Here is a 121,089-nt window from a genome sequence, read left to right as displayed (position 1 = left end):
GCCCTCTCTCTTCTGTTACTCCTGTGCAGACTCTGCTGGTGAAAGGTGGGATAGGACTGTGAGATTACAGTGCCTCCTCCTGTTCCTGTTGACAAGGGTTTTGCACAAGCTTACATGAGGTTTTTTTTTTACATGTAAAATAAGTTTTGGGATGAGAGATAAAATAAAGGAAATGAAGAATCAGTGATGTCATTGGACCAAAACTGACAATTTGTTTGGATTTACTGTTTATTTTCTGGAAAATAGGCCTTTACTGATGGCTAAAGATGGAGAGTAAGTGCAGGAGGAACCACTAATTAAAACTACATCGCAACAATAATAATATTTTTTTAACCCCCCCCCCCCTTTTTTATTGCTAAACAAATGGTTTTCTATGTTTCTATGTTATTTTAAATATTTTGAGGTAATATTTTCGTAATATGTTGGTAACACAATGATAGTAAAGTGGCAGTTTATATGATCTCAAATTTTAATAAGTTTCTACATATACATTTCGTTTCTATGGTCACGTAGCCACTGTCTTAACTGCACTGTGCGGTTTAATACTGCAGCAGAGGCGTTTGACAGAAAGATAAAAACGCCATTGATTGTATATATGACAATTTCAGTTTTACAAACCGTTGCGTTAATGAACACACCTCTTCTAAGCATCGTCCAATCCTCCCCGCCTCCCGACACCATGAACCAATCACAATGAAGCAGACGAACGTTCCCCTCATTTGATTGGCTACAATAAATGAACCAGGAAGTTTACAATTTCTGTAACTGTGTGCAAGATGGAAAGCTTATCTGCTGTTCTTTAAAAGGTTAGCGACACATTTAGCGATAATTTTGAAGTTGGTTGGCTTTGAGAACATCATGCACGTTATATTTTCATTACACTCAAAGCGCTTCATGTACAGTCTTTTGTGTAAGGATAAAGTAGTAATGCTGTGCTTTGCTAGCTAACGTTAGCCTATCATCCAGGGTCAAGATGAGAAGTTCTGGAATTTAACCACCGAGACATTTATGGACCAGCCGTCTTTAACTAAACGTTGTGACAAACAACACTAAAAATATTTAACACATTAACGCTATATTTGATACTATTGCTGTATCTTTTGGACTTTAAAGACTATGGAAGTAATTTTAAGTGCAGTGGCATAAGGTTGGCTGAATTTTAGTACAGTATTTTGGTTATGGGTCAACCCTAGGAAAGAGTTAATGGCGATAAATCATTAACCATAACATTATACAGTTAAGATAAAGCATACATACTGTGAAACATGCTGAATCTGCTCCCTAGATCACTGGTTCCCAATCTGAGGGTTGGGACCCTCCAGAGGGGCACAAGACACATCTGAGGGTTTGTCACACAGATTATGAAAAAATATAAAGGATGAAAGGTAAAGTTTGTAACATTACAGGGGTTTTGGTGGCATCCAACAGTAAATTTCAGATTGCAATGTCATGTGATCATGTTCATGATCTTTGAACTGAGAATACAGGCCAAATACAGAAAGTACAATTGACTACAATTACATGTGGCAAGGCAGCAGAGAATAGCTTTTCTTGAAATGGATTCCTTAGGATTCCTTTGGTGTTCATTGTTCAGGAGGTTTTTACAGAATCTGAATTATCCGCAGAGTTTTCTCTCCAAAACAAACACACCAGCTGATTAAAACTGGTAAAAACACTGAATTAAGTAGATGCACTTTATAAATGAGTGTATCTCCGACACTGTTTGGCATGTCGGTGTGGGAAACTCGTCCATCACCTGCTTATCTTTGCTCACCTTGTACTTCCTTAATTCAAGATACAGAAGTTGAGGAGGTTTTCAGCAGTAGTTGGATTATCTGCAGAGGTCTCTTCCTCTTCAAAACAAACTGACTCTATGATTTAAACTGGTAAAGAGCCTGAATAAAGCAGTTTCAAGTTACAAACCAGTGTAACTCATACGCTGCTTATCGACAACCTCTTCTCTCAGTATAACAATCTAGGCGTGAGTGAACACTAAGGCAACAACTTATGATGAGGGGTCAGAAGTAGATATCGCTTCATTTTAGTGTGGCCACATGCCAAAAAGGATGGGGAAGCACTGAATAATTTATGAACTCAATAAGGAATACAGCAGCAACAATGAATTTGCTAGAATATGGCACCATTTTATGAACGACTGACAACAACAAATTGCTGAATTCAGTTGGAACTGATGTCACAAATGTGACAGATGTGACACTGATGTCAAACTTCTATGAGCCTACAAAGTCAGTTGTTTATTGAGTGTCTAACTCCAAAACTGACTTATAATATCATCACTATAAGTCCTGACAATGTCATTTCCATTTGAAGTAGCCAACTCTGTGGTTTTAGATATGTGCAAATATGATATACAATGATTATACTGAGATCACAGTATGCATTCTGTTTTTGATTTTTCCTTTAAGTGTACCCCACTGCATGTTAACATAATGACATCGGCATGTTTGTTCTTCCATACTTTGTGTAGGAGTGTAGAGCATCATGGGTAACACAGAGAGTGTGGTGGTGCAGAAGCGGCTGACCCGCTTCCGCCCCGAGGAGCGGCCTGTGATTGAGGGGGTCTTCGACAGGCTTCAGGGCAGTGCTGGTGGCCCTTCAGGGGCCCCAGGGAAAACAGCAGCAGGGAAGACACTAACGCTCGAGATGCTGCAGGTGTGATTGTTAATGCAGTAAATTAACTGAATAATTAGCAAATGTAGGAGTCATTCCACCTGTTTAGCAGGAACAAATATTATTGGTGATTTAAAAAAGATTATGTGCTTGTTTTTCTTTCTACTGCTTCATTATCTTTGCACTGAATGTTTACTCAGATATAAATATATTTGACCTTATTTCCCTTTGCATTTAATTTCCAGTTATTGTTCTTTCTATCTTGGTGTAGCTTTACATGTTTTATATACCTACAGAAGGAATACGCTCTCAGAAACATGCTTTGTTTCTTTAACTCTGACTATATGTTATGCTCTTGTTCCACTGAGCAAATGTCATTTCAATCCATTGTAGTTTATCTGTCAGTGTATAATCGACTCCTCCTTTCGTCTGTCCCAGTCTTCGATGGGCAGCCTGGCGCCAGACTCCATGGTGAGGAGGATCTACCAGTGCATGTGTAGTATTGACCCTGGAGTGGCAGCACCCGCAGCTTCTGGGAAGACCAGCACCCCTGCTGCTTCTGGAGTAGGTCGAGAGCAGTTGGTCATATTCCTAGCAGACACCCTGCGGGGCACTGCAGAAGAACGGGCTCCTCTCGTCTTGGCCATGTCTCAGCATGGAGCAGGGGCAGCAGCGGTTGTCACATGTGAGCAGGTAGCAGAGGTAAGGACAGGGTGAAATTCTATAGAAAATAATGTGTCAGCTTCTGTGGTATGTCTCTTCTTCTCTACTTTTTCTTTTGTCACATGCTTGTGATTTCAACAGATGTGCCGCAGAGTGTTTCGGAGGTGGCTCTCCGCTCTGCTGTGCCAGTGACACAATTTTTTTTGTTGTACTTTGTAATTTGTCTGGTTCTGGATATGGCACTTATATATCAATTAACATGCAGTTCACATTCATTACTTGTGGAGGACCTGTTTGAATGTGAGACATAGATTGAATAAATTGCATGTAAGTTTGTCGTTACTCAGATATTTTTTTACATGATAGTTTTTTTTTATTATAACTCAAGTAGTTATTTTTTATGATTACTTTCACTTCTACTTGAGGTATAGTAATTATCAAGTAACAATACTTTTACTGGAGTACTGTTTTTGTTTGCTCCTCCCACTACTGGTCACAACCCTCCCTTCACTCTGCCCCTCCATCCCTCCTTACTGACACCCCGCTCTGACCTTTTTTAACCTTTCTCCGTAGTTCCTCCAAGACCTGATTTCTGCTGTAGTTCAGATTCTGGTCAACAGAGGGCGCCTGCAGGCCTGGAAGCCAGAGAAAATGGGTGATGGCTCCCTGGGTGTCAAACTCCTGGCAGAGCAGATGTGTTCTGAACTCAAACCATCAGGTAAACAAATGATTTGAACATATTAACAGTAAGAAAATGGGACTGATCTCCTCTTCCTGTTTCAATTCTCAGATCAGGGAGCTTGTGATGTTTCCTGTCTGGAGGACTGGATCTTCAGGGTCTCCCAGGTGTCATTATACCTGGAGATGCTGGTAGCTGAGGGCCTAAATGTGTCCTTGAGCAGCCGGCTGGCCCCCACCCTGCTGCCCCCCTGCAGGGAGACACCCTGGAAAGAGCTGAGGTGTCTGCTGGACCTTCCTGTCCTCATGTTTCTGGCGCCACAGGTCAGTATACAAACATATACGGCATTGTATTGGTAGACTGACTGAAAGAGAAAGAAGAGACAAATATCAGCAAGTGGGCCACTGTTGCTTTAGTGGCATAAGTTGATTCTCAGTGGCATGTCACTGTTGATTATTATTATGCCGCAGCTGTTGTGCCGACTTGACATATCCCGATTTTTATCAGCATATGCTGATGGTATGCCACTTTGAAAGTAGAGTGCTTTGCTTTTGTTCAACTGGCATAAAGCACATGATAATGGTCACATGTGTTCCAGAGGCATGAACCACTTTCCACCATCATGGGACAACATTTTCACATATGCCAAGGCATGTATGTCGCTGCTGTGCACCACATAAAACCTGTATCCCACTTATGTCCCAGTGACAGGAGCCACTATTCACCAGCTGTAATCATGTAAAACTGGTAGCTTATACCATAATGTTGCAGTAAAGGAAGTTTGATATTGTGAGGCTTCACTCAAACTGCCTTGAGCCTTGCATTGAAGAAAAAACAAAAAAAGACAACCTCCTGATGCCTGTAATAACTGTATCCTGTAATAACTTTCCAGAACTGTAAAATCATGTCTAAGTAGTATAAATCTGTTTATAAAGGTTATGTTTTAGAGTTGACTATAAAAGTATAAAATGAATTAACTTTGTTGTACACAAACATTCAGATGTAAGAGTACACTTTTTTTTTTTTTTTTACCTCACAAAACCTTACCTACATTTGTAAAACTTGGAAAATGTGTATTATATATAAGCTCTATTTTTGCTCCATGGTTAACACTATGCTTATACCATCAGCCACTGCTTGATTCCTTTGAAAAGACAATCCAGTTCTCTCAAACACCTTAGACTAAACACAAGCAGGGCTGTTGTCATGTATTTATAACTACTATAAATTTGACCTGTTTTATTTCTATAAGAGGAACCAACAGTACTGAGAGCAAAGACTAAGGTTGAGTGGCAATGACTAGAAACCCAATAAATCATGTGGGAACATGAGGAACAGGTTTTTCCATCATATTGTGTGGCAGTAATGTGATCAGTTCCACCTACCTCAGTGTCATCTAGTTATATTACAGCTGCAGACAATTCATCAGACGTCACTGTTATTCCCACAGTGACATCATAAACAGTAAACCTTTTGCTTTGCACATCATTAGGCCATATCGTTAATATTCCTCCCATGACTTTAACTATTTCATCAGTGCAACTCATGCCAGTGTTTTAAGATGGTAAATGAGTTTTACTGTTATTCGTGGTTTTGACCTCTTCTCAAAATTTACTGTAAATATGACGCTGCAACTTCCTGGCAAACAAATCAGCCCTTGTGGTTTTCTCATTTCCTGTAGTTAAATTTAGAATTGGTACATTTTTAAAACTCAAACAAAGGTCCTGTGGGCTGCTTGTACTGGTAGTACTAGTAATGTTTATTTATATGGCACCTTTCTATGTCAGACATCATGAACAGCCTCACAATGAAAGGCAAAAGACGGACACAAGTATAAACAGAAATGCTGATTTGTACGCATAATACATCATTTTTGGTTTGCTGTTGGTTAAAGGAATACTTCAAAAATGACCATTTGTATTTCAATAACTAACAGTGTGTTATGTTGACATCAGGAAGAAAACGTTTTTTCTGCATGCCTCCATGATATATGAAGAATCCAAAACAGATGTAAAAGATGCAAACAGATCTTTTGGTATAGTTTTGCTGTTGTTAAATTTGGCACCTCTTTACTTTAGTTCATCAAGAATTTTCTCCGTTTTTGGATTCTTAGTGCATTGTGGAAGCAGTTTTCTTCACAAAGTCAAGGTAGCATATGGTGTGTAATTGATATGCAAATGATCATTTTGTAGGTGAAGACGTTCTGTAATCACTTTAAACAATAACATATAGGTAGCATAAATGATCACATAAAAGTGTAATTGTTCATTCATTCACATGCCGCTGTTACACAATGATATTTCCACACACTTTCATTGCACATCTCTGTGTTAATCTCTCCAGTTGCCAGACAGCTACAATGCCCCCTGGAGACTTGTGTTTTCCACACAGCTGCATGGAGAGAGCTTCACCAGGATGGTGACCGGCCTGACAAATTGCGGACCCACCCTGCTGCTCATCAAAGACACAAAGGGGCATGTTTTTGGGGGCTTCGCCTCCCATGCCTGGGAGATCAAACCTCAGTTCCAGGGTGAGAGAAGAGATCCCACAGCACTTTGATGTTGTATGATGTAGATGTAATGTGCTATTTAATATTTAATGAATACCATCTCTAGCTTATCAGCTGCCTTCATCAATTTTACAGCAAACTCAGTAACATTAGCCTACATGACTTGCTCTTTCATGTTAGCAAATGAACCAACAATTTGTAGCATTTGAAATACTGTGTTAGGTATTTAATATAACTGTACCTTAAATTAGAGTCAGAGCTTGCATAGTATATTAGCTGTTAAAGGTGCACCCTCAGACTTTTAATCAGTGTATTTAACTAAATATTGTTCAGTATTATGTTTACTTGAAAGTCATTCAAAGCTAAAGATTAATTTAAATGTATTTTAAGGATTATACAAATGCTAATATGGTGTGGCACCAACATTAGCCTTAGGATTACGAAAGGTTGTGAACTTACTACAAAAAAATGTTGTATTTTCCCTATAAAACTTTTTCACAGCAGGCATTTTTTGTGTGTAAATAATTAATTAATGGCTCAGTTACATGTAGGTGCATCAGTATGCCAGTGTGCACATTATTGGTGGACTGGAACTGTAAGGCCATTATTAATGTTTAAATTACACCTGTGTTTGACATATCAAATTGCTGCAATGAAAAAGTTGTATTAAGTTGATGGAATTTCCAGATTTTCAACATCACTTTAGAAGGTTTGTGTGGTATCTAGTTTGTCATAACTTCATACCACCCTGACATCTGTGGCATACAGTATTTGAAAGTATTTGTGTAAAAACAAACAAAACAAACAAACAAAAAATGTAAAGCTGAGCTACTGATGATAGATGTCTTTGTAGCATGTATGTCATCGTCTAGCCTACAATGCTGTGTTTCTGATATGCATATCATGCTAATGAATAGATAGGAAATAAGTGCGTTGGGCTAAACGGAGATGATGTTAAATAAAATCATGTGTCGTCTCAAGTTATATGTTGCAAAAGTCCCAAAAAGGGGGCAGAGGGGTTTTTCTTTTTTTAACTGTCCTGTAACGTGATCTCCACCATTAGCACCAGTTTCTCAGCTCCACTAAAAGGACACATTGAGGAAGTAATACTACTTGTTTGAATAGTGTGGGCTGTCACTTGACTTTTTCTCTCAGATCTTCATAATTTGTATATATGTCTGTATGCAGGTGACTCCAGATGCTTCCTGTTCACTGTGTTCCCCAGACTGAGAGTTTATACAGCAACAGGATACAACCAACACTTCATGTACCTCAACCACAGTCAGCAGACCATGCCCAACGGACTGGTGAGACTGCACAAGTTTAACAGAGAGGAACTCCTGGCCATAATTAAGATGAAATTAATCAGGTCTTTAATAAAACTAGACTGTCTGTGCATTAGAATTTGGTGTTACATGACCAGAGAAAACAGAGGAAAAGGGGCTGTGGCATTTGCTTTTGCTCAAGAAGTAGAAAAGCTACAACTACCAGACGCTGCACCAGACTAATAAACGCTGCTGCTGGTGGGTAATGTAAGACGCCGTACACATGTCGCATCTTTAACCGCCTGGAAATACGAGGTCGGGCGCTGGGTGCTACTTTTGTGCCTTTTTTGAGCCAGCTGTCAAGAGTGCAACAGCAGGTCTCGTCTGAGGTTGCTAAGCAACCTTAACAAGCACCGTATCAAAACCTGTTTACCTGAAATCTTGAGTGCAGAGCTGATCCTACTCCAGGTGCTGTTTATAAGAGTGTGGACATATCGTCCGTGGGACAGATGAAGGCTCTTAGTAGCCCTGCACTTAAATGATCAACTTTTCTGTAGTTATCACAGACTGATACTTACAGAAGAAGGGAAAGATATCTGTCGGCTTTGACTGGTTGTTCCATGTCACATGACATGCAGTGCACGCTGCTGCGTTCCAAAAGTTGAGCTCGGTTTATTTCAGAGCGCAGCCGCCGCGACGACATTGCTCTGGCATTTGAGCGTAACTGCCGTGCGTCTACATTGAAAACAATGAATTTGAGGGCGCAAAAAAACGCGGCATGTGTACGGCCCCTAATGCAAATTTGTCAAAAAACGATCTTGTGTTACAGTTAAACAGTAAGCCAAAACATGTTTCTGAAAAATCAGAAATAGGCAACGCAGCAACAGAATCTTGGTTTATATTTAATCAGTGCTGCCTAGTTTTACTTATCATTTCAGTTTTTTCTGCCTCTGTTTTCACTGTGCAGTAGACAGTATGGTACTCACTTAAGTTCACAAATTCTCGCTATTTCAACTAAACAAAGCATTAAAATATGTTTCTAAAACATTTTCGGCAAGAAATAGGCAGCATGGATGAAAGTTTACCACAGTTCTCACATTCTAACACCCACATTGTTTTGATACAAGGCTGGTTGAAAATCAGCGAAGTATCCCTTTAAAGTTTCACTAATCTAGTAACTATGTCTCATGTTACAGTGGTCAATTGTAGTGACAAACTTGCACAGGATTATCCGCCAAGGGCTGACTGTAACTCCACTCTCATCTGTGTTGTTTGCAGCAACAGGCAGCTGTTTTCAGAGATAAAGCTCTGATAAACCCACTGTACACTACCTGCCCAGCACCAAACAGCAGACAGACACAGTTAGAGACTAGCTTTTCTCAGAAGTTGATGGGGACCAAAACAGGGCTAAAAGGAGAGTGAATGTTTAACACAACATAATATGTCAATTTTATGTTTGATTTCACAAAATATTAATAGTTGAATTCCATAAACAGTATTTCTAGTTTAGGATAAAACCAAGACTTCAATGATATTTAAGATTTAATTTAATAAATACTTGTCTTCAGCCTTTTTGTCTCGTGGTGTTTATGTTTTGCGATCTTCATCAGGGTATGGGCGGTCAGCATGGCTACTTCGGACTGTGGCTGGACAGTGAATTTGGCCGTGGTCATAGCCGTGCACGGCCGAAGTGCACCACCTACGGCAGCCCTCAGCTCTCTGGAGAAGAGGACTTCACCCTGGACTCAATGGAAGTGTGGGCGGTTGGAAAACCTCCAGAACCAGAGGAGGTCAGAGTCTGAATACTTGCTCATTTTAATATTTTTTCTTTCTTGGACTTTTTTTTTTTTGCCTTTATTTGATAGTAGACACAATAGAGGCAGACAGCAAACAAGGGGAGAGACTGGGTATGACAGCAACAAAGTGCTTTAATGCCTTTTTTCAGTACAGACAGGGTGAACAGACCAGTTTTTTTTATTTCAGGTCAACAATTTGTCACACACTGAAATTCATATTCAGTAAAATCACAACAAAACTCTGCACTCTTTTTTTTTTAGAATTTAGGCAAAGGAGAACATGCAACATCAGGCATGTAATTAATTGTACCACAGATAGAGAACTTCATTTACATTATGGCTTTTTGACACGATACAGCTGTTTCCTTTAGAATATGAAAACTTAAATTTGGTATTTCTGTATGTTTTCAGGGCGAGGAAGGGCAGGGCAAGAGGAGTGTCCTGCATATGGATCCAGAGGTCCAGGCCATAATGGAGATGACGGGGAAGACTCTGCACAGTCAGGGCTTCAGGGAGCCAGAGGAAGACCAGGAGTAACGAGGGGCAACTAGACCAAAACAGTCTTAACTTATAAAGACTTGCGGTCCACCTGGTATCACAAAGCATGATTTTGTCATCTGACATAGCGGACTTAAAGACACTTTCCAGGATACAATAGAGTGATAACAGATTTCTATTCCCTGCCTTTTATTCAGTTTGGACCATTTTACAACAAAATGCAACTTCTTCCAAGGGTAGCTTTGGTATTTTTCAACTTGGATCCTATTTTCCCACGTTCAGTCTCAGTAACTAATGGAGACAACAGTTTTTGAAATTGGTCCAATATTGACCAAAAGTGGGAAAACAGGCTACGGTGAAAAGTTAATAGTCAACTGTGGGCACTTAGAAAAATACTCTGAGCCTGTCAGTGGCAAAAACAAGCACTTTTACTGGCGTAAATTGACAATGCAAAAATTCCCAAAGTGGTTACAGTGCAGCCTGTTTTGCGGCTGCCAGCTGCTACGCTGTGGCTCAATACTGGATCAGTTTCAAAAATTGTTGTTCCCACAGTCACTTAGACACAAAACATAAGAAAACGGAGTTGAGATTGAAAAATACAGAAGTTACCCTTTAATTACACAAAGCACAGAAGTCATTCTCATGTCTACACCAGTCAGCTGTCAAACATGGTGTTGGCTATGGAAGACATCATCACAACATAAACCAGGCTAAAAAGGCCTAATTAGGTTTAAAGGCAGCTTATAAGTGGTCTGTGAAGTCTAATCTAACCCCTTCACACACAACAGAAAGCTACCAGTGTGTGGGCATCAAGCAAGCTTTCATTATCAGTGTGAAAGGGACCAATGTGTCATTGGTTTGTTAACGCTTATTTCCACCACACTACACTGGTATTTGATAGAGGCAAACTTTTTTCAGTGAGTATTCAAGTAATACATCAGAAAAATCTATCAGAGAAAAGGCAGTAGGAGCAGTTTCTTTCTCAGCAGAAGCCTAGCTCAACCAAACGCAATGCATCCACATGATCTTTACTGAAACGACTGACTGAAGTATTAGGTTGAGGAAAGAAAGCCCAACGTAACATTAAGTTACATTGTTACTGATTATGAATTATACTGAAGATCTGGTTTTAAAGGATCGTTTTTATTTACTATTTTAAAAAACCCTTCAGGTTTAGGAGACAAAAACTGACACAGGCCTGTTAGTCTCTATCGAGATGGCCCACCCTCTGAGCCATTACATGTATGAGAACATGTGACCAGTGACCAATTTGTTTATTCAGATACCAGGGGTTCTTAATAATTGATCCCTCCTCAAACTGACTGGATAAGCTTAATGAAACAATAATGAATAAATTAAATTAATAAAAGAGACAGAACAAAGGTTACGATATTGTAACCTTTGTGCTATAAGCATAGGCTTTGACCTCTACTGGACTCCTTGGGTAATACTCCTCCCATCACAAGCACGCATTTGTCGGCCAATCAGGACCTGCCGACATGGATATGTGTGGACCCCACAGTGTATAAGGAGACACACCAAGGCTATCCATCATCATCCAACAGCCTCTTTAGTTAGCAGCATATTGACAGTACCCCTAGGTAGAGGGCTCTGCCTGCGCTAATAGAGCTAGGGTTACAATATCGTAACCTTCATTCTAGCTCACAGAGCTTGTCTTACTGCATTAAGTTGTTCATGATTTTACAACTGAGACTGAGAAACTGCATCAAAGTCAACAGGTAATAAACTATACTGAAGATGCAGGCCAGTTTATTAGGGCTTGAATGTAACAGAATCTCACGGTCCAGTGCAGAGATGATTCTGTATGTCACCGTTTATTGAACAGTTCTGCCAGTTGCTTTTAGCAGCAAGTCTAACTCGGTGCTGCCCAACTGAAAACACTGTATAACAGCAATGGCAACAGATTTATTGCCTCTTACAATAATTTCAGTCATTGTAGAATATACTGTTTAAAGTTGATGGAGATATTTCTGTGTGTGTGTGTGTGTGTGTGTGTGTGTGTGTGTGTGTGTAGTAAATACATTATTGCAGTGCTGCTCATATTAAAGTAAGAGGGGGCCTGGAGGTTGCACCTACTTTCACTTGTGATTCTCAGTTGAGTGAAATGGGACATTTTGCTTAGTCAGTGTGTCTTCATTTCATCATGTTGTAAAAAATGTTGTTAAATGTTGGCATCAACATAAATGACCAGGTCTCCACTTTGACATCTCAAATTGTACTAATACATGCACCTGCCCAGAGACTGAAAGGCAACTCTATTCATCCACCTCCTCCTCTTCTCTTCTCCTATCATGCAAATTACAGAGGCAAGTTACACATGCAAATCTTTTATATACTCTTACAGCAAATTCACACAGTGGCATGGTGGACATAGCTCAATAAAGAAGGCTTATACTTGTCTTTATATTTGTGTAAGAAAATTATTTTATTATTTATCCCCAGAAATGTGAATACATTTGAATTCGGAATGACCTCGTTACAGTATCTGCTCTTCATTAAACTTATTCAGCCAAGGCTGGATAAAATGCTGTTTACAACAACTGCATATATGGTAGAGATGGTCACCCTCATCCCTTAATATAGCAATCAATCAATCAAACTTTATTTGTATAGCTCTTTTCATACAGTTTATGGCACTTTAGAGGCCTATTATATCTATGCCTATGACTATCTTGTTCTGATAGGCTAATAATAAGATAGCAGAAATATCCTGTAAGCAGTAAAACAATGGGAGGCTAAAGCACAGATGTCGTGCATTACATAGTGTTTATATTCATATATTTTTTCCCTGTCTCTCAATGTTCTGCATTTATTTTCCTCATCCTAATTTGCACACATGCTGCTATTCATGCTCCTATTTCTATAGTTCTGATAATTTTATTTTCCATTACATTTAATGGTCACATTTGCTTAACTGTGTCTTAAATTGGGTTGGCTCTCCTAATTCTATAGTATTTGCTGTTCTGGGGACTTGATTTAATCTTTTTAAAAACCTTCTCAACCTTTTTTCAAGTCAGAGACCCCCAACTGTTTGTTTTCATATTTTAAATCGGTGATTCCCGACCATTTTGTCTTTCGATCCTATAGAATTGAGTTGATTTATAAACCAAAAGCAAGTATTGAGCAAACTGGGAATACATTGCTTTCTCTGCTAATGCTACCCTCATCTACAGTTATTTCGTCTAAGGACATTTTTTACCCAGTAGCCCCTAAAAGATCTGATTATGTTTGTTGTTACCTTGATGTTATGTCTGTTAAGAGCTACTGTCCAGCAACCACATGTCAGCACTACACTTAAAGGGGAACACCACTTAAATTAAAGATTACAGTATATTATTTCCTCAGCTGAGGAAAGTTCAATCAATATTTGTGAACATGAGCTACTCTCTCTCAGAGGCAGAAACCAGAGAAGTAAGTCTCAAACTTGTGATGTCATAGGGTATTAATTCTGGAACTGCTGCATAGACAATGAATGGGATTTTGTGGACCCACAATATGTTTAAATGAGCTTTATTCTAATGCAGTGTTTTGAATTCTGAAACAGAAAATGGGTGTGGTTCTCCTTTAAGTATAATTTTGAGGTAGGCTACTTGTACTTTACCTAAGTATTCCCATGTTAATCCTTTCAGAGGGAAATATTGTACATACTATACTCAGTAGGCCTACTGTTGTAGATGAAACAACCCAACATTGTAAAGTACTTCAAATGAGCAGCTGTAACATTAAAAAGCTGTATACACAGTATGACACAATCCATATATTCCACTAATATATAAAAACATAACTTATCATACTGCACCATAATAAGTATTTCTACTTTTGATAGTTTAAGTACATCATGCGGACACAACTGTTGCACTTCAACTCAAGTGTGGTTTTGAAAGCAAGAGTTTTTTTTTTTAGAGTAGGTTTGTTTTGAACTGTGGTAGAGCAACTTTTACGTCTTCCAACAGTGATGATGGATAAGAGTAAAAACATATCCTTGCATCCTGTCTTCTACTTTAACCTTTTAATTTATAACTGGGATTGTTAGTTAATTGAAGTTATTAAATAATTATCAGAAGTATGGAGATTCATCTCAATATTCATGTGTTAATTCACAATAAATAAATAAATAAATACAATTCAAAACTCAAAAACCTATTGCAAATATAAAACGCTTCTGCAAAGACACAAATGAATTCCTCAAATAAAAAAGTATCTGTGAATACATTTAATTAATTTACAAATGAATAAAACATATTTGTGAATACCTTCCATATATATATAGATATATGTGAATCCAGTTGTTGTTGTTGTTGTTGTTTTTTTTTTTTTTTAAATTTGTGAATCTCAATTCTGTGCCTGCAGATTTGCATTTTATGCACACTAATACATATATACACACTTTTTGTTAAATAAAAATGGAAGTTGTGTGTTTGCAGATCTGTTTTATATTTACTAAATATTGTAAATTTACAAATCTTTTTTGTATTTGTGGGAGTTGTTCTATATTTACAGATTACACATTTACACACAAATAATCCTCCTCGCACAAATAATATTGAGACAAATCTATCTCCATATATAAGGACCTTATGGACCACCTTAATTGACAAGTAGGAGTCCTCGCAGCTCACGGTGAGAAACTTCTGCACCTGTCAATCATACTTTGATGGACTGTAGCCTATTTAAGATGGCGCAGCTTTCTCTGCGTCTACAAGCTGCTGCACTCAGCATCAGAGACAGCGGACTGCGAGCCCGTTCCACACTCAGTACAACCTGTTAAGCTCCAAACATTTATTTTGAAAAGACGCATTAGTCCTCACCCTGACAGGTCACAGTGACAGCTCAAATCATCTCTGGTCCGATGCCACTTGCACAGTGTAGTTTGCATAGATACCGTCCCTGCTTCCGGTCCTTTTTTTTTTTTTTTTATATAACTTGTAGGCTTAGCCTATAATGCAAGTTAACTTTTACTTCCTTGTACACACAGATAGAGGAACTGGCCGTTTTGCGGCTGGCCTTTTTGTCAACACTCTACATCCTCTCCAGCTTCTTACATGACTTTCAAATCATGATCAGATAGAATACAAGCGGCAACTTTGCAGAGCTGAAAAGAATCGAACTCACTTGTAAGGTAAGTATTTTTTATTACTGTAATCTCTTTTTTGGTGGTCTGCGTGTTAAACAGCCTGTGGTGTGAGTTAAATCAGCAGAGGGGAAGTCCGCCTTTTACCGGCAGCATATCTGCAGGGCTCCAGATGATGTGTGTCGGAGCAGGCAGCTCGGTGCAGCTCACAGCAGTCGGTCCTTCAGTCTGCACTGTCACATCGGTTACACCGGCTGTTACTGCACAAACAGCTTGGTGTTTGCTGCAACCACCTTCACACTTAGATCATTGATTGATGGTGGTTTCGTTTGGAAAGCATTTAGCTGAAAGAGTGAGGGAAATAGGTTAATCAAGAAAAATAGCATAATAACCAAGTGCAACATGGTGACACAAGGTAGCCTTTTCACCTCATTATGCCACCATGTGCTAAGTTACTGAGAATTTTTTTTTAATATTCATGTTATTTATAGTAATTCCTTCTGAACAAAAAAGGTTTAGCCAGGGGTACTGTCATGCACAACTATTTTACATAATCTTAATTTAGATTGTTGTAGGCTAAAGGCTGCTGTACATTCAGCTGTCAGTTTATAAGGTCTACCTACCTAAAATAGAGTTTAATATTAATATATCAATTATGTTTATAAATGTTATAATTTTGACAATGTTTTAAACTAAAAACTGGCTCTACTCCAAGTACAAGCCTTTATCTGGTATTGCTAACCAAACCAGGAACTAGTAAGCTAAATTTTAACAGTAGGCAACTCTAAAGTTTCATGTTGTTGACAAACAGACAGAGGTGGCACCAAGTCATTGTTTTGCAAGTCACTAGTAAGTCTCAAGTGTTCTCATTCAAGTCCCATGCAAGTCCCGAATCCCTAGTCCTAATGAGTTTCAAGTCCTAAACAAGTCTCTTCACCAAATATAGCCTGATGCCATTTTAACAATAGAGTAACAATATATTAAATCCTGAATGCTTTTTAAAATGTGTGCTTATTTGTTAAACACAATTACTGGAGGTTGTTGTGTCTCCATCTGTACTTTTTGACCTGCACATTTTGCACAGTGCAGTTAGTTTCTTGTTAAAAACTGTGTAGTTTTTGTATGGAAATGAAATTATTTCTGGGATCTTTTTTTTTTTGACCAACTGGCGCTTAGTAATGTTATGGTAGTTCTTCATGGTTTTCTCCTGCATCTTGATTGGATGCTGTAGGATTTGTTCAGGCAAGGTGGATCTGGGGAATTATGTGGGGACTCCCTTGAAATTAATAATGTTAACCTCAGTTGATTCAGGGAATGTAGGAAAATGAATTAATTCATGCCACACATTTTAAATAACATATTTTTAAAACATCTTTTCACTTGGGGGAAAGTATCAAGTGTTTTCAATTCAAAAGGCTCAAGTCCAAGCTAGGTCACGACTCACTGGTGTTGAATGTCGAGTTACAAGTCTATTTTGGTTTTTTTTGGCCATTTTGCCTTTAATGGACAGGACAGGTAAGCATGAAAGGGGGAGAGAGAGAGAGAGAGAGAGAATGACATGCAGCAAAGGGCCACAGGCTAGATTCGAACCCAGGCTGCTGCAGCAACAGCCTTGTACATGGGGTGCCTGCTGTACCACTAAGCCACCGACGCCCCTACTTTGATTTTTTTTTGAGTTGTGTCTAAAGATATCAGATTTTTGACTCAAGTCTGATTCTGAAGGTGGAACGGCCACAGTTGCTTGGAACCATATCAGCCCATTAACCTCATAGTTGAGCTATAGCTCAGCAATGTCTGCTCATTTAACTTGTAAACATGGAAAATTCCAGATAATTTCCAGTTGTGTTTCTAAATGTGTCATTAGAATGAGCTTGTAGTGTTAGCTACCGGTGAGGTGTTTAGTGAGGAATATGACCCCTGCTGAACTTAGAATTCTGGCAAAGCTGAATTAATCCATTTTTAGCCAACAGAAGGCAAAAGAATGTCACAACAAACTGACAGACACAACAACCCTGACATGATTCAATCAATCAATCAATCAATCAATCAATGATGTCTTCATTGCAGACTCAGTGGTCCATAAAAGAATACAATACAAATTTTGTGTTAAGGGGCATTATCCCCTTATAATTTTGTTGTTTGTCTTGTTATGGTTGTTGTCTTGTTATGATAACCAGTGGCCCACTAACACTTGGAACACTATTATTATTCATTCTCACATTAGTCACGATCATTCAATTAGTAATACACTCTCCTTTTAGCTCTGTTTTGGTCTCCACCATCTTCTGTGAAAAATATCTGCCTCTTTAGCTGCTAAATGTTTGATTGTTTGACTTCACCAACTTTTTTTTTACTTTGTCAAAACTTTTGACTTTTGTTGCCAGGCAGATCGTCTTTTAGCTGAAAATAGTTGGCTGCTGTTGCTGGAAATAATGTTGACCAGAGCGGTGAGAGCACATGTGCTGTAAAAACAACAACAGTGAGCTTTTTGTGAGATTATTGTGTTACTTCCATTACACATGATAATTTTCAATGTTAACACCCAGCAAAAAAGAGTTTGCACACACAATTTGTCAGAATCTTTTAAAATCTTTTTGAACCGTTTTGATTCAATTTTTGTATGTTGATTTCTATTTTTTACTCCCCATGGCATGGAGAACTGGAGCTTATGGTGTAAACGGCCAGGCGACTGCTGACGGGCAGGCGTGCAATAATTAACAAAGGGCACACTTCCGTGGCCATTGTGAACCCAGTATTATGCTCATTTTCAGGTTCATACTTGTATTTTCAGTACCTAGAACATGTTTACGTGCTTTAATGGTAAAAAACCCTGTATTTTCCTTATACTGTCTGTGCTGGTACACCTGTATTCACCCTCTGTCTAGGGAGGCTCCATTTAACGCCTGTCTCTTTAAGAACTCCTCTTGAAAAAGCCCAGTCTGCTCCCCCTGGTCAGTGTTTATGGATCTACCATATCTCGCTGTCTCTGTACCCACCATCACTGCAGTTGTGGAATGACTGTAACAGAGCATAGTGGCACTTTTTGTCATGAAAAATCACCAATAGAAGCTTCTAAACACAACCAGACATGTTTTAGTGGGAATATGATCCAAAATCAGGGAGAAATTAATAACATCTGCATCTAAGATGACATGTTTCCCTGATGTTAGCATGTAGCTACATGTAGCAGTGTAAGCAACGTAATGTAAACACTTGAAGTAATGTGTCTGGAGCATTTGACCATATAAAGTAATCCGTCACACTATGATGTTTTACTGTAGCCAGAGTAAACATTGTAAACAAAGTATTCAGAATGGTAGTAAATCTGAGGTTTTATGCTCACATTATTTGAAACTTAGGCATCTTTTAATATGAACAGCCTTCACTATATTTAAGACACAAAATATGGATGTATAATAGGTCCTCTTTAAAGGCACCCCAGCTCTCTTTTCCTCTTTATTTCAGGTCAGTGTTTCTTTTCTCCATCTTCACGTTCAATTTTTATATTCTCAAATTTTGTATAATTTTTAAAAATTATATAAAAAGCAGAAGAAAGTAGCTTTAGGATTTACTAAAATTAAGAAATTGTAATGAGCTGGTTACAGCTGTTTTGATTGCTAAATACTGATAATGCATATGAATATCTTTTGCAGTTACTGTAGCTTACTATTGACTTTAATCTAAAATAACAAAAACCTCACTGACATGTGGTTGCAGTCAGTAAACTGTGGTGAAACTAGGGTTGCAACTTTGTAAAATATTCATGGTATGATAACCGTCACAGAAAATTTCATGGTTTCACAGTGTATAGTATAAAACTGTTTTTAATATCAGTTTAAATGACCTTTAAACGATATTTGGGGTTAAACAAACACTTTATTATAGTTGAAACCTGAAAGTTTTTTTCAATAGAAGACTGCGTAAGAAAAAGAAAAAGGAAAGATGTGCATGGCATGATAATCGTCCATGTTGAAACCACATTATACCTTAAAAGTGGTACATAACTGTAGTTGAAACTAACTTTTGGTTTACCCCGCTAAATATAGAAAGTCTTGCTGGACCACTCTGTTGTCACTTTAACTACCATATCATCTATTCCACGGGCCTTTTCACAGTCACACCTGTGTAATTTAACCAATGGGAGCCGTTCTGCTTCATCTCTAATTTGTTATTTAATCTCATGCAGTCAATGCAGATTTGACGTGGTGATTATGTCATTTAACACAAAAGTAAATCAAAATCCCCCAATATTTGATCTTATTTGGCTTAACCAGAGAAATTGTAGGTGTGTGTATTTGTGTGTATACATATGTATTCCTTCAGTGTATATGGGTGAGTGTTCCGGTGTGTATCTGAGGAGTGACACTCCAACCTGTTAAAATCCAGCACAGTGGCTCATCACATCTTTCTTCCATATAAACACTGGTTTTCCTGGAGCAGGCATGTTTGTGCATGCATGACATGAACACATATGGGTTTATTGGCACAGTATTTGTGTTTTTTTTTCCACCGCCACATCGGTATGAGGAAATTTATTAGTCTGAATAAGGCTGTAGTAATCCCAGGAGGGTAAGTCCCCTCACAAGGGTAAAGGTTTCAGCAGGGAAAACAGGGAAATTGTTGTGTGATAATGTTAGTTAATCATTAACTTCATTTCAAAACACTGAGGACAGCAGCTCTTTAGTTTTCATGTCTCAAGTTATTGAATATGTACTTATCATATTATATTCCATCATTAATATATGTGAGTGTAATTTAAAGGGATAGTTCAGGTTTTTGCACATGAAGTTGTGTGAAACGCTGACCATCTGTAGCTCTGATGTGACGGTGTCACTACTGTCAACGAGCCTCCTGCTCTGAGAAATGGCCTGTAGCTTACCTGAGAAAAAGTAGTTCTGAAGATATAAGGGGGACACGTAACCAAAAGGTTTTAAGCTACAAAAAAGTATGCATGTGTTTTGTTAGACTATTTCAATAATTTTAAAACATCCCCGCATTACATCAGACCTTGCTATCAATTGGGACTATTTTCTGGCCAGTATCACTCCGCCGTGCAGGCCTGCAAGACAGCACGGCAACAGAAATCAATCAGATAGTTCATCAGCACGCCGTGCAGGTGCTCAGGATAGCAACGGCTAACGAAAACTTCATCGGCTGTTTCCAACAGAGAACCAGTAGGCTATTATTAGTGAGGAAAACGATGTACTAGCCCTATATATACCTACTACTACAGCGCGAACACCGGCTCAGGCTCACGACACACCCTCGTCAGCTGCTGTAGGTAAACAGAGGAATACCGAAATGGTGCGAACTTATGATTTCCCCAGCTGTGGGAATAAAAACATCGCCGGCTCCCAATTCCATCGGTTTCCTGTTACAGATGTATGTGCCGTGTTCGCGCTGTAGTAGTAGGTATATATAGGGCTAGTACATAATTTTCCTCACTAATAATAGCCTACTGATTCTCTGTTGGAAACAGCCGATGAAGTTTTCGTTAGCCGTTGCTATCCTGAGCACCTGCACGGCGTGGTGATGAACTGTCTGATTGATTTCTGTTGCCGTGCTGTCTTGCAGGCCTGCACGGCGGAGTGATACTGGCCAGAAAATAGTCCCAATTGATAGCAAGGTCTGATGTAATGCGGGGATGTTTTAAAATTATTGAAATAGTCTAACAAAACACATGCGTACTTTTTTCGTAGCTTAAAACCTTTTGGTTACGTGTCCCCCTTTTATCTTCAGAACTACTTTTTCTCCGGTAAGCTACGGGCCATTTCTCAGAGCAGGAGGCTCGTTGACAGTAGTGACACCGTCACATCAGAGCTACAGATGGTCAGCGTTTCACACAACTTCATGTCCAAAAACCCGAACTATCCTTGTAAGGCAGACAATGGATATTCACACAAGAAACGTGTGGTTTCATTTTTATTTTAATTAAACAAGGAATTCATCCGCACATAAAGGTATGCTGATACCTTTTTTTTTATCGTGACTTCAGATCATGTTTTCTGAATTCTTTCTGGTCTTAATTTATATATTTTTTAATCACATGTAATTATAAAGAATGGGGTCTCAGTGCCAACGATTATTTACATCAGCTTATAGGCTTTGTAAATGGCTTTGCCTTTCGGTGTAGAAATATTTTAGGAAACTCTCCACAGTATCCTTTAATTGGTGTTTTATATGTTTAACAGAACTCCTCCTGTGGCACTGTTTTGTTTTGATATCTCTCTGGTCATTTGCAAGTTAAATATTAGGTATTGTGACGGGCCAGGTTGAACTTCAACTCCACAAGTATGCAACACTATTTCTAATTAACGTTTTATCTTACACTGGCACGGAACTACACATTCCTGATCCTCTTAAAAAAATACAGCATGCCATAGGAAACTGAATTGTTTTCCATTTACTGACACACATTTGCTGATAAGATGGTGGGGACAGCTGCAGTAGAGGTGTGCCTTTTTATTAAACTGTTTATCCGATCTAAAGATAATGTCCATTGACAGGTTTTACCCGACTCCAATTAAAAGTACCCCGTCCTACCTACCACCAACGCCTATCATACGTTCCCCCTCAAAATCATGAAGATACAGTGTACTGTTGGTATAAAATAAATGATTGACATAGAGAATAAGTGACTGTAGTGACGACAAGAGACTGATAATAATAAAATGAACTGAAGCAGAAAGAGAGCATGGTCACATTAAGATAAAGATCTGAGCTCTAACATTTGCATGTGATAGTAATACTGCTGTAGTACGTGGGTGACAATTCAGAGGACCCACAGCTGGAAAGGACACACAGAAACACCAGAAGATAAGAAAGCAGGGCCCTGGAATTTATACGTCCCTGGTAAGCACGGGGCATCAGATATGTTTTATCAGGGAACTCAGACAGTTTTTCCAAATGAAGTTCAGTTTACTCATTAAAAGGAGTAATAACTGGCCTGTAACAGTTTCTTTTGGTACAGGGTTGCTGGGGGGCTGTAGTCTATCCCAGCTGTCTGGCTGTCATTAAACATCTGTCACCCTAGCCATTACGGTGCACTGCTACCTCTCGTCGGCCCTTGATGGCTTTTTTTCAGCCAATTCAGCATGTTGAATCAGTGTCAGAGATGATGAGGCCTGTCAGTGAATAAAATCACTCTGATTGGTAGTTCAGCTCAGCGCACAAGACAAGAAACAAAGATGAGGAAAGTAAACAAACAGCTTAAGTCAAGAGGGGGTGGGACCAAAACAAACTTGTTATATAAGGTAAAATTATTATTTCTTTAGCCATTAAGCTCTTTAGCAGATACGTTTTGTGATTGTTTGTGTTACTGTTAACTGTCACTGTCTTTCAGCATTGGATTGTGTTGTTGATATGCTAACTGGCTAACAAGACGGTCTTCCGGTTTCCGTTTTTGAATGATGATTACCGACTGCCTACTAGGGTGGAAAGTTGTTTCTTGTCACACAGGTGCAGAACGTATGTGCTGGTGGGGCATTGACTGTAGTCTTTGCAGCCAAGACACAGGTGATGTGAGGTGACGCATCAGTCATCTTTCATTGTTGCTAGTTCTTAGTTTTGGTATTTCTGGGCCTTTAGAGTCACTAAGTAACCTGTATGTCTTTTGGGAAGCTGGAGAACGCGGAGAAAACCCATGCTGACATGCAGATTTCACACAGAACAGCACCAAACCAGGATTCGAACCTGGCACCTTCTTGCTGTGCGCTGACTACTAGCCAAGCAGCAGCGGCCATCGAGCTAATTATAACCTAAGCTAAGTTTAGGCAGCTAGCTATAACATAGCTATTCTATAGGGACATCACATCGGTAATTCATAATGTCAGCTGATAATTAAATTTGCAAACAGCAGGCTAGTTAGTGTCATGGAGCCAATGATCCAAATGAAATATAGGAACATTGCAGTTAGTGGCTGCAATCATGGCCAGTCTTGTGTTTGACACAGTTTTGGCTGATGCACAGGTGCCTGTTCACGGCTTCAGAGTGTGAGCATGGGAGCACAAGCTATATGCTAATTAAAGTTCAGTTAACGGCCTCAGAGAGAGGTGTCACTAAACAAGTTACATACAGAACCTTTAACTTACTTTTATGTGTCCCTCTAAAGCTGTCTAAACAGTTCAACATCTCAAAGCTTATGAAATACGGGAGGGATAAAATATTTCCAAAACAAAACCTGCAGAATGAGCTAGGCTCCATGAAGGTTATTCTAATATTTTGTAGTTACTGAAAACATCATAATCTACATTTTTAGTTGCCAGTAAATGAGTGTCTCTGTGGCTCTGTCTCAGCTGCAGAGATGGCTTCTAGGGGGCAGCAAGGCGAGATGACGGAGTACAAGAAGATTCGGATCAAACGGGACTTGGAGATGGGCGTGGTCATGACGGTGTTTCGGCAGAAGGCGGAGCGACTCACCGTGCAGGTCATTATGGAGACCCGGCAGGTGGCATGGACACGCACTGCAGACAAAACTGATGGTGTCTGTAAGTATATTAATGAATAATAATAATAATTATTGTCTTCTTAGTTTATGTAGTACATAACACAGCAATAATATTTCTTCACCGATGTGAGGGGTATAGGGCTGCCCAGCTCCAGTACAGAAATGGCATCAACAAAAGGCACTGTCAGGAGTAGGCTGCCTCACAAATTCAAGCATGGCTTTTATGCCTCCGTGCTGGTGGCAGCTGTGGACGGAGGCATTATGTTATTGGGTTGTGCTGTCCATCCCATTTATGTGAATGCACTATCTCAAGAACACCTTGTGGGAAATACTTCAAATTTGGCACAAACGTCCAATTGAACTGATGAGAATTTTGCTCTGGGGCTTGAGCACCGCCGGTGTTCATTAGTCTTGGGGAAAAAATGTTGCAGTGGCAGAAAATGTGATTTTAATTAGTGGTGTATGGCAAAGTTGTATTATACATTCAGCAGTATGATTGTTTTGTGCCATCTACCATGAGATGGTAGTTATGTAATAAAGCGGAAATCACCATGGCTGAATGTTGAACTAGTTGTGCAAGTGCTATACAATGCAGTAACTCCGCTTGCCAATAGATACTTGATTCAATGCTTAGTTTCTATTAGCACAATTTTAGTAGATTCTTTAAACTGTTCTTTAATAGAATCCTAAAAAATATTGTTCCATTGAGAAGATATTAAGGCTTAGAGAGGGGCATTTGAGGCTTTAGATGTCTTTGAAGCTGTCATACACCATGGTGATGGTTGCCACTTAAAGGATTCACCTCAGCTCCACTTGCACAGTGGCTCTGCACTGATATATCCAATCCACCATTTCACTCTTCTTTACTTTAACATTTATCCTATCAGCCACTGATTAGCTGCACTACTGCAATTATGTTTCCAGCGCCTTTTGGCTCAGAGACAGGAGACAAAGCTGCTGTTGTCAGTTCCTTCCCCACATTTCCTCAGCTAGTATGTGACAAAACTGATTCTCACCTCAGCTGTTTTGTAGTTGAGTCATCACTGCCGTACCATATTGAGGCCCAAATGTAAAGTCACACATGTGTTTAAGATTTGGAAAGGCTGTTTTAAACATGCTATTCCATGACACAGTGGACATTAGCTACCTAAACTCTGAGTTGTTGTTCATTTGCTTTTTTGTCTCAAAGAAGTCACGAGCTACAGTGAAACTATGATGTCAATGCTGTAGTCAGCTTTCAGACTATATTATGCATTGGCTAGCTGCCACACTGCAGTGTCATGAAATTGTGAGGAATTTATCATATGCATGAAATTATATCAAGACAACAGTCATGGTTTTGAGGAGATTTGTGATGTAGCTGTAAAGGCATTCGGTATTCATATTCAGGGTGTGTGTCATCAGTGTTTCCAAGTGTGAAAATAAGCATGCCTCAAACGCTCACTAAATTAGTTTCAGTGTGAGAGCTGAAAATGTGTGAAACTGAAAAAGAACCATCTTACATTTACTATAGTGTACTATTGTCACGTTTTTTTTTGTGTGACTCAGACTGCAGACGAAATGTCCTCCCCAGAGATGATGATTAACAATCTTCAAATCACCTCCTTCAGAAAACAAAAATCCAAACAACAGAAATATGTGCTTTGTTTCAGTGGACCTTTTTGAGATCAGAGAGATCCGTCCAGGAAGGAACTCCAAGGACTTTGAGCGCTTTAAAGATGGCAAGGACAAACACGACGAAAATACCTGCTTTACGATCTTCTATGGCTCACAGTTTGTTCTCAACACCCTCAGTCTGGGAGGTGAGGCCTTTCTTTTTAATATTTGTAGCCCTGTGTTCTCATTAAATTCCTTTCTTAGGTCTTGGATATGGTTGATGTTTTGAAGGCCTCCAGTGTGATGATCTTTAATATTCATCAACTTGACCATTTCTTTTGAAAGAAATAAAAAACATTTTGGGAAATACACTTGATTTGTCACAGAGTGAGATCAAAGGATTGACATTAATCTCTCTGTAGAGTGAGTACAAGACTGAAGTCAGGATGTGGTTAGTCTTGCTTAGCATTTAGACTGGACTCTGGGGAAAGAGAGCTATCCTTGCTGTTCAAAGCTCAAAAAACAACTCTGAAGCTGACACATTAAAATGCTTAACTATACAGCAGAAAGAAACATTTTCGCAGCTCAGTAAAAACCTGTGTGGCCTCTGTGGCTGATTTCCCTCTTCATTACAACTGTACGGGGTGTGAATTCTTATATAACTCACCCATTTACATTTTTTGAAGTTAAGCATGTTTAACGCGGGGCCACTTGAGTAACAGGCTGTCCGCAAGTGGTAGCTACAGTATGTGAGTCAGAGCCACCCCTCACTCCTCCACACCTCCACCCTCTCGTCCATGTATGGTCACTTCTGGCTCCAAAAAACCACGATAGTGACAGCAGAAATGCCAAACACGAGGCTTGAACATGGGAGTCCACTAACCAATGGTTGATGTTAGGGTGGCTATGTCCATTATTTTATACATTTAAATAATGTATTCGGCCATCCAACAATTTTATGCAGCATCTCTGGCTATCACGGGGGGTGCCAGATATGGTTGCTGAGTACAAGTTTTGGATTCAGTCTCGCACAGTGGAATCAAACCTGGCAACCTCAGTGTAAGGATGTTGTCAGTTAAGCAATAGTTCTAACACATCACATCAATCTACAAAATGTGTTACATTTCTGTCAGTCTACAGGTGAAACAAAGAGTTGTTAGTTTGCATGTTTTTACATTCTGAACAGAGCAGGCTAACCTCCACTCTTCATGCTAACCAAGTCCTTACTCCAACTCTGTACTTCAGCATTTTTACCAAAATGTTAACCATTTCTCTTAAAAGATGGACATAAAAGGCCAATTATTTCATGTTCAGGAAAGAATTGTGTACTTGTCAAGGTAGAAAATGTCCCAAATTGCTGTAGAACACGAAGCAAACCAATGAACTGATGTTAGGTTTGTTTCAGACCAAGGGCCGGACCAGGCGTGTAATAGAACATATAACTGTGAAACTTATTAACTTAAAAATTTCTTAGATTTTCCTTATTGTTATATTAGCTCTCACATACTCTCAACTGCAGTTGGAGTTAAACTGCATGCACGTTTTTTTTATTTAATCTTTATGAATTTGTTATTGAGCATATTGTTAAATGCTTTGATACAGTATACATTTTTTCATCAGTGCACCTTTTGCTCGAGGAAGTGTGTTTTGTAGTGTCAAATAACTCTTCTCATGTGAACAGTTAGAGCTTAAAGGCAAAGTGTTTCCTAAATGGCAGATCTGATAAAAAGCAGATCCACTGCTCATCTTCCCCTAGTGCTAAATGTCTGTTTAGTACTTATGCATCTGTGCTGGAGATAGCCCAGGCCAGAGGCAATATGTTTTTGGTTTGTCTGTCCATCCCATTCTCATGAAAACCGTATCTGGAGGGAATATCTTCAAATTTGGCACAAATGCCCACTTTGACTCATCGAAGGACTGATTAGATTTTGGTGGTCAAAGGTCAAAGATCGAGGTCATTGTGACCTCACAAAATGATTTTGGCCATAACACAAGAGTTTATATGTTAAGTATAACAAAATTTCACACAAACATCTAAAGGGATATAATGATGAAATGATGACATTCTATATCCAGACATTTGGTCAGATACTGAATTGGTGACACTAATCTTTGGTGCCCATCTTGAAACTGTGCTGTTTCATACAACAACACTGCATACAACAGTGGTAATTCTAGTTTGTGGATATTTTCCAGCTGATTCTGTTGAGGAAGCACAGAAATGGCTGATAGGACTAGAACTGCTGAGGAAAGAGACCCTGGAAGCACCAACTCCGGTTCTTGTAGAGAGGTACACACACACACACACACACACACACACACACACACACACACACACAGTTATGGGAGAAAGACTAATCCAGTGATTGATCGCTCTGTGTTTCTTTCTCTCCAGTTGGCTGAGGAAGCAGATGTATTCTGTCAATCAGACCAAAACAAACAGGTACTGTATTATCTGGTTACTTATTTACACTAGCTCTGTACATAAATGATAAAATCAATAGGATTTTTACCATGTAAATTATCACTGGTGTTTTCTAAACTAATCAATTTTCAGTATGTGAGAACCTGTAGAAAACTCGTTGTATTGCATGGCTGCTGATGAGGAAAAAAAGCCCTATCTTTTGTCTAACCTGTTGATAACTGAAGAGATTTTTTTGTAATTACTTTACATAAAATAACATGTATTAAATGCAATAAAAATACAGTAGGTAACTTTAATAAAAATAACTTTTTGTAGCATTTGACATTATATCCAGACATTAGCACATGAGACAGGTAATCTGTGAAAAACGTCATGTTCCTCTGCATCCTTGTAGTACTTCTAAAGGCATTTGCAAAAATCTGCCGCGGCTGAACGAAAACAAGCAGTTAGAGCTAAGGAGTCTTTAACCCAGCTGTCAATCATGTCAATCACTGCACGTGAACTGCGGTCAAACTGTCAAACTACTGTAGGCAGCGTTGATGAAATTTGAATCAAGATTCTGTTACTCCATTGCGTTTTTCTCACCTCAAATGTTTTCAGAAACATATTTTTGTGTACTGCTTAGCCGTAAAATGAGAAAGTTTGTGACCCGACAGCCGTGTTAAAAAAATCAATCCAAAACAAAGCACCACTCACCATTAAGAGCAAACTTTCCCATTACCAAAATCTAAATAAATCTGTCTCATGTAGTGTCTAGATATAGTGACAGTTACAGCGTATATGACAAAAAGTTATTTTTATAAAAGTTACCAACTGCAGCTTTAAAGATCATGTTCATGGGCCAGATGCACACGTGATGAGTACATTCTTTTTGTTTCCTTCCCAGCATCTCCATGAAGGAGCTGAAGGCTCTGCTAGCTTTGCTCAACTACAAGGCCCCCAGCTCTCGTACTCTCAAAGACAAATTCCTGGTACTCTTGTTTTCTTCATTGTACATGTCACATTCTCATCGTTGTTGTGTTTGATTAATTCTAATCTAAAATTTTTAGACACCTCTGCCGCTCAGGCCTTAGAAACACACCTCCATGAATAAACCTATTTAGACAACACAGACATGGACAACCAGAGCTATAATCTATTCCATGATGCAAACTGCAGAATGTCTATCGTATCAGAAACTATCAGTGACTTATTAGACATGACCTTATTTGGAAATAAATATTCCAGCGTGCTGTTGGTACTGTTGTAGTCCAAATCTGTGCCTTTTTGTTCTGCTTTCATAGGAAGTGGGAGCAAAGAAAGACCGCCTGGACTTTGAGCAGTTTCATAAATTATACAACCTTATAATGTTTGAACAGAATGAGGTAAGTCTGAACTAAACACAATAAAGTAAATCTGTATTACTGTACATGTCCTTTTTTCAGCATTTTCAGCATATTATATTTTAAACATAGATCCTTGATGAGTTCAAAAAGGAATCATGTGCTTTTATTCTGGGGTGAGTGCCTGTTTTTCCTCATCTTTGTTTAACACTTGATTTTAACAAACAGTTTGTAGTTTGTGAGCATTGTTTGACTCTGTTTTTACTCTCCTCCATTATACAGTAACACAGATAAACCAGATGCCTCAGCAGTTCTGCTCCATGACTTCCAGCGATTCCTCATCTACCAGCAAAAGGTAAAATACGCTACAATGAGTGATTAGTACAGCGCAAGTTCTTCATTACAGTTGCCAGCTGTGGATAATGGTCTGCATTTTGTCTGTAATAGCTTGATGCACTGGTCTGATACATGTCTGACACTTGCCATCTCCTTTCATTTAGGTCCACCAAAAACAAAGCACACAAATACTGATTTGGACATCGGTTACCATGGCAACAAATGAAGCTTCAAAACATTCGTGTCAGCTCTATTATCTATCTAACTGATTTTTCCACAAGTCACCTAATCAAAAAAACAAAAAACAACAACTACATAAATAAATAACAGAAAATTCCCAGTTTCTCAAAATCCAAAGTGAAACAGCTTTAAAACTAGGTGGCACTGGAATCTGTACAATATTCTTAAGTCAATAAGTTGTGTAAATAAAGATTTAAATTGGTATTGAATATTATATTTTTATCTTAGGATTTTTAACAGGCATAATGATTCATGATAAAAACTCTACATTTGGCAGTACTTGTTTGCAAATATACTGTGGGCCAATGATTTAAAAATCTGTCTTGTATGAGTCAAAATAGATAAAAGTATATGACATCCAGGTTTTGATATCAGTTGGATAGTCCCGAAGCAAACATAGCGAACCAAAGTCAGTGGGCTTTATTGAAGGATTATAGCGATGTGTCGTCATCATCAAAAGGTAATGAGATGGCATTGTGGTAAATAATACTGACAAGCAGGAGCATACAGTAGGAAGGTTAAATAAAATAGAACCCAGAATTGACCCCTGAGGTACTCCAAACCCAGATGTGGATGATGATGAGATGTGATTGAGAACCAGTTTAGGATGATACCAGACATTATGACCTCAAACTTTTGATTCTTAAACAAACAAATTCAAATTGTCATCATCAGTCATTCATCATCATGTGGCTAATGGTGTAATGATGACGTACAGTACAGGCCAAAAGTTTGGACACACCTTCTCATTCAATGCGTTTTCTTTATTTTCATGACTATTTACATTGTAGATTCTCACTGAAGGCATCAAAACTATGAATGAACACATGTGGAGTTATGTACTTAACAAAAAAAGGTGAAATAACTGAAAACATGTTTTATATTCTAGTTTCTTCAAAATAGCCACCCTTTGCTCTGATTACGGCTTTGCACACTCTTGGCATTCTCTCCATGAGCTTCAAGAGGTAGTCACCTGAAATGGTTTTCCAACAGTCTTGAAGGAGTTCCCAGAGGTGTTTAGCACTTGTTGGCCCCTTTGCCTTCACTCTGCGGTCCAGCTCACCCCAAACCATCTCAATTGGGTTCAGGTCCGGTGACTGTGGAGGCCAGGTCATCTGCCGCAGCACTCCATCACTCTCCTTCTTAGTCAAATAGCCCTTACACAGCCTGGAGGTGTGTTTGGGGTCATTGTCCTGTTGAAAAATAAATGATCGTCCAACTAAACGCAAACCGGATGGGATGGCATGTCGCTGCAGGATGCTGTGGTAGCCATGCTGGTTCAGTGTGCCTTCAATTTTGAATAAATCCCCAACAGTGTCACCAGCAAAACACTCCCACACCATCACACCTCCTCCTCCATGCTTCACAGTGGGAACCAGGCATGTGGAATCCATCCGTTCACCTTTTCTGCGTCTCACAAAGACACGGCGGTTGGAACCAAAGATCTCAAATCTGGACTCATCAGACCAAAGCACAGATTTCCACTGGTCTAATGTCCATTCCTTGTGTTTCTTGGCCCAAACAAATCTCTTCTGCTTGTTGCCTCTCCTTAGCAGTGGTTTCCTAGCAGCTATTTGACCATGAAGGCCTGATTCACGCAGTCTCCTCTGGTGACTCGGATGAATTTATCCTCAGAAGCAGAGGTGACTCTTGGTCTTCCTTTCCTGGGTCGGTCCTCATGTGTGCCAGTTTCGTTGTAGCGCTTGATGGTTTTTGCGACTCCACTTGGGGACACATTTAAAGTTTTTGCAATTTTCCGGACTGACTGACCTTCATTTCTTAAAGTAATGTTTTTCTTTAGTTAGCTGATTGGTTCTTGCCATAATATGAATTTTAACAGTTGTCCAATAGGGCTGTCGGCTGTGTATTAACCTGACTTCTGCACAACACAACTGATGGTCCCAACCCCATTGATAAAGCAAGAAATTCCACTAATTAACCCTGATAAGGCACACCTGTGAAGTGGAAACCATTTCAGGTGACTACCTCTTGAAGCTCATGGAGAGAATGCCAAGAGTGTGCAAAGCAGTAATCAGAGCAAAGGGTGGCTATTTTGAAGAAACTAGAATATAAAACATGTTTTCAGTTATTTCACCTTTTTTTGTTAAGTACATAACTCCACATGTGTTCATTCATAGTTTTGATGCCTTCAGTGAGAATCTACAATGTAAATAGTCATGAAAATAAAGAAAATGCATTGAATGAGAAGGTGTGTCCAAACTTTTGGCCTGTACTGTATGTGATTTTTTTTATTTTTTACATCATATTTCATTGCATTTTCCTATTGACCGATATAATACATTTATTAATGTCATCATCATTGGTACCAATTTTTGGCATCAAATTCTAAGCATATCATCCTCAAACTTCACTGTAATGCTTGGTTTTATTCATACCTATTTATGTTCACATGATAGAACAGTGACGGATGACAGTTTCTGCCATCATTTACAGTGAAGAAAAGTGACACATTGTAATTTTAGAAGACAGGCATAATTTCATTTATTGCCTAAATTTCTGTTTACCATTTTGAATGGAACATTAATAAAACATTTTCCAGGTAGACACCAATAACAAATAGCAATGCTAGTTTATACAATAACTTATAACTATTGATAATCTAATAGTCCCACAAACTGTGCGGTCATTTGCTGGATATGCTTAAATATCTGTCTCTTTTTTTCTGTGTCCGTTCATCCTTCAGGAAACCTGGGCCAGTGACCTGAACAAAGTTAGAGAACTGATGACCACCTTCATTGATGACACCATGAGAAAAACCAATGATCCGGAGTTCACCGTCAGTGAGGTATTCTGTTCTGTGTGTGTCTGTAACAGAGAGAGAATATGCAAAGTCATATCAGATTTTGATATTGGTTACTGTATCTGCAAGGTGTTTTAGTCAATCAAAAGTCAATTAAATGAATGCAGTTCAATGACCCAACAAAAATTTTGCATTAAAAGTATGATGAGAATGGTGAGTGGTTAGTTTGAAACATAATGCTGGAAATGATGTTGTTGTTGTTATACTTGAAGTGTTATTATTACTAAAATGAATCATTCAAATCAGGAGGGACTGTGTTAACTCTAAAATCTGAAACATTTCTCCTCCTCTAGTTCCTCAGTTTCCTGTTTTCCAAGGAGAACTCTGTGTGGGATGAGAAGTACTCAGAGATCAGAAACTTGGACATGAACAACCCTCTGTCCCATTACTGGATCAGCTCCTCACACAACACGTCAGTATGACTACACACACACACACACACACACACACACACACACACACACACACACTATAATCTTGGGTGCCCCAAACTATGCTGATTGTAAAGCTCCTCTGTGCTCCTAGGGGGAAGATGTGTGTGAAACATCCATGTTTTCAATGACAGAAATGTTAACTGTATCTGCAACTTGATTGGTTTGCGGTGGCAAACACCTGCAAGGGGGTAATTCTAGTTTAGTTACATGGTTGTTTAGTAAATCACACATTGATGGTGCAGCAATGTATTGAACCTGTTTTCTGACCATTTCACTTGAAGTTAATTGCTAGGCAACAGTTTAGGTCCAAGCGTACTTTCTATCAGCTGACAAGAAAACTATAAAACAGGTTCATTGTCAGCTAATGTAATTTAAATACACTGCAAACATTCAAACAGAAAATTTAAAGGGACCATTTAGTTGTTTTGTTTGTTTACATTGTCAATTCTGGCTTCTCAGGGGCCCTGGGCTGAAAAAAATATTTCAAAGAGGGTACAATACTGAAAAAAGTTCAGGGACCACTGATCTAGCATGTGTACTGTTTTGTGTGTTCTTCAACAGCTACCTGACAGGTGATCAGCTTCGAAGTGAGTCGTCCACAGAGGCTTATGTGCGCTGTCTGCGTCTTGGATGCCGTTGTGTTGAATGTCAGTATAAACCCACCCCATTGTGTTACACTTAGACCATGGATGTATTTTAGCTCACCTGTGGCAGTTACACTAGCAGCATTGGTCAGGACAAATCAATTCGATGAGTGAGGATAAAATGATAATAATAATAAACAATAATTTTATATTTACAACACCTGTTTTTTGTGCTTTGTGTGATACTGAATCTGTTCAGTGGACTGCTGGGAAGGGCCTGGGGAGCCAATAATCTACCACGGCTGGACCAGGACGACCAAGATCAAGTTTGAGGATGTGGTCAAGGCCATTAATAATCATGCTTTTGTCACATCAGAGTAAGAATTACAATTTGTTTTAATACTTTAATACTGTTTTTTGATGCACTAGTGATTTTTACATTTTGATTTTTTTTTTTTTTTTTACAGCTACCCATTGTGTCAATACATTGTCTTTATAAGCATGCTTCTTATCTCTCTCAGGTTCCCACTGATCCTCTCCATAGAGGAGCATTGCCCTCTAGAGCAGCAGCGTCAGATGGCTCGAATTTTCAAGGAAGTGTTTGGAGACAAACTGCTGACTGAACCTGTGGAGCAGATGGCTGAGCAGCTACCTTCACCTACACAGCTGAAGGGCAAGATCATACTTAAGGTATTGTGTGTGTGTGTGTGTGTGTCTAAACATACTGATGTGTCAATGGAATCGGTACATCGATGAGAAAAGGTCTTGTTTTGTTATCATTACTAATGACTGTGCCCTCCCCTTCCTGCTCGTGCAGCACAAGAAGCTCAGTGTGGAGGGAGGAGGAGTAAGTAAGGACTTCAGGAAAGGGCAGAAACAGGGAGATCTGGAGATCTGGGACCCTGTGGACCAGGTACTGTCGGAGGGGTCAAATGGGAATGGCAAGAAAGCTGAGACTCATTTAACTGGTATTAACCTGCATTAACTAACATCAGAATGCTCTGTGTTGAATTGTTTTACATTACACCGAGGGCCTGTGGCACAAAACAAAGTCAACTGCTTTGTGATCCAGATGGTTATCCGCTACCTCAGTTAACTTCTGTTTGGCTATGAGCATGTTTACATGAAAGTGGTGATGATGTTTTGGTGTTCATCATGATCAGACACCATACATTGGTATGCCTCCGTGGCCGGAGGCATTATGTTTTCGAGGTGTCTGTCTGATCATCCGTCTGTCTGTCTGTCTGTCCTTCCGTCGCATTCATGTAGTTGTGATATCTCATGAACAATGTCAAGGAATTTCTTCAATTCTGGAAAAAATGTCCACTTGGACCCAACAATGGAGTGATTAGATTTTGTTGGTCACAATATCTACACAAGGTCACTACACAAGGTCACTTATGCAGCTCCAGGGACAGTCCAGTGCTTCATCTAACCTGTGTATGGCAGTAACAGAAAGTTTCTCTTTATCCGGTTGGGAATCGAATACGCAATCAGCCAAGTAGATGCTCCTTCAGTGTTGGCCAGGACACTAACAGAGTGCAGACATTTGCAGCCCAGACCGCCTTTCAAATGTGGTTTGGGTGATCAGATCTCAAGATGCATTGATGATGGATGGGGTGCATTTATACCTGTACTTAGAGCTGTCCACTTGTGATCCAGTCACCCAGGATGCATATTAACACATGAAAAAACAGGGCTGTAAATTCTATTACATTTAGGTCTGGTTTCACTAAAATTTCGCAGTTAAGTCTTCCTGATGTTAAATATTTTATAGAGCTACATATACAGTATACAGTATGTGTGTTAGAACTACAAACACATTTGTAAATGAGATGTCGAATGCAAGCCTATTGTATGCTGCTCTGAAAGGTTTCCTGTATGAACAGCTTGTTTGCATATGCAGTTAAACATGTACATTTTCATTTCTCCTTCTCAGCGGTGGAACAGGCACTACTGTGTGATCTCTGATGACAAGCTATACTATGCAGAGGAGTACGAAGACGAGGACGAAGATCCCAGGAAGGTAAAAGAGAGATCGGAAAGTCAACAGAATTTGAATACTTTTTTAAAAAAAAATTTATTATTAACTTTAAGCTGTTTCATGTAAAATATAACAAGTCCACAAGTGTTATAATCAAAACATAAAGATCAGTGAAACATATCAATAAGAGGCAGTAAGGTTATGATTTTTATTGGATCAACTGTAAGGTTAAAGGTACCCAGTGAAATTGTTGACCACTGGTAGTGCTATGGAGTATTAAGTGTATGGTAAAATATGGAGTTTTTATGAGTGAGTTCCCTTATAACTTATATGGTGCTGGTAATGCACCGAGAAATGCAGCGAAGTGCTTATAGATGGGATTGGAAAGAGGAAGAGTGCTGGCCAGCAGACATGAGCCCTTTTTAAATAGGAATTGTGCACATTTGCAGGACAACCCAATCAGTCTTTTTTCAGCATTGGTAGTATAAAAACAAAATTGGGGAGTGCAGCAAAATGCTGCCTACCTACTTTTGTTTATACAGCATGCGCCTTTTTCGGCGTCCTTCCACAATTCTCTCGTAAATCGTCTCGTTCTTCACCGTCCCTGTCATTTGACGGTTAATGGCCTCTTCATTTGTGAGGGCAAGGAGGGCACGCAATTTCTTGTCTCTCCAGTTGCTCATCTTTACAGTAGTGTCAGGCTTGCGTTCCCCTCTTGCTACTAGCTGCTCATTCCTGCTATCAGCTGTTTCCTGCTTATCCACCGCCAGTGGGTTGCACGTGTGGCATCATCAACAGCTCCTCCCACAAGTCATCAACAGCCCCTCCCGTGGCAGAAAGGTGCCTCATTCTTTTTAAACCAAAATGATCCACCAATATGACTACCCTAACAGGCAGAAAATTGGGCACCTCTGATCAACTTGCCAATTCAGCTCTGTGTGTCTAAACGCTCGCATCTTGCCAGCAAAACGGCCCAACATTCGTCAAAAATCTGGCAGTGTAGAAGGGGCTATGGATTTAACAGTGCAGGTGTCAAAATAGTAAAAAATCAGCTTTGTGAATGTTTTATACATTAAATGTCAGGTGCCCACAATGCATTAGTGTGAGAAACACAGAATGTTAACATAACTTCAGGCTATATTTAACCAAAATCATTTTCTGATATGATTGTAATTATGATTATTGTTATTATTATTATCTAAGGTTTAGACTTTAGTCACATGACTTGGACTCGATTCAGACTCGAGCCACAAATCTGATGACTTTAGACTTGATTTAACATGGGGGCCTAAAATTACAGACCAAGATGCAACAACTTCCATTTTCCTTTGACATTTGAAGTTAAACAAAGAACAGTAATTCGAACTGTATGTTAACGTAGTTAGCGAGCTTAAGCTTAGCTAACATTAGCTTAACAGCTAAGGAACTTTTTAACAAATTTGTGTTAACAATTAGATGCAAATTTTAAAAAGTAATCATAATTTTTGGAAATTCAATATTGGTATTACATTTGGTAAAGAACACATTATGAGTTGTTCAGGACTCGGGGCTTGACTTAGGACTTGCAAAACAATCACTTGGTCCCACCTCTGATTAATTATCATCAAAGGCTGGGCCCAACAGTGATACAGGAAAATATGGGAGAAACAGGTTGTAGAATGATATATTGGTCAGTGATAATTTTCTTATAAACAAGAAGAAGAACCAATAACAAAGTGTGTATTTACAACCAGTGTTGTTCATATCTTTCTCAGTACCAGGACATGCACTGTTCAGAGCCATGGTTTCATGGTCACATGAGAGAGGGCAGGGTGATGGCTGAACGACTGATCCAGGATTACTGTGCAGAGACTGGGGGAAGAGACGGCACCTTCTTGGTTCGACCGAGCGATACCTATGTCACAGACTTCACCCTCTCCTTTTGGTACAACTTCCAATTTGTTTGGTCTTGTGGCCAGCTTCAGCAAAAACTTAAGGACTGTAGTTTGTCATGTAATACACAGTCCAATTACAGGAAATACCTCTTCCAAAGGCTATGGCCCATAAAGGTTTGGCTGAACCTGTGCCTCCTCTTAAAATGAGATGATTCACCACAATGTAATGGAATACCGTACAGATTCATTTTTTTCTCCAGAATTGTGCAGAAGATTGCTACATTTGTCAGCCATATTTTGTCCCAATCTTAGCACATCCCTTGCCTCTATGTTGTGTACGTTCACATCATGCAGGATGTCCCGATTCTTGTTGGGATAGAGGTGTAGGGAGAACTGTAAGGGCTATATGGCATGGTTTTTCAGAGACACCCTCCAAACTGAGTGTTATGAGAAATAATTGGCAAAATGGTTGCATAAGCAACAAAAGAAATCCACAAATGGATTTTGTTCATTAATAAGGATTTAATAATTACAGCAACAATCATATTATCTTAGTTTAATGTTGTTTCAGTGTCTTATGGGCCTTATTTATTACAAATAACAAAACGAAATCATTCAGGCACTGTATATAATAAGCCAAGCTCAAGTGTAGTGCAAGTTTGTGATTCAACATATTCCAATCTAGGGAAAACCTTCCTAACCTGTTGTCATGGGTCAACTCATTTCACCATTCTAATTTGAATTTAAATCACCAAAATCAAATTATTCAGCAGTATCTGAATTCCCAAACTATATCCAAGTACCCCAGGGTCAGGAGGAGCTAAATTGTAGACTGTGCAAAAGTGTAATATATTTTCATCAATTGTATGTTGCTGTAAGCATGCGTCTTCTGCATGTATTTCAGGCGCAGTGGGAGGGTCCAGCACTGTCGTATCCGCTCGGGCACAGAGGGGGGACACACTTACTACTACCTGACGCCAAACCTGCATTTTGCCACCGTGTACGCCGTGATCCAGCACTACAGAGAAAACCCGCTGCGTTGCCAAGACTTTGAACTGCGCCTCACTGACCCTGTACCACAGCCCAACCCACATCTACAAGAAGGGTTTGTATTATATGAACAAACATGAGTCTGATACATCACAGGAGACTTAATACATTAAAAATCATTCAAATAAAGCTAGCGATTAATTATGATATCTTGATAACATTTTTGTACATGAAAGCATTCATTCTATATTCCCATTTAGGGAAAACACTTTTTCACTCTTAAGCCAACAAATACTATTGTTTATTATGATTAATGATATGATTATATAAATTAGTCTTTCTGTGTCTAGTACTGAGATATCGTAGGTTGCAGATATGTTTAGCTTAGCGTAGCATGTGGCCTCCAACACCTTCAAATAGGTTTTACTTACATGTATTATCTTGTTGTTTGGTAAGGTTGCCACCAAAGCACCAAGATTCACCTGTAATTTTGGTCATGGTTAAGTTACTAGAGTGGCAAAGGCTGACTTTTAGCCTGCGATGGTCTATGGTTTATGGGAAACTGTTCTCCTAATACTCCTCCTGTTGGACTCATAATGGACAGTTTAAAAGAAAGGATCAGACTTAATGCAGCAGAGCAATACATTGTCTTTTTTTTATTTCACACATTCATCTTCTTCATTTACACATAGTGCCTGCATTATCCACAATGCAACTTGACCAGCAGCAATTTTTTCAGGGATTTGGGTCTGCTATGCTAACAGCTGCTAATGTAGCCTCAAGTACAAATGAGGAGCGAGCTACAGAGACCTGGTAACCAGAGGTTGGGGACTTGAATCACATGATTTAATTTGAATTGAGTCGGACTCAAGTCACAAATTTTAGGACCTGAGACTTGCTTGACCAACATTGACGAAAGACTTAACTTGACATTTAGTTGGTATTCATGACTTGAGACTTGACTTAGACTTGAGACAAATGACACGAAAGGACTTGTCTTTTTTTATGCATCCGCGCTGGCGATAGCTGTGGTAGGAGGCATTATGTTTCAGGTTGTCCGTCCATCCATCCCAATCTTATGAACTTGATATCTGAAGAACGCCATTGGGGAATTTCTTGCTCACTTTGACTCAACGGTGATCTCATTAGAATTTGGTGGTCAGAGGTCAAGGTCACTGTGACCATGTGCCCATCTCATTTTGTGAATGCGATATCTCAAAAGACCTTGAGGGAGTTTCCTCAAATTTGGCATAAACGTTCACTTGGACTCAAAAAGGAATTGATTAGAAATGTAGTGGTCAAAGGTCAAGGTCACTGTGACCTCACAAAACATGTTTGTGGCCATAACTCAGGAATTCATACGCTAATGGTGACAAAATTTCACACAAATGTCGAATAGAACAAAATGATGAAGTGATGACATTTGACAGGTTCGTGGAGGCATACATCCACCAGGTGGTAATTCTAATTTAATTAAATATTTGTATCAGATATTGAGAAGTCAGTGACATGACAACTTGCAACATCCCAGTTCCTCTACTAAAACAAGCTAGAAAGCTAAGGCTTGACCAGATCATCAGAACTGTATATGTTACCAACTTACCAAGTTGTGACTTGCTTCATCTGAACAGTGACTTGACTTGTCATGCTTGAGTTAGGCCCACAGCAGAAACTTATTTTGACTTGGTTCTCACCAGAGTAACTTAAGACTTGAAACTTGCACTTGTGTGACTTACTCCCATCTCTGCTGGTAGCCATGTTTAACTCAACACCCCCAGGTGGAGTGGAGTTTCGGTTCTGTGCTGGTGTGAAGTTCATTACAATCATCATTGTTCATACAGTGGGATTTAATCAGGTTTCATAATCACCAAGGGCCATAGAATTTTCCCATCCCACTGACAAGCACCTGAAGTTGCTTCTACAATGTGTTCAGAGGGTACAATGAATGATTTTCATACTGATGTTGGTTTGGTATAGCTTCACCTCTCACATTTGCTTTGTGTCAACTGCACATGCATTCCTTCTATTTTTCACTTCCACTCTCATACACCCACAAAAGGTCAGTAAGTCTCTCTCCTCTCTCTTTCTTCACTTTATTTTGAATCCATCTGAATAAACGTTACTGACATTAAAGGAACAATACCTCTTTTGTCAAAGCGGCATATTGTAGTGTCATCTAATACCACTGACATATGATAGAATACTTGTATTTTTGATAACACACACACATACACTAATACGTAACTGGTGTGTGTGTGTGTGTGTGTGTGTGTGTGTGTTGTGCAGGTGGTTCTACAGCAACCTAAGCAGAGGTCAGGCAGAGGATTACCTGCTGAGGATTCCTAGAGATGGAGCGTTCCTCATCCGGCAGAGAGAAGGAGAGCCAGACTCTTTTGCCATCACATTCAGGTGCAATGACACCCAAGATTTTATTTCTCTTTGTTTTTTGTTTTTTTTTTGTATTGATCATCTCTGTCTTTCAGAGGTGATGGTAAGGTGAAACATTGTCGGATCCAGAAGGAGGGCAGCATGTATCTGCTGGGCACCACAACAGAGTTTGAGAGCCTCGTGGAGCTGGTCAACTACTTCAAGAAGAAGCCACTGTATCGCAAGATCAAGCTACGTTACCCAGTCACCCCTGAGCTGGTGGACCACTTCAGCACAGTGAGTTACTGTAGGAAACATACAGAGACTAGAGACAATGTTAAGAATTCCTGTAGAAACATTTACTGTAGCAGCAAATAGTAATAGAAAAGACAAATAGTTTGAATCAACACATTTTACAGACGTGTAACCAACAAGCCAGAACAAATTAAAATTATTGTCGCCAGTGTGTCCTATCCATCCACTTTTATTTTGCTCAATGTTTAAGTCCTGCTACTGTACGTCTAATGCTAATATCAGATATGTTTCAAAACATGTTATCTGCACTGATCGGTACCTAACAGTGTATTGTGCTAACACAGGAGAAAGGCTGTGCCTCTCTGTATGAGGTGAAGACATATGTGGAACCTAACGAGATTGAGCCCTCACTGGTGTGTATACAACACTATACTCTGTCAGCCAGGGCTGTCTGTTCTTCTGTGCGGTTTCCTTTAGTAAAGACATTCATGATTGTGTGCGTTTGTCTCCTTTAGCCTCAAAGTACAGTCAGGGCTATATATAGCTACCAGGCTGAAAGGCCAGATGAGCTCAACTTCAGTAAAGGAGCTTTGATACACAACGTAACAAAGGAAAGTGATGGATGGTGAGTCCACCCACACACATGGAAAGCAACAGGCTTCATCAAAGATTGATTCTGAGTCTTACTGCTCACTTTATTTCCCTGCATCATGCATATCCATCTGCAATATTTGGCTAGCATTGCCAACTGCAAAACCACACAAGAACAAATAAGACTGTTTACATTGTTCTCCTTGTTCTACTCGCTACAGGTGGAAAGGTGACCATGGTGGAAAGTTGCAGCTGTACTTCCCATCTAACTATGTAGAGGAAGTGTCCAGCAGCACTAAACCTGAGACCAAAGGACAGGTGAAGATTAGAGTTTAAATCACAGTTTAAATGGAGGTCCATCAGCATAGCAACTGACTAAAAATAATCTCTGCGTATGTGTGATGTGTATTTAAATAGGACATGGAAGACAACCCACTTGGTGAACTTTGCAAGGGTGTTGTGGACATCTCCAAGTGCAACATCCAAAATTGTGAGTTATTTGAGTGTCTGCTACATACTTTACATCCACAAAACCTTGAGGTTGAGTGCAAACACAAGTTTTTACTATCCTACACTGATGTTGTGTTTCCCAGGTAAACAACTAAATTAATATGTATATACATATATATATATATGTAGTTAAAGGTTAAAGATCTTGCACACAATTGATATATTTCTCTCAAATTTTGGTCGTAAATTTGTTAAATTTCATTTAAGTTTTTGTTAACAAGATATATTTTTAGATCGTTGATGAAAAACTTTGGTCATAGTTTTTGTCCCAAAAATTAACACTGCACAACACGATGCCACAGATGTCGCAGGTTTTGAGGGAGCATGCCATTGGCATGTTGACTGCAGGAATGTCCACCAGAGTTGCTGTTTCAGATTCAGATTTCAGATTTTATTTGCACACCACACAGAATCAACATGTGTCAACAGTTACACGAGTACAAGACACAATTGTGTGGAGTGCCAGGTCTCCCATGAAGCTATTTAAAGCTTATGGTGGGAGCCTGATCAGGAAGATGAGTCAAGATGTATAGCAGTGACATGGTGCAGACACAAAACAAAAACACACAGGACAAATCAACATACATTCCCAGATCAGTGAAGGATACTATACATATGAATTAAGCATTTTTTGTTTCAGTTTCTTCTTAAAAACAGAGATGGATTTAGATGTTTTCAGACTCTCATCGAGCCCATTCCAGATCTGCGGCCCCCTGGTTGTTATGCTTAGACTAGTGCATTTCAGTTGTCTTTTTTTTACCGTGTATAAGATGTGTATTTCTGGTATTATAAATATGCGTGGGGCGGCTGACTGGGATGAGCTTGGAGAGTCTTGGATTCAAGTTATGGACAACTTAGTACATTGTAGAAGCATTTTGATGAACATTGAACTCAGCAAGCCTCAGGAGATTATAGTTGTGGAAGAGGGAACGTGTGGGAGTGTTATAACCAGACCAGGTTATGGCTTGTATAATTTTCTTTTGTAAACTTTCTAATTTCTTCAGGTGACTAGGGAAGTTGTTGCATCAAATAATATTACAATAATTGATATGAGGCTCAAACAAGGTTTTGTATAAGATAAGGAGAGCAGGAAAAGGAAGGAAATATCGAAGTTTGAAAAACAGACCAACATGTTTAGACAATTTAGTTAACAGATGCTCAATGTGACATTTGAAGTTGAGTGACTCATCTATGAAGACCCCCAAGAATTTTGTTGACTTTACTCTTGTCAACTCCTTTCCATCAATCTTGAGATGGATATGATCCACTGTTTTTTTTGTGAGAGTGGAATACAATAAAGTTAGTCTTGCTGATGTTAAGCGATAATTTATTACATTTAAACCAGGTATCTACTTTTTGTAGTTCAGCATTAAATAGATCTTGAAGCTCATGTGAGTTGTTATGGGACAGGAATAAATTTGTATCGTCAGCAAATATAACTTTATGCAGTAATTTAGAGGAATTAACAAAATCATTAATATAAAGGATGAAGAGCAATGGTCCCAAAATTGAACCTTGGGGGACCCCGTATTTGACATTAATTTTTTGAGACTGATAGTTGTATATGTCAACATACTGTTGTCTACAATGTAAATAGCTACTGAACCATTTGAGGGCCAGTCCTCTGATACCATAGTGGTATAATTTCCCCAGTAAGATGTTAAAGTCGATGGTGTCGAAGGCCTCTGAGAGGTCCAGAAAAACACCCACTCCACAGTTTCCTCGATCAATAGCGTCATAAATTTTTTCTATAAGGTCTAAAATTGTCATACAAGTTGTATTCTTTTTTCTGAAACTGTACTGAGAGCTGGTGAGTATATTATGCTTTTCAAGATATTTGCTGAGTCTGTTATAAACTCTCTCGAAAATCTTTGAGATAGCAGACAAGACAGATATTGGACGATAGTTGGTGATACTATTTTTATCACCAGATTTATAAATTGGTATTACTCTTGCAATTTTGGTCATCTTCGGCACCACGCCAGAGAGAAATGATAGATTTATACAATATGCAAGTGATTTGGTGACAGCAGGGGCTATTGCTATCAAGATTTTGCTACAGATTCCATCCACACCAGCTGTACGAGAGTTGTTCAGCTTCTTGATGGTTTCATATACCTCATTTCCATCAGTCGGTTTCATGAAAAAGGAGTTAGGATAGTCCCCTGTGAGATACCGGTTAAGTCCCCTGTGAGATACTGGTTATAAACTAAATGTTCATCTCACTACCATAAGATGTCTTTAGTGTTTTTTTTTCTTGAAACCAGCTTCACAAAGGCACAAGTCTGTTATGATGATGAACTGCTGTCAGGTCAAGACCGTGAGGATGATTAGCATGCAGATGAGCCTCCCTGAGATGTTTCAAGCAGTTTTGCAAACCAGTTGTTGCATCAGCCGTTTAGGTGGCTGATCTTAGAGGATCTTGCAGGTGTGAGGACGGTTGGATGTACTGCCAAATTCACGAAAACGACATTGGAGACATCTTAAAGTAGTGAAATAACATTCAGTTCATTGGCAACAGCTCTGGTTGACATTCCAGCAGTCAGCATGCCAATGGCACGCTCCCTCAAAACTTGGGACATCTGTGTCATTCTGTTGTGTGATCAAACTGCACATTTTAGAGTGGCGTTTTATCATGACCATCCTAAGGCACACCTCTGTACTAATGATGCAGTTTACCAGCATCTTGATATGCCACACCTGTCAGGGGGATGGATGATCTTAGAAAAGGAGAAGTGCTCAAGGATTTGTGACCAAAATTTGAGAGAAATATATCTATTGACTACATGAAAAAGCCTTAGACCTTTAACTTAAAATTGTGAAAAATGGAACCAACAACAGAGTTGCATTCAACTTTTGTTCAGTGTTTATAAATATACATGAAGAAAAAGAAAAAGCATCTTCCTCCCAGCTTTTGTCTGGCACATTACTTAATTTCCTTCCACTACTACCACAATGAGTAGAAAGAGCATGAAGCCACTGGTGTGTTATATACTCATGAGTTTCAATTTTTGTTTGTATTTTGTGTGCATGCACTTGCAATCTGGTCATTAAAGCATTGCTCCTCTAGTGGTCACAAACCCCAAAGTGTACCATTAAAGGAAAATATGAAAATAGCATGAGAGATGATTCCAAAACTGAAGTTTCCCGACAACAAGAACTTTCAGAGAAGGGGTTAGCCAGTGACTGTGAATTATCTCTTTGCAGGCCATTTAGGCTATTCCCACATTAAAGAATTAGGTCTTTGCATCTGGAGTGCTGCACATGCTGCATCACAAATATGTCTTCCCATGGTTTAATCTGTAAAAATCAGCTGAATCCCAAAGTCAAAATGGGAATTTGAATTTGCATTGTTTATATACAAATATGTGAGTTGTTCATCCCTCCTCACTCTCCCTCACTGTGCCTCTTGTCCTCTCCCCTTGTTTCTAGTGAAGAATGGTAAAAATGGGAAGCCCAACGTGTTGACCCTGCAGGACGTGGAGCAGGACAGTCTGCAGTTTGACCTGGCAGCAGATGCTCTGGAGGAGTTGTTTGAATGGTACCAAGTGGCCTGGGACATTACTCAGAGAGAGATGAGCAAGCAGTATAACAGGGAACAAGAGGTTAGTATCTCATGTTATACAGTGATACATGTAGAGGGAACATCTGGTATTTATAAACTGTGGTTTTACATGTTGGCAGTCTGTCAGTGGACCAAGTTTTTTTTGCTTGTAATAAGAAAAAAAACCTTGCTCCACTGGCAGATTTTTCTACTTATTTCAAGTGAAAATTTACTTGAAACAAGTGAAAATTGCCTAAAAACAAGTAACTTTTTAGGTGATGAGTCTTATTTTAAGTGTAATGAGATTTTTTTTGACTAGAAATGAGACATTTTGACTAGAAATAAGACAAATATTCTTGGTAAGATTTTGAGTTTTTGCAGTGTGTCATGCTACTTCAGACTAAATCTAAGGACAGTATGAGATTGAAAACAGACCACATACTGTTTAACCACAATGGGGTGTTTTACTGGTGGTCTTGCAGCATCACTGTGCAAACAGGAAGTGGCTGTTTTTCTGTCCAATCTCAGATCAGACAGCAGGAGGAAGTGGAGAAGAAGGCGGAGGTTGCCATGGAGATGTCGGACCTAGTGGTCTACTGTCAGCCACGTAGCAAGGAGAAGGACCGCTTTGGTAAACACATGCACATACTGAACACAAACACCTGTGAACATAAGCAGGATGATGATGGGAGAACAGCTACAGTTAACAAACTTTACCAGAGCTTTGCAGTGGAAATATGCAAATGTAAACAGTCTGAATGTGTTAAGTTTAAGAACAGGCTAGTTTTAACATTACTTTAAATTTCAGATATTGTCTACTCAGTGAGACATTCTTTCAGTATGATTAAAGGGAAACTTTGCCAAGTTTCAACTAGCTTTGTATCATAACAGTGTGTATATTAATATCAGGTTTTCTATAGCTATAGTGGTTTTATGCACCCTGTATTGAACGTGTTCACTCTCTGCGTGTAATTATCATGTTTTTTAGACCACAATAATTGAACTTTGCCACTCGCATTATTTGGGTGTCTTTAGTTCATTTTATTAGGACAGTATTCTTTATATAAGACATTTGTAAGAAAATACACCAGGAGTTATTAATGTAATAACACATAAGAGACAAAGAGACACATCTGTATGTCCAAGTGTAGAATCTGTCAAGTCAGAATGGGCTGAATAAATTTGCCTGAGTGTAGCTAAAGAGGAGACAGCTTCATTAACCGGCCTGCTAGCTAACTAACCAGCAGGCACAGTAACAGTGATATGTTCAGATAAACCTCTTGATGCTAGATAATCTTGATAGTTTTCGCCATAGAGCTTTCAAGGGGCTTTCCTGTCCTGGAAAGTGACTGAAAAAAGGTTTGTTCTTATTGACAGAAGCAAGCTTCCAGCTTCAAGCTGTATCCCCCAGCTTCCAGTTTTTATGCTAAACAAAGCTAAGCTAACTATCTCCAGGTAGCAATGGCGGAAAGTAACTAAGTACATTTACGCATGATTTGTACTTGAGTACAGTTTTAGGACGCTGTGTAAAACCTAAATAAAAACGACGAGAATCACATTAGCTTTAAATTAAAAGTTGGATGTCGTTAAAAAGATGTGGGTCCCTTCATCGCCTTTTAGAAAAAACTCCACACCAAACCTGACTCTACTCATCTGACATCCCAGAGGAACTGGACTTAAGCGGCATAATTATTTCTTCCTCATCCCAACCTTAATTTTTTTTCTCTTGATTTAATGTATTAATTCTACTCTTACTTATTTACTTGATGCTAAGTTATTTATTTTTGGTTTTGTTATCTTTGTATGGGCAGGTAAGTCCATCATGTTCTGTCTACTGGTTTATGTTGTGGAACATTAAGTTACAGCCCTGTACCATTTCACAATTTCAAAAATGCCTCGATTCAAATTACATGTGGGGGAAAACACTTCAATAAAAACAGAATGCAGTGATTTGGAAATGCTTTTTGACATTTAATGGAATATAGTACACACACAAGATATTTAACGTTCAAACTGATAAACATGTTTTTTGCAAATAAACGCTCATTCTGAATTAGATGCCTGCACTTCCCAACTTTTTTGTAACAAATTCAGAATGAGGGTATATTTACAAAAACAAAAGCTTATCAGTGTGAACCTTAAATATTTCGTCTTTGGACTGTATTCAACTGAATATGAAAACAAAAAGATTTGCAAATCATTGCATTCTGTTTTTATTTACGTTTTATTTAGCGTCCCAACTTTTTTGGAATCAGGGTTGTGTTTGTCCTTAACTCGAGTATTTCTATCTTATGCTGTTCTGTTCTCTACTTGTATTTATTTAACAGCTGTAGTTACTCTGCAGATTCAGATAAGTAATAAATTTTTACAGATTTCTTAAAACTATAATCCATTACACAAAGAAATGCAATTAATGTGTCACGACATACAAGTTGTAATATAGGCTACAGGTAATGGGCCTACAGGTGACCAGTGAGAAGACAGTGCATTTGTGAAGACTTTTTAGCAGAAAAAATTTTAAATGCAAAAACAGGAAAACTGAATGTTTTGAGCCGAGGCACATCACCTAATTCAGTGAAGATCTCCCTTTACTGTTCTTCAACCACAACTCAAAGTTCCCCCGTAAACAGGATGTTACCACATGGAGAGATGTAAAGACTAGACAGCTTCCTCTGTTACGCCGATCTAAATTTAGAAATACACAAAATTTTGCATAGCGTACATCCACACCACAACAGTCTATCAAGTTACTGTTGTTTCGGTTGTTACATATCTTGTGGTTATTTGCTTGTTAGTCCCCTACCATAACATTAGTATAGTCTAAATGGTTTGGGAGCTCCTGAGGGAATAAGACGAATCATCTATCCTGCCCTGAAGAGGCTGTGCCCTCATAAATCTACTGAGGTTTCTGAAAGATGACACCATTGTCTAATCCTGGCATAACCTACCTCTAAACCGCCCTTGAATTCTACTCTTACCCAAACAATGAGCACATACTCAACGACTTGACCTTGCCTTATATCTACATAGTATTGTATCGGGCTATATTACATGATCTGGCTTGCTCAGTTGACCAGCCATCATCACTGTTTTGTGCTCCACAAAAGCTTGTAGGTGGATTAATGCTTCTGCATTAAATTGTTGCCGTACCTACTGCGTAGGATCTGCGGAGATGTGCACCCTGACTGACATACACCTCCAGGGATGCTGCCAGGAATTTTGGGCCCCATGAAAAAAAAACATTGGCTCCCCCCTGCACAGCTGTCACCCCATCTCTAGGACCTAACTGACCCATTAAAAGCTTTACATAACTCTAACTTTGAAGGCTTGCAACTGTCTTGCTTCTTCTAGTTCAATACTACCAGTACAATATTTACTGCTAGTGAGTTGTACATGCAACAGACTGCATAGAGTATGCTATTCACTATTTGATGCAAGATTAAAAGCCACCATAAAAAATGTGCTAAAGGCCAAAATGGAGAATTCTCTTAACATCAATGAAAGAATTAAAAAAGTAACTTGTATGCTTGTATATTAACTTTTCATTTCAAATAAATTAAGATCATCATCTCAAAATAGTGAAAACAGCAGATTTTTTTTTAAGTCTGTATCTATAGATGTCATTTAACAGCCATAATTCAATCTAAATGAAAGCGTATTTCACAGACTGCTTCTGTCCAGGAGTAGACCTGTGCAATCCACATTATTTTCATAATGATATATTTAGGAAGGGATGTTATCTGTTGCCTCTTTAAAAAGGAGTGAAATACAGGCTAACACTAGTCTGTAGCTAGCTTATTTCACTATGGACATTAAACTAACAGGTTCATTTCTACCACTCACAGACTATAGGCTACCCACCTCTCTTGGAGAAAAACATATTGACACCCTTTCTTTTGCCTCTCCTCTCTCTCCTTTCGCTCTTTCCTTTTTTGAAAACTGGATTTTCTTTTAGTACTAGGTAGCATGATAGTGACTGTAGAGTTCTAGCACAACTGCTGACTGCTGCTAGGCACCGTCACCGTCAGTGCGCTAAGGCAGGACCAAACCATTTCATGCAGATACAGGGGGGTGGTCAGTCAATATGGATGGTTACTTTTTTGTCAATGGGGATATTTAACTTTTACTGCCAAAAACAAGTAAAAACAAAGATATCATTAACTTTATTACAATATTTGGGGAAAAAAATTCTTAATGATGATGGTTTAATAATTTTATATAAATTTTTACCTATTTTTGGGGCCCCGGTCACACAGACACACCACAGCATGAGCAGTAGCTCAGTCCATAGGGACTTGGGTTGGGAACCGGATTGTCGCCTGTTCAAGTCCCTGTCCGGACCATAAATGTGGAGCGTGGACTGGTGGCTGGAGAGGTTCCAGTTCACCTCCTGGGCACTGCCGAGGTGCCACTGAGCAAGGCATTGAACCCCCCAACTGCTCTGAGCGCCTGTCATGGGCAGCCCACTCTGACATCTCTCCATTTAGTGCATGTATAGGTCCAGTTTGTGCATGTGTGTGTTCAGACCTGTGTGTAATTGACAACAGAGTGTAAAATTGAATTTCCCCTCGAGGATTAATAAAGTATATAAAAATAAATGCTCACAACTGTGTAGGCCACACATGTAGGCTACAATGTAGGCTGTGCGTAGAGCTGAAGCACAACTATAAATCCACCTTAAGAATGTAGACAAGTTTACAGGGTCATCAAGTGGGCACGCTCTCAATAACTGGTGTTTTTGTTGAGTTGGTCTCGCAACGCTAAGAAGGTTTAGCGATGTGTCCCAGAACCACTTCTGTATCTATATAGCCCTCTGAATTGGATGGATGAAATCCTACGTATGTGTCAGGAATAGTTTGATCCAATTAAACATATTTCACAGACTGCTTCTGTCCAGGAGTAGACCTGTGCAACTCAATCCAGAATTTGACCCAACTTTCAAACTGTGCAACCAAGACCTAGCAACCCCTTTTTATTCATTGTGGGCTTCCCAGGTATGAGACGATTTTGGGCTAAGAAAGTACGGCAACCATTTCTGGACACATATAATGTCTATACAACAATAAATATAACTTGATGCCTGTAACTGATAACCATAACAGCATATAATATATTCATATTATTTATTATTCACATTTATAACTTGTGTGTGTAGCATCATCAGCTAACAACCAGCTAATGACATGTTCCACTGCTTGGTACATAGTTATCACTGGCAGCAAGCTTGACCCAAAAATCAAACCCAGCAGTTTTCCCTTACCTACCTACCTACCAACAAATGTGAGGTCACACACTAAAGATAAAGAAAGTATAACCACAGGTATATTAACTGTCCACAGTTTCAGTCCTGTTTATTGGTCTGTTGGTATCAACTGATATGGCATGAAACTATTATCAACTCAACCTGTACTTCTCAAGTGACCGCTCTTTTTTTGGCTCCACAGACAGTTACAGCTATAAAGAGATCCGGTCCTTCGTGGAGAACAAGATCCCAGGAAAGAGTCGCACCAAGGACTTCCTGCGCTACAACCGCAAGGCTCTGAGTCGCATCTACCCAAAAGGCCAGCGTGTGGAGTCCTCCAACTACGACCCTTACCCACTGTGGGCCGTTGGCAGTCACATGGTGGCTCTCAACTACCAGACTGCAGGTACAGTAGTTTATCTGGGCTGAGCTTCTGGAAAGGACAACTGTAGAGGAAGATGTAGGGGGTCCATACAACATTTGTGCTCTTGTCTGTCCATCTTTACATGTTGTAGGGGACACACTAGCCCCATGTCTGACCTTTGTGCACTCCGTGACTTGAACAGACTTCTCAGCACAAACCTTACATTCGTGACCAGAGATGACGCTTCTAGTAGGCTTGGATAGTGGTCGAAGTATACAGCTCACACAGTGAATAAGATAACAGTGGGGCTAGGTTGCAAAAACAGATGTCAAACTCAAGTACAAGCATGTGCATACAAGTGCGCAAATGGCAGTAACGTTTGCAAAATGAATGTAATTATAAGTTAAAAGTGAAAGAGATGTACTGTACTGCATTGTGCCAGAAGTTACAGAAAATATAATTATTAAGTCCAGTTAGCAAGTCCAGTAGGATCTCAGCATCCTCCCAGTCCACTAACTACACAGTCGGTGGAACTCCATGGAGATATAAATCCCTGGCCGACTCCTTTCTCAGCTAGAACCTCGTTGAGGGGTTTGCTCTGCTGGCCTCTCTAAGTATCTCATTGAGGTTCTTAGCGTCTCTCCACCTTATGCTCCGTCCTGAGCACGCAGCAACATAGAAGATAATGATGGCCACCAGAGGCTGGTAGGACCAGCATCTTAGAAGTCGAGGCCTCTGAGCCACCACAGGAAGTAGAGCCAGCTCTGGCACTTCTTGTAGAGGGCCTTTGTGTTCCCAGTCCACTCTGATCCGCCAACCAGGTGAACTCCAGTCTTCCCCCAGGGTGGATACAGGGATTAAGCTAAGTTCCACCCTCTCCTCCCCCTCCCGTCAGTGCTCTGTCCAAAGCCACGGCCCCACAAGCTTGAACGCGCATTCTACAGTAGGAGTCAGCAGGGCAGAGGAGAGCCGAGTAAAACAACAAATCCCCCTGAAGCAAACAAATAATTACCTGCCTAACAGAAAGACAGCAACCTCTGCATCACTTTTCAGGCCCTTCAGCTCCCTCAGTTGTCTCCACCGTTCAAAAGCTGCACAGATGTTGATGTCTGGTTTGTCCTCTTGCTTTATCCAAAGCCTTTTTCGTCGCAGCCTTTTCTGCCTCTGACTTTCTCTTCTCAGCCTGTTTAGCGGGGCGAGCCGTTACAAATAACACTGAAAGTGATACTTTTGGTTGCATTTTCTCTGCCATTGTTCTGCTGAGGAGTGTGCTGAATATTTCCAACAATGGTGACACGTGATGAGTGCACATAGGGAGGAGGGAGGGAGGGACAGAGGGGGGCTCGGGCAGAACAAGACATGAAGGCATCTGATTGGTTCTTTCCATTCGCACTGAATGGCAGGGATTGGTCAGAGTTTTTACAGGCCTGCAGCTGCCACAGAGGTCAGATTTTTTTCATCCCTTTTTCAGACACATTATATATTGACTACTCTCAGGATGGAAGGACCATTTCACCCAATATAACAAGAAGTGTTTCTGAACAGGATTACTAACTATAGCTTTAATATATTATATTCAAACTATATTCATGTTCATAAAAGTTGCAAAATGGTTTTGTGAGTTTACAAATTTTTGTATCCGTGGAAGGTGTTTTATATTTACAGATTACACATTAACATACGGATTTTTGATCTGTTCACACAAATAATACTGAGACAAATCAATCTCCATAGTAAAGATACTACAGTAACGATAATCAAAAGGAATTCTACACATCTTTTAAGTCAAAATAAACAAACTTAAACAAATGAATCCGCTTTTATGTCTGTAACCTCCTGTCTACGACAGGCTGGGCTCAGATTAATCTGATCCGGTTTGATTTGGCAGTGGCAACCTCTTTTGCGACTGCATGCCTTTGCTGATGTAGTCCCCAGCAGGATTCCTGGGAGACGAGTGCTCCAACCACTACACTAAACAAACTTAAACAAATACATAAACAAATACTCTGTTGCGTAGATAGGGAGATATGCTGTCTCTCCGCCCCCCACTCTCCCACAAATTGGCCATTTAGGTGACATTCCCACACCACTGCACAATCCTGCGGCTATTGCTACAGTGCCAGATGTGGTGCAGCCTTAGTCCTGCAGACAGACAGTTGTACACTGATACACCTCACAATGACAGAGTCATTAGTGGGCATCTGCAGGTGACATGACTCAAGTCAGAGGTGTAAAGAGTAGACAGAAAGGAGGGGAGGACAGTCCCCTGGTGGGCCCTGTGTTGCTCATCACAGTTCCTGATATGCAGATCCTCACTAAGTTAGAGGAATAATATGGTAGAGAAAGGGGTCCCAAGTTTTGTGGAATCTTTTCACAGATCATCTGACTGTGTACTTTATTTTTCCTAGGTGGAGAAAAGACATTAAATCATTTAACCTTTAATTCTAATCCTTTATTTTGTTTATTTATTTGTTTATTTATGTATTCCCTTCTTCTTTATCTCTTCTGGCACTCAAGAAAGTGTGATCTGTACCCATTAGGACATTTGGGAAGGTGGGTGGGAGGGTGATTTCAGGGTGATTGGTTCGTAATGCTTTGTTTGTTTCTATGTTTGTGTATGGGTTGACAAATTCAACACTCCAGAAAAATGTCCGACTGCTGCAACAAGTACCTGCACTGTCTATTACTTGCTTTGAAGTCTGTTTAATAAATATACTTAAAAAATGAATATCAGTTAACATGTATGCTATATTTGGAATACTTTCATTGCTTTACTTTATACACTAACTAACAGTGGCAGCAGTAGGCCAGTGACTCCCGTGGTCTAACACTACCGTGTTTGTCAACAGAGTCTGGTGGCTTTGAGATAACAGCTTCAGTTTCCTGACAGAAAATGCTGTCTGACAGCAAAGTAATGCTGTGAAAATATTTGAAATATAATGTACACTTAAACTGATGCCGTATGTAATTTTTTTTATGTGGGCCTTTTATTGTAGGTGCTGGGTTATGTGAACTTTCATTAAAATAAGGGAAAGAGTCCTGAGGTGGTAACAGGGGAGAAAGAGAGACAGAGCAGACAGTACTTGCAAATGTTTTATATGGATTTATGTAATGAGGAGTGTATGCACTTTTTACAACAATTTCAGTACTGACTGCCTAAAGGTAAAGTGAAACTGTGTTTTCAGCCTTGTTATATGGCACATATGTAGAGCGGAGCTTTATATAATGTGTATGTGTCCACCCAGATAAATACACCCAACTGAACAGTGCCCTCTTCAGTCTGAACGGACGTACGGGTTATGTGCTGCAGCCGGAGCTAATGCGTGCTGATAACTACGACCCTTACCAGGAGAAGAAGAAGGTCAAGTACGACATTGCAGTTAGGGTATGTCTGTAAACAAACACACATTTTTTTTTAAATAACTGGCTAACACATACATCATCATCATTATCATCATCATTATGAGGTTGCTTCAGTACAGAGATACTCAGCTTGCTTTGCCCAGGGGCCACTTTTGCAAAATAACAGGAGGCCAAGGGCCAGTTAATAAGCAAACATTAATAATTAAGATTTGGCCAGTCTAGGACATAGACTGTATATAAAGATGGACGACAGGACAGCTCACCAAACGTGAAGCCAAAGCATGTTGATCGCTCCCTGTTGGCAAAGTACCTGCCCCCTCCATGTTAGTGGATGGGACATGGGCCAAACCAAAAAATCAAGCTACACGTCAAATACATGTTTAGAAAGTTCTTATCATGCTGATGTATATTCCAGTGTTAATCTCTCTGATAACTTTGGTTTTAATTAGCTTTTTTTAATGCTAAAAGGGGGGGGGGGGGCTATGCGTGCCAATCGGTATGCTTGTGATGAATGGTGCTGCTCATGATTAATCGATAGTGAATGTGCGGGACCGTGATACTACAGAGATCACTGCTGCATATAGATGTATAGTAATACTTAGCAAGGGGAAGAGTCTAATGGAATTACTCGCCTGGCACATAAAGATCTGTGACACCATTACAATATAAAGTCAATGAGCTGAGGGGGAACTTGTGGGCGGGGTCTGCAGAGGAAACAACATTGCGTATATTCAGCAAAGGGTGAAGTAAACCCGGAAGCTAAAAACTTTTTTTGGCATATGCACCAAGCGAGAAACTCCACTGGAATAAACAGGCACCAACTTGACACCTGGTATCTAGGTATTATTATATACCTATGGACAGTGCCCGTATCCAGGATATTTGGCTTCATTTTTGCACAGTAGGAGGAAGTGTCATCCATCTTTGTATACAGACATTGTTTTGGGATTTATTAAGTTTAGGGCCAAGTGTAATACTTTGACAGCCACGCTGTGTCATCATTTGAGAGGTGCATGATCATGGCTGATCTTTACTTTGTTATAAAGTAAGTTATTGCTGTATGAATAGCAGCATATTGATATTTTGCTAGTTCATCTAGAGAGAACCTGATAACAGCAGTTGCGTTTGTCTGCAGGTGATTGCTGCCAGACACCTTCCTAAGCCCGGCCGCAGCATCGCCAGTCCATTTGTGGAGATTGAGCTGTGTGGTCACACAGAGGAGAAGTTCAAGACTATTGTCTACCGTAAGGAGGGGGAGATGGGGAGGGTGACGTGACGGAAAGAGGGGAGAGGAAGAGATGAGACTGGAGTGAGAAATTATTTCTGATCATGTTAACAGTGCTGTCGTTCTGTCGCCTGCAGGTGATAATGGTCTGAATCCAGTATGGAAATCCCCAGCAGACGCTGTAATTTTCACAGTGTATGAGCCTGAACTCACCTTCTTGCGTTTTGTGGTCAACGAGGAGGACATGTTCTCAGACCCCAACTTCCTGGCTCAGGCCACATTTCCTGTCAAAGGCATCCGCTCAGGTGGGGACATGCACATACAGCACAGAGGGCCAGAGTTGGTCAATGGCTGCTCACATGAAGCTCATAAGTATTATCAAGCAACACTATTACTTTACCAATTATTTATTCCCAGAACTAGGTTTTCTGTGCACTATACATACTTAATCACTTTTCGGTTCTACCTTCTCTTTTATCTCTTTTGAGACAGTTCCACATACGGTATGAGTGATCAGTAAAGAGAAATTTGTCAAATGTTCCTACCCACATTTGACAAATGGTGTGAATATTTTCACTCAGGAAGTGTGAACAACTGTATATTATGTATACACAGTATCACCTCCACCCATTTTCCAAAGAATACAATAATGTTTTGAATATGATTTGAATATCTTCCACTGGTTTCACTGCAGTATGAAAATCAACCTGTAGAAACATGCTTGAAATAGTTAATACATCACAGTGAACATCAGGGCTGCTTTTAAAGCTCTGCTGCACAATGATGAAGCAAAATGCAAAAGTGCCTGTATCATCACTTAACAATAATATAACTTTGATTACAGCAGACAGACAGTGAGTGAATGGACATTAGTGGCTGCCTGCCAGGTTTACTGTCTGTTTTGTGTCAGTTTAAAGATTTTAAACTCATTTGGGTGCGCTTCAACTGATTTTGGGGTCAGTGGTGTAGGTTCAGAAGTCAGGGGCAGCTGGTCGTGAAAGTTAATTTAGCTCTTAGCACATAGTAATAGCTGAAGATGCTGTTGATGAACATACTGTATCAACAGGTCTGTTTGTTTTGGAGAGGAAGAGACTTCTGGGGACAATTCTACTCTCAGTAAAAACCTCCTGAACAATGAACACTGAAGGAATTCTAACCAGGAGAAGTTTCAGCTGGACTGGAAACCAATTAAAAGGCCCCTAAACCCATTACATAAAAAGCCAGATGTTAGCGGGTGTTAGTGGGTTTTTTGTGCCATGGGAAGGGAGCTTAACAGAAATAAAGCCGCAGAAATATGACGATTGGACCCACCCAACAAACAGAAATAACAAAGGTACAAGTCTAAATCATAGCAGTCACCACCCCACAGCTGCTGTCAAGGCTGGGAGATAAAAGAGAGTGAGCCAAAGTCCCTGCCCCCCTCTATGGGTTTTCCCCTTTAATCAGGCCAACCAGATCCACCTGAGAGGAAACACAAGATACACAAATCAGTCACAAGCATATGCACATACACATCATATCCAGTAGAGGGAGAGCATGTAACAAGAGGCACTGGCAAAATATACTTAAGGTGCCATGTATAGTTTGCAGTATGCCTGATGGGTACTTAAATGCAACAGATGTGCAGAGAGGGAGATGAATCAATGGAGGGTCAGTGGGGGCCCTCAGCTCCATTTTTCTCTGGACCTCCCAGCAGCTTTATCTGGCTCTACAGCAGTAATGTAAATAACATGAGAATTGTATTGAATGGGCGACAACAATTAAAAACACAGGTGTGGTCCTTTATTTTGTGGTTTGATATGATTGATTGATATGTACTGTTAATAAGAGGCTTAACTGTGTGTGCACAGAGCTGACTCAAAATGTTGTTTCTGCAGGTTACCGCTCTGTACCTCTAAAGAATGGCTACAGTGAAGACTTAGAGTTAGCCTCTCTGCTGGTCTACATCAATGTACAACAAGCAGGGGTGAGCAAACACACACACACACACACACACACACACACACACACACACACACACCAGTGATGATTTACATCTTCACTTTGATGTCAGTATGGAGATATTTCAGTAAACGTGATCACATGATTTGTCCTTCAGAGAGCAGAGGAGGAGCTGTACTCATCCTCCAGCCAGCTGAAGAAAAAGCAGGTGGAGCTCAGTGAACCTTTTCTGTACGACACACACACCAACATTCAGCGCGCCGCCGTCCCTCGCCAACATAACCACCTCATGAGAGAGGGCAGCACCAGCGAAAACCACAGGTTAGCCTCACAACTCACAACTGGGCAGTTATTGTAAATGAAATTAAATGTGTAAAGTTCCCAAATATTTCCACTATATTTTCTTTGTGCTGCAGGACAAAAGAAAAGAAGGTAAACAACAGTAAGTTCTACTCATGAAGACTCAGCAGAACTCACCTGTCTACTTCCTTCCTGACTGAGTGGTGGAGAAATGCGGACTACAAATCTAACATCACCCCATCTGCTTACTCAAGGAATTGTGATCTTTCCAAATGTGACGTGTTACTATTTTTCATTTTCATACCAAAAAAAAGTTTTCTATTTATTTAAGATAACAAATCAATATTTGTAATATTTTCTCAAATATGGAAATATAATGCACGTCTTGAGAGGTTATTTCCCTAAAAGCCCTCTGGGAAATGTAGGGAACCATTAAACCATGAAGTAGAACTAGATGAGGCAGGTTGGGGGAAGGTGAATTGTGCAACCCCTTCTGAACAGATAATATGTGAGGTTGTGACATTTCCTCGGAGGAGTCCCCACAGACAGCCAATGTAGTGCTTAATAATTGCATTCAGCCGGTAATCAAACTGCATTGCTTTAGAGGTGGACCACACTGATACTTATATTTATTTTCAATTAACCAAGAATGTAACTGAAAAAAATGTACTGATACAACCCTTTTGTTTTCACTCCCATTATATCACAGGTGTCAGTTAGAAAAAGATCTGAGACTTTTTTCATGCAGTCAATAGATGTATATCTCTCAAAGTTTGGTCACAAATTACAGTAACTGAAATAATTGTCAGTTAGCACTTATCCTTTTTCAAGACAATCCATCCACCTGACAGATGCGACACATCAAGATGCTGATTAAACAGTGTCATTGCCACACAGGTGTGCCTTTGGATGGACACAATAAAAAATAATAAACTCTAAAATGTGCAGTTTGATCCCACAGCACAATGACACAGATGTTTTCCATAAGTTCTCCAATATTGTTTCAGTGTATTTGGCAGTACATCCAACCACCCTCACAACCGCAGACCATGTGTAACCACACCAGCTCAGGACCACCATATCCTGTGTCTTCACCTGCATTGTGATCTGCATCGGACAGCTGATGCAATACCTGGTTTGCACAACTGGAAAATTTCTGCACAAACTGTCAGAAACTGTCTCAGGGAAGCTCATCTGCATGCTCATCATCCTCACCAGGGTCTTTGTCAATTAAAGGACTTGTGCAGTTGTAAGGGTGGTTGGATGTGCTGCCAAATTTGTTGGAGACAGCTTGTGGTAATGAAATGAACATTCAGTTCATGGGCAGCAGCTCTGATGGACACTCCTGCAGTCAGTAGTCCAATAGCACGCTCTCTCAAAACTTGTGTCATCTGCATCATTGTGTTGTGTGATCAAACTGCACATTTTAGAGTGTTCTTTTATTGTGACCATCCCAAGGCACGCTTGTGTATTAATGATGTTGTTTAATCAGCATATGTCACACCTGTCAGGTGGATGGATAATCTTGGAAAAGGTGAAGTGCCCACTGACCAGGATTTTAACAAATTTGCGACCACAATTTGAGAGATATATATTGAGTGCATAAAAAAAGTCTGAGATCTTTAACTTAAACCTGTGAAAAATGGAAGCAAATACAAAAGTGTTGTGTTTAAATTATTGTTCAGTATAGTTTCACTGCAGTACAGCAGACTGTTCTTCTGCCAGAGAGCTTCTGTTGAATTAATCTTTTTTGTGTGTGTCTTAATTTCAAATCCTGATGAGTGTATACAACTGATATGGAGTGTGACACACAGGCTGCCGTGTGAGTCTTACAACATAGAAAAGCTGTTTTCTTTGCACTATAATGTGTTGTTTCTTTGAAAGTGAAGCCGGAGTAGTGAAAACAGGTGATGAAATGAGAATATTTCATGTATTTAATTTGAAGCCAGGTGATGTTTATAGCTTTCCTATAACTCCTCTGACACCTCCTAATGAATTGAGTCAATAAAGTTTGCTTGGTGAACTATACCTCGTGTCTGTTTAATAATTTAATTTTCCTATTTCGCATAGCTGTGTTGGATAGTATTCACTTTAATATTAAACATGTATTCATGCTGTTAACATTAAATAGTTTAGCAGGCTGTCCAAAAAGCTGGCCATTATACATTTCCCAATGTAAGTCTATGGGAAAAAGTCTTTTTGGGCCCAATGGCATCACATGACGGGCTTGGGAGTTGATATTCCACTGTTTGACCACTATGAAAATTCCCTCAACACCTGGCATGCTTCCTGGGGGCTTGGTGGCCACTTGCAGTATTACAGAGAAAAAAAATCCCCTGCATAAAGCATTTTCCCCATAGGCCATTATTATAAAGGAGACGTCCGTAAAATGTGCCGTTTGTGATGTCATCATATTGTAAAGTTTATGAGCCAAGTGAGAACTCTCAGGTGAAGCCAGTGGGAGAAACGCTACTGCACATATTCAATGGGCCATACCGCGGAAGTAAATCCAGAAGCTAGAAATTTTTTTGCTGAATGCTCCAGGCAAGCAACTTCATTTGAATGAATAGGCGCCACCCTGACATCCAGTATCTGGATATTATTATACACTGCAGAGCCATATTAACCAGTTCTCACACACAAGGCTACCATACAAGGTGCCATCACCTTAACATTAACATTTCAATCTGAGGTGCAGTATCTTGCCCAAGGATACTTCGACATGCAGACTGGAGGAGCAAGGGATCAAACACCCTATTATCCAATTAGTGGAGCCACAGCTAGAGTTAAAGTCTGTTGAGCATACATGGTGCAAACCTACTGACTTCTGAGATCAGTTGTATAATGTTGTCTGTGTAAGGAAATTATTTAGGTGAGTTCAGATATCCCAGGATGGACTTGTAGTAATTAAGTTTAAGGTCATACACACTGAAAGATGCAGGTGTTTACCACGCAGAGAAGAACAATAAGGAGTTGGTTTATGGAAAGTGTAGAATCAACACTAGGGACTGCAAAAAGACTAAAAGTCAGTCTCTTCTGTGTTCCATTTTTTTTAAAAACAAATCCTCATCTGCAAGTCAATCAATCCTATGCATGTGCAATTCCAAATTGCTGGAGTACTCATTTCAAACTATATCAGATGTACACACTTGAATATATATGAATATATATATATATATATATATATGTATATATATGATGAATATAGATGGATTTCCCGTTGTAGACAGTCTGTATCATCTGGAGGACACCCTATGTCTGTGTAGGTGTTTGTGTGCAACTGGTATTCCCAGGCAGGGAATACCACACAGCTATCACATGATCACAAAAAATTCAAATGTTGCCATTTCACTTGCATCAAATTCATCTCAATTTGTTTCAGTTAGAAATGAGTTTATGCTGAACAGCTATAATGAGGTCATGTGGACATGTATCTACAGCTAAATGGGGCAGGGTGTGTAGGTAAATGCTACATCACTTTATCAGTGAAAATGCCTGGGTGTGTGGCCTACACTGAAACACCTAATGTGTCAGTGTGCGTCACCGTTACAACCCTGTAGTGACATCCCTCCAAGCTATTCAGTGTCTGTTTATGTGTGGAATGGGTGCTTGTGTTTATCGTCTGTGCTATTTATTGTAATGTCCTCATTGTGTGTGTGTGTGTGTGTGTGTGTTTATTCTTAGTTCTATCAGTCTGTCACAGACCTCATTATCATCCTGTTTTCTGCTCTGCGCCAGACAATACAGCTGCCATCACAAGCTATCTGTGGATACCAAGATATGTAACACGATGCAGTAAGCCTTCAAGTCACACCAACAGACTCTGTGTCTCTCAGTCTGCAACCACACAGTCCAGTTTATATTTTATGCTTCAAGAAAGGCAAAGCAAAGACAAACTGGAGGCTGAAATGGCCACTACAACACTGTTTAGTATTGCAGCAACAGTACAAAATTGAAACAAATGTAGGCACATTAATTGTGCACTCCCTACAAATCCGTCATCTGCAGAGGAATTCATTTCATTTTGGGGAGTTAGGTCCAGGTATTCTCTGGTGGTGTGCATGTTAATGCTTTGGTGCAGGGGTCTGGGCATGCGTGCCACCATTGGCCAAGCTGTTCGACCGCTGAACACCCTGCATCCACACATCCTAAAGGTTCATCCCCCCTTCCCATTCTATAGAAACCCTGCACTACTACACTTTACACTGGACATTGTCACCTGCAGTGCATCCATGACTCTCATGCATAGTTAGTCTACACTGCTATTTATTTATATTCATATTCATTTAACCTGTCATTTATTCCATTATGCACTTTAAATACCAGATGCCTCTTAGTCCAGGGCTCCTTACATTCTAAGTGTGCTTTTATTTATTTGTATATGTATATATGTACACATGTATGTGTATAAGCATGTATATGTATATACGTGTGATGCGTATATATCTTTTATAACTTGACGTGATGTGTATGTGTATATATATATTTTTTGTAATTTTTTATCTTTATATTTTTAAACTTGCAGTGTGTGATATGTGTATATTATTTGCTGCAGCCTCATTTTCACAACAACGGACACACACTCCCTCTCTCAGGGCCCATCTGAGAGGGTTTTGTGGGCAGTGTATAGTGCCTTTATAGGAGTTTTAAAGGGGTTTATAGTTGTCATTGGAAAATGTGTCATTATGAGTGGCCTTCAGGGCCCCTTTTCTCCAATTTTATTTGGGGGCCCCAAATATTTGCCTGGTTTGCTTCCCCCGATGCTGCACCTCTGACCACAGTACGCACAGTATTCCTAACTAGAAGTCTTTAGATGATGTCACACACCTTTGAGACACAAGGAATGCAACCATTTGTTTGACCCTTTGACTCTTTAACCAAAAAATCACCTTCCCATTTGACTCACAGGTCATCTTCCAGTTAAAGTTAGGTGGGGCCTCTGGCTCACTAGACTTCTTCTTTATCATGACACAATGTGAAATATTTCTACAGTCACTTTGTGTTTTGAGCTAAACATGAACATCAGAATGCTAACATGCTAATAATTACAATGCTGACATACTGATGTTACACAGATATGTTTACCATGTTCTGTACAACTGAGTCTGTATTGTATTTGATTTCATAAAGTATTTGAATTTTAACCCAATGATGGCGTCAGACGAAAAGGTAGCAGTTCAACTAAGTCATTAAGTGGTAGCATTTGGACACCATGAATGTTTGCACCAACTGTTGTGCTTGTCTATCCAGTAAATATCCAGAGATATTCTATGATGTTCCGTGAGGAAGCAATATAAATACAACACATCCAGCATGAACATGAACACAGTTATATAATGTGATACAGCCTAAATAATGGATGTCATGCTGTCACTTACATGATTCAGTTAAGCTGATTAAGGATTTTCATATCCAACTCGTGTAGGGACTTCTGTGGTTGGTGTTTTGATCAGGATTTAAAAGTAAATGGAAGGTAAATAGGTGTAGAAGTTCAAAAGTCCAGCAACCTCATTCCAAAAAAAAAAAAAAAAAAAAAATCCTATTTTGTTGTCAGATAGGAATTTAGTTATTACAGAACTGTCCTAACTTTGGGATTTCCCAAATTAGGAATCCAAGTTAGGATGGTATTGGCCCCGTTCTAGATCACTAATAACTTCCAAAAATAGCAGTAGTACTGTTGTAAGGACAATAAAGATGGGGAACAACATGTACACTAAAAAATAATGACTGAAAGGCTAGTCAAACGGAATGATGACAGCTCATATTTCCTAGACCATGTAATAATGGGTGTATGGACACCATAATGACTTATTGCTTCTGTAACAGGAAGACAGGGTTTTTTTTCTATCTTTGAAACTTAAGTTAAGATAAGACAAGCAGGATTTTTTTTGTAATGAGGTTCCAAAAATTAATGAGTTAAATAAATAAAAACATGTGAAAAACAATGGCAAAGTATACTCTTGACTATTGACAAGTATACAATAAAAAAGTGTGTTCTCCTTGTGTGAAGGAACGTTTTTTTTTGTTTTTTTTCCCCCCCAAAATGATGACTGGAAGGTCATTTTATGTCACACTATGTTACAATGGTGAAATGACAGGTGACTCACACACTGCTGATGTCAATTTGGCAAATCTAACAGTTGCTCAGTGTGTGTCATTACATTAGAAAGAATCTGATGAGAGAATAAGTTACAGGATGTTACTCCACCATTTTGTTGAAACAGTGACGAGGCCACATTCAAGGTGACAGGCCCAGGGGTCTTGCCACCCTGATACAATTGCTGGCCCTCCCGCTAGCTCACATTACTGTCTTTTAGAGGCTAAAGTGTGCTAATGTTTTAAGCTAGCATAAAGATGGCAGTATCTTGTAAAGCTAGACAATCTAAGGCATCCGTTGGTACCAGCCGTGGGCAAAGCTTGTTGGGAAGGGGGCTAAATAACATTCCAAAGTGAAGTCAGTTTTGGCAAGGGTACAACTAGCATGGCTATTTACAAAGGGGTCCCTTGAACTTACCTCAAAATATCTGAATGAGAATGGCCATGAATCTATGGGTACCCACAAGTCTCCTCTAAGCTTGAGAAGGTGTGTTCCAAGTAAATGTTTTGTTTCTTTCAATCAGTGTGCTCCCTCAAATTAAAGCTGTGTCCTACTGTATATTTGTCTTGTATAGATGACATGCAGAGATACATAACACATTAAAACAGGATCGTTTAGAACTTAAAATGTTAACTGTACCTGTATTAGTCGATGCACATCAGATTGGCTAATTGGTATTATCAACTGTAAAATAAGAAAGAAAGAAGTATATCAGCATAGTTCCTTAACTCTCCATATTGACATAGGGGATGAGAAACTTATTGCAAACTACCCCCCCCCACACACACACAGGACTGTAGGTTTTTGGCAAGTGATGTCAGAGGTCAGCGAGTAAGATGAGGTGGAGTGAGTGAGTGTTTTGGGGTGAGTGTGTGTCAGAGATGTGGGACGGACAGTCTTGTGTGTATAAATACAGGACTGTGATGGACACTGAATGTGAAAAGAAGAGTGTTAAGACACTTGAGGACACTTGGAGCAATAACTGAGTAGACTTGAGCAAGAACAAATTCTACAATGGCCAACCACGGTAAGACTACCTATCTCTCTATCTATCTGTTTGTCTGTCTGTTTATTGTCTACATCTCTTGCTCCGTCTCTCTCTCTGCAGTCCGTATTACAAACTTTATGGGAGATTATGGCGTGTGAGAAAAATGTGCTGATGCATGACTCGTCACTTGGGCGCGATATGACCTATCCTAATTCCTGCAACAAGTACAAGTCTAGCTAGGACAGGGATCAGTCTTGGGTCAAGAATCAAGCTGATTGTACGAAAAAAATTGTTGTCTCTGGTAGGTAACATTACGTCCATCCCCCCTTCAAACTTACAGTAATTTGAAGAATCACAGCTTTAGCATTACACAGAAGATTTAGAGTCCCACAGGCTCAATTGAACAAGTCGAGAAACTCTTTTGTTCCTCAGTCTGTCAACCTATCCACTTTCCATAAAGTCTGGAGTGATTTGTAGCATCTGTAGTATGGTTTTGTTATTTGGTTGAACATTGTTTTATTTTGTTGTAGTTATGTGTTGTTTGTTGTGTTGTGTGTTGGATTTATGTGAACCCTGAAATGCAAGACAAATTTCATTTTTTTCCCCAGACAGTTAAGTTCATCTTAATCTTATCTCTTATGCTAAACTAAGATAGCCGTCTCCTGGCTGTAGCTTCATACTGTATTTACTCTACAGAGTATTAATCTCCTTATGCAACTCTCTGACTGATAGTGAAAGACTGTATTTCCCAAAATTTTAAACTAGTTCAGCTTAGTCATCAAGTTGAACTTGTGACATGTGACCACAATACAACTTTCTGTCAACTCTGAGTAAAGTCACAACAAGGTTAAACTCAAGGTGTCATCACTTTCAATATTACATTTAGCAACATCACAGCCAACCACAGACTGAGTTTGTTGCAGACTGATTGTTAAACTTTGTCTCTGTTAGGTTTGATCACTGATGTGGATCTGAGAAGTAATGAAAACAACTTGGCTCACCGCACCCAGGAGATTGACACGAAGCGCCTGATTGTGCGCAGGGGTCAGCCCTTCTCCATCACTGTGCAGTGCTCTAAGTCTCTGCCCCCCGGACACCACCTGGAAGTGGTCCTGCACCTGGGTGAGTACAGTCTCACTTTGGTTTTGACAATGATCCAATGTAAACTCAATACAAGGAACAATAGTATAGCAGTAAGTAAGCACACTAAAAAGTACTGCATCAATTTTAATCCAGTTTAGTTCAATAGTAGTGTCTAGTACCATCGACCAAGTACTTGGCAAAAAAACAACTGGGTCACTAATCACACCCCAAAACAGTTATTTTGGCTCAGCTTTAGTGTTTTGTTTTTTTCCCCCAGCTTTCATAGGATGACCTATGACCTGACTGAGATATCCAAGTGTATAGCTAAAAGAATATTGAACAGTTGTAGTTAAGCGAGGAGTTAGTCAGTCCTTGACCCAAACAACAGTGTTCCTGTGTAAACTAGCAAGTAAAACTCTTTATCTTGTCTTGATACTGTAATATACGAAAATGTATTTCCTTCATTTTTCTTATACAGGTCACAAAAGTTTTTCTAAGACATCATGTTAATTTAGACAATACTTGGCTAATGATAGTGCAACAATCCATTTTATAAATTGTGTGTTAGTGTATTAGTGTTTTTATGTTTCTTCAGGTAAGAGAGACGAGGTGGTGATCAAAGCTCAGAGGGAGCGTGGGGCCGGAGACAAATGGTGGTTTGACCAGCAGGAAGCGCAGAATAAAATGTTGCTGACTCTGCACAGTCCAGCGGATGCTATCATTGGCCACTACCGCTTGGCTGTGTCGGTAATGTCACCCGACGGACACACTTTACAGAAGACCAACAAAAGTGACTTCCACCTGCTCTTTAACCCGTGGTGCAAAGGTAAAACACAAAGCGTGGTGCACACACTCTCTGCTGTGAGCTTCCCCCAAGACTGACTGCATTCACATACTGCAGCTTTTAAAACGTATTATTTGTATTGTTTCAACAGAAAAAAAAACAGAGTGGATGTAAGATTTAAACTATACAACAGGTGCACTGTCACCACTTTTCAGCTACAGTGAACATTGATCATCAGCAGCATCATCAAAACATCAAATGATTGAAATTCTCACAGTGTCATGTTTTTCTAACTGAGGCCCTCACACATTCCAAAAAAAAAATCTTCTGTTCCCTGTGAATGTTTCACTCACTGGGTGGAGTTTCTAATATGGCATCAGTTATTAGAAAACAAATTATATCAATGAGTGAACAGGATAGGATATAAGTGTACTCATGGTCTCATGGTCTGTGTGTGTGTGTGTGTGTGTGTGTGTGTGTGTGTGTGTGTACCAGATGATGTGGTGTACCTCCCTGACGAGAGTCTGCTCCGGGAGTATATAATGAATGAAGATGGAGTCATTTTCATGGGCACCTGGGATTACATCAGAAGTATCCACTGGAATTATGGACAGGTAACTCTGTCTCTGTCTCTCTCTCTCTCTCTCTCTCTCTCTCTCTCTCTCTCTCTCTCTCTCTCTGTCTGTCTCTCTGTCTCTCTCTCTCACACACACACACACACACACACACACACACACACACACACTCACTCACTCACTCACTCACACACAGATGTATGTGAATGAGAGTATGTGCGCATCTGTCAGGCCAGTGGGTGGCCTGTGTGAATTGTCACAGCAGTGTGACAGCATAGACTTGGAGGCTTTGGCTGGATCAGGAAATCTGTCTGTTGGACGGAGGAAACTTCTGGGTGGGAGGTGTCAGAATTTAGCCAAACCACACAAACAAGGGCTTGTTCCTTCACAAGTCACTGGGAGGGCAGAGAGGAAGACAAACAGATAGATGACAGACAGATGGACAGACAGGAGGTGGTATAACAGACACACACATACACACACACAGAGCGAAGAATGGGAAACAACTGTGACTTGAAATCTGTAAAACAAATGGTTGAGAAACCTCCTGTTCAACAACCATTCTTTTCTTTTCTTTGCTCCCCTCTCTCTCTCTATGTCTCTCAGTTTGAGGACTATGTGATGGACATCTGTTTTGAAGTCCTGGACAACTCCAATGATGCCCTGAGAAACTCAAAAAAGGACATGGAGCACAGATTTGACCCCGTCTATATCAGCAGGATAATCACTGCGATGGTGATGATCTCCTCTACTCGCTGCTGAAACAATACTGACAGTTTAACACCAGTACAAGAAAAAAAATTGCATTCAGTTACCTTTGTCACAGTGATAGCGTATGTGATACTAATAAGTGATTTATCAATATACAGTTCATGAAAGTGTTCATTTTCCGTGTTTAAACTTTTACTGTTTGATTGACAAATGATCTCCATATACAGTCCTATACATATATATGGTAAGGGAGATACATTTCTTATATCCAAACCAGTGCTTCATGCAGTGAAATGTCTCAACGTGTTGTCTCCACCCATCCAGATTAACTCTAACGGGGACAGGGGTGTATTGAGTGGTCGCTGGCAAGAGCCGTATTCTGACGGAGTGGCACCGTACAAATGGACCGGCAGCGTACCAATCCTCCAAAAGTGGAGCAAGGCCGGGGTTAGGGCAGTGAAATATGGCCAGTGCTGGGTGTTTGCTGCCGTCGCCTGCACAGGTGAGGCTGTGACAGATTTCACTGTTGCACAATTGAATAATCCTAAAGAGTAAGAGTAATGAAGATGAAAGAAAAACAAGTGTTTTCAGGAGTAATTGCTATTGATTGCACAGGCATCCTTTTGGAGGAATAATTTAACATTTTGATAAATACACTTCAGATAAAAACAATGATAACACTCTCTACATGGTAGATGTAGCTGCAACTAGCAGCCAGCTAATTTAGCTTAGCATAAAATGTGTCCCCAATTCTCCAAAACTTTTAAAGAAATACTTTACCCACAGAGTGACTATTTGTATATGAATTACTTACCCTGTGCTATCTTAAATTTGTGAAGAAATCTTTGTTTTTCTCGCATGCCTCCATGGTAAATGGAGAATCCTAAAAAGCTGAACATTCTTCATGAATTGAAGTCATGGGGACCATGTCTAACAACAGCAAAACTATATCAAAACATCGGTTTACAAACACTCACATGACTCATGCAGTATAATCTAAGTCTGATTTATCCAGTCATATGCTCAGTACTTCCCAGACGAATGTAAAACACTTGAGCCTGCAAGGTTTTAGCGAAAATGCTTGTTTATCAGAAGCACTGAGCATATGACTGGATGAATGACAGGATTATGCGGCATGAATCGTGTGATGGTTTGTAAACAGAAATTTTGATATACATAGTTTGCTGTTGTTAAATGTGGACCCTGATTCTCAGTTCACTGTGGAGATGCAAAAAAAAAAATGCAAATTCAAGGCAACAAGCTGTGAGTAATGGATATATATAAATGATCATTGTTGGGTGGTGACATACTCCTTTAATATCATCAGACCTAAGCCAATTTGTGGAGCCAAATTTTTAAAAAAAGGGAGGTAGTAAAGGTAGGAAGTAGGTGGGAAGAAAGGAACGAATTGTCTAAGTGTGATGTGTGTTATCTTTACAGTGCTGCGCTGTCTGGGAATCCCAACACGCCTCATCACCAACTTCTCCTCTGCCCATGATGTCGATGGAAACCTCTCTATAGACTTCCTGCTGAATGAAAGACTGGAGAGTGTTGACAGAAGAGACAGAGAAGACAGTAGCTGGTCAGAACATATGCGCACACACATGGAATTTAAATAAGATTTAGTGGAAGACATCACTTCAACTAATGTAACAAATGATTGCCTTCTCTCCTCTTCTTATGATTTTAGGAACTTCCATTGTTGGGTCGAGTCCTGGATGAGGAGAGTTGATCTCCCCAAAGGAAATGACGGCTGGCAGGTTTTGGACCCCACCCCGCAAGAACTGAGTGATGGTACATCCCTAATTTTGAGCCTAATCTCTGTTATTCACCTCTCTCTTGAACTTACCTATCTATGGTTCACAAGACATTCTTTACCACCTTGAAAACTAAAAACAGTGTACATCCTACCTGTCTATTGTTATCTTTCATCACTATAACTGTTGGCTTTCTTTGATTGTATACAATTGTGATAATCAAACTAAATTAGCTTTGTCAAAAAATCTGCTTTATTTCCTATCACTGCATCAACAATCTAATGATGCAGGAAGTGTTTAAAAAGAAATCCATGACACCATGAACTTTTACTCTTCAGGTGAGTTTTGCTGTGGTCCATGTCCAGTGACAGCCGTCAAGGAAGGAAATCTGGGAGTAAAGTATGACGCTCCGTTTGTATTTGCTGAGGTAAACGCTGATATCATCCACTGGGTCATCCAGCGAGATGGCCAACGGAAGAAGGTAACTGACTTTTGTTTACATTTTTTCTTTCATATTTGCTTACATTAAAAAAAGCATCTGTACTTTTTAAGAACAAATGATTTAAAAGATCCTTAAAAACAATGATTATTATTATTGTTATAGCTCAAAGTGGACCAGACGACTGTGGGAAGGAACATCAGCACCAAGAGTGTTTACGGGGACCAAAGAGAAGACGTCACTCTGCACTACAAATATCCTGAAGGTTAGTTGGAAACTACACAGAGGAGTTGATAGAATAGGATCAGTGATTGCACAAATTTACCTCCATAATACTGGAAAAAATTGACTATAATCACGTTTATTTAGTTCTGTATATACAGCATTTACCAACAATATGTAGCCTCCTATTGTTGTAAGTTGGTCTGTCACAACAATTATGTTCTTTACTTATATATGCCATTGCCTGCTGTGTTTACCAAAAACACATGCCAAACACATGCCAAAAAATTGGGGGTCTGCCCTCAGAGGCTGTATCGCCGTCTGCCCGAAGTCAGACATATGAATGGCATTTTTTCTCTTACTCTTATATATATACATATATATATATATATATATATATATACACATATGTAATATCGTTTGTCACAATCATTTCTGGAACAGTACATCTTCCAATAACAGCATGACAAGCCTGATTGTACGAGTTTGTTTCATGAGATTCAAAAGAAATTATATAACTGATTTAGTCTGCAACTGATGGATGCTAACTTGTGTAATACCTGTTTACAGTAATTTGTTTACACTCATGATTACGATTAGTTGTCATGGACCAACATCTTCTCCACAGGCTCCAAGAAGGAGAGAGAGGTGTATGAAAAGGCAGGACGCCGGGTCACAGAGGCAGGTATAAGCGCAGAGCCAGGACATCTGAAGCTATCAATCAAGCATCCTAAGCCTGTATTTGGGACAGACTTTGATGTGATTGTTGAGGTATGGACTGCTCCGACTGTCTCTGGATGAAATAATAAAATGTGTAAATTAATTCACAAAATAAATTTTCTTATTCTCTCATTCTGTCTGCAGGTAAAGAATGAAGGAGACAGAGATGTTGACGCTCAGCTGACCATGCTGGCCATGGCTGTAACTTACAATTCTCTCCGCGGGGGGGAGTGCCAGAGGCAAACAATCAGTGTGACTGTACCTGCCCACAGTGGTTAGTAGCTCAAATAAATCAACAAAGGTCTCTGGTGCAGACGTACTGTAAAACAGCAGTGATAAGATATCTGCCACCATCACTTGTTCTCGTATTGTAGCAACATGATGTATTATTTTCCTGTTTAATATATATATATATATATATATATTGTGTGTGTGTGTGTGTGTGTGTGTGTGATCAGTCCACAAGGAAGTGCTGCATCTGCGCTATGACGACTACATCAAGTGTGTCTCCGGGAATACTCTGATCAGGGTAAAAGCCTTCTTAGAGGCTCCAGGGGAGAGCGAACCCCTCTTGTCCGTGGCCAACATCCCACTGAGCATGCCTGAAGTTGTCATACAGGTGGGTACACACAGAGCAGAGGTCATAGTTGGACCTTATAAGGTTTAGAATGCTTGTCTAATGTGCATATAAATGAAAAGTAGAGCACTGAATAGAATGAAACTTCAATTTCAAACAATTTCAGTGTGCAGGTCTCAGTTAATATCAGTTAAAATGTCGTGTACATCATTGAGTTAGGAGATTAGTGGCGTAAAGAATTTGTTTCTTGTATAAGACTTAACTGCATGAGAAACATCCCACACATCATTTCCAGTATGTAAGAAAATCACTAATTTGATAGTTATGGGTAACATAAATATGTAATTAACCATCAGTCAACAGCCAAAGTTTTAGCATTCAAAATGTTCTTCCTTGACCATGCCCGGTTTAACTTCATGTGTAAAACCAAGTAGTTTCCTCTGTAGGTACCATTTTAGGAACTCAGGAACCTTACCTAAAGAATTCCTGGCCCCAAAAGGTCCCTGCTCTGGGAGTAATATTTTCAGATTTCTTGAAAAGCAAAATAGGCGTAGGCAGGCATGGTATGTAAGGTATGTAGTTTTCAGGAGAGCTCCCCAGTGGACAGTTCTTTTCACAGAGTCCCATAGATTTATAATAATAACTAGATACTGAATGGCAAGATGGCGCCTATTCATTCAAATGAAGTTACTTTTTTTTTTTTTTTAAATTCTCTTTATTGCAAGGTGCACATTGTATGAAATGCTTGTTATTTACAAAGAAACCATCATTATGAAAATGATGAATGAAACAGAAATGGAAAAAAAAATAAATAAAAAATAGGAAAAAAAATAAATAAATAAATAAAAATAAAATAATAATAGCCAAACGAGACAAAACAAAAGCACAACAAAAAGAAAAAAACCCGAAACAATAACAAAAAATGGCGGCAATGACATACATGAAAATGAATTGGAAATATCACTGGCGGATTTCTACACGGAATTGGTAAAGTGCTGTAAATAAACAAAGAAAGTGCAAGTTTGAGCTGGACACCAACAGCAACCAAAAGTTAAAATAGTAAAATGTCTGAAAAAAGATAAAATTAAAATAACATAAGACAGGATCTACTTACAGCCACTGTTCAGATATTTCAAGACCGGCTCCCATACTTTATCAAAAGCTGCCCCTCTACCTGCATTTTTACATCTAAGTTTCTCCAGGCATAAAGTCTCACCAAGCTCCCTCATCCACATTTCAAATGAAGGTACAGTATCCGACTTCCAATGCCTTAAGATAAGTCTTTTAGCCAAAATAACACCAAAATATACAGCCTTTTTGTACTTTTGGGGTACTGAGTGGAGTCACCTACAGATCCCAGAATGGCCACAAGGGGGCATGGTTCGCACAGTCTAGTAAATGCCTTTGAGTAGAAATCAAATATTGAAGACCAGAATGAGTGAAGACTGGGACATGTCCAAAGTTGATGTGTGAGTCTACCAACCTGATTCTTGCATTTGTTACACAGAGCTGATACATTGGGATACACCTTGTTAACTTTCAGTTTTGAGTAGTGCAATCTGTGTATTATTTTGAATTGTATTAGTTTATGTCTAACGTTAACTGAGCATCGATGAATATTCAGAAGACAAGTTTCCCAGAATTCTTCAGAAAGGGATATTCCTAATTCAGATTCCCATTCAGACCTTTGTTTTTCTGTGTTAATTACTATCTGACTAAGAAGTGTCTGATATAAAATTGACACTGCCCCTTTTTTACCTGGCATAATTTTAATTATTCTCTCAAGTGCAGGATGATATGGAATATCTGACATTGTAGTTACATGGGTCTTCATAAAATTTCTCACCTGTAGATATAGAAAAAAAATGCGAGGCTGGCAAATTGTGGTTAGACTTCAGTCCTGATACAAGTCACTGATACAAGTCCTGATACAGGTCACTCAGGGACCTCACTCCGTTCTCTCTCCATCGAACAAACACCGGGTCCTCAGCAGAGGGTTTGAAAGCATGGTTATCACAAATTGGTATGTCCCTGTACATATTAGGGGACTTCAAGTATGATTTAATCTGATTCCAGATTTTTATTGAATTGTGTATCACCCAGTTCCCTTTGTATAGAGATTTGCTTATTCTGATGGGGCTGTTCAGTAGGGCTAGGAGAGAGGTCCCCTCACATGCTGCCGGTTCCCAAGAAAGCCAGGCAGGGGTGGGTTTAGATGTATCCTCAGTACGATTCGAACTTCTCCAAAAAGCCAGGATATTTAAATGTACTGCCCAATAGTAACATTTGAAGTCTGGGAGACCAAAACCACCGTCCTGCCTGAAAGGGAGCCAAAGTGGTTAAATACCTCCGTGATCGATGGAATGGAGTCTTTTGGGCTAGACGCATATAATAATATGTCGTCCGCATAGAGCGACAAATAGTGTTGTTGCCCTTTAATAGAGACAGGTGATATCTTGGGGTGCTGGCGTATTTTTGTAGCTAGCGTTTCTACAACCAGATCGAACAAGTAGGGGGAGCTCGGATCACCCTGTCTAGTTCCACGGAGTAGTGGAAATTCAGAGGAGACATCCTGGTTCGTAATTACACTTGCAGTGGGATGAGCATACAAAATCCGTATCCAGTCTATAAATACCTTCCCGAAGCCGATTGCGTTTAAGGTCTCATACATGTACGGCCATTCGACCTGGTCAAAGGCCTTTTGAGCATCGACTGATATTACAACTGTTTCTGTGTTATGCTTACTATAGATAATGTTGAATAAACGTCTTAAATTAAAGTAAATATGCCTATTTGGAGTAAAACCTGTTTGATCAGGATGCACAATTGTATGAATATATGTTTTTAAGCAGTTTGCCAGAATTTTGCTAATCAGTTTCGTTAGGAATCAATGACACTGGTCTGTAAGATGAAGCTTCCAATTCATCCCTGCCCTTTTTAAAAAAAAAAAAAATAATGAGATGTTTGTTCTATACAGTGTTTGAGGTAGTCTGCACTTTGCTGCAGCGTGCTTAAACATACGCAGCAGAAGCGGGGCTAATTCCTTGTGGAAACACTTTTAAAATTCTATAGTGAACCCATTGGGCCCGGGTGTATTGTTTATTATTTGGAGATTCTTTAATCGTTTGTATAATCTCTTCTATGGAGATCTCCTTATCAAGCATTGCTACTGCTTCAGTGCTAAGTTGTGGCAGGTTTAGTTGGGAGAGAAATGACTTAATAGCATCAGTATCATGGTCGCCATTTGATTTGTATAATTTCGAATAGAATTCCATAAAATGTGTGTTTATTTCTTTGGGGTCTGTGAGAATTGTTCCCAAGTTTGATTTTATTCTGTGTATAGCCCGAGAGGCTTGAACCTGCCTCAGTTGATGTGAAAGAAGTTACTTGCCTGGCATATACGCCAAAAAAGTTTTGAGCTTCTGTGTTTATTTCTACAATACCAGGCTCACTGAATTGGCACAACAGTGTTTCTCCTGTTGGCCCCGCCCACAAGTTCCCTCTCAGCTCATAGACTTAACATTATGATGATGTCACAGATTTTGAAATTTCTTGAAAAATGCCTTTTGGGCCTCAGAGGATTTTTTTTTTTTGCTGGCCGCTGGAAAACATCGGCTGCAAGGCTGAGCAGCATTGCTGGGGTCCTGGGCAGTCCCCAGAACTGTTCAGTTAAAAAATAACTTTCGTTCCTGTCTGATTCCTGTTGCTCCGTAACCCAAGCTGAAAACAGGCATTAATCCCACATAATCCACCATTCAGTCTGCCAGAAGTTTTTTTAGTGTTTTGTGTTTTGTGGAAACTGAGATGTCCAACACTGTAATTTTCAGCCCAAATATAAACTTTCTTCTCTTCTTCAGGTGCCTGGAAAGGCTGTTTTATGGAAACCAGTGACAGCCTACATCTCTTTCACCAATCCTCTATCAGTTCCTCTGAAGGGTGGTGTGTTCACTGTGGAGGGGGCCGGCCTCCTGTTGGCCACTGAGATCCCTCTTAAGTAAGTACTGAGTTAGCCACCTTCAATGAGGCATGTGCACAAAATTGACAGACGATAACCAACCTTCAAACATCCAATATTAATGTAAAAATGAGGTCTAGACTGGCCTTCAAAAAGTGTGAAGTCAATGTGAAGAGCCCAGAAGCACAATGTATCAGACTTAGGATTTTCAGTTCAAAAACTTAGCTTTTGTGGTCAAACCAGCAGTGTTTGATCAGTTGTTCTTGTTGAGTGAAATAAACCATTAATCAAACACTGACTTAATTGCCATTCATGCTCCCCCAAGGATGACCCTCAAACTGTCACGTCAGTTCATGACAGGACCTCCAAAAACAAAATAAAACTCAAGAATTCATAGCTCTTTCTTTTTCTTTTCAGACATGATATATTGCCTGGCCATAAGGCGTCTCTCGAGCTGTCATTCTCACCCATGCGGGCTGGGGTGAGGAAGCTCCTGGTGGACTTTGACTCTGACAAACTTAAGGATGTGAAAGGAGTTGCCACTGTGGTTGTCCTGTAATCACTGAATGTTTTAAAAAACCTTTGGGCTGACTGAAATTGACACATCTTGCATTATAAAATAATATGACATTTCCTGTGAGACGAGGAGTTGCCCTGTTTGATTGTAACTGTGTATGAACATAGCTGTGTCTTCCAGGATGACTGTGACCATGTCCACAAAGGCATCACCAAACACAGTGTTACTTTAATTACCTTAAAGCCACTATGTGTTAGACTTCAACATTGCTAACTTTGCATTATGTCTGGCATTAATTACATGAATACAGAATTGATTTTTTGCTACCATTTAATTTCTTGAATTTCTTACTTAACTGAATCACAAAATTTAACAAGTTTACTTCTATTTTCGTACCCGTCTCCTGATCCAAATCACCGCTGGTTTTAGTCCCTGATTATGAATGTTGTTTGTGTTATATCTTTGCACTTTGCACAATCCAAATAGTTAAAACATGATTGGAAAAAACTATGTTTTTAATCCTAATATTTATGTATGTTTGCAATATTTCTGTGTTCAAACTGAAATGAAACATATTCACATTATGTTTTCAATAAAGATTTCCTCCACCAGATTTCATTTGACCTGACGTGTTGTTAACATTGATGTCTAAGCTAAACGATGTTGCATCTGCAGCATTATTTTAAACCATAGAGAACAAATTATTCTACATAAGAGAGACTCATAATGTTGGTTAAAGATCTGGAATTAAAAATAAAGTGTCTACAAAAATGAGATTCCTTAGGGCCCAGACACATCAAGCTGACTTTAGAGAACTAACGTGGACAAAGGCCCCCTGCTGTGGGGCCTTCACGTCGCCTGTGTTTTGGCCAAAAAGTTGCACATGAACTGCAAAGACTTCAACCAACAGCCAACCAGCACATACAACCTGCGCTTGCATGAAAGGAAATAACTCTCCAACCAGCAGACGACGGTCATCTGTAATCATTATTCAAAAAAGGAAGCTGGGTTCGAATAATGCAAGACGTGTGCTCTAGAGAGAGGATCAGCACTCAGTGAATGACCTCCTAAGCCCTATGATGAGCTATTATGGCAAGGCTTAACTATACAGACCAGTGAGCAGTGATAACTAACATGTCTTTGGGGTCATCAGGTGGGAACCTCCTTTCACCAGTGTTTCGTCTAGTTGGTCCCACGACACCTCCAGGAGGCTAGACAGTGATCTCTGGCGTCCCAGAGACACTCCCCTAATGCCAGGTCTCACTGCTCCCCTCCCTGCACCAACCCAATAACCTCCTTTACCTTACTTACGCATGGCTTTCTCAGCCCAAACAGCACTGCCACCTTCAACCAAACCCAGGCTCCGTACATGCGAGCTCCAGGTAGAGACCATCTTGACACTAGTTAGCCAGTTGGCAAATTAACAAAAAAAAAAAAAACATCCAATGTTGAAAGAACAGAGTTTATTTACTCTGTTTAATTTATTATGTTGATCTGTTCTCTACGACATCTATTGCATGTCTGTCCGTCCTGGACGAGGGATCCCTCCTCAGTTGCTCTTCCTGAGGTTTCTACCGTTTTTTTCCCTGTTAAAGGGTTTTTGGGGAGTTTTGCCTTATCTGCTGCGAGGGTCCTAAGGACAGAGGGATGTCGTATGCTGTAAAGCCCTATGAGACAAATTGTGATTTGTGATATTGGGCTTTATAAATAAAATTGATTGATTGATTGATTGATTGATTGATTTACTGTGCACCAGTGAAAAATAATACAAAGCATCACGATCAGTTTCTGCTAAAGAGCTCCATGGTTAAAGAAAAACTAACACCTCCGACCCAGAAGTTTCCTCCGTTCAACAGACAAATTTCCTGATCCAGCCAAAGCCTCTGACTCTCTGCTGTCACACCTCTGTGACAATTCATACAGGCCACCTACTGGCCTGACAGACACACACATACTCAGCCCATTCACGTCAGCTGTGTGTGTGTGTGTGTGTGTGTGTGTGTGTGTGTGTGTGTGTGTGTTAGAACAAACATGAGAGAAAGCGATTGGAGCTCAAGATTAGCGGCAAAGATATCAAGAATGAATGTAGAGCTTATAGCAGTGATGATACTCAACTTAAAGCCCATGGGCAATAGGGCGTTGGGAGGCCTGCAGACCATTTTCTAATTCACAGTGAAAATAAATTGATTTACACTGGGATATGTTTTTGTCTTTTTAATGTAATAAGGTGCCAGAGTGCATTAAAGAATAGCATCTAAATTTTGCCTTTGTAAGAAACACAACAAAAAAAACAAGGAAGGCTGAACCCCTCGACCCTCTGACAGAGATCCAGGTTATGCCCCAAATGTCCTCAAATTCTACAAACAGCCCTGTGTACACCTAATGAGGACAGCAAACACTGGAAGGTTGAAAACAGGGAGTTCTTTTTATTTATATACCACTATACACATAAATATTATTAAATTTTGTTTATTAATTCACCCCTGCACTCCTGTCATTTTGCAAAAGTGGCCCCCGGGCAAGGCAAGTTTAGTTTTCCTGTCTTTCAATGCCTCTCAGTTTAATATAAAATGTCGTAAAGATGATAGTATATAGTGTGTGTGATGCCGCCAATAAGTTTTCAGGACATTCTCAGTTTTAGAGCTGTACCTTCTACATCATTCATGTAAAATAATTAAACTTGGCCGTTACAGCTTCGCTGTGGCCTAGGCTGTTGTTGTGCCAAGCTAGCGTGCTACAGCGTGCTAGCTTGTAGCATGCTGCAGTGTGGACCGACAGTAATCATAAACATGTTGCCAAACTATTTTCACCGTGTGTGTGTGTGTGTAGCGTTGGCTTGCTCATGTGATCGGCTTTATGGACTGTTGCTGGGACTCTCCAAGGGCACTAAATGTGTAAGGACCACCACTGGTAATCAAGGCAGTGGCGTTATGTAGTTACGATAGGCCCCACAGTGCACGTCTTCATGCACGTATCATCTTGTCAGGTAATCAAAACATTATTTCATGTCCGTATATCACAGAAAATAAGAAATTATTCATTTAATTTAGTAATTTTAATAGTTTACTTATCATCTTGTGTACACATTGTTAGTGTTGACAGTCATGATAAGATGTTGTGGTATCAGGTTTTCCACTAGTTGGCGCTGTTCAGGCAGCTGGGAGCTCTTTTGGTGGGAAAAAAAATAGAGAAAGAGAGAGAGCGCAGGGGATGGAGGAGATGTCAGGAGATGCCAGTCCGCCTCAGAGCTCACTTCAGGCTTCCAGAGTATTCCATGTAGGATGTTGTGGTAAGATACACACGCCACACTTCACCATTCTGACCTACAACTTTGGAGACTGATTGGACTCTGACTGCTACCTCAGCCAACTCTTCCTAATCCTGACAGGGTGCAGTTTTCTGTCCCTCATGTTTTCCTGTTGCTTCAGGTTTATCTGCAGCTTTATACTATTTGTCTGTTGTTGTTGTTGAATGTGCAGAAATGTTGCTGAAACACACCTGAGCTATTAAATACATACAATGTGATATTAATGCCTAGCGTGACAAAGATATTAATGCATGTTCCCTTACTCTGTTTATATTTCTTGCCATATTCCACGTTCACAAATGTGAATTTACGAAAGAAAAAACTAAATTCTTAGTATTCACGAAGGAAATGGGACGTCAGATTTCTTCCTCACAAAACAAAAAAGCTATCAAAATGATAATGGTTTAGATTTTTTTTTTTGTGAGTGAACCTTTTGTCACAAGTCACTCCCATGTTGTCACATACTGTCATATAGTAGTCACTCAAATCAGTCAGACCTTTTAAATGTTGCATTCAGATATCAAGTTATTGTTGACAACAGCCGACTACAACTGTCAGTGTAGGGTGTGTTTGGGTCACTACAGCTATAACACCAGCAGAGGGGGCAGGAGAGCCGCGTAGCCATAAGGTGGAGCCATATGTGTCGCTTAGCCACAAAAAAGAACTTACCCTGCCCTCTGGTTTACAGGTAATTTAGTAAGAATGCATAGATACAAAAACACCCCCAAAAATATGAATAAAGGCATAAAAATGTACCGTGGTAGCATCGATATATACAAATGTTTTCGCCCATGACATGTTATGTCAGGATGGCCGAGCGGTCTAAGGCGCTGCGTTCAGGTCGCAGTCTCCCCTGGAGGCGTGGGTTCGAATCCCACTTCTGACAGTAACCTTTTTCTTCCTCACTTCACAGTGCTTTGTGGGGAGGAATACCCTAGCGGCACTCTTGAGTACCATTATTTCGTATTGCGTTACAACCACCCAGAATGATTTTGGTCAGAACTGCAGTACACTGATACTAGAACTGGTAGTAATAATGATGGCAATTTGTTATGTTTATTTATGATTATAACTGATTACAATTATATTTGCTAATGATTATTTAGAACAATGGTGCATGGTTGCCTTTCGTAACATAGCAAATTTTCATTATGCCTTATATTTTTATTAATATACTAATAAACTACCATAACAATATTACCGCCTAGTTTGAAAATGATAAAGTCATGTCCCAGTTTTAGCCCTATAATGCTTTGACCAAAACAATTACGAACCTTGTAACACAGGAACATATCACACATGGTATGAAGGCACAATTCTGCATGAATCAAACTTTGCCAGTACTTTATTATAAAACGTTTTTGTAATATTGTGACACATCTGGCACAGTGTGCTGGCAAAAAGCAGAGACACCATACATGCTGGTTGGTTGTCACTGCTTCTAGCTGCCATGTTAAAAAGGCAGCACCACTGCAGCATAACTTATTGTTGGTTGTGTGTCAGTGAAGGATGCAGCTCTCAAATTCAGCCTCACACCCTTGAACTGTTACACACAGACACTACCTGAAAATATGACCTTTTCTCAAAAGTGTTTGCTCCGACCTGGGCCATAATAAATTCTTGACCTGGGCCCCTAACTGATCATATCAGACCCAGGACATCAAATAATATGGCACGTCAGATACTACATCATATTATTTATTTACAGTTGAAATATTAAGTATACAGTAGTTGGGACGCCTGGTGGTTTTGTGGGTAGTGGAGGCGCCCCATGTACAAGGCTGTGCCCTTGCTGCAGCAGCCGCAGATGTAATGCCGGCTTGCAGTTTTGCTGCGTGTCATCCCCACGCCCCAAAGCATCATATCTTCAGGGGGATATCAAACATATCTGTCCTAGCAATTAAAGGCAAAATGCCCACATAAATCAGCGTAAGTTCATGGCAACTGGACTTGCTTGCGTTTCTTGAAGACGTTTTGTGTCTCATCCAAGAAGCTTCTTCAGTTCTAAATGACTGGTATGAAGTTGCAGGCCTTAAGCCCTGTGTGGGCGGGACCCTTTGCAGAGTAGGGGTCACATGTGAGCTCTTAGTTTCAGAATCGTTAAGGTCACAATGTGAGTTGTTGACCCACCTGGCCACCATGTAAGTCGTTAGGGTTAGATGGGACTAGGTGAGAATCGGTGATAAATTGTCTGGTGAGGGATCCCAAGACTGCATTGCAGGTGGGTGATAAATAGTGTTATAAGCCACCTCCTCTGTTTAACAATGGTCGTTCCAGCTTGACTTAGATAGCTTCTCTTACTCCTTGTTCAAACCATCTTTCCTCCCTGTCCAAGATGTGCACATTGCTGTCCTCAAAGGAGTGTCCCTTCTTCTGTAGATGTAAGTGGACAGCCGAGTCTTGACCCGAGGAGCTGGCTCTCCTGTGTTGTGCCATGCACTTGTGGAGTGGTTGTTTTGTCTCCCCAATGTATAAATCTGTGCATTCCTGGCTGCACTGAACTGCATACACTACATTACTCTGCTTATGTCTGGATGTTTTGTACTTGGGGTGGACAAGTTTCTGTCTCAGTGTGTTACTGGATTTGAAGTGCACAGCGATGTGGTGTTCGTTGAAGATCCTCCTGAGTTTCTCAGACACTCCTGCGACATAAGGAATGACAATGTTGTTACATTTTTGTGTCTCTTCCTCTCTGTCTGTTCTGGGTCTTTTTGAGATTTTTGCAAAGGCCCAGGTTTGAAGTGCTTCCCTAATGTGTTCTTTTTTGTAGGTTTTGTTTTTTGTTTTCTCATAGTTATTCATTTAAGTGCTACAGTTAAAAATGTAGTCTCGATATTTCTCTTTTGCTTTTCAAACAGATCGAAGCTGCTGTCCTGCACCTGCTTCCCTCTCTTGATAAGAAGCCAGTGAGTGTGGAGGGACAGAGGATCTTCCTGCTTCTCAATGAGCTCCTGCATGCAACCCAGAGACACAAGCGGCGTCAAACAAGCATAAAGCTCGCTGAGGCGGTCGCTGCTGCTGTACTAAACTTGTCTGCTGACAGTCTGCAGGTCATAGGTACTGTCACCACCACACATGTAACATCATCATTATTTTTATGTTATTGTTTTTTAGGTATATATTTGATTTAATTATAGTATGAAAAGACAAAAATACAAGATATGGTGATATGGTGTCATGTTTTATTTAATGTACTGTATCATATATTGTTGTTATTAAATAACAATGACCAGTTCTCCTAGCTGCTGTGTTTTTGTTTGTTGTATATACCGGATGAATGTTTTATGACATAGCCTACAAGGACATATTTGGACTGTCAGTGTTTGGAATGAACTAAAACAACATTAGCGCTTAAAAGTTTCCACCCTTAAAGAGCACTGCAGCAGCATTTTCTGCTGTGTGTTATTCATTGTTGATACAATACTAAACCAGTTTCACTCTGAAACTGCAGCACAGAAAAAGTCTTCCTCACTGACAGTTTGGAGCTGCTGCTTGTACGATTTTGCTTTTGAGTTATACATTTACAGCATGCTAACAGGTCATATATGTGTCATATATTTAACTCGGTGCAGCAGTACACTCCTGCGTCTTATCATGAGACATGTCAAGGACAAGTATGCACATACAACAACATCCACACCAAGAGAGGGTCACTGAATCCATTTCTTTTTGTGTTGTTATTCTTTCTCTCTCCACCTCCTCCCAGTCTTCAAATACGTTAATGAGTCACTCTGGTGAGATGCCGCTGAGAGCCATATGGGAGGTGCCAGGGCCACATAAAGATGGTAAAAGAGGGAGATAGCACATAGAGAGATGATGACAAAACACTCAATGTGCATGTGCGTGCGTGTGTGTGTGTATGTGTGTGTGAGAGAGAGAGAGAGAGAGAGGGGGAGAGAGACAGAGAGAGAGCGAGGGGAAGGTGTCGAGGCTCACATACCACCACCATTAGACACCTGTCAGTGCAGGTGGAGAGAGTGACTGCTGGATATCTGAGCCTGGAGGTTTCACTGCAGGGCTCCTCTTTAACTCTTTGGACTGTTTTCTTAGTTTAACTATCAAGACTTTGTGCATTTGTATTTTATTTAATATTTGTGTTTTGGACATAACTGAACTTTGATCTGAAGTGTTAGTATTGCTGCTGCTACCACTGGATGTGTTCAATGGTTACTGAATCCCAGGTGTTTTTGAAGGAGTGAAAACTATTGGGGGAGGAAAGTTCTCATCCCAGGCATTTCTTCTGGGACTGGATTTAAGGGGTTTGGTGTTGTTGTGACTGTTTCTGAGACGCCCATCGTCAGATAAGCTGAGTGGTCATGGCAGACTTCCCGTCCAAGGTTACCACGGAAACCAGCTCCCCCAACTCCCAGAGCTCTCAGGGGGGCAACAGCCTCTCAGGGCTGACCGCTAACATGACCAACAGGATGGACATTTCCTTTATCCGAAGCATCCCGGCCATCCTCATGTTGGTTGAAATAGTATGTAACAGACGCCGACCTGTTCGGTTTTTAATCTATTCAACTTTAGTACAAACTTATCTCTGTTCTGTCCTCTTCAGTAGGCAAAGCTTTTTCTGTCCTCTTCTATTTCATAATGGCTGAAACCATTCATGGATTCATTTACAGAATTCAGGATAACACTGGTGATATTCTGTTATCATTTCTTACTGTTGACATCTGTTGAAAACACCAAAACTAACAATGCGTTAGCCCTTTTACCAATAGGCCTACTTTCTGACATCCTTACCCTGTCAGTGGCTCTCAGCCGCAGGTCCATTTTTTTCCAACTGAAGACATACATCTTAATTAAAGGTCATCAATACATAGTTTTCTTTTTGTTGTTGTTTTTTTTAAGGCCAAATAATTTCCAAAAAAAGCTAGTCACTGTAGTTTTTAGAAAATGTTACTCAAACAGGGGGAAAATTGCACATTTATTGGGACTAATTTCAGGTGAGGATTGATACACATTTGTTGTTAACCACATTGCCCACGTTCATCATCATGAGGGAACATGTCATCCAGTGCACTGGTGTGTCTCATTGGTGTCTAGATAATAGTTTTTAGACAGTCATGGGGTTATATGAAGATCAATGACTTTTGGTATACAGTTAATACCTAATTGTTGGTTTTGGTCTTTCTATGGTTTTTGTTGATCCTTTAATGGTCTATTAATTTGAGTATAGGAAGCTGGTTCGTGATGATTTTTTAGCCAGCTAAAAACCTGTTTACCTGTTGTGTTTTTCTCTCACATAATGGCAGCACCAGTATATTAAAGTTGAAGACCCCATATATGGATAGAGTGTAGGCAATCTAGGATCGGTAATAGACACGTTTGCAAAATATAAAAGCTGTTATATTCATTATTGAGGATTAGTTAAAGGCAAACCACAGTGTGTGATAAATTGTCCAAAGTGAAGTCAACTTTACAGCAGCCGCAGATAAGGATATTCGTATATTTATACTCTTCTGCTGGTGCCTCAGAAATTTGAATGCGTGTCAACAAGTTTCAGTTTGTGCACCATAAATATCACTGACTATCTATCAACAGAAAGCAGGACTGTCAGTGGTCAAAGCCTCTGTTGTTTTATTTGGCAGTGTGCACACAGTCACTTTCAATGTTTGGTCAAGTCAGGAACTGGCACAGAGCTGAAAATGAAATGATGAGCATTTGTGTGTGTTTTTTCGAATAGATAAAATTTGATTGTGAGAGTCGGTGGAGCAGATCTGTTACGGTCACACTAATGCTGGATGTAAGATTAAATGAAGTACTACAGCAATCAGGATAACAGTGCCAAGCTTAAGCTCAAGTTCATGTCCTCCTCCATTGATGTATTTGCACTTATCTGTCCAAACAGAGGATATGTGACTGGCTGCAGGAGATCTTTGTCCCCTGGAGGCCTCGTCCCCTCATGTCACACCCCTCTGACAATCCCATATATTACTGAACGTATAGCTCCGTCTTCAAGGACAGACATGCAATGTTTGATCTGTATATGATTTGACTGTTAAACATTTGTCACCCCTCCGTGCTTTATGAGTTGCAAGTGTTATTGGCTTTTGATGGCATGGTGGTGGTACGACCAGTTAGCTATTGGTCAGCAGTGGTGCACTTGTTGTAATCAAAAGGTTTACTAACTCTGGTAAACTTTATGAGGTGCGGCAGGTAAACGTTTCAACAGTTCCCCTGCATTTTGCATTTCCCCACTAGTCATACACCACCACATGACTTTTGTTTGAAGTGATTTTTCAAAAGGACTGTCACAGACTCAGTATTGTGTCAGTTGAATTCGATTTGGTTGTTTGCACACAACACTTATTGTTCCTTTTTTCCATATAAAGTTGAACAGTTTGGGGTTCAGTGGGATGTTCTCAGTGACAATAATGTTCATGTAATAAAGTAAACACGCCAAGTTGACCCTCTGTGCTGATACATGCTAACTACGCTAATGACAGATTGGAATGTGCAGCTTTTTTGCAGACACTAGATATCAATCAAAAGCCAGAAACTATGACATATTAAGTTGCCATGAGCTGTAAATTCAACACTCTTACGCGGAGTCTGAATAAGCTCTTTTCATTGCAGCAGCTGCCTCTGTCTCACTCAGACCCTTGGCCTGGGTCTGAATGAGACAGAAGACCCTTTCCTAAAGGTTTGATCTGGTTTGAATTTTCACATTCAGCTATAAATATCAAAATTATGGCACCATTTTCATAATTATATGATAATGGTTTAGTAAATGAAACAGTCATATGTATGATGTTACCAAATCCAAGACTGTACCCTGTCAGTTTTAAGTCAAGCTTGTAAGTGAATTTTCCTGCCTGCTGGTAGCATCAGAACCCTTTATAGCAAAGACAGAAACATATTGTCAGTAACTCACTCCAGTGATTAGAAGCAGTAAGGTGAAACTGTTGTGTAGTTGAACGAATAGAAAACTAAGAGTATGTGTTTTGTCTGAATTTAACCTCTTTAACTTGGTTGACTCTCAGTGAGTGTTGATGTGACACAGTTTCTTGCAGCTACACTTTAAAAGGGCTTGTTTGTTTTTGTGGCCTTTCAGTCTGATCCTCAGGGAACAGACCTTTGCTGGATTTCCAGAAGCCTGTGTGTGTGTGTGTGTGTGTGTGTGTGTGTGTGTGTGTGTGTGTGTGTGTGTGTGTGTGTGTGTGTGTATGTGTGTATTTACTTCACTGTGACTGTATTTAAGACAGAGAGAGTTGCTTCTTAGAAGGATTATTGTTATGAAAATCAGTTGACCCAATCGCTAAATGTCACCTTATGTAACATCAAGAACTTAACTGAGCCCCTGTTAAGCAGTTTGTTGCAGACTCTGTGTGTGTGTGTGTTTTTGAACATGATTTTCCTCATGCACACTTGGGCAACATAGAAAGGGAAGGAAAAAGGAGCAAAAAAGGAAGTACTGCCCCACAACAGTTACTCGAAAAGGTTTCGAAAGCAAACACCTTTCTTTCTACATCGCTGAATTTATTCACCTGCAGTGGGTGTTACATTTAACTGACAGTTTCCTGTTTCAAACTTCCAGCTCATTGTGCAATATTAATAGATAATACTCTCCATGCATTCTGTGTTATAAAACACATCTGCATAATACATAAAAACTGGAACTTGTTGTTAGAGTGTCTGGTCTAACTTGGACAGAGTTGAAAAGTTCACATCATATAGGTTTGACATTTCACCTTTATCCTGAAACCGTCTTGTCCTTAACTGACATTTAGTGGTAAACTAATATAGGTTGGAATACATATTTTTTTTTATTTAAGTTGCTTTCTGCAGTAGTTATCATGTTATAACCTACAGCTGTGAATCATGGCGACATCTTTCAGTTTTAGTTGGGATGTGTAGGTTATCTGCTGTTCCTCTAGTTTGTAACAGAGTTCTCTGTAAAAGTCAACATCAGAGTGTCCACTGTGTGTGTGTATCAGGTGTGTAAAAAGTGAAACATGATCTGTGCATACATAATAGACTGTCCTTTCATGTTGTTTCTCGTGGGACAGAAGCAGAGAGACACAGAGGCAAAGAGAGGAGCCTTGTTGTGTGGTTTCTGTCTGGATGATGTTTCTGATCTCTTAGACTCACATTTCAGACATATATGTACTGTAAACAAATAAGAGCCTCAGTGAGAATGCTGGCAGCATCTGCCATTCTCTGTATCAGGGTTGCCAACTTTTTAATTTAGTTTGGAGTCTAGTTAGTCTTAGTATCAGAGACGTCACTGCATTATATGAGTAGACCTTCTGTGACATTACTCAGCACAGAGGTCGGGTCATCACTCCTTGATCCCCAGGAATTTTCTTTTAAAAGCTCAGCCACCAAATTTTAAAGCATTTGTAGATGAAAAGCCAAGTTAGTAATCATGGTCAGTGATGAATGAGTGTAGCTGATTAGCATACTGACCCATCTCCAGAAATAATAGCCTACATGATGCTAATTTATCAATTAATCATTTGTCAATTGTTGTGACAGAAACTAAACTTTGTTTTACAACATGATGATGCTGATTTTTTCAACCATAGTGTTAATACCAGAGAGGCAGAGTAAAGCTGTCTGTAATAACACTTAGTAGTACTATACTGAAGGCCTTTTCACTGCTGAACCTCTTTACAGCCAACTGAAGGCCGCAGGTATCGGTTCCAGCCGCAGTCTCTTACCTAATGTTGCGCACTGTTAAGCCATAATCAGACATTGCAGGTCTGTGGTTGAATTTTGTGCAACCAGCATCAGACCGTTGTAAAATAACCACAGAACCCCCTGTGCTTATGTGCACATCAAATATTGCATTTAAATTATTCAACAGTTTATTCTGCACATTAACAGACATGTTGGAGGCTGGCACATTGAAAACAGTTCACACAGCCCCACCAAAAACCAGGAAACATTTCAAACTTCTCACTCTGCTTTGACTTCCTCAGCAGTGTACTTTCAGTGGAGTCACTGGTGGTGAGATTGATCAACATTTTTTTAATGAACAAATTGATCAAATAAAGTTGTGTAATATCAAAGAACCAAAGAGAGTGAATACTGGACTTAATTTCATTAGGTGGCCAGAAACAAAACTCCAAACTTTGCTAATGTTTGATAGGAAACTGTTTCCTAACATGTCAACCACATCAACACACTAAGGTAATAATATATTGGTGTTGCGTTTACAGTTTGCTGTGTTGCCCTCAAGTGGGAAAAAAATAGACTTATGCACGTTTAAAAGACAAGCGTTTGAAGATGTCCACTTAGACTCATACTACTGAAGCCTCATATAAACTTTGGTTTACTTAACAAATGTATTTTAGCCCTGAGCACTGAGATTGTGGATTTCCTCAGTCTCTTACATTGGAGTCACACTAAGAAATCAGTTCACCGCCAGTGTGAAGAGGAGGAATAATTACAGTGACCAATAACACAACTGTGTGCGATAGAGTCTACACGTTCTCCCCAGTGTGGTCTCATTCATACACAATTTATTGAATAATTATATATCAATGTTTTAAAATGTCTACTTTTCATATTTTAACAGTTAAGGTTTTTAATTTTAGCGCCTTTAAAGGAAAACTTCACCCACCAAAATGACCATTTGTATTTGTTGTTGTGCTACAGTGAATTTGTGAAGAAAACTGTTTTCCTCACATGCCTTTATGGAAGAAAATGATGAACATATTGATTTATTGATTGATTACTGACAATGTTTAACAACAGCAAAACTGTATCAACAGATCTGTTGACAAACTTTCACTCAGCTCAGAGTGCAACATAATCCAAGTCTAATTTATCCAGTCATTTGCCCATTGCTTCCCAAACACATGCATTTTCTCTAAAACCTTACTATTTAAAACTGAACTGAGAGTGAAACTAATCAATGCACTTTTCAAAGCTGGACTGCAATAGTAAGGGTTTTTTTTTGTTTTTGTTTTTTTTTTCTAAGTGAAAATGCATATTTGGTCACCAATAAATCAATGCTTGCCATCTTCTGTGGAGGCATGCAAGAAAAATAAAGTCTTCTTCACAAATTTAAGGTAGCACAGCATAACTAATTGATATACAAGTTGTCATTTTGTGGGTGAAGTATTCCTTTAAGTTGCTTTCTAACTGCATCGCTATCTTCTTCTTACATGGTCTGTCTTGTTTCTTGTTTTCTCTTTCTCACCACGCTAGATTTCTGGGCTGCTCCAGTGGTCGCTGATAGCCAGCGCCCCCTACACGGTGTTGCCAGCGTATGGCTGGGTGATGCTTGTGGCTGTCACTCTGTGGATCCTCACCACCATCCTCTTCTTCATGATCCTGTTCGGCGCCCAGCAAATACTCACCTCCATCCCCTGGCCTCTGACAGTAGGAAGGGATGAGGGGAGAGGGAAAAGTGGGGGGGAAAGAGGGGAGAGGGGAAAGAGTGAAAACCTTAACCTAACAAGTTTTGAGACTTGTCTTGCTCGCATGAGACACAGGCTTTAAAGCTTGCTCCTTCATAATGAGGGAAAGAGATACCCCTATTTATCACAGGGTATGCAGAAACTAGATTTAATGTGCTTTCATTAAGCAGCTTCTGGACTTAAAGCACTCTTTATAACATTTAACATAATGACTAAATAAGCAACAATTAAAGTTTGAAAAAAGACATTCTTGGCTATTATCTGTGAGGAGTTAAATATTATAAAAAAATCCATCCTACTTGAAACTTAATTTAAACACACTAATTTTAACTCCACTGAGAGTCCCAGCGCAGTTGATATTAGTTATATTCAGATGTGAACTGGCCAATAAGGCACATTTTGATGGGACCTAATCTCTCTGTATCCATAAATGGTTCGTGTACAACAATAAGGCACCTGCAATTAGACTGAAGTGTTACTGACAGGGATCAAGAATTGTGAGGTTTGGTCAAATGACAAAAGGCTGACAAGAAAGGATAGTAAAGTAATGAAATGAGCAGGCTAGAGCAGTGGAAGAGGCGAGATGTAGAAAAACTAGCAAGGGGAGAGAGTAGGTGGGAAAGACGTAAAAGAAAAGGTAGTAAAACAATTTCATGAAAGGGCACATCAGGACAGAACGGAGAAGCTCTGAGGAAATGTGGCTTATATTTGTCCTCTCTTGCTAGGTGATGACGTATCACGCGACAGCCGCTGGCCTCTATCTGAGTGCTTTCCTGGCCAACGCAGCATCTGTGCGCCCCTTCTACTTCACCTATTACTACGGACGTATGGCAGCTGCCGCTGTAAGATGCCTGACACCACTAACACTGGCTCAAATACAAAAAAGTGCTTGAATATGTGAGAAACACTTTGAGGTCAACCTCTGATAATGTGTCTGCAAAGGCAAATCCCTGTGAGAAGAAATAATAGTTTGGTCAACAGACAAAAATCTAGGCCTGATCAGTCTTCTGTTCCTTCAGTCATCAGCGTTGGAACACTGAGAACATTTTGCACTTATTCCCTCCCTGCTTCCCTCTCACTGCCATCACTGTTTGGCCAGGTGTGTTTCTGATTGCATGTGTACTTATCAGGCCGTGGCAGGTACAAACTCCTGAAACTCCTGTGACTTGAGAGAGGCAGAGTAAGATGAAGGGTGAGGCTCTCTTAAGGCTCACATGGCTGTGAGGCATGTCATATGACTGACAGAGTTTCAGTCAAGTTACTTTTGTACCACAGCTGCCACTCGGTCCTCCCCTCTGCAGAGCCAATGTTCAATCAAGGAAAAAAAGTGTGTGTGAGACAAAAATGTAACACAAAAGATCCCTGGCATCAGGAAATGGAGGCTGCAGTTTTATGGTCTCTTCTGCAGGCTAAAGTCAATACTGGTTGACAGCTTCAGTAGCATTTAGCACATAATGATTTTACACCCACACAGACACGCACATGCAGCCCTGGCCCCTGTCCTATCAAAAACTCTTATCAGTTGGATTTTACTGTCTCTGAGGCACACACTTGAGATTGAGATAATGGCTAATTAGGACATTGTTAATCTTTTGAATCACAGGCATCTGGAATCTTTATAGACCCAATCACAATGTTTGTTTATTGTACCTTTCGGAGAGAAACCCTCTGTGTCACGTACAGAACATGAAAGGGTGCTGAGCAAATGCTGCTTCAATTGGTTAGTGTTTAGCCATCTGAAAAAAGGTCAAATTAAAAAACATCAGTATCAGTTTAAGTGTGTGCTATATTTAGAGTATTTTCACCACTTAAGCTTGCTGTCAGACAGCCCTTTCTGTTGGGGGACTACAGCCGTTATCTGGAAGCCACCAGGCTCCATTGACAAAAACAATAATTTCAAAGGTACTTCGCAGAACACGAGAGTTGCTGATTTACCGCTGCCTCTGTCAGTTAGTGTGTAAGGTAAACTGGTGAAATATTCCAAACACAGCGTACACTTAAACTGATAACTGTTTTTAGGTGGCTAAAATACATTTTGGCTGCGGCCCCTGTCCACAGCAGTACATTGTTTTGCTACTGTACCAATAAATTTGGTTACCGTAATCAAAGACGCTAGCAAAGCAACACAGTATATAAAATAAGCACAGTAGAAACATCAGTTAGGTTGGACCACAGTGTTTAACTGTACATCATTAACATATCTTTTACAGTTACGGCTGAAAATGACAACATAAATTACCAAGGCTGCTTATTTCAGTTATCTCTGCAATTCATATCAATTGCTAGTTGACTAGCGGAGAGTGACTGTAGTTGTTAGCGCGACGTCGCAGTGATTTGGTATAGCTTGGGCCCATGTTTACTTCCTGTGAGCTAATATCATTTACATATACTGCAAAACATTTCAACAGAAAGTACAAAGGGAACCATTTAAAATGTTTATCTTGTCAAATTTGAAACGGTCTATACATGTGAATACATAAAGATGTAAATTATCTTTGCTTTATACTGGCTTTTGAATATTTGAGATATTTTCGCTCTGCTTCCTTAGGTCATTAAACAGGTATAATTGTGTCTCTTCTCCCCTTTTCACTTCCTCTCAACGTCTCTGTTTGTCTCCCTCCCTGTCTCTCTGTCTGTCACTTTAGTTCTTTGGTGCTGTGGCAGCCGTGGCGTACGGTGGAAGCGCCTACCTCTCCTATATGGAATGGAAGAGAGACGGAGGAAATGCTGCCACCAACACAGTGCCGACCTAGGACTCAAACCTGTGATGCCGATCCTGGAAAAAAGACTCGTCATGTTTAAGATACTGTAGTTATTTGGATAGTCAGCCATCGACACGGGTGATAGTTGAGTATCACTGCTGACTCTGGTAACCCAAATCCTGGCCTCTTCTTAACCCCAGTATTAACAATAAGATGAAACCTAATTCAGACAGAAGATATCCTCTATTATATTACTTTTCAATCAAACTCTTTAAACTTCTTTTACCTTCATGTTATGAAAATAAATTATATATCAGCACTGGGTTATCCACACAAAATGTGCTGTATCTCAAAAATCATCATCAAAAAGTGCTTTTTTAGACGGCACTGAGGTCTTAACCTGCTTTCTTGTAATAATACAGTTATTAATACTATCAATGTCAATACACAAATAAAGCCGACAGTGCCTCGAAGTCTTGGTAATACCATGGGTTATTGGCATGATAACACCTCCGAGTTGTTTTAAAAATATACACAAGATGCCTTACTGTGCACTTGAAGCAGTAATTCAATATTTTGGAAAACGCCCAGAACTGCCATCTTGACAAAAGTTAAATAGATTGACATCACTCTCATGTCTGTACAATAAATGTGAGGTTACTGACAGCAGATAGTTAGCTTAGCTTAGAATGATGACTGGACACAAGGGGAAACACCTAACTTGGCCGTCTTGGCTGTTTCCCCGTTTCCAGTCTATGTGCTAACCTGTGCTAACTTGCTGCCAGCTGTAGCTTCATATTAAACACACAGACATGAGTGTGGTGTCACATGTCTCATCTAACCCTTAGCATGAAAGCAGATAACTTAATTTACCCACATCTCAAACTATCCCCTTAAAGCTGGCATGTCCAAAGTTTGGACTGGGGGCCAATCTTGGTTTGCGGGCCTGTTGTTCAAAATATACTGTGGTCCCACACATTATTGGTTAATCAAGCAACATCACTTAGCATTTTTTCCACTAACCTCAAGATGGCAGAACTATCATACAGTTTGTAGACTTTCATCAAGTAGGAAATACGCAGGTAGAGCGTTTCATGAACACATGGTGAACATAAACGGTTACCTAACAGCAGACATTTCCTGCTGGGTAGCAGACATGGCCACAGCAAAATGGAGGTGTAAGAAAATATGGATACATTTGAGTATTGCAATTTTATGTTTTGTGACACATTGTTTTGTAGTATCAATGTTAATGAATAGTTTACGTGTGTTCTTTTTAATCACCAAACAGCTAGATAGCAGTGCTGTAATCTGTCTTCAATCACATGATTCTCCCACTCCAATGTCAAAACATACTGCTAGTGTGTTACAGAGGTGATAGTAAAAACAGATCCTACTCTTCTGATTGCATTAAAAAAGTAAACTTTCTCCGCTCAGTTTTTATGCATATGATGGGGCGTTCTTTGTGACAGATTTCCTTAAAATTAGATTTAGAAAATACCGCAATACACCACTTTGCTTACAGTATTGAAATATATCCCAGTATATTAAATTTCAACCTATGTGTTATGATACAAATTTTTTGCCATATTTTTTGCCACTACGCAGCCTTACAGCAAAGAAGTGTGAAGTCAACAGCAAGTGGTGGGAAGTTAAATTCTTCTCCACTGAAAGATGAAATAATTGCATTTGTCTGATTCATACGGGATTGTTTTTTTTGTTTTTTTTTTTTTTAATTTTTTCTTATAACCCATATGATGATCTATGATCCAGGTATTTTCACATTATCTAATCTGGCCCCCATTTAAAAAAGTTTGGACACCCCTGCTTTAAAGGAAGGTCACCCAACAATGGAGGAAGACTTTACAATGCAAATAAATAAATAAATAAACTGATTTGAACTCCAGAGTAAATACAGTTACTTGATTATATTCTGAATGACGTAGTCCGCTGCTCTACAAACTCTTGATAGTTAAAGAACATAGCAAAATATAGAAATGTTTTATACTGTGGGATCAATTTTGATGACCTCGAAATATCAATATTATTGTACACAGCTCTCAACATGAGTCCCTGTCAGTCATTGATGTAAAGATCAGATTTGCACCATTAAGTGTAAACTGGAATTTGAGGGAAAGCCCTGTTTTCAAAATCTTACTTAACACAAACTTGACCAAACTGTGATTAAACATTTAAGCATTTCTTCCAGTGTGTAGTACCATGATGTGAAAATCGAAGATACATAATTACTGAAACTCTTTATTTAGTATTTCTTGTTCACAGAGTTGTTGTTGCTCATATTAGGATGTTGCTCTCTAACACGGCAGTGCAGACGGTGTGAAGAATGACCATATGCATTGCATCTGTCCTGTAGAAATCCATTCAGATTTTTTTTTCTCTCCTGGATATCTCATGTTGAAACTTTAATTCTCTATAGACCAACTCAGCGCACTGGTAACAACTTGAAAACTGCACACAGAAAAATTGACTGTTTTAATCACGTGCTATAAAGATACAGGGTTTCTGCAGGACATTAGTGACTCTTTAGTGATTCAAATATTGCTCTGTGAAAGCTCACGGAGATTTGTAACATATTTCTTTGACTTACACAGTACAGTGCTCAACTCCTGTTGTATGTGCCTTTATGAAATATGCTGTGTCTTTTTTGTACCAAGAACCATGAATACTAGAGAAATAGTGCGGTGAGTGCCGGGGCTTGAGCATGCAGTTGTTCAAATAAAGCACATGGTGATTATAATGTGAGGCTTTCACCTCTTTATTTAAAAATTTCTTTTACCAACAAATATCACATCATCAGAATTTTACCACTGACATGAATATACTTTTACAATTACAGCTGTCATGTTAAGACAAGTAGAAAATACTTTGACATGGTACTGAAAACTAGACTGTAGATCTGAATATTAATTGCAGACACACACACATGCACACACACATACACACAGTCACTAAATACATTAAAAACCACTTTCACAGGCACACAAAACTCCAATGAGTTTTCAAACTGACCGAATAAATTAAAACTTTATAAACACACTAGTTCTGTTGTATTATTTTCTTATGAAAAGACATATCAGGCAAAGAGAGCAGAGTCAAACATTCAGTCACATCAAGTTGAGTCCCCTGCTTACAGGGGGACTTGTTGAAGCCTTCCACATAAAAACCAGTAGCATGACGTGAAAAAGCACTGGGTTCCCTCTCCCCAACCAGGCAAACTTATTAAGTAAATAAGATGATCTATACATCATGCTTAGGCCCCCACCTGCAGATTACAGGTAAATAAATCTGAATTTTTCAAGTAGTTATTATTTCCAGTGCAGCAGTTGGGGAGTACAAAGAAGCCAAACCCTTCCACCTTTACTCTTACACAATAAACAGCCTCTTAAACACACATACCATCCCACTCACCACATAAAACACAGAGGAATGCATATATGAAATTGCTGTTAGGCATGAGACTGTAGATTTATGGGGAGTGTAACCAGCAGCTCACCTTTAGAGTACAAAACTCACACACACACACAAAAAATAAGAAATCACTGACCACAAGCTAACAAGTGTCTGAAGGCCAATGAACAACATGTTAGAGAAACATACAGAGGAGGAGGCAATTCAAATGTTTGACTTTGTAAGTGTCACTGCAGTTCAGTGGCGCCACGGGGTTTGGAACCTGCAGGGATCAGAGGTGTGACCACCAGACCATGAAAATTCAGATCTCTGCCCTCCTTCTCCTAAAAAAAAAATCAGATTTATACAGCTGGTATTAAAATAAAGAATTATAAGCAGGAGTTCCAACAACTTTTTTTTTTTTTTTTTTTTTACCAATTTCTCCAGAGAAATCAGTCAAGATTGCAATGCGCGTGAATGCAGGCTGGGACTTTAAGAAACAGACTTGTTTAATGATGTAATATGACACCAACTGTCAATATACCTACCAGAAAATACAATTCCAATTTCAACAAAATCAGGACATGGTTTTACCTCAATAACACTAGACTTCTGAAGAAATTGTAACAATTGAATCCATAAAAATTATGTGCAATAAAGAGGACTGACAAAGGAAAAAAGTACTGAACACGTTAACTGAAATTTATGTAATACTTGGAGAGGCCTTTGTTGGCAATGCTGACTTCAAAACACTTCCTTTATGAAGAAATTAATCTCTCACAGTGCTCAGATGGGATTTTGAGCCCGTTTTTCCACACAGTCTTTAAATCTTGAGGATTCTTTGGGCCTGAATCATGAGAAAAAAATTTCACCTTCAAAACTTTGACAATTAGTGTCTTCAGTTCCCAAATGCTTACTGAGTATTGTTAAAGAAAAGGTGATGTAACACAGTGGTTATCATGCCCTTGACACAACTTTTTTTTGTAATGTGTTGAAGGCATCAAATTCAGATTGAATGTATGTTTTCAAAAATATACACTCCATTTATTAGTTTGAACAGTGAATATGTCTTTATACTGTAGTATATTGAATATGTGTTAAAAATGAATTGCAAATAATTGTATTCAGATTTTATTGAAGTTTTACTCAGTGTCCAAACTTTTTTTTTTTACAACTGGGGTTGTAGAAATACAGAAATCCTAATGTGATGAATTAAAAAAAATCTCTTGTTGAGGTTCTTAATGAAAAGAGGAGGAAAGATGTTCTCCATATTGGCTGACAACTCACCGCTCTGTATTCCAGAAACATCTCTTTAAAGGCCATGAAGTCAGTGAACGTTAGCAGCATGTCAAAGATGTCACCTGGCACATCCTCTTTGTGTTGCCTTCCGATGAAAAAACACAAGGTGAACCTTATCACATTTGCAATATAATTTTATGCCACCTAGTGGCCTGCTGCAAAATAATATTTCTTAGGCACAACAGGTGCATTACACAAACTACAGTACAAGTTGACTGGTTGCTTTCAGTAACACCATGCATGTCACAGATGAATTAAAATGGTTTAGCTGTTGTAAGAGGAAAACAGGCAGAGTAAGATGGCCTCAGGGGAAAGTTGCGATGTCACGTCTTACATGAGCAGCTCTGTGAAAGTGGTCATGTTGAAGCCAGTGATCCTCTCCCTCAGCTGCTGCTCCAGTTGTTTCTCCAGCAGGTCAACCTACACAACAGCCATGAGTGTTATCATTAATTTGGTCTTAGTTTGCCTCCCTGACTGCTACAAATGTTCAGTCAAAAGCCAATTTCTTTGATAGAGCTGTGGGTTGAAATTAGACAAGGTGATATAATGCATATTTCTGCAGGTAGCTGTGTATTTGACTCAGAAACTGACATATTCATTGAAGATGGGTGTGTAGCTCAGCTTGTTCTCGTCAGAGTCCTCAAACTCCAGGTAGTGTTTCTCCATGAAACTCTGCTGAAGCTGCTGGAAGTCCTCCTCTACAAGAAAAAAATGGACATGTAGAACATCACATATCTTGTCATTAATAGGTTAAACACTTATTAGAAAAGACTGAGTAGGATGGATGCATCACAAATCCTACCCATGATGATGTCCTCTATGCAACCAATAAGAGCATCAAAAGCGGCGTCTGCGGCTGAGGAACTGGAAGGAGAATAACAAGAGATGAAGATCATATCACTTTATGTGCAGTATATTAACTCTGCTTTCTCCAGCTGTAGGCGTGACTTTAAAAAATTAGAACTTGAGACTTGACTGTGACACTGACTTCAGACTTGTCTTGAGCCTTGAAAATACTCAAGTCTTGACCTAGTAAAACCCCAGAAGAGAAGAAAAGATACTAAAGACAGGGACAGACGAGCCTGCCATGACGACAGAGCTGTAAAATTTAATTATTTGGCCTTTTGCATTAAAATTAGAGCACTTCGTCTCACAAAATCACAACAATGTTATTTACAAAGCTCCAAACTGAAAACGTTCAAACACTGTCTGCAAGACTTGTGACTTGACTTTGACACCCCACCTGGAAATAGCAACGTTTTCGTCGTCCATGTCAACCATTTCTACGATGCTGTCTCCACAGTTCAGGTCAGCTGGAGGAGGAGGGGAGACAACATCTGAACTCTCATGCTTTAGTGAAATCAAAGCTGTTAGCTAGCATCACACAGAACAGTTAGGTTAACTCGCAAATGCTACTATTTTACAACAAACACAATAATTCGTTAAATCACGAATATGTTTGTCAGGTCTAACTAGTTTTGGTCGTTGCTGAACGATATAGTTAGCTGGCTAAGTAAAGGTTAGCTAACGTTAGCTAAACACATGTAGTCAGCACTACATGAGCTGCTAGAGTTTGTTAGCGATAATTCACATATTTCGAATTCAAAGTTTCACTCAACACCTTCTTTAAGCCGCATTAATGTTATCTAAATACATTTAATTTACTTACTTCGTTCCTGGATGTCCATGTTGCTTCAACAAGTCCTTGACGTGTATGGTAAATAGTGAGCGTAATGTTGTTACCAAGGAAACAGCGATCATTTGTGCGCGACTGAGTCCCGTCCGGTAGAACACAAACTGTGCACCTTGGTTCCGACCTGTGAACATGCAGGGGCGATTAAAGAAATGAGACTTTGTGGACTATTTTAAAAAAAGACATTGTTGACACAAGGTTGCCTCCAGTATCTCACAAAGTCCACTTGGTCCTTGTACTGGATTTTACTCATATTGTGTACATAATCTAATTATCAGATCTTTCCTGTCATTCTTCATTAGAGTTGAAGTTTTGATATCTGCTTTGGTTGTGATGTATGTGCAAATGTATATTAAAAGGACAATTAATGTTTTTTTGAAGTGGAGTTGTATGAGGTACTTATCCATACGCAGCGTATTGTGTACAATAGATGTCAGTCGGCTCGTCCCCAGTTTAGAGAAGCAGGCTGGTGTCCGATATGGAAAGTTTTATTGAGAGTATTTATTATTATTATTATTATTATTATTATTATTTTACCACTTTACTTTTCTGCCAGACAGCTTGTTCTATAAGGAAGGTTAACGGCTAGAGTTCCCCATCTATGCTCTCATCAAAGCCAAACAGTAATTTTAGCTTGCTGATCATGGGAGCTGCTGGTCTGCAGCTGCTTCAATCAGTTAGTTAGTGTTATTGTGTGACATTGGTGAATCCAAATTAATCCTTTTAAATGCCAAAGCCACATCATAACACAAAGTGATTGAGGAACTGGCACACAAGCAGCTTCTGTGTTCAGTGATGTTAAATCACTGTCTGACATTAAGGTAAAGCAGTGAAAATACTTTCGATATAGAATACACTTAAACTGACAATGATTTTTTTTTTTTTTTTTTTTTAAAGTGGGATGTTTTTTTAAGGTGGTTAAAATATGTTTTGTTGCAGACTCCTCCACAGCAGGACTCCAGCCTAAGTCTACTACTGTGGGCTTGCCGACTGACATCTATTGTTTGTACAATACTGTCTATGGATAAGCACCACAAACAACCCCACTTTTTAAAAAAAACAAAAAAACACCTGAAATATCACATATAAACACATTTTGTTTACTTGCATGTGTTACCAAGTCTTTCTGTAATAACAAATGGAAAGCTAATGTTAAATATCAGATTGTTTTCACTTCGGTTTTTGAGACAAAGACAAATTTACGTGTAAATAAACAATCATACAAAAATATATATCACATGAACATACATTTATTACAAATATCACAATCCAGGAAACAACAACGCTTCAATCACATCTTTGGGAACTCTGGGGCAAAATTCCTTTATAGATGTTTTAAATACAACCCACAACTTATTCTTTACAGTCCTGAACTTCATCTCCAATCGCAGAGACAAATGTGTAATTTCTCTCACCTGCATGTACAGTATAAGGTGCTCCAGGAAATACAAGATAGCAAACAGTGACCAGACCAGTCTTTTGTCCGACTCAGAGAGACACGTTACCTTTTCGATATCATGTTAGTATCATCTGAATGATTTTACAGATTCTGTTCAAGCAATTTGGTAGAGTAGTAGCTCTTTCATAAATAATTTGACCAAAATAAATTTAAAATTATATAGTGCATCCATTTATTCTAATTGTACAAATAGATTCTATTGAGTCCTAGTTTGTCACCTGTTCCAAAAATACAAATGTCATTCAGTCAACCCAGAGATGCTTCAAGTAAAGGATGGACAGAAAGACAGAGAGGAAACATGAGGTTCCTTTAAAGACAGATGGAGAAAGATGGAAAATGGCTAAATGAGAGCAAAGGTGTACTATGTTACATAAAGCACAAAGAGGGAAACCACAATTTACCCATTCTGAAAGATAAATTGGAAGATGCGCCTCCAATCTGACAAACTTGTTCTTACAGGATCAATTCTGTATGCTGTGATTTGTAGCAAGTGAAACATAAATACATTTTCCCCCCTGTACTGAAACATACACTCTCTAGGTCATTTCACTGTGTTGTGGGTACTGTAGTTTCTTTGCTAATTCATATCAAATATTACACTGCCAAATCAGACCCAAAATAACCCAGGGATATTTAGTAAACTGATACTGAGGAAAAACGATTCACTTAAACATGTCATTTGTTTTGAACAATTTAATAATCGGCTAATACAACACTGTCAATCAACAAAACTTGTTGTATCTCTCAACCAAGTTTCTACATCAGCATTCACCATCATTTATAAAACAAAATTAAATCACATCTTAAGGATTGAAAATAGTCGTCTTCATTCAGACGCATGTGTTTGTCATTACAAACAAAAATTAAGACATATTTACTCATGCTGCCCCTCAGTTGAGCCTGACTCATGGTGTAGCTGCATTACAAGTTGTTGCCGAATTGTTAGCACCAATCAAGCAATCCCAGATAAATTCAGAAGGTGGTGGTGGAAATTAGGTTGTTTACTTCCCCCTCACTGGCTCTTCAAACATAAGCACTTATGATTAGGGAGAAAACGTGATTTCATTTAAAGACAGGCTTTCTGCAAATTCTAATCTCTGTATCTATTTGTTGTGGTTGTTACATACATGATTGAGACTGAGGAAATATCAACATCTGAGCTAAGACAAAACAACACAAAAAGCAGCAGGGTCAGCCGAGCTTAAAATATCAGTCACTTCAGATTCAAGTCACTTTTTTTTTTTTTATTTTTTTTTTTTAAACAGGCTGTAAAACAAGAATTTTGTCATTAACATTCTCTGTCGGGAGACAGCTGAATTGATTTTTTAAATTTGCTTTTGTAAACCAAATCAGAAAACTGAATTCTAGCAATAATTTTGCAACTTTAAAGCTTTCTGACACAAAGAGAAAAGTCTGACATTTTACCTTAAGATGTATTTTTCCCAATGGCAAACCCTACCAGTGGGGGATCAATCAGTACAGACAGTAAAGCTGACCAAAAAACTAGATATAACCTTGAGAAAGAAGAATGAAAATGCTACCTCGAAAACACCATAGGTCGCATATTTATACCCAAAAACATGAAATGAGATTCATCTCAAATGTATCTGTACCTTGGGTTTAATACTGTACTACAGGCTGTTTTTCTTTTCTGCTACCCAGCCCTTTCAGATCTGCAGACATGTGCATGACGATGATGGGATTAAATAGTAGTAGCATCTAGGCTGAAAGCGCAGTGGGATCCTCGTATCATAGAAAGGATGTCTGATAACTACACAGGGGCTTGCAGATAAGAGGTTGGTTCCGGTCTGTAATCTCATTAAATTGTTTCTGCTCCTCACTTCTGCTCTTTTTGTCTGAAGTACACACTGTTGGTAGAAAGTTGACGATTCTTGGCCCAGTGTCTGCAGTGAGTTGTCAGAAGGATACAAAAGAGGAGATGGAGGTAAATGGGAGAAAGCTCCTGGGGATCCAGCTCTGGTTTAAATTCCCCTCCTCTCATCTCCTCTTTTTCTTCTCTTCACCCCTCCATCGTCGCCTCCTCTTACCAGAAGTCACAGTTCTGGTATCATCACAACATTGTGGCACCGTCCTCACAGCCCCGCTGGGTGAGAGGGGATTAGAGGAGGAGGAGGAGGCTGTAGGGCTTGTGTGCCTCTCCGTATTGGAGAAGGGGCAGGAGGTTTGTCAGGAGACATGTGCAATGAGTCTGACGCGGGTCTGGATGTCCTGGCGGCACAGGGGGCATGTCTCTAACTGTAAGGCACACTCCATACACATACCACTGGAGGAAGATGGGGAGGGGCAACATATATGAAGATTTTATTATCCATTCATAGAAAATGCCAGACAGAAGGGAAAGGGCCTATGATATATTTAAACTGTCTAAATAGTTTGGAACTTTTAAGCATTGTTTGTGCACACATACCCATGTCCACAGGGCCGCAGCTCTGTGTCAGCCATGACATCACAACACAGCGTGCAGCAGTTGTCTCGGATGCTAACCTGCTTTAGTAAGGCCAGACGCCGGTGTCTGTGAAACACACACATGCAAACACACACAGACTTGTATTTAAAGCAGCTTTTTCTGTGCACAGTGATGAAAACTAGGCACGGTAAATCAACTTGATGTACTTGTGCTGTGGCAGGTCTGAATTTGAACAAATTACACTGGCCTCTTACTAATGTAAATAAATATTTATGGCAAGTGAAACAACTTAATTTCAAAGCTTTGACAACTGAACTTCCAAATACAGGATGTAGGCGAGTGATGTATTGCAGTATCTTTACTGTTGGCGCCATCATGAATCTAAAAGCACAATACTGTAATTTTACCAAGCTGCCAAAATAGCCCAACATGTATGTGTTTATGCTTATTTATCAATTTAACATTAATTTGTTAACTGTATGTTAGGCTTGTGCGATGTTAGGGTATTAAGGCATACCACAGTATTCAGAAATCCAGACAGTAAGACTTTTCAATAATGTCAAAAATACAGATGCTTCTCTTTCTATCAAACACATATTGAGATGCTGTATTAAGAGTGTATTGTATGTAGTGCACACTATGCTTCACTACAGGTCAGTGTCTTCAGATGGAAAAGGCAGGTGAACTGACTGCCAGTGGTGGATAATGTTACAGGACCGTAAACAACTACAATAGCAGACAGACACACATCTAACTTGATGAATTAAGGATTTATTTCAACCAAACCGTAGTTGGTGATTGTTGGAACAGTGGACTAACTAAACGGCTAACAAAACGAAGTGGGATTTGGAGAGCGGTTCTATCCAATAACACAACCCTGCAATAAATTCTTTCTTTGTCAAGATTATAATGTCCAGGTTTTTGTTGACACTATGTTAAAGAGTTCTTGATTCAGCACAGGCAATTTTTCAGGTTGTGCTGTTGCATGGGATTGCCACAGATCTGAGTCAACAACTTTCTGACAGCCAACACAATTTGATCATTTTGAGCTTCACAAAGATGTTATTCATTTGAGTAATAAGAAGTGTTGATAGGTGCATTACACTTTGGTGCTACAGAGTATCATTGCATGATTTCCTAGAAACCCTAAACTGAATAGAGCCATAATTAAGTGCCTGCCAAAAGACAGGCCTGCTGCTCTAATCGATATTAACAAAGTCCTTTTACTAGTCCATGCATTTATGAAACGTCTAAACAGCAGCTTTAATGTGCCCAACAAATTAATGAGATGAAAATACTCTCTGTACACTGTAGAAATCCAAAAGATGAGTCATTTTCTATCATGTCATACCTACGTGTTGGATGCTGTATGCAAACAAATGATTCACTAGTCAGAGGACAGCTGGTTAAGACAACAGATTGCATACTGGTGCCATTCCAAATGCTCAGAGCGTATTATATTTTAGACACTGACATAAAAATCACTTAAAGGACCAGCATCATTTTTTACCTGGGTAGGATGATCTTTTCACTGGGGAGCAGTGAAGCGAAGTCATTGAAGGTGCTGAACTTGACAGAAGGTGGGTGACGGAAAGGCTTGGCCCCAAAGTTAAACTCACACTGCTGGTATGACATAAAGCTGGCTGCCGCAAAGAAACCGGACCTGACAGACACAGAAGGGAAAGATAGGGGTTAATTTGAGAAGGGGACAGAAGAAAGAAGATCCATATACAGGAAAGAAGGGAGGAAGAAAGGAAAAAAGACAAAGTTCATGGGGGAGAACAATCATTGAAACTAGTGTCATAGAACAAAAAACACAGAAAAAAAAGACATTAAGGAGATGACAGCGTGTGTTGACTTACGTGGCTGAGGAGAAGACCTGTTTCTCTGGTGGCAGCTGATGTCCATTCAGATAGAAGATCATCTGCTTCTTGCTGAGGTCCAACAGGAAGCCGATGGCATCTCCTAAACAGGGCATGGGATATAGCAGAGTTTAATCTTGGCGTGCTATTGTTACCATTATCTGATAGTCCATGTGGGAGGTAAATCGGTGCCTGAATGCAGGCGGTGACAACAGTGCGTGGGTGCTAAAAATCACAAAACACTCCAGAGACACTAAAAACAATAAAGCAATTTCTAAACAAATGAGTCTGACATTTAAATGCGTGGTGTCCCCTCCTACTGTTCAGACTGACAATGAACTTTGTTTGAAGTGTGCGGTTGAGAAACAGAAAAAATAGTAGTGCTGTGTCTGTGCGTAGTGCATACCCTCCTTCCAGCAGGGGTGAGAGTGAGGTTTACTGCGAGCGTTGTACCAGATGAGCTGCCTGCAGCCATCATACGCACATGAGTATTCATCGTCTCCAATCCCATAACCCTCCTGTAACACACATAAAAAAAAAAAAAAACGCTCAAATGTGTGACTACACAGAATTTGTAAAAGCTGAACGGTGCAGAAACTGAAGATGAGTACATGGTTGAGGAACTTGCTGTCCTTGGTGGCCCATCCGATTTGCATCACGCCTGATGTAATGACCGTCACCTCGTAGTACCAAACACCTGAATCCACGCAGAATGTACAACGCACACTCTCAAAGGATGAGGCATCGCATCGTGCCTGAGGAGGGGAGCAGATAGAGAGAGAGAGAAAACACTCTGGTTTTATAATGAACACTTGTGAGAAACATTTCTATCAAGCAAATGAGTTGATCTGTTACTGTTCATTCTTGAATAAAACTAACCTCTAGTCCGGTGGGGGAGATCTTGAGGTACTCGCTGACATCGTTACTGTTGAGCATGGCATTGATATTGGTGAGGTTGACCTTCTCGTAGGTAAACTGACGACCGTCCTTTAGGACTGTATGGAGGACGACACAGTAAATATTATCACATTTATTTATTCAGCAACTCATGCAGACAAATACCTAATCAAAGATATTGTATCATGCGGCCCTACACAAACATACAATGTTGAAAACTCGGGGCTACTCACACAGGTTGTCGAGGCTCCACTGTGAGCAAAATCCGACCTGCCTCTTCAGGTAGTCAGGATGCTCTGCCCACGATTCCAGAACAGCGAGTCGATTGCTGATGCACGACTCAGACACTGTCAGTTTGTTCTCACCTGAGGGCAAGAAGATGCACCAGGCATATGTGTTTAAACGGTCCAACAAATCTCAAAATAAAACTGTGTCTTCAGTGAAATCTGTTTTGAAAGGCCCATGTGGGGGAGGCAATGTTTGGATTAAGAGTAAAGGCCAGTTCAAAAAATCACAACAAGTTGGTGTGAAACATTGTAGAAAAAAGTTGCAGAAATGTAATATAAACCGATGGATATGGTTGGCTGGTGGGGACTACTGGGAACAATAGTATTCAAATGCTTCAGCACCACAATTTTGCATTGGCAACCAATCAGCATTTCACATATTGGTTTGGACATGAACACTGGAGGAACAGCATATCTCTGTCTCGACCTCACAGCATAATATTTCATATGCAAATGCAAACAAACCACCGCCAGAGCAGAAAGCAGAGGTTAAGACACTGGACATGCCTGTTGTCATGGTAATGCAGGTCTCTTTGCTAATTCCTTTGATAAGGTCACATTCTATCTCATTTTGGTGCTCTTTCGAAAGGTAGTTACTAATTTTCACCTGTCTCATAATGAATCTTTAATATGAATTGGCAAGAAAATATAATGAGTGAACCTACTGGTCTGGGAGAACTTCTCCAAAGCAATGAGAGCAAACAGCATGACAGTAGGGTGGGCCTCAGAGCTCTGGAGGGAGATTTACAGAGAAGAAAGAAAAGAAATGGTTATCAGCTTGTGCTCTCATTCAGGATATTATTTTGACCACCTAGAAACATTTCCTTTCACACAAACATACAATTACAATACACATATCATACAACTATGCCCTTTTTATTTCAAAATGTTTTATATTAAGGTATTGTAAGAAAGTAAGAGAGAGAAAAGATGACGAACGGATGGTAGAGATGAGGAGGGCTACTAATCAAAATTGTCTGCATTAAATTTGTTGCATAATAGTCTATAAAGGACTGCCAAGGTTTTTGGAACCTTTTCAAGGAGCACTTTGACATCACATCTGACTGTTTTTTTAGTTTGAGAACTGACATTGCCTCATGAATCCAGTGTGACTGAGATGGAGGGGTGGGGGATTTCCAGCTAAGAAGAATAAACCAGTGGACTAGTAATGTTGAGAATGCTATTATATCTGACTGATGTCTGGATATCCCGCTGTTGCTAGGGACAACCCCAAATGTTACAATGACAGGATCTGGGTCAACATTGTTTTGTTTTTACGTAAGTAGGAGAACGTGTTAAAAATCTCTAACCAGTATCCGTACAATTTTGGACATGTTCAAAAGGTATGGTCTGGAAGCAGGGACCTGATGGCATCTTATACGCTTTGGGTCTGAACCAGGGTATATCTAGGCCAGTTTGGCTTTACAGAGGTGCAGGCGGTTAAGTACCTTATACTGCAACAATCCGGGTCTGACACGGATTGCGGTTATATGTGTTCTTTTGATAGCTCTTTGCCAGGTTTCCTCAGAGAACTCAGTGGCCAAGTCCTCCCCCACTCTGCTTTCAGATATAACTAGACCTTTTGTTATGATGTCACAGTGAGCATGCTTCCAGCAGCATGCTAACACACGTTAGATGAAACAAAGGGGGTTGAGGGTTTTGCAACTGACAGCTATGTCAAAATTTCATAATGACTTCACTTTACTGACTGTAAACCTTTCACTATTCCAACCTTTCAGAATAAACTCTGCTGAGAACATTTGCCCGCAAACATCTGTTAGCTCCAGTATGACTTAGAAGTCCTTTACAGTCATGTACATAAAATGTATCCACTAGACATATTTCCGTACTCACTCTTCCTTTCTATACAAAGTCTTCCTCAACACTTGTTGCAACTACTTCATATTACAGACAATGTCAAAGGCAAAACTGAAAAGCTTTTCCTTAGAGACAGTTGAATAGTGTTTTTCCACTAAAGTTTTTAACTGCCTTTTATTGAATCACTATAAAACAATTCAATATGGCTCTGACAAAGCCCATCAGCGAGAGTGGATTAGAAAACAATGAGGTTCTTGTCTGATGACTAATAAAAATAATGTAAGAAGTAATAATAGAGTGGTGAAAAACAGAAACTCCTGGTTGGACATCAAATGATTTTCCAAATAACTTCCAATTCCACAAATTTGGAAGTCATTTATAAAAACTACCAACTGACTTTCCACTATCAATCATTTGAAGCTTATTGATATCTTAACGCTGCATTTACAGTCAATATCTCGTCTAATCTTTGTATAGCATGAAGCAGGATACAACAACATTTTTGATTGGGTTTAGGCTTTTTGTAAATGAAAAAGTAGCTTGACTGCTGATGTATCACAAGAAAAGTGATGACCCCTCCAACACACCATCCACCACTAACATGCCCTAAATAAAAATCAAGTAATTTAATCTTACACCTTTCCACAATATTATTCATAGACATGCAGACTTGTGAGTGAGTGAGTGAGTGAGTGAGTGTGTTGGCTCACCAGGCTCTCTAGAAGGTACTCAAGGGTTCCAGGGCTCAACAATCCAATACTAGCCGGACCTTAAAAAACAAAACATTGTGTAAATAGCTTAATATCACAAGGAGAAAGTATAAGACTAGGTGTTCAGAAAGTGACTGTGTTTTCCTAACTTTGAGGGAAGCTGCTTATTGATTCCAAGAATACTGAATGACTGAGCTAAACAAGTCTCAACTGACCATTCAGTGTACCACCAAACTGCACACTTAAAGACACAAACATCCTCCATGACTCTGTCTTACTCTGGTTAAAGTAACAATAACAGTAAAATTACCTCCAAACAAAACTTACCTTTTACTAAAGGGTAAGTACTTGAGCAAAGGTTAATGTAAAGTCCTTGCAGGTTGATTAACATGCAGCCTTTTTGTGTCTTATAATCATTTGTTGGAAGTGAGCTTGAATGTCAAGTTCATAATAAGATAATAACAAGACTACTGACTCAAGGATTATAAATATCACATTTGTAAATGTGTACTGTACCAGCCAGTTTCTCTGCCAGGCATCCTAGGACAGCTGTGGTGTTTCTGTGTTTAGCAGGGTTTAAAGCGTCCTGTCGTGCTACAGCCGAACTCAGACTCAACATGTCAGACAGTTTCTGGAGAGCATCCTGGAGAGAGGAGATGGAGCAGTTCACTCTAATGAGAGTCACATACACACAGTTTCTATCAAACAATCAAAAAGTTGAAGAGGAATGAGGGATGAATTATTACAGTTTCAATCACAAAACCAATGACACATGACTGTGATTTTCAAATGCCCCCAAAGAGGTCAAGATACAAAGTAATTCAGTTAAGTGTGGGCAAAATACAACTACTGCCAGCGGAGAAGACAGAGGTGATTCTCTGGACCAACAGCTGGTAAGGAAAAGAAAGAAAACCATGTCCAGTAAAGTAAATTTACGTTATTAACAGGGCCAAAGTGTCACTGATGCAGCACCAACCAGGATCAGACAATATCTTTCAACAGTAGCCTGGTTCCAGACCATAGACCCCGCCCACTCAACTGAGTAGGCTTGCATCTCTGGTCTGGCATACTTCAATGAATTTGCGATTTATCTCGTCCAAACGCTGGACGGACCAATGAACGCCGGGGGTCTAGCGATTAGCCAATCAGCGCCACGCTGATGTCAAGCTGTACGCCGGTGGGTAACTGGTGAGGATAGCAACAATGGCGACCGCTACAGATCCTACAGACCACATTAACGATGTTATCGAGGTATTTCGCCACTACTCGCATTAATGGAGGACCAAATTAAGGAAGCTGCTAAACTGGATTTAACGGTGATGCAGCTGGGCGTGCACGACAACGGAAACATTTTAAACGGGCAATGCTCGCTTGTTTTCGGCACCCCTGAGGCATGGATACTAATGACGTCAGATGTCAGATTCTGGGTGAGTCGTTGATCTCTACTGATTGGTTAGGGAAAAATCAAATTCCCTCCCCCCTGTAAATCGCCTTCAATGGAAGCCATGTCAGACTGAAGGTTCTGGGAGCTTCAGTCTGACACTCAGGCTAATTCAACAGCTGAGCTGTAGTGCTCACAGTATCATACTTGCAGTTCAAGTCCAGCCAGTGCTACTTTAATGCACCACCTGCAGGCAAGGATTGTTTTTATTCCTGTTTGTAGCTGCTGTGTGTTCGAAGCTTTATATTTTATATTTTAAACCTGCAAAAAGTGTTTTGTTAGGTGGACATTTCTGTTGAATAATGGAGAAAGAACAGAGTTCATACTGTTCGGGGTGTCACAGTATGTCCTTTGTCCTCAGGTTACATTGGATCGAGAAGCAGGGGGTCCTAACCAGATTTTATTTGTCCAAAGGAGAAAAAAGGAGGTGGTGTGGGACAGAGGGGGTGGACAGCAGGGGCCAAATGAAAACATGATTCAATTACAAGCCAGTTCCTTGAGGTGTTAAAAATTGAGGACCAGAGCAATTCACTAATCACACACAATCACCAGAATACAGAAAAAAACATAGGAAAGAGGCTAATTAGAGCTGCAGACGCAAAGAGAGGGGCCAGGGCTGGGTCTGGCTTTGCTCGGTTCTGGGATAAGAAAATTCTAGGCAAAGGGTCAGATTATTTTAAATGCATTACCCCGAATGACTCTGTACACACACGTAAGCCACTAACCTTGGTGGGCAGGGGACACTCATCCAATAGAAGGGTGATCACTGCAGGGCCAAGCGGATCGTCCAATGGGATCACTCGAATCAGAGACTGGACAACCTCCAGCCAACCGTCATCTGGGGGAGAAGAGAGGAAAAGATTAATTTGAGACTCGATGGATTAAATTTATCTGACCATTCAGATGTTTCTCCTCCTTGGTCCTGTTTGGCTCCCTTGTTTGTGTTGGTTATGTTCTCTAATTATACTAACACAAATTACACAAAAATACAGGAATTGCCATAATTAGTCCCAATGACACCAGATTACTCAAAGATAATTGACATGTGCCAAAATCACTTTGTGAGACAGGCTCCAGCATTATGAGTATCAGGTGCAGCATAAATACTAAAACGTCCATTTCCTGTCCATTAGATGACTCAGTAAGAAACACTCTCTCTCTCACACACAAGCTATCACTTATAACAGCGCCAGCCAACTGGCTGATGAATAATGTAACATCATGGCACATGTCAAACAGAAAGTGACTGGCTGGCTGACTGACTTGCTGCTTGGCTGCCTTCAGGGTTCAATATCTGCAAGCTAATACCCGACTTGGCTGTTGTCAAACCACACAACACCACGCCATGTGAGCATCAAACACCATATGTGCATGACACAAGGATCAAACACAAGAATTCAGAGGCCTGTGCATCAGCATACACACAAATACACAGCATGAGAGCATCATTCGCCATATGCACAAGAAGCAAACTCACACAAACATCAACTTAAGCTTTAAATAGACAAAAACCGGACTAAGAATCAGACCTGTAAGTTACTATCAAACTAGGGCTGCACAGTATATCCATATTATATCGATACTGTGATATATGACAAGACATCATTGATTTTAGATACAGTAATATCGTATTATGGCAAAAATATTGCCTTTTCCTGGTTTTAAAGGGTGCCTCATAGTAAGGCGACAATTTTCTGAACTCACCAAACTGTTGAAGAGCTGACCCATATGCTACGAAGCTTCAATAGCTGCCATGGTAACTGACATCCAAATAAGTGTTTGACAGGGGTGCAAAATCACTAGGGGTAAACCCTCTAGGAGCGTCCAGGGGCATGCCCCTCCAGGAAGATGTTTTTTTTTTTTTAATTCTCAAGCTTCACAATGTAGATTTGCAGTTGATTGCAGGATGGGGACATAGGGAAAAATTCGGCCTATAATAATGTTATGTAACTGCTATAAAAGTAATGTAAGGGGGACATCAATTCAAGGCACTTAAAGAAAAGCAGTCAAGTGTTCAGGTCTGGTTGCAAAATTGAATTTAGGTAAATTGTACGACACTGTAGCTAAAAAAAATAATGTGGTTCTGCTCTTTATAGCTATAGTAACTTCTGTTTAGTCAATTAGAAGTCAGGGCATAGAAATGTTATAACGTTAATAAATTGATTCCACAACCAGTACAACGACAACAAGAACTGTGACAAGGTAATTTTAATTTCCCTCCTGTTATTTTCAGTGAGCCTGGCATCTGTCCCCTTCTCAGGCAACATAATTAGGCTACTGTAACAAGCATAGTGTTTAACTACACCATAAGTAATGCAGGTCCAATTTAGTTAACTATGTACATTTTTTCATTTATTTTGAAACATGTAAACATTCAACTGTGTCTTGTTGGCCATTTCTTACTGTAAGAGTTAGCACACGCAAATACTGGCATTTTGTCAATACATAACAAAAATAAATAACACAAATGTCAGTGATGCACCATCATAAGAATCTGACCTGCTCACTACTGAACTGCAGCTTGTAAGCGCTCTCAGGAAACAGTGGAGTGTACTGCAGTCTCTACAAAAGTGTTGAGTGGGGTGTGTGTGGTGAGTGAGGAGAGAGAGATGGTGTCTGCACTCGGACAGGTCAGCAGTAAACCATGAATGGAACACTGAATGTGCAGTGTGAGTTACAGTGGGAGCTGCAGTGTGGCGCATAGAGAAACGTCTCCCATGTTTTGTGTCATCTGATCAGCTCTTTTGATCAACCTTCAAACTACTGAGGATGAATATCTGCCAATAACAATTTGTGGCTAATCAATCAGAGTACCCTTAGCTGGGGGTGTTCTATTTAATCCGTGCTTGTCCTCCACTCTGGCTGTTTAAGCAGAGATAGTGAGTTAATTGTTTTTGTTATTTAACTCCCTTGTGACTCTGTCCTCACTGACCCCCCCACACCAAATCTCACAAATGACCTATTTTGGATTCAAAACAGTGATTTTTTTCCCCAATTTTAATATCGAAGCTTTGAAAATTCACATTATCCCTGAGGATTTGAAGCCCCTAAATTGGTATTTGGGACTGTCCAGGACAGTTCTGGCTGTATTATTTGCTTTTACACACTTAGCCATTATATACATGTTACTTATATATCCAAAATCTCATTGTGTAAATATTTTGTGAAAGCACCAATAGTCAATGCTACAATATCACTGCAATATAGACACTGAGGTTTTTGGTCAACAACATTGTGATGTTTGCTTTTCTCCACATCCCCCAGCCCTCTGTCAAACTAAGAATACAGCAATTCTATTACATTTCATTCACTTGCTCACAAACTAGCAAAAATATCCACCTGGAACATTCACAATAAAATATTTAAATTCTATTTAGATGCAGAATCGGGGTAGTAATATAAAGTAGCGATCAACACATGATTCCTGCAGTGTGACTCGTGACTTGTCCTTTCCCTAGGTGATGTAACGTACCCCGGGGCTGGGCCAGTGGGTGTGTCACAGAAACGCTGAGGCAGCAATATTACCGTGGGATTGTCAGCAGCAGACAGGTGGTGTCGCAGCCCCCTTCAGTGAACATTTCTCCATTATCAACCTCATTCAAACCCACCCAGCTTTTCTGCACATGATCTGTACATTTCTGTTCTCAAAGCTGCGTTTCTTCTTAACGACAGAACACAGCTCAACCCAAACCAAACCAAATATGCTCACTGTTAAGTGCTTTGAACAACACACGTTTCAATGACTGAAATATATGTACATGTTGTGGAGAGAGTGGCTTGAATGAGGTGTCAAAGTCGCTAAGTAGGAAAATCTGTCACAGAACAGAGGAGGAGCACTGCGACTGTCTGCTGCTTACAAAGCTGCTGTAATATCATTGCCTCAGCAGTTCTCAAAAACAACCCACCAGCTCAGCCTGAGGGGGATGGGACAACATATTCAGAAGAGACCTGTTCAAAACCCTGGGACTCTTCCCTCATCAGTCAGTAGAAATAATGAATACCGTGGATCATTTGTGAAACCCCTTAACTGTACAGCTACACTGCAGTTCATAGTTTCATTTCAATCCGTAGAAACTCTGTTAGAAGAGTTGTGCACATGATGAAGAGCCAACCAAGGAAAGGTTTCAATATTACCCCCCTCACCTTATTACTGTTACTGATTAGAGCTAATGTTCCTACAGTTTCCCATTTTATAACCTCTGATCCTCTCGTTTCAAATACACAAAAAGTGCTTTTAAGTCCCATTGCTAAGGGTATTCTGTACAAGACAAAGTACTTGTACTAAGTCCACGTGCACTGTGTGAATGTGTGTTTTAATTTTTTCCTTACCTGTCTCTGCCATCTCGTGCAAAGTGATCATGGAGTAAGGGGGCTCTTGGTCACTGAAAGACAAAAGTTTGAACAGAATGTGACAACAGCCTGCTTCTTACTTCTTCATTTCACCTGAATGCTATACATCAAGAACTCTGCTCTATATTTTGTGATAAATGTGTTTATTTATGTGCATACTTTGAACAAACAGAGGTGGTGCTTCTCATTAAGATTATTCAATCAGCAAGTAAGCTGTGATCACTGCATCTGAAATATTACAAACAAATGATTCGTGCTTTTGTGTCTCTCTGCGACTGCAGTAATAGCCACGGCCATGGTAACATTACTATGTTACCACACAGCGAGGTTGAGGCAAGCGTAAAGGATTTACTTCAGTAGGTGTTGTTTTTGATGCTGCTGCTATGACTGTTGCTTGTCGGGGCTCATCCCAAGCTGAAAAATGTTTTCGTTTTGACAGCCATAACTTCGGCCAGCTTCATACTCAAATTTCCAACACAACTTCAACTGCTTTCATTTATAAATCAAACTGTAAACAAATTCTTGGAAATGTACATGCATGTTTCATACAGGCCTTTAAAGTATAAAAAACACAGTTTTTCAAGATGCAACATTTATCAGTATTCTCATAAAATGAAATGTTTTGCTGCATCTTGCAACCACTGTTAGATTTTAGGATCTTGACACACAGATGGGGAATGATATTAGAGGACTAGCCTCCAAGGCAATTCTATTAGAGGTGCAAGTGAATATTTTATTTACTATCAATCTATCAATCAATCAATCAATCAACTGGTTGCTTTTTTGATTGATAGAATAATCATTTTGGCTATACATAGTCGAATTATTAAAAGTGTTTTCAAATCTCTCATTTTGCCTCAACAATAACAAAAAAAAAAAAAAACTTTTTCTGCAATAGTAAAAAACAGATAAAATCTGAAAAGTCACATTTAAAGAGATGAAACCAGCTATGTATTCATATTAAGGCAGGAAGTGATATGTTAGCATTTACCATAATCTTTCAATAACAGTTCCTCCCGGTCCCCAAAGAAATGTAACTACATGCAAGCAGCATTTTTAGAATACCTTTACTAGCACACTAGTGTGTTCACATGTGCTAAGGACCACTGCATGCAAACCTTCTCCATTGCATTAGTGTAACAACAGCCACAAATACTAAACCTCAACCTTAAAATGCAGTTATTAATTAACAGAGCTGGGTCAACTTTTCTTGTACCAGTCTTGCTTAATGGTAAACTACAGATCAACTCTGTGGGAAAAAAAATGCACTGGAGTAAATGTTAATGAAGTGGAGAGAAAAATCTCTAACTGACAAATAAATGATGTAGGTTGTTCAAGAAGTGGCTGGATCAGACAGAGAGTATGCTGAAAAAGAGGAGATCAAACGATAATAAAATTTACAGGCCATGGTGAAGACAGTAGCTGGTTTCTGTCAACTATAGCTTAACTAGAATTCGTAAACACACATTTGCATAAATGGTCAAACTAGTGAAAGGCTACAGGGGTATGTGAAAGACGACTCTGGAGAGGAACTTTGAGTCTGGACTGTTGTACTCAAAGGAACAGTCATGTAAAGATATACAGAAGACTCAACACTAAGCCAGGACATAAGAGATGCTTTGGTGGCCTGGTTCGTGGAAGAGACTGAAAATTGTGTCTTATTAAGGCAGACGTTGCACTAGACTTTTTCGTCGCCGGTCATTTTGACTGACAGGGTCATAAAAATCTGGTCATAATCTATTTTTACCGGTCATTTTAATTTTCGTTTTTAAATGATAATAAAGATATTCAAAGACATTTAGTTTTCAATCATTCGTTTTTAATAAATCCAACAAGCAAGTTATAAAGTGTGCATTAATAAGGACATGAACGAAAAGATGAACAGTCACATCTACACACCGCAGCACTTCAGTTCGGCGTTTGGTCTATTTTTCACGCGAGCCGCGAGCTCTTCTGTCAAGCTGGATAGAGCAGATCATACCAAACAGGAAGTCGGACACAGAAAAAATGAGAGAATCCGGCCAATTTTCAAAATAAAATAACAGCATGCACTGAGGAATGTGAGGAGAAAATACCGTGTTTATAATTCAAAATAACACAACAGTGCATAACTGAACACATTTTTCAATACACATAATAATCACTTCATTACAATTGTAATTTTGTGTCACTGAGCCTACAGACATAACTACATGAATAAAATGGTCAGAACAATATGCCCTATTCATTCACTGTTTATCCAACACACTCAATACATGGACATGCAATGACAAATTGTCATTAACTTATTACGTTATAAAAAACGATTAAAATATGGCCTTACCCATGTTTAAAATGACCTGTTGAAGTGAAAAAACGAGTACTGACGGGAACAGACGAGTGGAGTCGATGTATATCAAGCGCGGAGAGCGCAGGAGAAGTGCTCTGCCTGTGTGGACAGTCAAGTACCTGCAAGTATACTCACAGGACTTCTGCGGCACTACCGCATCTGGTGTGTCCAGGCCGTTACGTCAACAACGGTATATGAAGCAGATGAATGACTTTTTCTCTGCAGTGTGAAAATGGCAGCCACTTAAACCACTGACTGTGCACTCCGCCGCCAAGTGGGCAGGGGTGGTAATTGCAATCGGTCAAAATGACCGACGGCCTTCAGATTTTCCGGTCATTGTGGTAAAAAACTGGTCAATGACCGAGAATATCCGGTTAACACAACCCCTGTATTAAGGCAGGCTGAGAGGAGATAGGCATACAACGTGTCTGCTGCTGCTACAGATAGGACCAGACTAATATCCAGACAACCAAAGCAGACTTCACTACCTCTAATTTACATGGCCCTTTTTCAACGTTCATGTTTTCATCTTTAATGAAAATTAGATATCCCCTGAACACACTCATTCAGCTCATACTTTGTTCTCAAAGCCAGCCAAACTAATGCTGATGAAACTGCTGAAAACACCAAAGCGTCACACGGAATGGCTTTTCTCCAGAGATAGCTCAGTGGAAGAGGAGGATAAGAAAGTGTTTCAGCATCTACGCAGGCAACACAAATCTTCTTACATCATTGCAGCAAGTCATCACTACATCAGGAGAGGAAACACAGTACATAAAGGAAACTGACTTGCACAAAGTTCTCTCTGAGGAGCTGTAACTGTTTGAAGCCACAGGTAAATACCAAAGGCCTGTGGCAGCTGCTTAGACCACTTAATACCATTCAAGGCACCTTTGAAAAGAATAAGCAAGGTTTTCAGTCTGTTGACAGTATATTACTGATATAAAGAACCAGCCAACTGTAGCACACACTCAAAATAAATAATAAAGATAACTTATGATGTAATAACAGTTCTGTTTTACTTTGTAGTTTATGTGCATAAAGACAGACATCATATAGCCATTACTTTTACAGTGTGGCCCAATATGACTTATTTTTTAATCAAAGTTGTAGCCTTTACATTTCTATGTTTTAGGCAGGCTACTTTGTGATGCTTTACTAAAACACTGCACTATTATACTTGTAGGAACCTCAAGAAAACACAACCCTTGTTTAGATTACAAAGACAATGTTGAGAAAAGACAGGAAGTGTAATTTTTGTGCAGCTGTTTCACCTTGTTGCTCTACAGTAAAAAACATCAAAGGGTGAAACAGTGATACGATCGCAGATATATTTTTTAAAAGTGAAGTCTGATACCGATAACACTGTCAGCCAGACAGGTGTGACCTAGTCAGCACAATCAACAATTTACAACAGCACAATATGGAGAGTGAATTTAACAGCAAACATTGCTGTGTTCCGACCAGACTCCACAATATTATTCATTAGTTGATATTTCAGCTACTACTTAAGTTGGTTCACATGCTGTATTGCCAGTTTTCCTAAATGAAACTTATTAAGTGAACACACAACATCTTTGTGATTTTCAATGTAGGATTCCTTTCAGTCCCCATTTAAAACATATAAACAGTTTACAAACATTTACTAAATGATTAATGAATCATCAGTTAAATGTTCATAAACTGCTTACGAATGCTAATTAGGGGGACTTAAAGTGCTGTAGGGACTTCTGCTCAAAATTTTGTACTGTGCTGTTTGTTCCACATAAAACACACAGGACTTTGTCATCTCAAAGGCGTGTCTTCACTGTGTACCCACTACTCCTTCGAATAGTCATGCATGTGATGTTTGTGTCAACAAAACAACCCTCATGTGATGCTTCTGTTGGAAGACATTCATGTCTATGATTTTTCTGAGTCTAGTGGGCATGAGTTTAACTGAGCTTGAGTTTCATGGTTAGCTAATGCAGAGTGGGTGATATAGTTGCTCTAGTTGATCAAACTATGAAAACAAAAAATAGGATAAAGAAGATCTAAGTGTGCCATGCTAAAACACACTTATGTTTCCAGGGCACTGTAGCTGCACTACTGCTGCTCCACATCTAATTACTACTGCCTCTGGTGCTAAAGTATCTTAATGTAAATGACATTAATAGTTTTTGGTATTGGCTAAACTCAGCTGACACCTTTACTTAACTACAGAAAAACTAATTTTTAAAACTACACAGACCACCCTGACACTTCAATCCTTATAATATCATTACTCTTATTAGACTTACTTGTCTACAAGTGTCCTGATGACAGCCAATGTGTCCAGCACCAGGCCATCCACATTCTGCTTCTTCCTTCTTGGCTCATGGGGCCCTCGCCCTCTGCGTGGAGGCCTCACTGGGTCCCTGGGTCGACTGCTCCGCGCTTCTACAGTATCAACACCCACGCCTGTACCGTGATCCACCCGCCTAGCTTGTCCTCGGGTTGCCCTCGAAGATCCATGGTGATGATCCTCCAAGTCACTATCCTCCCGGCACACACAGCTGTTACCCATGGTTCCTGTGCCGGAGACCACACTGGCAAGGGTCTCCCAGAATGGAGAAAGGGAGTTTGAGGAGGAAAGGAAGAGCAGAACCCGTGCAAGGCTCCTGCAAGCACAAAAAGTGATCCAGGTGGCTACTATCATATCATTTGACAAGCTTGTTTTTGGGGGATTCTTGTCCCAGTGAGCTGGGTGGGGTCAGCGTGAATGATCATAGTGTTGCCAAGCAGAGATGTGGGCTTGGTTTAGGAGTAATAATACAGTGCTGGTTAAATGGACCAGGAGGGGTCAAGTGAAGCAAGAAAAAAAACCTCTGAGCATCATAGACAGCCCAAGGCTCAGGTCCGGTTCTTTTCCAGGGCTTGCATGGCTGTGGAAACAACACAGAACCGAAAAAGTGAAATTCAACCCCTGAAGTTAGATTGGTCAGAGCTGTACATTTATCTGTCTAACAGCTTATCATGTTCTGCCAGCAGCAAAGCTTAAAACTAGCTGAGATGACACACCCCATGAGATCAGTATCAAGTCTGAAAGAGATAAAATAGTGAAAACTGTAAATAAAATCTGCATTAGCCATCTAGCTTTTTATCTCTCGAGCAAAGTAGCTACTATACGATACCTGTTACAATCTAGAGTTGTACGTTACTGTGTACTATGTAGACAGCCACAGTAACAGTTGTATCAATACTGAGCTCATCTAGTCCTAACTGACTGAGACATTTTAGTATTGTTGACAAACTGGAGATTTTCAGTTAGCTGGCTAGCGTGTTAGCCACCCACCGAGCAGGCACTGTTACATTTAGCACTTCCAAATGAAAACCAAGTCTCACAAACTTGCACCTATCATTTCGTTATTAAACTATAACATGTCAATTTCAGCCGAAACGCATACTTACGTTGTTACCGCTTGAAAAACAGCACCACTCAAACTCAGTCGAGCCAGACCGAAGTAGTTAACAGAACAGACAGCTAATTAGCCAGCTACGTTGTGCTGAAGCTAACCAGCTAGCTGTTAGCCCGGTTAGCTAGACACCACTCTGATCCTACTGTCAAACTACACAAGTTAGCTAACGTGAGTAGCATTGAACTACGCGTGGTCCTAAAACGCCGGTGAAGCCTGGCACATTTATAAGACCCGTCTATATCTCTCAACACACCTTCACTGAACTCTAAAACAGTACATTCATGTGACGGCCAGCTAACACCTCGTACACATTTTAACGACGCTACACCGCTAGCTGTTTGCTAAGTTCCGTAGCGTCTGCGGCTAAAAGATTGGACATCATCAGCTGTGGCTGCGGAGGCGCGGCTGACAGAGGAGGAGGAGGAGGAGGAGGAGGCAGGGAGGAGGGTTTCTGTTGAACACAGCGTAGACACACAGCAGAGACCGCAGTTTCCCTTTTGTTATAAAATAAAATCGTGCCTTCTCCTTTTTTTCATTACCCATGACGTATTACAAACCCCACGGAATCGCTTTAGAAATAACTGTTTTTTGTTTTGTTCATTATATTTACGTAGCACGTATGTAGGCTATTGTTTTATGACAAGCGACAATAAAAGCAACAAGTTGTAACAATAAAATTACATCAGATGAAAATACATACAATAGCATAAAGAAGTATTTACATTAGACTACAGTATCAACACCAAGTACAATTATTTAATGTGAGAAAATAAATGCTATCAAAAACAGAAATTGGGTGAAAACCCTTAAATGCCACAAGGCGACTGGATGCCCTGAAGGCAAACTTTCCCACAGTACTTAAACGCAATCAAAGTCACAAGATTAAAAAAACAAAAACAAAACAATCACACAATCACATTGGCGAACTATAGCAATACAATACAGACTATATATGATGTTATCTTGCATTGGGG

General features: G+C 39.7%; 6 protein-coding genes and 1 non-coding gene across 9 annotated transcripts; 5 read left to right on the top strand and 2 right to left on the bottom strand.

The window, feature by feature from the left end:
* The first annotated feature begins 635 nt into the window (after nt 1-635).
* On the top strand, nt 636-12,967 carry meak7 (MTOR associated protein, eak-7 homolog). 3 transcript variants are annotated; one of them, XM_049573732.1, is made up of 10 exons: nt 666-806; nt 1,286-1,385; nt 2,489-2,673; nt 3,070-3,333; nt 3,868-4,012; nt 4,085-4,296; nt 6,317-6,503; nt 7,671-7,789; nt 9,358-9,537; nt 9,955-12,967. In XM_049573732.1, the coding sequence occupies exons 3-10, from the start codon at nt 2,503-2,505 to the stop codon at nt 10,078-10,080; spliced, it is 1,404 nt and encodes a 467-aa protein (XP_049429689.1). In that variant the 5' UTR covers nt 666-806; nt 1,286-1,385; nt 2,489-2,502; the 3' UTR covers nt 10,081-12,967. The 3 variants fall into 3 exon arrangements, with proteins under 3 accessions (XP_049429690.1, XP_049429689.1, XP_049429688.1); XM_049573731.1 differs by lacking the exon at nt 1,286-1,385 and having other exon boundaries at nt 668-806; XM_049573733.1 differs by lacking the exons at nt 1,286-1,385; nt 9,358-9,537; nt 9,955-12,967 and adding an exon at nt 9,026-9,283 and having other exon boundaries at nt 636-806.
* A 1,919-nt stretch (nt 12,968-14,886) lies between these two features.
* On the top strand, nt 14,887-59,915 carry plcg2 (phospholipase C, gamma 2). The gene is made up of 33 exons (XM_049573713.1): nt 14,887-15,181; nt 23,428-23,619; nt 25,232-25,381; nt 27,372-27,465; nt 27,571-27,618; nt 28,487-28,571; nt 28,884-28,964; nt 29,055-29,098; nt 29,205-29,277; nt 32,203-32,304; nt 32,613-32,731; nt 33,315-33,400; nt 33,597-33,714; nt 33,859-34,027; nt 34,155-34,250; nt 35,277-35,363; nt 37,076-37,245; nt 38,100-38,300; nt 40,472-40,594; nt 40,669-40,849; nt 41,152-41,220; nt 41,323-41,432; nt 41,620-41,716; nt 41,816-41,888; nt 45,341-45,513; nt 45,981-46,083; nt 50,897-51,100; nt 54,304-54,443; nt 55,557-55,665; nt 55,784-55,951; nt 57,524-57,612; nt 57,745-57,908; nt 58,004-59,915. The coding sequence occupies exons 2-33, from the start codon at nt 23,436-23,438 to the stop codon at nt 58,044-58,046; spliced, it is 3,753 nt and encodes a 1,250-aa protein (XP_049429670.1). The 5' UTR covers nt 14,887-15,181; nt 23,428-23,435; the 3' UTR covers nt 58,047-59,915.
* A 5,018-nt stretch (nt 59,916-64,933) lies between these two features.
* On the top strand, nt 64,934-76,918 carry tgm2l (transglutaminase 2, like). The gene is made up of 15 exons (XM_049574365.1): nt 64,934-65,011; nt 65,924-66,094; nt 66,651-66,881; nt 67,335-67,453; nt 68,021-68,149; nt 68,450-68,627; nt 69,566-69,707; nt 69,816-69,919; nt 70,221-70,363; nt 70,487-70,586; nt 71,172-71,314; nt 71,408-71,537; nt 71,722-71,882; nt 75,698-75,834; nt 76,213-76,918. The coding sequence occupies exons 1-15, from the start codon at nt 64,999-65,001 to the stop codon at nt 76,352-76,354; spliced, it is 2,043 nt and encodes a 680-aa protein (XP_049430322.1). The 5' UTR covers nt 64,934-64,998; the 3' UTR covers nt 76,355-76,918.
* A 3,504-nt stretch (nt 76,919-80,422) lies between these two features.
* Nucleotides 80,423-80,505, top strand: trnal-cag (transfer RNA leucine (anticodon CAG)). The gene has a single exon. It is a non-coding gene; the product is annotated as a tRNA-Leu (tRNA).
* Nucleotides 80,506-83,556: 3,051 nt separating this feature from the next.
* Nucleotides 83,557-93,180, top strand: LOC125887722 (plasmolipin). Its single transcript, XM_049574747.1, has 4 exons — nt 83,557-84,097; nt 89,784-89,957; nt 90,721-90,837; nt 92,641-93,180. The coding sequence occupies exons 1-4, from the start codon at nt 83,936-83,938 to the stop codon at nt 92,746-92,748; spliced, it is 561 nt and encodes a 186-aa protein (XP_049430704.1). The 5' UTR covers nt 83,557-83,935; the 3' UTR covers nt 92,749-93,180.
* Nucleotides 93,181-95,446: 2,266 nt separating this feature from the next.
* On the bottom strand, nt 95,447-99,166 carry LOC125887723 (ADP-ribosylation factor-like 2 binding protein). Its single transcript, XM_049574748.1, has 7 exons — nt 99,074-99,166; nt 98,648-98,717; nt 98,207-98,268; nt 97,996-98,102; nt 97,739-97,824; nt 97,393-97,489; nt 95,447-96,449 (listed from the first exon to the last, which is right to left on the bottom strand). The coding sequence occupies exons 1-7, from the start codon at nt 99,090-99,092 to the stop codon at nt 96,354-96,356; spliced, it is 537 nt and encodes a 178-aa protein (XP_049430705.1). The 5' UTR covers nt 99,093-99,166; the 3' UTR covers nt 95,447-96,353.
* Nucleotides 99,167-100,331: 1,165 nt separating this feature from the next.
* rspry1 (ring finger and SPRY domain containing 1) lies at nt 100,332-120,529 on the bottom strand. Its single transcript, XM_049574597.1, has 15 exons — nt 120,108-120,529; nt 118,958-119,581; nt 114,329-114,381; nt 110,725-110,837; nt 109,075-109,201; nt 108,559-108,617; nt 106,696-106,762; nt 105,977-106,108; nt 105,726-105,841; nt 105,458-105,601; nt 105,253-105,364; nt 104,847-104,949; nt 104,495-104,647; nt 102,985-103,089; nt 100,332-102,840 (listed from the first exon to the last, which is right to left on the bottom strand). The coding sequence occupies exons 2-15, from the start codon at nt 119,353-119,355 to the stop codon at nt 102,744-102,746; spliced, it is 1,779 nt and encodes a 592-aa protein (XP_049430554.1). The 5' UTR covers nt 119,356-119,581; nt 120,108-120,529; the 3' UTR covers nt 100,332-102,743.
* Nucleotides 120,530-121,089: the final 560 nt, after the last annotated feature.

This window comes from Epinephelus fuscoguttatus, linkage group LG4, assembly GCF_011397635.1.
Source record: "Epinephelus fuscoguttatus linkage group LG4, E.fuscoguttatus.final_Chr_v1".
Classification (NCBI taxonomy): Eukaryota; Metazoa; Chordata; class Actinopteri; order Perciformes; family Serranidae; genus Epinephelus; species Epinephelus fuscoguttatus.
The sequence above is the reverse complement of the archived record's forward strand: the minus strand, read 5'-3'. Positions and strand labels throughout refer to the sequence as shown.

Excerpts from the sequence above, each read along its gene's own strand:
- meak7 (XM_049573732.1), top strand. The coding sequence starts at position 2,503 with ATGGGTAACACAGAGAGTGTGGTGGTGCAGAAGCGGCTGACCCGCTTC. Across the intron at positions 3,334-3,867 it reads CATGTGAGCAGGTAGCAGAG|TTCCTCCAAGACCTGATTTC; the intron begins GTAAGGACAGGG and ends CTTTCTCCGTAG. Across the intron at positions 4,013-4,084 it reads TTCTGAACTCAAACCATCAG|ATCAGGGAGCTTGTGATGTT; the intron begins GTAAACAAATGA and ends TTCAATTCTCAG.
- rspry1 (XM_049574597.1), bottom strand. The coding sequence starts at position 119,355 with ATGATAGTAGCCACCTGGATCACTTTTTGTGCTTGCAGGAGCCTTGCA. Across the intron at positions 110,838-114,328 it reads GCACGAGATGGCAGAGACAG|ATGACGGTTGGCTGGAGGTT; the intron begins GTAAGGAAAAAA and ends CTTCTCCCCCAG. Across the intron at positions 105,365-105,457 it reads ACAGCAAGTTCCTCAACCAT|GAGGGTTATGGGATTGGAGA; the intron begins GTACTCATCTTC and ends TGTGTGTTACAG.
- LOC125887723 (XM_049574748.1), bottom strand. Across the intron at positions 97,490-97,738 it reads ACTTTCACAGAGCTGCTCAT|GCAACACAAAGAGGATGTGC; the intron begins GTAAGACGTGAC and ends TTTCATCGGAAG. Across the intron at positions 96,450-97,392 it reads TGTTTCTGGAATACAGAGCG|GAGAAGGAGGGCAGAGATCT; the intron begins GTGAGTTGTCAG and ends TTTTTTTTTTAG.
- tgm2l (XM_049574365.1), top strand. Across the intron at positions 66,095-66,650 it reads GGAAGTGGTCCTGCACCTGG|GTAAGAGAGACGAGGTGGTG; the intron begins GTGAGTACAGTC and ends ATGTTTCTTCAG. Across the intron at positions 71,538-71,721 it reads GACTGTACCTGCCCACAGTG|TCCACAAGGAAGTGCTGCAT; the intron begins GTTAGTAGCTCA and ends GTGTGTGATCAG.
- LOC125887722 (XM_049574747.1), top strand. The coding sequence starts at position 83,936 with ATGGCAGACTTCCCGTCCAAGGTTACCACGGAAACCAGCTCCCCCAAC. Across the intron at positions 84,098-89,783 it reads TCCTCATGTTGGTTGAAATA|ATTTCTGGGCTGCTCCAGTG; the intron begins GTATGTAACAGA and ends TCACCACGCTAG. Across the intron at positions 89,958-90,720 it reads CCATCCCCTGGCCTCTGACA|GTGATGACGTATCACGCGAC; the intron begins GTAGGAAGGGAT and ends CTCTCTTGCTAG.
- plcg2 (XM_049573713.1), top strand. The coding sequence starts at position 23,436 with ATGGCTTCTAGGGGGCAGCAAGGCGAGATGACGGAGTACAAGAAGATT. Across the intron at positions 51,101-54,303 it reads TCTCAACTACCAGACTGCAG|ATAAATACACCCAACTGAAC; the intron begins GTACAGTAGTTT and ends GTGTCCACCCAG. Across the intron at positions 57,909-58,003 it reads AGCACCAGCGAAAACCACAG|GACAAAAGAAAAGAAGGTAA; the intron begins GTTAGCCTCACA and ends TTTGTGCTGCAG.